The sequence below is a fragment of the Ambystoma mexicanum genome, chromosome 1p (genome assembly GCF_040938575.1).
Source record: "Ambystoma mexicanum isolate Mex_15411 chromosome 1p, UKY_AmexF1_1, whole genome shotgun sequence".
Taxonomy (NCBI): domain Eukaryota; kingdom Metazoa; phylum Chordata; class Amphibia; order Caudata; family Ambystomatidae; genus Ambystoma; species Ambystoma mexicanum.
The window spans coordinates 280491650-280635828 of record NC_090921.1 but is presented as its reverse complement, the minus strand read 5'-3'; the positions used below and the strand labels follow the sequence as shown (position 1 = coordinate 280635828).

At 46.6% G+C, this 144179-nt stretch overlaps 1 protein-coding gene across 1 annotated transcript; it reads right to left on the bottom strand.

Moving 5' to 3' along the window:
• Positions 1-33267: 33267 nt before the first annotated feature.
• On the bottom strand, positions 33268-136692 carry C1PH19orf25 (chromosome 1p C19orf25 homolog). Its single transcript, XM_069646722.1, has 3 exons — positions 136557-136692; positions 65400-65563; positions 33268-34753 (listed from the first exon to the last, which is right to left on the bottom strand). Exons 2-3 carry the CDS (start codon positions 65533-65535, stop codon positions 34548-34550), a joined length of 342 nt encoding a protein of 113 aa, XP_069502823.1. The 5' UTR covers positions 65536-65563; positions 136557-136692; the 3' UTR covers positions 33268-34547.
• Between the last annotated feature and the right edge of the window lie 7487 nt (positions 136693-144179).

The window sequence follows — 144179 nt, the reverse complement described above, 5'->3', positions numbered from 1 at the left end:
GGGAGCCGACAGTGTCGAAATCGTCGATGTTGACAGATTCAACAAAATTGTCAATGGTTTCGAAGGTTCCCCAAAGCCGCTGATGGCTTCGACTTTAACGGCGACAGTGTCCGAGGAATTGGAATAAACGGCATCGAGGATGTCAACACTCGTGGCGTCGATTGCTTCTCTCTCGATTTTGGCACGGAGGGTGTCGACGACACACCTTTTGGGCTTGCCGTATGGGTTTCTTTCGGCGTTGATGACGATCTTTTGTGTTTCATGTAGGCTTTCTCTCGAGTCAAAGGATTAGCTCGCTCTCGAGGAGTTTCCATGGCTGGGTTCGAGGACTGCCGGCTTCTGTGCTTCGCAGGTGTTTTGTCTGAGCTATCGCCTTATGGTGTTTTCGAGCAGGGCAAGGCCACATTCTCAAACACCTTCATCATACTCACTCTGAATTCCTCCCATTGAGCCAGGGAGCAATTGTTTTGAGGGACAAACAACCCTTTTGGGTAAACTAGATGAGGAAGTGGATGGGGATCTATGGCGCCTCTTTTTGCCACGCCTCGAAGACGAGGAATGATGCGACCCACTTTGCGAATGGGAACATATAGGTTTTTTATGACGAGGAGGCGAAAGTCTTGACTCGTCAGATGATTTACGTTTGGACAGGGTAATAGATATTTTAGGCCTACCTCTCTCCAAACTTCCCTCTGAGCTCTCTCAAGGCCTTGGTCGCCATCAGCATGCATTAGTCACACTCCGGACACGGATGTTCTGACCCTAGACACTAAAGGCAGATCCTGTGCGGTTCCGTCATGGACATTTTAGCACCGCAGTCGCAGCACTTTTTAAATCCGGACCGAGGAGTTGACAGAGCCGATGAGGAAGCCATCTTATCGAAAATTCTAATAATTTTCTCGGGAAAATCACACATAACCTGCTTTGCTTTACCAAAGCTGTGAAGCTCGGAAAAACAGAAGTGAGCAACGGGCGCTGCGTGAGCTACGTATACATGTGATGACGTTGACATTTAGACGGAGGCCTCAGAGGGACATCGACGCGACCAGGCATCGGCACACAACGGCCTCTACTGAAAAAATAATTCATAGGCAGCAAGCTGGATATTGGGAAATATCAAAGATAAGGAATACGTGGGATGACACAATCCATTCGAAATACGCTTTCACAGAGTGCACAGAGGGGCCAGCTCAGGTACGTGGCCCTGCTCTGCGGTGGCCAAATGTCACTACTATAGCAACAAAAAGGAGATCCTGCTGAGGGCACGTGTCATGGCCACAGGCCCCAGAACACAAAAACCACACAATCTAGTGATGGGGGCAATGGGTCACTTGACTCACTTATGTCCCGTTGGGACCTATAAACACAGAGGCCCTGGCTGGACTCAGTCCTGGTGCCTTTGGCGCCAGGCTCATATACAGATGTGAGCAGGAACACTTTATTTCAGTGCAGGAGTGCTTTTACTTTAGAACTTTCCAGGAGCTGAAAGCCTTTATTCCAGAGAACATCCTCATGTGCTGACTCATCGGGTGTGGCTCCCTAGGCCTGGTCTTTATGTGCTGACTCATCGGGTGTGGCAGGCAGGCTGAACCTGGTGGGTATGGCTTAAGAAGCTCAGCTATATAAGCTTCTCCATCCTTTAGGCTGGTGCTTCACGTTACTGTGCACTCGCGTGCAACATGACGCTCACCGCTGCTTGGACCAGTTTACTTACCTTTCAAACCAGGCGTTCTCCTGCATACTCACCTCCAGGAAACCGGTGCTTCATCGCTTCATCTGTAGACTCATCTCCTGACATCCAGTGATCTTGATCCCGACGCTGCAGCACCGCATCCACGAACTCGGACGCTACGAAGAAAAAGAAAGAATAGGTTAGAACATCCGTCCTAGGGCCGCGCTGCATTTGAACCCCACGCGCCCCCTCGTTAACAATTTACCAGCTACTGTACCGCTGCAGCTTCGTTCCTCATTCGCTCCGGCTGTCGCCTCGAGCTCTGCAGCTTCTGCCGGGCCAGCAACATCACCTGCAAGGGAAGAAAGCAAAAGAGCAAACATAAAAAGTGGAACGGACAGCAATACAAGACAATGAACTTTACAATACAACAAAAACAGACGAGGAAAGACAAAGGCAAACAGGAACACTTACCTAAAGTATAGTGGCTTAGTCGCAGCAGGACTGGACTACCATGTGCAAGCGACCAGTGAAAGAACTCTGTCCAGATCATACAAGCGCCCCTGCCAGAAGCAGCAGGACAGAGTGCTCGCCAAAACTAATCAACAGGTGAGCTTTCCAGGGACAGCGCATCCCATGGGTACGGCGGTTTGGGAGAAGGGGTCTGGAAGGGGATCAGGCGCACAAGCTGGCATACTCACGCCCCCTATTCTCCACGCAGGAGCAGTCCCGAGCAACATCATCTATTACCACCAGTCACCACATAAGCGCAGAGGGCGAAGTCGGACCCAAAAGACCTCACCCCCGGGAGGGCTGCAACCATGCCCCAACGCCTCCGCAGAGACCAGGTGAGCGCAACAGCACGGGAAGACAATATAATAGAATGGGAAGGGGCCCCTATTAAGATATATCAAGACCACTCGACGTTTATTCTTCACTAACAAAAGAAGTGAAGATCTCTAACGGCATGGCCCCAGGCAGAAGGAGTACGGTATTGCGGGCGGTTCCCCTTTGCTCTTGCCTTTGAGTACAAGGGGGAGAAAAAAAGCTATGGGTGGAGTAGACCAGTTGCTTCAGATTTTGCAGAAGGGGGGTGCATCTCAAGACCAGGAGGGGCAACGTCAGCTACGGAAAGGTTCAGGAGTGCTTTTGCCAAAACAGAAGGCCGAAAAAAGGACACTGCCTCTAGAAGGTCCAGGAAAACTGCTGGATCCCAGTCGAGAATTACTAGATGATGTTTTTGGGCATCATGAGGTGGTGTGAAGAAAGCTACAGGACTGCTTACAATGTGGGTATCCTAGTGAACATGTGTTGTTCACTTTGGGCGGGGGGGGGTCCTCGTTGACCTAGGATACCCTAGGCATCTGAAGATGGTTAGTTGTTTTTGGGGTTCCATGCGTTTTGATGGGAATAGTGGGGGAGGGGTCTGGGGGAGGGATGGGAAGGGTATGACACCTGTTTTTTATGCTGTAGTAACGGTGTTCACTGAGGGGTTGCTAGAGAACACACACACACACACAAAATGGCTGAGGTTAAAGTGGCAACTCTCAATGCTAAAGGCCTGAACTCCCCAGTTAAGAGATCCCGGTTAGGCAACATATTCCACAAGACCGGCCCAGTCAGTCCCTTTGCTCCAAGAGAGCCACTATAGGCAAGGCGAGGGTTGAGGAGTAGGAGTGTGGGTCAGGTGTTCCATGCCTTGCACAAGAAGTCCAAAAAACAAGTGGTTGGCATGGTGATGGCATGGCACTTGTGCATGACGGAGGTGCAGATGAAGAGGGGTCTTGGGGTAGATTCCTGGTGATTAAGGGAAGGTTAGATGGACAAGTATTTACTTTGGCAACGCTATAGGAGTCTAATGAAAAGCATGTGTGGTTTGCTAGAAAGGTGTTTGAGTTTATTGTGGAGGTGAGGATGGGAGCGCTGAAACTAGGGGAGCCTGCCAAGTTATTTCCTTTTGTCTAAACCCACCAGTCTCCAGTGTATCTGCTTTCATGCTCATTTTGTGATCATCATGTGTTCTTAAATGTTCAAAAGCAAACACTCATGTCAGATATATTTTATTTTTTATTTATATTGCGCTCATACACAAGTGTTTCAGAGCGTGAAAGATCTGAAAGATCTGCAGCTGCACTATCAAAGATTATTTTGGCCCCTTTCACCACTTCAGGCAAGTCATTCAGGCTTGTATTTTGTCAGATGTTCTATAAAATCCCAAAGGGATACCTCGTAGCGGCTCAGAGGAGAGGTTATGCCAGTGGCCCTTAGTGGCAGGGAACCTAAGACCCATGCTTTCTTTCAAGTGCTGTGCATTCCCTTAATAAAGATTCGACTAAAGATAGGGAGGACGGTTTCTTCCTTAAAAACACAATTATTGAGGGCGTGACAGCGGTTTGTGTGCAACAAATACTGGATTGTAGTAGGGGGTCCTGTAATGCTTATCTTATGATATGATATGGCATTTATAACGCGCCTAGCAAGTGCTTGCTCTTTCTTTTGAAGTTGTTGTGTGAAAGCTTTACAAAGTGGGATCGTAAATTCCCAGTAGACCAGAGGTGTGGAGGGAGTGGATCTTTGTCCTCGTCACTGGGTGGCACTAAGATTGATAACATTTACACCACAACCACATTGGAATAGCCTTTGTAGTATGGCAGTAATGCACTGAATCTGAGAAAAAGACAGAAGCGAGGTCAGGTATCCTGTCCAATTGAATTCTTAAAGGGGTTAATATATTTGGTGGGCAGGTATACAGGGCATTAACAAAGATCTACCCCTATGCTTTTTGGGGTGGAGGGGCTCCAAACATTCCCATCCAGCCTTTTCTTGGGAGGATCTGATTTTGGGTGTGCTCGAGCAGAAGGTTCAGACCTTTGTGGGGACACAGGTCGGGACAGGGCCTCAATAGCGCTGAAGATATTACACAGTGGAGGTATTCTAGTTTGTGGCATTCACAGAGTACGGATGGGCTCCATCCTAGGCAATTTAGCTCATACGTTTGCTGGAGCTAGATACATCCAACAGAGAGATTCGGTTTTGTTCGAAGTCTCTTCCATGTTCTTTAATATGCTTCATAATATGCCCAGCCAGACTTGGCAATACTCAATCCAACAATCAACCAGCAAAAAGTGGGGCACGCATGGCACTTAGCATGTTTTTCCAACCTTCTACTATATGTGGAACGCCAAGATCTGATAAAAAAAAAGATTTCTGTCATCCAACTTGTAATCCTTGAAAAAGAAGTGTTGAATAAGGCAGGCCAATACAGACTTTTTGCAAAATAATTCTGTGAAAATGGTTGTGGTTCTCGAGTGCGTTCAAATTGTCTTGCATGAGCAGGACACATCAAATACCACTGCAGTATGTGATAGGGTCTCTAGAAATGGGCTCTTAAAAAACTGATCTCATGTATGAAAATATGAGATGGACCTCTTCATTTCTGGCAGTAGATACAGTGCTCCGTTGCTCTTCTCCCCCCCCCCCCCCCCCCGATTGGCTTAATTTGGAAAACATATAAAGAGGATGTGAAGAGAAGACTTTAGAATTGTCTTAATAGAAAGACACGTGTCTGGGACCTCGCTCTTCATTAATATGATTAATGATAAGTTCCCACGATGCACAGCCATGTCTCTCACTGCTACAGTACTTGTCATTGACATTTGTAATGTGCCCAACACTTTGCCTCTCTACGAAACCCTTTGTTTCAGTTAATGACCTCTGGTTGATTTATTTCTTTTATCCCCCCATTTCCTATAGGCATAAAGAGAAATTAACAGCACCTTTCCACTCTCTGTGGTATGGTCCTATATGGAAACTGCAAAGCTCATGTGCAAGGTTTTGGCTGTTCACAGTGACGTAGGAGGACGCACCTGGCTGTGTTACAGCTTATCAATGCTTTAACCGGTTTCATAATTATGGGATTGGTTGGTTGTGAAGTGGTTAATATGATTGTCTGCAAAACGGAGTAGAAATGGGAGCTTGATTGGAATCTCACCTGCTCTAATGCCTTTTTAAGAGTTAGTTTTCACATTTGCAAACAGTAAAAGGATTCTGTGCAGTCCCATGGCAGCTGCAGTTAGTTGATTGTTTTTATAAACAAAATACTACTAATTAGCTGCATTGTTTTAATGCGTCCAATACAATATATAGCTGAGAAAACCGGGGCCAGGCCAAGATAGGGGCTACTATGAACCATCTAGCCATTTTTCAAAGCTCCCTGCTGACCCCTGAAGGCACAATGCTGTACGTCCTGTTTAAGGGTGTGTGTTGGTGTTGTGCGATGTTCTGCAGTTACTTCCTGCAAAGCATCTGGTACTTTAGGATTGGGGCACTTTTGCCTTCAGTCTCTTGAAAAGGGACCGAAGGCAAAAGTGCCCCAGTGAAAAGGAAATTGACCCTTTTCAAAGGGCGATTTTGGTAAAACCGGTATGCAATGCAAGCTTGAGCTGGATTATTAGTGTGCAGCGCTTTGCTATTGCTACTCATGCACAGCAGTTTATTAAGACACATTCATTGCCTAGCTGGTCAGATAGCACAACGAGCTGAGCACCCGTTTCCGACATCTGTGTGCAGCCAGCTGATGCAGTTCAAATCGCGGCAGGGCCTACTCAACCTTTCATCCTTCCGAGGTCCATAAACTGAGTACCACACAATACCACGCTGTGGGATAATAATATCAACTGTTGGCTCAGTGCTCAGATGCCTGCGGGCTTGTACCGCTATATAAAACTAGATTTATTATTATTGCAATGGACAGGCCTGAAAACCAGCTCAATAACCAATCAGTCCAAACATATTTGGATACTGATAGTTAGAACTACACACTTTTCCCAGGCTTCCTAATATCAGACCACTTATGTGCAATGTGCTATTCATGCTTCGGTAATCCGATGCGTGCTGGGGTAACCATTATTGAAACCCAGAGTAGAAAAGATGGCATTCCATGTTTTTTTCCGATTTACATTTTGCCGAATTACATTTTTCTGCATTTGTTACCACTTTTGTACAACAAAAAGATAAGATTGGTGAGTTTGGGCTAGGTATATAGCAGAGTGGGATTGATGCGAGGGGCAGCCCCCTTCTTTTTGCAGTGAAGGAAGTTGTAAAAATGGCAAAAAAGGAATATGTTGAAATGTAATTAGACACAAAAAAACACTCAATGATCCGAAATGATTAGGTTGCTATAACCATGTGAACTGCTTCTTCATTTAGGCGATCATAACCTCAAGGGCTGTTTGTAGAGTTATAGGACTTTTCTGGAAAAGGCAACCTCCTGTTCTATTGGTATACGACACAATTGGTATACGACACAAGAAGGAGGTGAATGCCCTTCAATGTCAAAAAAGTTGTGCCCACAAGCAAGTGCCAATTAAAGTCTAGATTGAGAAAATCTTTTTTTCCATTGTATTTTAATATTGTTAAAATGATAAAAGGGTATTATAGTTCATCTTAAATTAGAAATTAATTTGCATTAGAGCAAAATTTAAGACAAAAAGAATTAAATCTTAACGGCAAAGAACATTTACAAAAAAAAAAAAAAGAGGGCGTTGTCAGCCGACACTATTTTGAGCCAGAATGAACTCTTTGAAGGCTATCTAATCCTATTTAGTTTCACTGAATTGGCTGCAACTTATTTTCCGTTGCTCCAACTAAAGTTGGGATTTTTCATACGTTTATATTATCTTCCTTCAAGATGTTTATTAAATTAACGTATCTGCATTACGGTTCTAACATAAAGAAACTTCTGTGTGCAGTTAACTTGATCCATAAGATGGTTCACTGCCAGTGGTTTAATAAGAAGGCATTACAGCTCTTATCCAAAGTTATAAAAACCCCTGAAACAGCTATTTGTGCTCTAATCAATTTTTATTATATGAGCGTGGGTGTTTAATTATCAACCCTTCCTATTGCAATAAAAAGGGAAATCTTAATAGTTTACAATAGGGGAAGAGATGAGAGACACTGTACAGTGCAGTGAAATGTGTCAGCCTGTCAGTCTAAAAATACGGATACCTCAACTTTGAGACCGCAAACGCATTTTGGTGGCCGTGGGCCAACCGTCTCATGCACGATATGACAGAAGAACTAGTTACTCTTACCTTGTAACGTTCTTTCGATGGGATGTTCCTCCGACGTATTCCTTATCTTAGATAGAAATCCTTCAGCTTTGCTGGCCTCGGAAAATTTTTTCGCCAGAGGGCGCTGCGCGTCGATGATCGCCGAGTCGATGACCCTCGACGGCCTCCGTGCCGACGTCGACGTCATCCTGCCTATAAAGGCCGCGCGCAGCGTCCGTTGCTCAGTTCCGTTTTGTAGTCCCCAGTAATGTTTTTGGATTAGACTAATCACCTTGAAGGAGCATAGGCTGCAAACCCACAGGAAGTCATACTGCGGGGATGGATGGGAGGGTCGATAAGGAATACGTCGGAGGAACATCCCATCGAAAGAACGTTACAAGGTAAGAGTAACTAGTTCTTCGAAGGGATTGTGTCCTCCGACGTATTCCTTATCTTAGATAGACTCCCATAGCAGTGGTATTGTGACTGGAGGCGGGAGTAATAAAAGTTATGTTACCCTTCCAGAATGGACAGAGTGTAACACAGCCTTGCCGAATCTAGTTTCTTGACTAGAGGAGGAATCCAGGCTATAGAATTTGGTAAATGTATGTGCGGACGACCATGTGGCAGCCGCACATATATCTCGAATTGGCACCCCTCTTTGAAGGGCTGAGGATGTTGCGATACCCCTGGTAGAATGAGCCCTTAGATTTTGAGGAGGCTCCTTTCCTGCCAATTTGTAGCACTCCAGAATGGCTAAAATAATCCATCTGGAGATGGTTTGTTTTGTTATTGGAAGGCCCAACTTATGTCCTGCATAACCTACAAAGAGTTGGTCTGCTTGTCTGATCTTAGCCAATCTGCTGATATAAAAGCTCAAGGCTCGCTTAGGGTCCAGCCTGTGCAGTCTCTCTTCCTCCTTCCCCGGATGAGGAGGAGGGTAGAAAGAAGGTAATATAATCTTCTGAGTGATGTGAAACTCCGAGACTACCTTCGGGAGGAAGTTAGGCTTCACCTGAAGAACAACTTTGTCCTTGTAAAAGATTGTATGTGGAGGTTTACACGATAAGGCTTGCAACTCGCTAACCCTTCTAGCAGATGTCAATGCTATTAGCAAAACAGTTTTGAGGGTGAGAAGCTTCAATGAACAAGAGTGTAGTGGTTCAAAAGGGGCACCCTTTAGGAAGTTTAAAATTAGGTTTAAATCCCATAAGGGAACTTGAAAAGGTTTCGGGGGATAAACATTAGTTAATCCTTTTAGGTATTGTATTACCAATGGAATTTTGAAGTATGAAGGCTCCTCTGCAGTGCGCTTAAAGATTGATAGCGCTGCGAGATAGCCCTTAATTGTGCCAACCTGTAGGCCTGAATTAGCCAGGTAAAGTAAGAATGACAACACCATAGGTGTACCACAAGAAAAGGGTTCAATATTCTTTTCTCTGCACCAGCTGCAAAATTTGTTCCAACGGCAGCGGTATAGAGTTTTAGTTGCCGGCCTTCTGGCCGAAAGCAACACCTCCATAACATCATCCGGAAGGTCCCAATCCTTGTACCTCAACCTTTCAGACACCAAGCGTGAAGGTTGAGGGTCTTGATGGCTGGATGGAGAACCTGACCTTCCTTCTGCGAGAGAAGATCCTCTCTGTATGGCAGTCGAATTGGAGGGCAGATGGACATGTCTAGAAGGTCCGGGTACCACGTTCTCCTGGCCCAATCCGGGGCAATTAGGATCATGGTCTTCCGAAACCTTCTCAACCTCCTGATCATTTGAGGAATGACAGGGACCGGAGGGAACGCGTACAGAAGTGGGAACTCCCAGTCCACTACGAACGCATCTCCTAGAGCTCCTCTCGGGGGAAATTCCCTTGAGCAAAATCTGTCGCACTTCCTGTTGATACTGGTGGCGAACAGATCCACTTGAGGGGTTCCCCAAAGGGCGAAGATCTCTTGAAGGACTTCCTGAGCTATCTCCCACTCGTGAGAGACTGTGCTCTGCCTGCTCAGAGCGTCCGCTGTCAAGTTCTTCTCTCCGGCTAGGTGAATTGCCGATAGAGAGATTCCTTCCTGAATTGCCCAAAACCAGAGCTGCATCGCCTCTCTGCACAGTGGTAGTGAGCCTACGCCTCCTCTTTTGTTGAGGTAGTGCATGGCCACTGTATTGTCCGTCATTATTAGGACGTTTCTTCCCCGTACAGACGGCAGAAAAGCCTTCAGCGCTAGTCTGATGGCTCTCAGCTCCAACAGGTTGATATGTAGTCTGGACTCCGATGGAGACCAACGACCGCTGATGGTCAAGTCGTTGGCGTGAGCTCCCCACCCCGTGAGTGAGGCATCCGTGACTACTGTTATCTCCGGCCATGGTTGCCAAAACATTTCTCCTTTCAGGATGTTCTCCCGACAGGCCCACCACTGAAGGTCTCGGGCTACTTTGACCGGGATCCGAAGGAGATCTGTCATCCTTCCTGAGAACTGTGACCACTGAGTTCTCAGTGCCCACTGGAGGGATCTCATTCTCAGGCGAGCCTCCGGCACGAGGAATATGCAGGATGCCATGAGGCCTAGCAACCTCAGAAAGTCGTAGGCTGGGAGATATTGGGCATTCTGAAATCTGATGACCATCTGCAGAATATCTCGAGCCCTCACCTCTGGTGGCAAGGCTCTTCCCAGGGAAGTGTCCAGGACTGCTCCAATGAATTGGAGTCTCTGTGATGGTATCATCTGTGACTTCTTTAAATTGAGGGAGAAGCCCAGCTTGTGAAGGAAGTGGCAAACATAATCTAGTTGTCTCTGAGCCTGTTCCGAAGATACAGCTCTGATCAACCAATCGTCTAGGTAAGGGTAGACGTGAATCCCTTCCCTCCTTAGACTTGCAGCCACAACCGACATTAGCTTGGTAAAGACCCTCGGGGCGGAGGTTAGCCCAAATGGCAGAACTCGAAATTGATAATGAGAGCTGCCAATTGCGAACCTCAGGTATCTCCTGTGCCTGGGATGGATCGGCACATGGAAATAAGCGTCCTGGAGGTCTAGAGATACCAACCAGTCCTGAAGCTGGAGGGCCTGAAGGATCTGAGAGAGAGTCACCATCTTGAACTTGTCCTTTCGGAGGAATTTGTTCAATTCCCGTAAGTCTAAGATGGGTCTCAGTCCTCCGTCCTTCTTCGGTATTATGAAGTAGGGGGAGTACCAACCCTTGTTCCTTTCCGCTACAGGTACCAGTTCTATGGCACCTTTCTCTAGCAGGTCTAAAACCTCCTGCAAGAGGAGCGGATCTGGAAGCTTCAAAGGGTTGTTCCCCGGTGGATGACTCTGAGGGATATGTAGGAAGGGCAGGCAGTAACCTTGGGCCACTGTCTCCAGAGCCCAAGCATCTGACGTAATAGCCTGCCATTCCGTCAGATGGTGAGTTAACCTGCCCCCTACTGGTGTTCTGTGAGGGGAGACCTCAGAGTGGTTTTGAAGCGGCTGATGCAGTTGCCGAAGGTAAAGTGGCTCCTGCTCCTGCGGGTGCGGCTTTCTTTCCCCTACCCCGTCCACCACGGGTAAATCTTCCTTGGCCTCTTTGAGCCGGTCGTCCTCTGCCCTTTCCATATGAGGAATAGTAACGAAAGGACCGTCCTCTCCACGATGATCCCGAAGGACGAAAGGTATTCTGACGGATAGCAGCTCCCAATGACTTGGCTGCTGCCTTGGACGTTTGCAGTTTCTCCAAACTGTCATCCGCCTTCTTTCCAAAGAGGGTAGAACCGTCAAAGGGCATATTCAAAAGCCTGGTCTGCACGTCAGAGGCAAAACCAGACTTCCTCAACCACGCATGCCTGCGGATTGTGGTACTTGCCGCCATGGCCCTGCTGATACTGTCAGCAGAATCTAGGCCAGTTTGTAGGGTCTCGCACATCGCATCTTTACCATCCCTGATGATGTTTAAAAATGCGTCCCTTTCCTCTCCTTCTTGGAGGCAGTCAGCCGCTGATGAAGCGCACTCCCAAAGGGTGTGGCTGAACCTAGCGAGCGTACAGGTCGCGTTAATAGACTTTAACGCCATGCTACAGGCAGAAAAAACCTTCTTAGCCATGGCATCATACTTTTTGTCATCCCTATCCTGCGGAGCAGTGGGGTATGCAGATGTGCTGCCTGATGAGGTTGCAGCCTGTACAACTAAGCTCTCAGGAGTAGGGTGTTTTGACAAATATTCAGGGTCAGAACTAGCCACCCTGTATTTTGTTGACAGTTTTTTATTTACTGCCGGGATAATTTCCGGCGTTTCCCAGTTTGTCAAAATCCTTCTCTGTAGAGCAGAGTGAAATGGAACCACAGGATCCTCCTGTGGGCCCTTGTCCAGTATGTCAGTGAGGTCATCCTGCTGAAAGGCAGGAGAAGGTGCAGACCAACCCATAAATTCTATGATTCTAGACATCAGAGCTCTATATGGAGTCTCCGCATGTTCTCCTGGGTCTGGTTTGATAAATTCTGCTTCAGGAGAAGTGTCCAAGCCACTAGCTTCCTGAAGTGCATCCTGAAGATTTTTTAATCCTCTTTCCTCAGAGGCGAAAGTCTCTGGCTCTGGTGATGTGGTCCTCTGTAAATCAATATCTTGGTCTGAATCCTCCCTTTCCTCAAAAATCGAGGTTAAAGGGGGATACTTTGGTTTTTGGAATGGTATAAACCCCATTTCCAATGCAGAAGGAGCCATCATCACAGGCCTTGAAAACGTCGATGTCGTCGACACCGACGTGAAAGTACTCGAAGGCGCCGTGAAAAGCGTCGAGAAATGTGTACTAGGCCTCGAGGAACTCGAAAGGATCGGAGTCCTGCTCGAGAACGACGTCGACGTTCTCGGCGTCGAGTCGGAGGTCTTTTGTCTAACCGTTGGCTGTGGAGTAGCCGTGGTTCTTTCCTTCACCGGCGTCGATATCGGCGTCGACGTCGGCGTCGACTCGATCGACTGATGCGCCGATGAATCCTTCGACAACGGCGTCGATGGCGCCGACCTCTGTTTCGAAGGAGTTTTCGACGATGGCGTCGATGATGCTTTATCTCCCGATGGCTCGAGGCGCTTTCGGGTTGACTTTTCCGCCGGGTACTGCGACTCGCGGCGTTTAGATTTTTTGGGTTTTTTACCCGGGGTATCACCCTCAGCTGTCTTCGAGGGGGACGAGGCCGCTTTCTCGAAGACGCTTAGCATCTTTTTCCTGAATTCCTCCCACTCAGCTTGCGAGCTGCGTTTTGTGGGGCAATGAACTCTCTCAGGAGAACTCGACGAAGATGACGAAGGGGATCTCCTACGTCTCTTCTTCGAGTGTCTCGATGTCGACGAGTGGTGGGAGCCACTTCGTGATCTAGATCGAGAGTGTTTTTTATGGTGAGGAGACGAACGTCTCGACTCTACCGAAGAAGCTTTCGAGGAAGTTAAAGTTGACCTACCTCTCTCGAGCTTTCCCCTACGCTCCTTCAAGGCTTTCGCCGTCATGGAAAGGCATTCCTCACACTCCGAACTCTGGTGCGTGATTCCCAGACACCACAAACAGACCCTGTGAGGGTCCGTCAACGACATTTTCTTCCCGCAGTCTCGGCACTTTTTGAAACCGGACCGAGGGGTCGTCGGGTCGGAGGAGGATGCCATCGATATCGAGGTTAAATATTATATACGTTATCTGACGAGAACTGAGCAACGGTGTTCCGAGGCACAACGAAGCGCGGAAAAACGGAACTGAGCAACGGACGCTGCGCGCGGCCTTTATAGGCAGGATGACGTCGACGTCGGCACGGAGGCCGTCGAGGGTCATCGACTCGGCGATCATCGACGCGCAGCGCCCTCTGGCGAAAAAATTTTCCGAGGCCAGCAAAGCTGAAGGATTTCTATCTAAGATAAGGAATACGTCGGAGGACACAATCCCTTCGAATACAGGTTTTCGAGTTTGCCAATGAGCGGCCATTTTGATGTAACAAGAATCGCCATTTTGTTTTCCAACCATTGCTCATTGCTTTCTGTTCCTATTGCTTCGCAGTATATTTTCTGCTTACACTGCTCGACTGTGGAACATGGTTGTCTGTATGTGTAAAGGACAAGGCCGCAGGGCCGTGAGGATAACAAGAGTTCGCTGAAACACAAACGTAGGCAGCGCCAGGAAGAATGCCCGGCTCCCTCCCGAATGTAGCCTTGAAGCAGAGCTGCATGGCATTTAATCATTTCAAAGCTGCCAGCGAGTCTCGTTATATGGTAGAATATGTTAGAATAATACCGCTAAAGGCTTGAATTATGCTTTTCTAACGGCCCCCCTTTGCTGAGCCCGCTAGAGCATGTCGGCTCCCAGGACGCGAATAGCACCTGATAGATAGCAAGGTCTGTCTGTAGTTCCGTATGTAGTTCGCTTCCAAGAACAGAAGCGCTGTGTTCTATTCAATAACCGAAAGATGCCTTCGCACTCACACATTGTTACTAGAATAGATGTTTGAAGGTGTCATAGTGGTCGGAGATGTCCATTATCACACCAAGTTCAAAGAAACCCCATAAAGGGGGGTGTTAAACATGTCATAGCTGATTGTTTGATATACATTTTGTATATATGGAACTGATGTACGTAATTCGCTCTTTTGCGTCCCTCGAGGGCTAGAGATACACGTCGCTGGGCGTGAGACCGAGTTGGCCAACTGAGACTTTTGCTTTGCAATAAAACCCTAGCTTTGGGAATACAACCTCGTGTCTGGCGTCTCTACCGTGTGTCGTGACCCGCCTTGTTTGCATAGACGTCAGGGTCCACTAAGGGCCCCTTTCAAGATGGCGCCCAAACAGGGACCCTCCCCCACTTGTTCCTTCGCGTAACGCTGTAATTGAGAAAGGCAGAGAATGGCGAGGCCGGGCCGATCAAGCCGGGATCAAGAGGTGTTCGGGGCGCCCTGTAAAAGTGATGAGACTCCTTTGCAGATCTGCACACATCTGATCCCTGATCGACGTGCCTGGCTAGAGAACAAGGAGGCGAGATGGCGAGGATAGATAACTTGGAAAGGGTGTTGATAAGAAAGAAAGCGCGTCCTGCAGCATTTGAGACTATTAAAGACTAGAGAAAGGAAGCAATGCTTCGATTTGAAAGCAGAGCAAAGCATGCGCGCAGGCATAAATCAAAATGTGAGGTAGCGGAAGAAAAAGAAGAGGAGGAGTGGACAGAGTCTAAGAAGGGCAGTCAGGCGTGACGAGTTGAATATAGAAAAGATATACCCACAACAAGAATTACACATAGCAAATTAATTGATAGAAAATCTATTGACCCATACAAAACAAGGCCCAAGATCAGAAGTAAGACCAGACACGTCAGTAGCTATTGCCCAGACCCCGCCCGTAGCCCAAGCTCCCCCTCCGGTAGCTCAAGCCCTCCCACAGCCACAGACCGCACATGTAACACTTCCTAATAGCCAACCAGGCCCACAACAGACACTCCCTGTACCATTGTCCCATCTGCACCTCCCGCCTTAGACACAGACTCGGTACCGTCCGTTCCTCCCAGGGTTGAAGTTGAAACCGCGGGGGCAAAAGGCGGGACTGACCAACGGGGGTGCACGAGGGTAACCTGCAGAGCAATCAGCAAAGAAAGGAAGGTGGAATTGCAGCAACAGGCAGAGATGTATATAGACGGGAATGATGGGACGGCAGCAGTGGCTTCGATATATGACCTCCGTAGAAGCAATGAAAGACAGGTAGTGTTGGAATGCATGGGTGAATATTTGGTGGAGAAATGGAAACAGCTAATTGGGAAATTACCACCGCAGCGATTGTTAGATTTTAATGCATTAGCACGCTGTAGGGAGAGGGATGAAGAAGTGAGAGAACATGTTTATAGACTTTTTGAGCTTAAAGATGAATTAGATAATGATTATGCCGAAATGTTTGCTACACCTGGGTACACGAGTAGGGATAACGGGAGAAATAGGAAGGAAACAATATATATACAACAACGACATTCGATGTTGTCAGTACAAAGGGGCGACAAGTTAAAAGTATGTATGCGAGAAGCGTTTAGATGGATGTCAGATCCTAGTATTCCCACAATGGAGATACACGAGATATTTGATGAATATTCTATGCCTATGAAAAGAAAAGTGCTACAATCGATGGTTGAACATTTATTAGATAAAGATATAAAAAAACGATAAGGTCAGCCCGCCCGAAATAATGGCAGTATATAGAAGAGCACTAGAGCGAGGGACAGGAGAAACAGCCCTATCATTGGATCTGGGAATATTGTTTCATCTAAGAGAAGGGGGAGGGACGGTAAGTGGGGCATTGCCTATGAGAGAGGTCCCACCTACCTTTGTGCCCAAAGTGGAGGTTCCCGCAGTGGGCTGTGCAGCGGCGCAGGTGACACCAGCCCATTACATTACACCGCCCAATATGTGCATGTCCCCTTTTCCAGACAAGAGGTGAACAACATAAAGCAGACTATTCCTGATATAAGAAAGAATCCTGCAGGGTTTTACAAGGAAGTAGAGTCCGGCCTATAATCATCCGTGCTTTCAATGGGTGATATAGACCTAATATTCCCGGTGATCCTGCCAGCAGACATATGGAAACAAATAAGGAAGGTAGATGACAACGGCCTTTGGCGCCACATGGGCGGACTTGATAATAGAAGATAGAAATAAAGCGGTTGGAGGGACACCAGGAGCGAATCTGGCGGCGTTACCAGCACGTATAGTGCAGAAGTTAAAAGCAATTGTCCCAGAGAAAAAAATTCAATGGGACAAATTGACTGCATGTGTACAAGGCAAAGATGAGTTGGCTACAGATTATTTTAATAGATTTGAAGAAGTATTCACAGACTTCAGCGGGCAGGATGTGGGTTCAGAAGCAGGAAAGAGGTTATTTGTTGACAAATATGTGAGGGGGTTAAAACTTCCAATTCAGGATCTAATAATGACATCAGTGTGCAAGGCAAGCAAAACTGTTGGGCGAAGTACTGCATATGGCCCAATATTATGAGCGCAGAGTGACTGCAGGAAAAGAAAAAGAAGAGAAGGATGGGGTAAATCTAAAGACACGAGTATTAATGCAGCAAGAAGTGGGACATAATAGAGGGTGAGGGAACGCACAAGGAAGGAGTAGTTTGAATATGCATGGGGGAACGGTGGGGCCGAATCAGTGTGCATATTGTAAAGAGGAAGGACATTGGCGAGCGCAATGCCCGCATCTACAGAATAGAAATGGGTCTGGTCAGAGGAGACCGCATAGAGGACACCCAGGAGCAAATGGACCAAATAGGAATAATATGCAGCAGCATCATAATAATGGAGGTAATAAAAACCAAGGCCAAAACCAAAATGCCCCAAACCAGAGTCAGGGACAGCAAAATCAACAATATGAAAATCAGAGTGGGGGAAGAGTGAAAATGTTTTCGATACACAGCCAAACACGTATTACAGTAATAGTAATGATTACACATCGGACGATGTGTTATTTCCCCAATAGGACAGCCCAGGACAGGGGTCGGAACCAGTGTCTATTCCCGTGAATCAGAGAGGACCCTACGTAGAAATGAGAGTCGGGAACGAGGAGCACCGCTTTCTGGTAGATACAGGAGCTCAGAAGTGTTCAATAGACCATCACTTGGTTCCGAATATACCACTGTCAGGGCAAAAGAATATTTCCGTAGGGTTCGCAGGTACACCAGTCATAAACCCAGTATCCAAACCAGTCCCAGTTACCATTTACCGAAAATTGTCCTTTCCTTCTAACAGAAAATTGTGGGGAAAATTTGTTGGGATTAAATTTGTTGAAAAAACTAGGTTCCGTTATAAATTGCACAGCAGACGGAGTGTTTCTAACGATATGGCCACACGATGCCCCTGTGTCAGAATTCATGTCTGAAGCGTTACCAGGGGAACTAAGTAAAGTACCAACCTGTATATGGGCAATGCATGACAACGATGTGGGATGTTTAAAGATAGAGCCAGTAAAGATTATGTTCAAAGAAGGTGTTACCCTACCGCGAATACCCAAATACAAAATTTCGGTTGAAGGTGAGAAAGGATTGAAGAGTACTGTTACCGATTTGGTGAAATTAGGGTTAATAGAGGAAATCACAGGCAGTACATGCAACAGCCCGATTCTTCCGGTTTATAAAAAAAAGGAGATCATGAGGTACCATACCGTTTCATAATTGATCTACGCGCATTGAATAAGGTAGTAGATCCGCAATTTCCTCTAGTGCCAGACGTCACTACAATATTGACAATGATACCTGTTTCAGCAGAATGTTTTAGTGTAATAGATTTGAAAAACGCATTCTTTAGTATTACAGTGGACAAGGACAGTAGTTATTTGTTCGCGTTCACATTGGGGCGACGATCATTTACATTTACGCGGATTCCGCAGGTTATACGGAAAGTCCAAGTATTTACAGTAGAGCATTAAAAGAACAGCTAGACATGCTGGAATTACCCATGGGTTGTGTACTTTTGCAATACATAGACGATTTATTGCTAGCTGCAGACACAGAGGAGATTTGTAAAGAAAGCACTGTATTACTACTGTCACACATAGCGGCACATGGCCATAAAGCTAGTTTGAAGAAATGTCAGTATAATCGAAAGGAGGTGGCTTATTTGGGCTACCTACTTTCAAAAGGAGGGAGAAGACTAATGCCAGAACGCATAGAAAGTATTTCTTGTATGCCTATTCCAAAGACACAAAAAGGAGTCAGAGCCATAATAGGCATGGCTTCATATTGCCGACAATGGATTGGTAATTTTGCGTTAATTGTGAAACCATTAGTGAATTTAACTAGAAAAGATGCGGTTATGCCTTTGCAGTGGGATGAGGAATGTCAGAGAGCATTTGATGGATTGAAAACTGCATTATGCTCGGCTCCAGTTTTGGGTACGCCGAACTATGAGCAAATGTTTAGACTATTTGTGTGTGAAAGTGAAGTATGTGCATTGGCGGTTTTGACACAGGAACAAGGTTGAAGAAATAGGCCGTGCGGCTATTTTTCTTCTGCGCTGGACCCTGTAGCGCGCGCACTACCACGATGTTTGCGATCTGTCGCGGCGGCTGCTGCGTCAGTGAAACAAACGGAAGGAATGGTGTTGGGGCACACTTTAATTCTGATGGTGCCACATGCCATAGACGTTCTATTAAATAGGACACAGACGCAACACCTCACCTCTGCTAGATTGACAAGATATGAGATTATCTTGTTCGCGCCCCATATCCAAATTATGAGGTGTAGCGCTTTGAATCCTGCAGAATTAATACCACTGACCTTAAAAGAAATTGGGAAGAATGAACCACCCCCCCACGATTGCTTAATGGTCACTGAGGAAGAAACCAAGGGAAGAGTTGATTTAAGTGATATTCCATGGAAAGGGCCTGATGGAGAGTTATTTTGTGAAGGCGCATGTTTTAAATTACCAGATGGCACGACAACTGCCACATACGCTATCACTACCCTACAGAGTGTTGTAGAAAGTAAAAGAATCCCCTATAATTCAGCACAATCCACTGAAATAATAGCATTGACCAGAGCCTGCGAGATTTCTGAAAATCTGAATGTTAATATATATACTGATAGTCAGTATGCTTTTGGAGTGGTTCATAACTTTGGTCGACTTTGGGCTGAGAGAGGGTTTCTGACATCACATGGTGCCAGAATTCAACATGGCCCTTTGATTGTACGATTGCTGTCTGCACTCACATTTCCAAAGCGCCTAGCAATAGTGAAATGCGAAGCACATAAAAAAGTAACACGCAAAATAGGAGAGGGAAACCCGTTTGCAAACAGAATTACGAAACAAACTGCCACTGATTTGAATACCAAGATGATGACGGTTCAGACAGAGGAAGTACCCTGTATGATAGAAGATGGAGTTGCGACTGTCAAAGAAATGCAGGCCGAGGCTACTGCCGATGAAATACAGGGATAGGCAGAGGGATCTGCTGAGTTGGATTTGGAGGGTTGTTGGGTGGACAAGGGAACTAGAAACTGGATGTTGCCAAATTCGTATGTGACTGCAATGGTCACAATGGCCCACAGCCCTACGCACATCTGTGCCAAGAAAATGATACAGCACCTTTCTACAGTATGGCAGAATGTAAACATAAAAAAGAATGCAGAGAGGTTGGTGCAGAACTGTATCACGTGTTTACAACATAATGTAGGGAAGGGAACAGTGACTCCAACAGGCAGTTTTGGCCCGCCCTCCATGCCGTTTGAGGTAGTACATTTTGATTTCATAGAGTTGGAGAGGTGCCAAAACTTAAAATACCTCTTGGTGGTGATCTGTGCATTCAGTAAGTGGGTGGAGGCATATCCTTTGAAAGATTGCACAGCAATGAGTACGGCAAAAGTAATGTTGAAGGAGTATTTTCCAGATTTGGCTTGCCCCGGGTCCTATGGTCTGATAATGGACCGCATTTTGTGGGTGCAGTGATATTACAGATATGTGCTGGTCTCCTGATTGAAAAGAGATTCCATAGTTCAAGGCATCCGAGTTCTGCCGGTCTTGTGGAGAGGCACAACGGGATTCTTAAATCAAAGATTAGCAAGATTTGTGCGGGAAGCAAGTTGAGTTGGGTGGATGCATTACCAATAGGATTATTATGTATGCGTACGTCTGTACAGGCTAAAACTGGGCTCTCCACATACGAAATCGTAATGGGGAGGCCGGCAAATGTTTGGTGCGCACCTCAGCCAAAACGACTTAGTGAGATAGAACATCCTGTGCTTAGTACTTATTGTGGCCTTTTAATGCAGAAATTGCGTTTGATTCATCAGCAGGTGCAGGAGGCATTACCAGTGAGATACACCGGTCCGGGGCACACGCTGGAGCCAGGAGACTGGGTGCTGCTAAAAAACTTTGCAAGAAAGTCATCATTAGCACCCAGGTGGCGCGGGCCCCATCAAGTACTTTTGGCGACGCAGACGGCAATACGGGTGGATGGAAGGAAGTCATGGATCCATGCCACCCATGCCAAATAGATTCCAACTGCACTAAAAGTCTTGCCTGACACTGATGACCGGAAAGAGACAGCGGTCCCAGAAACGAAAGAAACTGTTGCCAGTGAGCAGCCACTTAATCTGCCAAAACCAGAAGTGAAACTCGAAAGAAAGCCTGAGACGATTGCCAAAGAGGGGGAAGGGCAAAGAGTGCCCCAACGTTGCCCAGCAGAATCGACATCACTGCTGACCGACGTGAAACCTGCCTTGCAGATACCAGCAAAACCAAATTGTGTACCCCTTTGGAGCCCACCAGCACTTGCCAGCACGCCAAAAAACGGATCTGCATCATTGGCGCGGCGCGCACCAGCACCTGCAGTAGCGCCACAGGCTCACTTCAGGCCTGAATCTGAAAGTGCACCGGCACTGTTCACGGATCATACGATACCAGGAGCAAGGCGATGCAACCTGCGGCCTTGGAAGACAAAGTGATCCGCAGTCTTTTTGGTGTTTATGTCAACCTCTGGTTCAGCTCATGGACGGAGAAGGAACCAGAGGTGTAGAGGAGAGAAGCGCGAGAATTGTGCAAATCGCACAATTCAAGACTCGCGGCTCCTCGTTGCGATCATAAAAAGTACATGTGTCCGGAACCAGAGCGGACAAGCTGGGCGCACATGATACTGAGGCGATAACTGATCAAAGGTCCTCTGAGCAGTATAAGAAGGGACAAGTGATCTCGCCTAAAAACGAATAATCGAATCCAGGCTAAAAAGGACAGGAAAAACTGAACTGTGACAATTCCATTGAACTTATTAACATCACAGCAAGCGCGACGAAGAAAGATATCCACAACGAGCTGTGATAAAAAAAGGACGACGACGAGAAACATGCCGGGACCAGTTCCAGCCTCCTCCTGCACCACCACCGCTGAGAATGAGTCCGTTATAAAGACTATAAGTATAAGAAAAACGCATTGTAAAACAAATTGTATGCTGGCACCAACGATAATAATGTGCTTTATGAGCGTGGTAGCACCAATATCGACAGCCCTAATATTATGGTGGGTAGAAACAATACACCCATTAGAAATGTTTTTACCAATAATTAATATATCCACTACTGAAAGCCCGGTTCAGGTGATCACTTATACCCTACCCCCAATGGAAGAAAAACACAGGGAAGGTTTTGGAAATAACACCTTACTGCTGATAATGAACATGACACATGCAATCCTGAAGAAAACAAACTGCTGGGTATGTGCCCATTTACCACAGCATGCCGGAAAAGGAATAGGGTGGTATGTGCAGCCATTACCATTAAGTTCTGCATGTAGTGCATCTTTAGGTGCAATGTTCTATGGGAAATGGAATGAGAGTAATACGTGTCAATTAGACAGAACCAACATGAATGAGTTTGAGGAGATAATAATGAAGCCTGTGGGTTGTTCCATTTTTCATAAAGCACAAGTAATAGCCCCAGAGCCCACGAGGAAAAGTACACGGAAGATAACACGACAAAATAGAGATAGATTGTCCCCGCCAGAAAAAACATCTGTAATGACGTTTCGAACAGAAAAGAAGGGGACAAAGATGCAATTCCCCCATCTTACACAGTGAATTATAGCCCAAGAACTGTCCCTTTTTGTCTAAAAAAGAAAGGCTCTTTTTCAGTCGTAACATATACTGGTTGTATGAATACAGTGGTACTAAAATGGGAAATAGAACCAGTATACGTAGGTGATCCAGTTTATTTTATATGTGGAGAGAAAGCATACCCTTGGGTTGCCCAGAAACTGGGGAGGTAAATGTTACCTAAGGCTACTGTTCCCAGGAGTATTCCTCTTAGAAACAGCAGCCATGGCCAGATTATCCAAAACTAGAGTCAAAAGGACTGACAAAGGTGTTTTAATAGCAACTGATGTAGCGAAATCATTCATTCCATTCTTAGGACAGATAGTGAACTCCTATAATATAAAGGCAACTGTCCAGAATCCTAAAGAATACAATAAACACAACAGATATATTATTTAACATGACGTTGGAAGAAAGAGGAATAAGGTTAATGACGCTGCAAAATAGAATGGCTCTCGATGTAATCCTGGTTGACCGTGGGGGAATTTGCAAAATAGTGGGATCAGCATGTTGCGTTTATGTCGATGACTATTCCTCCACGATCTTTGAAGCAATAAAGAAAATGCAAGTTCTAAGTTCTGAACTCCCCATTGGAGAAGGGAGCTGGGGAATAGGATCTTGGTTTTGGGGAATACTACGATCTTGGGGATGGAAGTTGATCTCAATATTAGTAGTGGTGTTCGGAATATTCCTAACGTGCTGTTGTTGTATACATTGTTTACCCATAGTCTGCGCAGAGGTAACTGAGGGATGTACGGAAGGATGCATGCATATGATAACAAAGAAAAAACAACCTCATGATCGAACTAGACCAGACCCAAATGAGATGAGAGCAGTAAAAGAATTGATGGCAATAGATATTGATGAAGACAACGATAGCATGCAAAACTCAGACATAAGTACTTCAGATTCATCATCACTAGAGGAGGTTTCAATAAATAGATGAGACGTTTGGCATACGGCCAAAGGAGGGTTTGTCAGTCTAGAAATACGGATACCTCTACTTTGAGACCGCAAATGCATTTTGGTGGCCGTGGGCAAACCGTCTCATGCACGATATGACAGTATATAGGTTTTTGAGTTTGCCAATGAGCGGCCATTTTGATGTAACAAGAATCGCCATTTTGTTTTCCAACCATTGCTCATTGCTTTCTGTTCCTATTGCTTCACAGTATATTTTCTGCTTACACTGCTCGACTGTGGAACATTGTTGTCTGTATGTGAAAAGGACAAGGCCGCATGGCCGTGAGGATAACAAGAGTTCGCTGAAACACAAACGTAGGCAGCGCCAGGAAGAATGCCCGACTCCCTCCCGAAGGTAGCCTTGAAGCAGAGCTGCAGGGCATTTAATCATTTCACAGCTGTCAGCCAGTCTCGTTATATGGTAGAATATGTTAGAATAATAACGCTAAAGCCTTGAATTATGCTTTTCTAACGGCCCCCCTTTGCTGAGCCCGCTAGAGCATGTCGACTCCCAGGAAGCGAATAGCACCTGATCGATAGCAAGGTCTGGAATGCAACTCCCCCCCCCGTATGTAGTTCGCTTCCAAGAACAGAAGCGCTGTGTTCTATTCAATAACCGGAAGATGCCTTCGCACTCACAAATTGCAAATTGTTACTAGAATAGATGTTTGAAGGTGTCATAGTGGTCGGAGATGTCCATCATCACACCAAGTTCAAAGAAACACAATAAAGGAGGGTGTTAAACATGTCATAGCTGATTGTTTCATATGCATTTTGTATATATGTAACTGATGTACGTAATTCGCTCTCTTTGAGTCCCTTGAGGTCTAGAGATACACGTCGCGGGGCGTGAGACCGAGTTGGCCAACTGAGACCTTTGCTTTGCAATAAAACCCTAGCTTTGGGAATACAACCTCGTGTCTGGCGTCTCTATCGTGTGTGGTGACCCGCCTTGTTTCCATAGACGTTAGGGTCCCCTAGGGGCCCCTTTCAAACCAACCTGAGGCGTTGGAAAGGACCTGGTCCTTCACAGGAAACATTCAATTTCCCTAGCCTTTGGGATTAAACACAGACTTCAGAGGTATCTTGTGCACAAACATTAGTTTAGGGACAAGGTAAGCTTTTTGTATAACATGATGAGCTGTTTACTGTACAACCGTAGGACCTCAATTTTGAAATCTGTGCCATTGTACTGGGGTCGCCTTCAATAACCATTCTCCACTCCTCAGTCTTCACCAACTTTCATGCCTCTTCGCCACGCACACTCTCCCCAAAAATATGCCAACTCCTGACCTCCCCACTTTGAATATCCTTGCTGGCATGTTTTATAAATGTTCGACCCCACATCCATGCGACACTGTGCTCAGCTGTGTCTCCTCAGTAGAGGAGCGCAATAAATGGCGAGTTGCCAATAACCTCATGGTTTCACCGAATATCAATGATTTCTTCATATGGTACTAGAGGATGCGGACCGAGCCATACAAGCCATACGAGCCAGCAACATTGCTGATACAGTGCCCTCACGGCCACGAGTGCCTTTCATCTATAAGGTACGCGCCTTCGTTCGTATGATTTGCCCAGATGCAACGCGCACGCTGAAAGAAGCCCCTGTGCATGATCCCCTCAATCAACCTGCAGCCACCATTTGATCCAGGCTGTGGCAAATCTATGCCCTGGGTGCCCGCGACGCCATTGCCCCACATGAGGAGCCCCCTCTCTTTAATGGCCGCTGCACCCCGACTGGCCAGCAGTACGCATTTCTGCACCAATCATCGACTGGCAGGCGAAGCCGGCCCACACTCAGGAAGGCCCCATGAAAGAAGGCTGACTTCCTGTCCGTAGCCTGTCCATGCCTGAACAGCCGTCAGCCAGAAACCCTGCAAGTCGCCCATGACCATCCTGTGCTCACTTGGTGTGGCGCACGCAAGGTACATTTTTTCCCCAACAGCTGAGCGCCTTCACGTTGACCGCCCAACGACTGTATCTAAATACATCCCACCCTTTCCACGACCTATTGTGTACCCGGCAGCCAGCAGCCTCCACAGACTCGTAGTCGTCGGCCCTTATTTTCGGATGTTTCCATGTGCATCAGAGTCATGTCTCACCCTGTTAGCGCACATTCTGTCTAAAACATCCCTCGCTACTTACAATCTGTGAACACAGCTTAGTAGCTTAGCCTACCTTTGTTCCTCCCGCCACTGCTTAACCATCTCTGCCTACATGCGCAAACCTACCCTCACTCTGTTCTCTCTCACCAGTAGTGATTGGGTACTATCCCTACTTGCACAGTGACCCAAGAACTGAACTGACCTTATGCAATTATATCGGTCACCTCCCGCCTCTAGCCTATTGTGAATCAGGAAACTTGATGAATGCGCTACCTACTGTACTCTTATACATAGGTATACTCATTCCCAGTACTAACTTTAAATCCAGATGAACCCCAAATTGCACATGCATTCGAGTTACGCTTTGATTTTCGAATCTAGATGTACCTTATTTGTACATGCATATTAGCCTTATTCTCGATTTTTGAATCTAGATGCACCTTGTCTGTACATGCATATTAGCCTTATTCTCAATTTTTTAATCTAGATGCACCTTGCTTGCACATGCATATTAGCCTTATTTCCGATCTTTGAATATAGATGTACCTTGTTTGTACATGCATTTTAGCCACTTATTCGAATTTGATTCTAGTTGCACCTTGTCTGTACATGCTTCTTGGCCATATTTTCGATTTTTGGATTTAGATGCACCTTGCTTGCACATGCATATTAGCCTTATTCTCGATTTTTGAATCTAGGTGTACCTGCTTGCACCTGCACTTTAGCCATATTTTAAATCTTGAATCTAGACGCACCTGTTTGATGCTGCTCAGCCTTTAAACTGAACTCCTAATCTAGGAAATTGCCTGCTCTTGCGCTCTTAGCACAGACCCTAACCTGCTCCCAACGTGTCTGCTTTAACAATGAGTGCTTAAATTACCACACCCACTCTAGCCTACCACCATGTATCTTCCACTACTTTACGCAGTTCTACTTAGAACCATCTTCCACCTGACTACCTCTTACAACATGAACCCAGCTCAACCACATAATCAGCCACTTCCTGGTAACGTTCCCCCAGAACCAGCTAGCAGATCTCTCAAACCATGCAGCCTCCAACAACGGAACTGCAGACTCTGCACCAGACTCCCAAGAATCTATGACCCAATAGCCAACCTTCCACTATACACAACACACACACTTTACTTACCATCAACACCCCCTCACATACTCTCAACACAGGCCAACACCTACAACTCAATAGTCGAATAATTAGAGATGCCCCCTCTAAATGCCAACATAAAGCCCAACCTCCTCCTAACTTTCCCTCCAACTTTGCGGCTTCTAGCTCCTTGCACACCTCATCCATGGCCACCACTCACAGATCTCCAGATACCTACCAAAGTACTGCACCGCCAAACCACAACATTTACCTCAACTATCCGGCCCTATGGCTCGACCATTTCGCCAAAAAAACCCTCACCCAACCAAGTCCTATCACTCTTAGAAACCTATGATTAGGATCTAGACTTATGGGTAAGAAGGGACACCCCATGTATCTGAGCCCATACCTCAAAACACATACACTTAGCCCGCCTCCACAAACGGCCACCTTACTCACGCCCCATCACCCTCAAACCATCACAGCCTCACCAAGCAACGTTGGTTTAATTAAAGCTGCCCTGATCAACGCAAGGTCCCTAGCGGCGCACGCTCTGGACATTGCTGATCTCATCAAAACTCAGGAACTCGACTTCATCGCCATCTCCGAGACCTGGCTGCACGCGGCTTCTGGCCCGGCACTTTCATTGGCCATCCCCACTGATTACTCCATCAGATGTGATCGCTCCTCGAGAGGTGGTGGAATTGCTTTCATCGCGAGAAACTCTCTAGGACTTAGAACCATCCCAAGCACTAAGGTGGAAACCGCAGAGATACTCTCTGTCAAGCTCGGTCTCTCAGCTAACCAAACGGCTACCATCCACCTAATATACAGACCCCCTGGTCCACCCACATCCTTTGTGGACGATCTCTACGCTAGTACTCAACAATGCTAAGTCCAACTCCCAAATCATCATTCTTGGCGACCTCAATCTAGGACACCAAGACCCTAATGATCCTGCGGCCCTCGACCTAGCTAATACCTTAACAGATTTAGGTTTCACCCACCACATACAGGAACCCACCCATATTAAAGGGCGGTCGCTTGACTGGCTCAGTGACACCAATTGCAATATTAGCGTAATCTCCAATGCCCCTTGCTTGTGGTCCGACCACCATGTCATTACTTTCAGCATCGAAGCAGCCCCACCACCCAGGCATCTGGTCGCCCCTCCCACCCTCACTAGAAATTAAAAAAAATATTACGACAGCTTAACTACTCCCCCTTATCCTTCCCACACTAAATAACGCTCCTGACACTTGCTCAGACCCTACCATTCTAGACGACTTGTATAATCAGTCACTGCTTGCAGCCATCAACTCCATTGCCCCGCTCAAACTGAGGAAACCTAAACAACGAGCACACCTTAACTCGTGGTTCACTCCTCAGCTCAGACTGTTACGCAAAGAGAAAAAGGCACAGCAGAAGCACGCTGGAGAAGTCACCACTCCGACGCCCACAAGGACGGTCTTCTGATAGCCACTCTTAACTATAAAGAGGCTATATTCCAGGCGAAAAAAGATTCTTACAATAACCGCATTATGTCAGCCCAGTCCAGTACTAAGGAACTCTAATATCCTTAAGGAACTCGAGACACCTGCAGCCCCCCCTGACTCATGCTCTAAAGACAACACTTGGTGCACTAATATTCAGTTAGCACTCCTGGATAAAATCGCCACCCTCCAATCCAAAATCAGGGACAAACAGAAATTCCTACAACTTGACCATCCACCGACCACACCTACACCTATTACTCACTCAACCTATCTGCATAAACCTTTCTCCTTCTCCCCACTCACTACTCTCGAAGTAGAAAACATCATAAACAACCTAAAACCATCCAATTGCCAAGGTGACCCCTGCCCAGCATCTACTATCAAGGAAGCGTCTCATGAGCTAGCCCCGTTCATTACAGCTTTCATAAATGCTTCTTTCAAGACCGATATTGTCCCCGACAACCTAAAGGATGCATGGGTTATCCCACTCCTCAAAAAACCCTCCCTCGACCCCAATATCCCAACTAACCTCAGACCCATCACTACAGTCCCATTCCTGCTCAAGATCCTGGACCGCGCTGCCTACCTGCAGATTCAGGATTATCTTGAATTAAATAATCTCCTGGGCTTAAGACAACCAGGGTTCCGCCCTAAACATGGTACGGAGTCAGCCTTGATCGACCTGAAAACTCAGATGGAGTCACTAAAGGACAATGGGAAGCTAGCTCTTCTCCTCCTCCTCGATCATTCTGCGGCGTTTGATCTGGTAAACCACCAAATACTCTGCCAGCATCTTATATCTGCAGCCCACTTTTCCGACCCATTCATTCCTGAGCAATAGATCCATGAGGGTCTTCTCACCTCTGGCATCAGCGGATCCTTCCCCTATTCACTGTGGCGTTCCTCAAGGTTCATGTGTATCCCCTATGTTGTATAACGTATTCACTAAGCCCCTCTTTGATGTGCTTGACTATCTGGGTGTCTCCTACACTAACTACGCGGACGACACCCAGATACTCATCCCTATCACAGGAGACTACACAGCTGACACCAAAGCCCTTAATGATGTTTACTCGGTCATCCAGGCTTGGATTGCACAGCACAAACTTTGCCTTAACGATGATAAGACTGAGCTCTTACTTTTAGGATCAAATCATCGGCTCAACAAATTAGACCAAACTTACAAGTCCTTCATCATTGACGGCAATGACATTAAAGTCTCCAAAGATACTAAGACGCTAGGGGTCTATCTTGATTCCTCGCTCTCCCAGAACAGACAAATAGATGCAGTTAGGTCAGCATCGGCCTATACTTGCAAACTTATCACTGCCTGTAGACCCTTCCTAAATTCCACCAACTGTGTCACACTCGCCAGAACTCTTGTCATGGCCAAAATCGACTACTGTAGTGCTCTCTACCTAGGGACCAGTCAGTCTAACCTTAATAAATTGCAAACTGTACAAAATAATGCATTAAGGGCAGCCTTAAACATCCCGAGACGCTCTCATATTTCCTCTGTCAGATCGGACTTACGTTGGCTCTCGGTAAAACATAGAATTGCCCTGAAAACCCTAGCTCTGACTCACAAATGTCTGAGCAATAATGCTCCACCTTACTTGTCCGCTCGCTTCACACGCCACACTTCCACTCAACCTAGTAGAGCAGCCCAAACTCACAGCCTCATCGTGCCTAGATGCAAACTCCAAAAAGCCGGTGGGGTGAGTTTCCCTGTCCTTGCCTCCAAACTCTGGAACACCCTGCCCACACCTATCAGAATTGAACCATCAATCCAAGAACAATGCTAAAACTTGGCTGCTCTCCCAAGACTCATGAGACCTTGACACAGTCCAGACTCCTTTGGGGTTCAGGACTGTATACACTTTTTCTCTTTGCTCTGCTCCTGTATTATACGCTGTCAATGGTACCCTCCGGTACATGTATATATCCTGTATATTTTCGTAACTCATTGTAACTACTGTTTGCTCTGTACATGTTTAAGAGTATGCACCCTGTTGCCCCTGGGCCTGGTTTTTTGCGCTTTATAAATAAAATCAAATCAAATCAAAATACAAGAACAGTGCACCATCTTGCTTTCACTTTCGACACTGTGTAGGCCACAGACCGTTTTGGGAGCTTCAGATTTGCTTTTGGTGAAGCATGCAGCGTCTTATCTTTATTGCTAACTGCAGGAATGGCATCACTTTGTCTCTTGCTGCTGCCAGGCTCACTTGTCAATCATTCCTAAGTAGACAGAGATCCAGGGCGTACTGTAGGCCTTAGAGTGGAGCAGTCTTTGCATAATTTCTATGATTAAACCTCTCCTAGTATTGGGGTCCTGCTACTGGAGTAACTATTGCTAGTGGAGTTTATCTTGATCTTGAGCAATGGGGTGAATAACTGGAATTATTTGTACTCCAACAGATTTGGAAGAAGCAGAGGGGTATGGGGCATATCCCTGTAAAGGTTCCCAGACACTTATGCATTGGGCTTTGTCACAGGTGCCAAGTACCCATGATAGCCCCGATGGGCTGAAAAGGAAGGAAAGAAAAGAAGGGAAGAAGAAGGGAAGAAGGGGGAAAGGGAGGAAGGGGAGGGCAGCTTCAAATCAACACCACATTTGAAGAAGTTGGTGCAGTGGGTGGGAATGCAAATTGTTTCCATGTACAGGACAAGATGCTTTGCAAACTACTTATTCATTCTCTTAGCGGTATTGTAAAGGTCACATTTTAAATAGAAAAATGTAAATGTCTCACACAAATATCTTTGTACTTGACCCCGCATTACATAACATCATTATATGTACTATGCCTTTTAACCTGTTACCAGTGGGGTGAACTCTGCCACACATAGGGCATGATTCATGGAACGTTTTCCTATGCGACTGCGCCATTATGATAATGATGTGTTATTTATATAGCGCCTTAATCCAAAGTGCCTTACAGAGCACATATTTACATACAATATTACCCAACCGAAATTGGTACTCATTTATCGACCTCGGAAGGATGAAAGGCTGAGTTGGCCTTGCCGGGATTCGAACCTGCGACCTGCAGATCACACTCAGATCGCAGCAGCGAGTGCTCAACCCGCTGAGCTATCTTACCGGCACTTCCATGAATCAGGCCCATAGGCTCCAGTAGTGTAAACCTATAGGATGCATGTGCAGTGCATGCCAATATGCCCTCTAAAATCAAAAGACTCCCCCACGCCCATTCTACAAATGGCTACCACTAGCGAGGTTTCCGGGGCTGGAACCCACATGGGACACCACGCTTATGGCGAGATGGGAAGCGTTGGGATATCGGGTGGTGGGAGACCTTTTCCCGGAGGGGAGGTTCAACACTACGCAGACATGCAAGCAGGGGAACACAAACACCACGATTGACACCTTGCAATTTTATAGAATATGCGCATCAGCGGCCAAATGGTGGGCCACTTACCCAGGGGAACCAGCAGAGAATGAGTTTCTTGCATATATATGTAATTCAGTTGGATGCTGCAGCGTTTTAGCGACATTGTACAGGATGATCATGGCCAAACGTGGTGAGCAGGTGCCCCCTGCTAGAGTTAAATGGGCAGAGGAACTAAATGTTGAAATCACGGATGCACAATGCCGTAGAATGTGCTCACTGACTAAAACGGTGTCCCATAACTCTAGGGTCAAACTCATTCAGTATAAATCATTCAATAGATTGTACTACACCCCCGACAAGTTTCGTAAGATATATCCGATCAAACGGGCATATGACCCCGGTCTAAAAACGAACGCACTCGAGCCTTTCTAAACACAGGATGTGACATAGCCAAACGCTGCACACTGCAAAGCTGGAAGAAGACCAGCACACCCAAGCAACAGAAATGGGTTTCCAATATGATTTGGGCTGATGAGTGTGAGGAGCTATACATATCCACTATGCCAGGTACATTGAAGCCAAGAGAGACAAATGGTGCAAATGTTTAGTTCCTACCTGGGTACCTTGCAGAAAGATCAGCTGGCTCCCGGAAATAATGTGTCAATGGGGTACACTGCTGATGTGGTGGGGGCGGAATGAATAGATCACACATAATGGTGAAACGCTGCCTGTTATGCAATTGCGTCTAAAGATTGTACTCCAACGCTATGGCATTCTGTACTACCTGGTCTCTTGCATGAACTTTTACTCAACATTATTATTATTATTATTATTTTCCTGTTTCTCTGCCAAGCACAAATAAAATAAAGTTTTAAAATCAAAAGAAACCGAGGTGTGAGCATCTACTGAAGCTCTGACCTGAAACACATGATGCCAACCTCCAGCACAGTGGAACGTTATGTAAACGCTCAGTGGCGGCATGACTTTCGGACAAACGTGTACAGGAACTTTACTCCAGGTTAATGTGCTTCCCTCTGTCTTGTACTTCAATATACAGTAAACATACTATACAGTGCCAATAAACCAACATTTGTAGTATGTGCCAAAACAACGCATCCTTTGCATCGATAGGACACCTGTTGTCTCGCAGGCAGCCTGTAGCAAAGTTAATGCATTTCTTTTTTTCAGAGATCTGTTCTCAAATTTCAGTTTTACAGTGACACTGGGAAACAATAAAGTAATAGCTTTACTCTATACTATAGCTCATAAAAACAAATAATTCGATAAAAATAAAAAGAAAATAAACAACTCTCGGGAGTATGAACTGTATACGTTGGTAAAATAAAAATGGTAGAGCGGATCGAAACACGGTTGATTGAGGGGCTCGCTAGGATAAAAATCGGGTTCCCGCCATATTCCATGTACACAAGGCAGGTGTTAAACTGCGCGTCAACAGATGTTACAGGAGACAACCGGCAACTAAACGCCCAAATTCACAAAAGGACGTCTGTCACACTCTCCTCTACCACACATCATGTTTGTAGAAAGAGCGAAGGCATGCAGGGGCTTCAACCGGCTTAATGACAAGTAGCCTCCTAGTGTTGAAATGATAAAAAGCGACTTACAAGGTTGTATCTAGCGTGCTCGGTTTGAAACTGGGCTTAAAATAAATATGAGATGTGTTGATGAGAAGGCAGATTCCGCCGATAAAAAAAAAAGTACCAATGTTGCCCTCAAGTACAGTGACTGATTTACTTCCCAGAGTGCTTGAGGAGCCCAAACTGTCCTTGGTCAATGGTTTAAATCACAGTAGGGCATACTCAGCCTTTCAGTCTGAGATCTATAGAACTAGCCCAATTTAGGTAGATAAAATCTGCCCATTATTAAAGCACTTTGGTACGATTCAGTTTGCGCTAGATAATTATTAGTAGTTAAGAGTCAGGGAAAAAGCACAGGTATGTCAATCCTCTCTGAAATTCAGTTTATTGAAGGCGATGGGGATACACACAAGAAAAAAACCATGATAAAAGACATTGAGTAGCTTAGATCCATCACCATCATTTCATTATTAGTCTTAGTCTTCACCCTGGAAGAAGCGCCAGCACATAGTTTCTCTCACACTCGCAGGGTTAAATCCTTTCGGTGAGGAAACATCATTCCAGAACGATGTTTGAGTGAAAAATAAACAGACTGTGGAAGGAATTTGGCCAGTTAGTAAAATAGTGACCTGATCAAAAGAACACCTGTGATTTAAGTTAAATATGCTATGCAGGATTTTGAAGTACTCTTCATTTCTTCGGCCAAATATTCCTGTGGTAAAAAAACTGGAGTTTCATTACCGTCAGGATTTAAAGTACAAGCTACTTTAAAGGTTGAACAAAGCATTTGATGGACAACGGTTCTAATCCTGACCCTGTCACAAACCTGATCTAGTGTAGCTTTTATTCCCATTTAACGTCGGATTTTCAAGCTATCGAGGAGCCTTTTCCTGAAGTACCTGCTACTGTAATTAAGGCTATTTAAGTATCGGAGAATCACTGGCCCCTGCTCCTGTTCTATATTCACAAAAACAGGGACAATCTTTGACCTGTTGCAATGTACTATGTTCACCAAGTTCCACTCAGCGATCCGCTGCCGCCAAGGATCGCCATTTGTCCTCTCAGACAGGATGAGAATTGCTACCCTGCTGGCTTGGATAACCTCACAGATGGCAGAGATAACAAGCACCCCTGCCACTCGATCACGGTGCTCACAGTACCCCTGGAAGCCCTGCTGTTCCAAAATATGACAGATGCATATTGCAATATCCGCATCCTCTTGGCAATACCAAAGCGAGAAGTCATACCTAAACCTGGAAGAGTTCATCACTGATCTGAAAGCATTACAATTACTGCAACCCTACTTTTGACAAGTCCATCATTATTGGCTCCTTCCACATTGACAAAGGTGACTTACAGTTCACCCATATCTGGCCGGCTGGTGGCACATATTATGCAGCAGACAGAACTGTGGCTGTTGAGCTACTTTCGGTTTTAGCACCCTGGATCAAGTAGATCATTTGAGTGACCAAGGAAAGGCTCATAAATAAATCCACAGGCACATTGTTCTGGGATGACAGTCAGCAATCTCAACTATTTGGATGAAAAAGTCCATCATGGTGGTGATAATCTATGTTCTGCAAGTCTTGCTTGAGGTGGTGCCATTAATCTGTGCGCCAAGGTCTTTAATCCACTTCTGACTTCACAAAGCACGTTCTTTAATTTCAGCAATGTTATACTCCAGAGACTCTCCAGCCTGTTTTAAGTGCTCGCATTTGGCAGCCAGGAGTCTCTGGATCTCTTGCAATCTCTGGTTCATCAGTACAAACGAACGGCTCCGTTGGTACTGCTGCTCCCGGTCCTTCTCTGCCCTACACTCCTCTTCACGACCAGGTGGCTGTAGGGAACCTGGAGAGTTAAAACAGAGAAATGCCATCAGTTTCATAACCCTTTCAGAAAAAAAGACAACACAGAGTGATCAAGACAAATGTGTCCAGCAACAGGACTTCAAGACGACTCATCCACCGTGATAGTGCTTGCAAACTTACAAGCATACAAAAAATCCCTTTAGCTAAAATGTGATACTGGAATCTTACAGGCAGAGGGTCCGGTTTAAATGGGACTGGATGACCGTTGTGTACTGGGGAGGTGACTTGTTTATGTCCTATTGGGTAGGAGGTGAAAGAAAAGGCCACATCCCAACACAAAAGGTTTAACACCACAGCAACACGACGTGACAATGAGTGAAGTAGGTTCTCTCAATGTGCTAAATTAGAAATTGGACAAGAGAAACACAATCACTAAACTTGGCTATGTTTTCACAGCCTACATCTTAAGTAGACATGTTGGGGCAAAAGCAATACCAACTTTAACAGGATGCAGGTCCGACAGAGGAGCCCCTCGGTGCTCGGAGTGGAGGGGGGTGCAGCGCTAAGAATAAATGAGGTTGGGGTATTATACAGCAGGTGGACGAACAGAAAGAGTATGGTAGACCATTCAGTACTCATCAGGCATCGGGTCCTGCGTTCCTAGCTTTGGAAAGGAGTAGTCTACCTCAGAGAAGACAATCTGCAGTCTTCATTTGAGGAACACATTGCACAGATAAAGTAGGGAAATGGGGTGAGGACGAATGAAGTTGTTCGAAACACACAGGGACTGGGGCAATATCAATCAGACGTTAAATGATTGGAATGTTACTGTTCCTGCTCCAACCCTACCAGCCTCCAGGTGCACCATACTGTGGGAAACGATGGATTTCCTACAGCTCAGTAAACGAAAAACAAAAGTGTGCATGATAAAAAGAGAATAACTAAAGGCAGCAAACATAACCAAGAGCTGTATTTCCTCCTGTTCGGAGGTTTGACAAGAAAGCGTCAACGAGGTCTACCCAATGCACCTGTGCATTGCATGTTACTATGTTGTATTGGGCTCAAAAACATTTGGCGAGTAAGAAATGGTGGGCTGGGTGCATGTGGACAATTCAGGGGGCAAGTGACTTTTTAGGACTAACAGCTTATTGTATGAAAAAGCAGGAGCCTTCGTTTATTGGCTGTTTTAGCCTTTCAACCATTCCAAGCCAATACAATGAGTAACATTTAGCTTGTGATAATAGAAGCTATTACCACTGTGAAACTGCAAAACGGCGCCAGCAAGTCCAATATCATGCACACCATGTTTCCCTCGTTGTTATGGATTTCAGCAAACAAACTTCCCGATTAGGACACAAACCCGGAAAAAGATGACAAGAACACAATTTTCCCCTAATTGTGAACATGCATTATGCCCAGTTGTCTGAAATAGACAGGCGAGTAATGAGAACTTCACTCATTAATCAAAGCAACGTAGAACGTGATTAAGGATTCTTTTTGACTATAGTCTCCTTTAAAAGTGCAAGCTTGCACGGTCTACCATTTGTTGAGGGAGGATGGACATTATCAAAAGAAGCTCTACTAAGCATTATTCGGTTGTGTAAATTACTAGTTAGGCATAAAAAGTTGCACGCCCCCTCAATTCTCAACATACAGATAGCACAGCAGTTATTGCTCGCCATGAGTCCATAATCACTGGCCACGCCGCTAATTGAGAGAGAAATTTTTGAGGCCTGCCTAAAGGTACCCTTTTATTAGGAAATCTCCCCATTTTCCGGTATGCAGTCTGCATCCAAATGTGACAGGTTCGAGAGTGTCTGTGTTCTCAGAAACTCACCAGGGTGCCAGGAAGAGAGAACATTGGGGATGTGGATGCTCCAGGTGTCGGAAGTGCTGCCGACGAGGGTGAGAACAAAGCACCAAATCGGCGGTGAGACTCGTACCTAGACCTGAGAAGACAGTCACAAATGTTATGCCCTCAGACGAGTGTCAGCTGAGGCAAATAATACTCTTCTAAAGGCTCGAGAGGAACGAGGCATTGTGGAGAACAATATGGAAGCCGGGGCGAGGTTTTCTGGCAGAGGGGCATTTATTTATTTATTTATCGTTTGCTTGTTAAGCGCTTATAAAATAAGTAAATACTGTTTCAAAGCGCCCACAGGGCAGAGAGGGAGCAAGGGTGGGAAGTACATTTAAAAACACAAAATGTAAGAGCAGTGGGGGGAAAAAGATAGAAGGGACGAACCTACTATGCCTTACGAGTATTCAGAACGTGCACGTGCAGCAAGGAAGAGGGGGTAAGTGCTGGGGAGTCCGAGCTCATGGGTGAGCACAGATGAAGTGCTAGGAATGTTGAGTGCTACACAGACTGGGGCCGCGGGAGGGTACCTGCAAATCTCCAGCACAGAGGGTGTGCAGATGCAAGTGTTGTGGATAGACAGGAACTGGGGAGAATTGGTGAGGAAGGTCATGGCCCTGATGATGCATAAGAGACCTGAACACCAATTCAGCAACTGTGGGATTAACAGAGGAGAGAAGAAGGCAAGGGCGAGAAAAAGAGGAAAGCCTTAAGGAGCTTCCGGAATTTGCGAAGATCCTGCTCAAGACGCAGAGGAGTGTATTCCATAGGAGGGAGCCTGCTGAGGAAAGTTAACAACCACCTGACCTCGGTTAAGCAAAACGCTTTACACACAAAGAACTGGTGCCAGAGGAACGTAGTGGTCTAGAGGGAGAGTATTAGTGAGATAAAGTTGAAGGGACATTTGTGCACTTGCTTTTGGCAGTTATTACGATTTTGTTAACTTTTTCATGAGCTCTGGTATAAGTTACATTGAAATAATTATCAGGTTTATTCCTCAATTATATAGTACGATTAAGCTAATTTATGAAAACAAATGTGTGTGGCAAGTGCATGTTAGACAATCTAATGTAGGATCAAGGATTGATTTATGCAAAATGTTATCTGGACGCGAAGCATGTAATAGTGGAGAAAGCAGAATAAAATGCATCGGAGGTTTGATTTCTTTCTTGTCAAATTTATCCCAAAAGATCTATATACTTCAGGCATAGACTTCTACTCAAACACAGCGCTAATGTGAACGGGTAACATGGAGGCTTAACAAGTTACTGCCACTGTTTTATTGACATGTTTGGGAAATAACTGAAGCAAATAGTCCCGAGTACATTCATTCATAAAGCATAGCTACCAGCCTTACGATGGGACATTGCAACATTGCCCAGGGCTATCCCAATCTGATTTGGAATTGTGGTGCATCAGTCAAGTCAAACGAGCGTGTGGGGGGTGTATACACACACAACATGTGCCTCAACATCTTTGCATTCTACTCTTAATTCTTGTTAAGAGAAACATGCCTATTTGGCTTTGGGACAATTTCACTACCATAGGTCTGAAATGAGAGAGAGAGAGAGAGAGAGAGAGAGAGAGAGAGAGAGAGAGAGAGAATAAATATATATATATATATATATCATGGTCTTTCGGATCCATGAACATTCTCTACACATTGTATGTTTGCTCATGAATAAAGATGTGTTTAAACTCAATTTATAACGCCTGCGGGACCAAGGGCGAGGGAGCTGTTGGCATTCCCACTCTGTCTGTAAGCCCAGGAGGGCCACCGTAGCAGTGCCGCCTAAACGACGCCCACTTGCACATAAGTGCCTGCTGTTATTCCCGCAGGGCCAAAGCCCATGGGACCAAGGGCGAGGGAGATGCGCTCCCGCAGGGAGTTTTCGCAACAGCAGGGAGTTTCATGACTTAAGGCAAAGGACAGTCTTACAGTTCTGCGGGACTGAACAGCGAATAGTGATCCCCGGGAGAGTGAAACGAACTGGAGTATTGGCACCTCAACAAGAAGCGAGGTAATCTTCTACCCTCTAACATTGTTAATCAAATCATTGCTGGCCCATGTGAGTCACTGTGTGGAGTGCCGTTGTCCTATCTCCTGCCCTTACTCTCTGGCTCTTGCTTTTCTGGTGGAACTGACTGACCGGCTCCTTCTGCATGCACTGCGTGTGTGCGCCCTGGGGGGGTGCCATCGATGCGACCTTCAACCTAGAGGCTCCCTATAACCCCAGATTATCGCTGGGGGTGGCTGTGGTCAATAAGAACGGTATTGGCTTGCTATTGGCATGCCCTGTGTCCCCACCGCCTGGATGACTTGTCTGGACTGAATAGCCCGCCAGCCTTCCTTGGATCCCAGACTGCTAGCAGTGCTCTCCTGCGATTCCTGTGCTCGGGAGTCCAAAAGAACCTTGCTCTCCTGTGTGGGAAAGTGGCCTTGTTTGGTTATGCCAGGGGTGCATAACTGATTTTGACAGAGGGCCGAAAGTACCTTACATGATGCCTAGAAAAAGGGCCGAAAAGTATCAACCCCCACCCCCTTTTCATTAAATACATGGAAAAATAATACGTTTTTGAGGTGTAACAGTATTTATTTGTATATCAAACTTATATTTTGTACTACACATTTTCCATTGTTATCATTTATTTCTATTTAGTTATCGCATATCGTCCGTTTAATTATATTGTATTGACCCTTGATTGGACATTCTGTTATTTTGGACTGCTATACTTTGCTGTTTGGGTTGGCCAAGAGGTGTATGGCCTTCGTTGAGTCAGGTGTCCACAAAAAGCAAAGGATGTACAACTCCTAATTGTGCCTGTTTTAGCTTTATTATTGGGTTCACTCTTGGAGCGCGACACAATGCCCCATACAACTAACAAGCATACACCATGCACCCATCCAGACTCGAACCCCCCACCTCAGCATACAAACTAACAAGCATACACCCATATAGACCAGAACCCCCACCCACCTCAGCATACAACAAGCATACACCATGCACCCATACAGACCCAAACCCCGACCCAAATGAGCTTACAACAAGCATACACCATGCACCCACACAGACCTGAATCCCCCACCCCCATCTAAGCATACACTGCCCATACACACAACACCAAACATACATACAGACAGACAGACTACACACCGCGCATTTCAACATACACACCCAATACATACAAAAACAAACATACAAACAGACCCCGGCGCAGACCCGACATAGACCCAACACATCCCCTCCCCCCCACCACGCACACACACAAGCTATCCCCTCCTCTCCCAAATAGGTACTTACTGCAGGCGTGCTGCAACGCTGCGAGGTCTCTGTTACTACAGCTGGCGTGGCAAGGCTGAAATGCCTTCCGGCATCAAGCCTTTTTGACCACGCCAGCCGTAGTGCTGGCACTCCATTGGTGCAGCGCACACACACATTACGTGACTCATAGGAGCTACGTGGTGCCGGTGTACTGAGCCAATGAGGGTCAGTGTTTTGTCCGGCCCGGAAGAGTTACAAAGAATGTTCCTAATGAAGGGCGGGTGATGCTGCTTGCGGGTCATCCTCCATTAGGAAAGTCTTTGTTGCTGATGGGCCGGACAAAACAGCGTTGCGGGCCGCAACTGGCCAACGGGGCTGTAAATTGTGCACTTTGGGTTATGTTCATTTGATTATGCTCCCAGCCCAATACCCGAAGCGGTGCCAGCCCTCACCTTAACGTGGGAGCCCTTACAGAAGTGCATTATTCCGTTGAGGGCGGGGAGTCGGACTATGGCAGCCCCATGAGCCGGTCGGGCGTTCATCTGGACTTCACCTATTGTGTAACTGCTTTTTATCACTCCCCTTGGAGAAACTTTTAATCCCCTTGGATACTAATGTCATCATTATCGCACGCTTTGCTGGCAACACTTTTTTTTTTTGAGAAGGTCTTACTTATTCGCAAGGCTTATAACAGTATCTTAATTTATCTTTATCTATTTTATCAATGTTAAATGTTTTTTTAAGTGAACCCTTCTTTTACTGTATTTTGTTTTTATAGTTTCCAGTGCATTAATTGAGTGGTACCTATATTTATAGGCAGATATTTTTGCCTCTGTAAATAGCCTGACTAAGTGCGCAAATATATCCAAGCGCAAGACTGTGAACTCACCAATGTTCTCGCAGCCAGGGAAGAGGGCCTCTGTTATGACCTCCCACATTAAGGAACCAAATGCCATGATTGAGGACAATGCCTCCTTATTGTGTGACATCGAACCGCTGGTCCTCTCACCTCCTGTGGTGCAAAGGGTTGTTATTGTGAGGGGAGACTTACCCTGCTGGGAAACAGAGAGGCAGGTAGAAAAACTTCACTGTGGTATTGTCGTGGCAGACCAAGCAGATTATGTTAAGATAGGGTGTTTGAGGGAGCAAAATAGAAGCCCTGTCTTATTTACACCTAGATCTAAGCCTAAGGCTCGAGTCCCATTGGAAACCATGCAGAAACTAGCAATGTAAAAGCATGACTATGCTGAAAACCCCTCTGCCACTCCTGGTGTTAGTAGGGAAATACTCCCAGGGTATGAGGTTACCAAACCCCTGGCACAACTGGGGGGTAAAAGATAGTATTGCAGTAGAACTGAATGATCATCCTAAAATGAGCAAGGATGCCCCCGCTAGTCTGCTGCGGCCTGTTTATAGTAAGGATTCAACTTATCTTCTTCCCTCTCTGATACAGTAATTGCTATCCCGACCTCTAGTAGGTTTGATTTACTCATTAATTTGGATGAATCATTACCCCGGCCCCCTCCATTATTGCATCGAACTATGGGAGGCGGCCTAATGGTCCATTAGTATCATCTATGCCCCCTTGGGTGCCGACTAGTGGCCCGAACCCAAACTGTCCTAATTGCACACATTGTTTATATATGGAGTCGCTAGTTACAAAAAATGTGGCCTTATCCAGTGAAATTCTAAACCTGAAAGGTGTTGTAAAGACGCTGGTGGAGGGCCAGATTTTAATGGAGGAAAGTAGGAAGGCCTCCTTAAGGGCGAATGTGAAAAATGCAACAGCAACTACTCCAAAGTGCTCTGGAAAATTGTAATGTCCTGGCTAGGGACAGCTTGGCTAATATAGTGCATGTGATTAAAGCACACAAACTAAGATACTCTTATAAGAGAGTGCAGGCTACTCCTCATCTGAAACAAATAAATACCCCTCATCAGAATTCTAAAAATGCTCTGACATTACAACCTACTCTACGTCCTTCGGGAGGCACTCGGTTGACTTGCAGGGCTCCACATTCTTTATGCTTAATGTATAGAGCATTAAAATGGGAAATTTTGAATCCAGGGAGAGCCTGATGAACAAGTTGATCCACTGAATTCCTACAAGGAGGGGGTGTCCTGTGAGCGAAAAAGGGGTGATGAGCATCTGGGCGCTTGCCATGGTAACAGACATTTTATGACATTTACATAGTTATCGTTATACAGGATATACAACATATACAAACAGTTGTGGACAGAAATATTCAGAGAATGTTAGGTATATACAAAATACAAGTAGCTTTGAAGAGGATAGTGTTCACAAGGTTGTAGTGGCATATATACACACACACACACACACACACGGTAGGTGCGGTTTAAGGCTTCTTTGGCGAGTAGCCAGGTTTTAGCATTTTGTCTGAAACAGTGGAAAGACGGTTCAGTTCTGAGAGCACGTGGTAAGGAATTCCAAAGTTTCGTGGAAAGCACAGGGAACTTGTACCGCCTGCTCTTTGGAGCTTGAATCTAGGGACATTTTAGCAATGGGCTTGAGCTGATCTGGTGGGCAGTTAAAGTATTGTGGGTGAAATTGTCTGCGAGGTATCTGGGGGCTTGGTTGGTCAGGCACTTATGGGTGAGGGAGAGTGTTTTGTACTCAATTCTTTGGGGTACAGATAGCCATTGGGTGGTTTGTCTCAGGTCTGAGATGTGTTCACATTTTGGGATGTTCAGGGCTGATCTCAGAGCATTGTTTTGAATGACTTGTAACTTGTTAACATTCTTTTGGCTGGTGCCAAGGTAGAGTGCATTACAATAGTCGATTTTTGAGAGCACTAGTGCTCTGGCTAAGTATGTGCAGTTGGAAGAAGATACATATGGTCTGCAGGCGTTGATAAGCTTGCATGTGTACGATGTAGAGTATGAGATAGCATTGATTTGTCTAATCAAGGTGAGAGAGGAGTCAAGATAGATCCCTAGGGTTTTGACGTGGTTAGATACAGAAATGTTGTTGCCGTCAATGGTGAATGTTTGGTAGAGTTTGTCATTGTTGAGTCTGGACTGGGAGCCTAGAAGAAGAAGCTCCGTCTTGTCGCCATGGAGGCAAAGTCCAGGTTTGGCCATCCATTCTTGAATGATGGAGTAAATGTCGTTGAGGACTTTATTGTCAGTGGAGTTGTCGCCTGTTAGTGGGATGAGTATTTGTGTGTCATCTGCGTAAATCGTGTAGATGACACCCAGATGATCCAAGATGTCAAATAGGGGTTTGGTAAACACATTGTATAATGTGGGCGAGACGCAGGAGCCCTGTGGGACGCCGCAAGCAACGGGGGCTGGTTCGGCGGCAGCACTGGGTGCAAAAACCCTCATGGATCTGTTGTTCAGGAAAGACTGAATCCAAGCATTGACTTGTCAGAAACATTGGCTGCATATGCTAGGTGTTTGCATAGAATGTCGTGGTTTACCAAGTTTTAAGAGGCCGAGAGGTCAAGGAGAAGTAGAAGGGCAAGTTTGCCATTGTCCATTTGTGTCTTGAGGTCAATCAAGGTGGTCTCTGTGCCATGTTTAGGGCGAAGCCAGATTGTCTTAGTCCTAGTAGGTTATTTTTCTCTAAATGGTTCTGGATCTGCAGGTAGGCTGCTCTATCCAGGATTTTTAAAAGGAAAGGCACTGTTGTGATAGGTCTGTAGTTGGTGGGGATGTTAGGGTCCAGTGTGGGTTTCTTGAGCAGGGGTAAGACCCAAGAGTCCTTAAGGTTGTTTAGTACAATGCTTGATGTGAATGACGTGTTTATGAGTGTGGTGATTAATGGAGCTAGATGTTTGGCCGCGTCTTTAATTACTAGGGCCGGGCAAATGTCACCTTGGCATTTGGATGGTTTCAGGGTGGATATTATATCTTCAGCCTCTTTGATGGTAATGGTTGAGAATTCGAATAGGGTATTGTTGTCCGTTTGTTTGATGGGTAGGAGCGAGGTTGGGCTGTCAGCAATGGTTAGATTTGCTTTCTTAGACTCGATTTTTGATTGAAGCATTGCAATTTTGCCCTGGGGGGCTTCTTGGATGTTCGTACACCAGGAGGTATCTTTGGTGCATGTGTCAGGTATGGGAGATGGGGATTCAAGCTCTCCAAGGATGTTAAAAAGCAATTTTGTGTTGGATTTGGCCTTGCTGATTCTCTCATTGTACATTTTTTTTTTGGTTTGGATGATTGGTGACTTATAGCTATTGGAGGCTGAAGTGTATGACATCTTGTTGATGATTGAGGGGGAGTGTTTCCATACTGATTCAGCATGTCTCTTGTTTTTGTGAAGGATTTTTAGTTCAGGGGTGAACCAAGAATTGAGGTGCGCACGTGGTTTGGCTTTGCGTAATTTAATCGGTGCGACGATGTTTATGGCTTTGAGAATGGTTGTGTTGTAAAGGTCTACTAGGTCTGTGGGGTTGGCGTTGGTGGGTGTAAAGTCGATGATGGGTTGAAGCAATGGGATTAGTTTCTCAACTGTGATATTTTTGCTATTTCTTGTGAATGAGGGTGGAGCATTAGATGACAGTTGTGAGGCTTGTTTATCTTTGTTGATAGTGAAGGTGATGAGGCGGTGGTCAGTCCAGACACAGGGTGTGTTGGATAGAATTGTGGTATCGCAATTTAGGTCCGCTAACCAGTCAAGGGTTCTCCCTTTGTTGTGAGTTGGTTGTGAGATGTGGTGGGTGAATTCTAACTCTGAGATGGTGTTGGCAATCATGTTTGCTTTGTCATCTTTAGTATCATTATAGCCGAGATTGAAGTCACTTAGAATAAGTATCTGTGAATTAGGTTTGGTGTTAGAGAGCAGGAGAGCACAATCGTCGTTGAAGGAGGAGATGGTGCCAGGCGGTTTATATATAAGATGGATGGTGATTGTTTTCGTGTTGGTTGTGGATAGTTTGATGGAGAGCAGTTCTCCTGATGGGATTGTTTGGTTGAGTATGTGTCTGATAGTGAGAGAAATATTTGCTATGAAACAACCCCTCCTCCTTTAGCTGTGTGTCTATCCAGGCAGTACATGGAGTACCCATCTGGGATGGCTAGTGCGAGGGCAGGTCCTGATGCTGCGTGGAGCCAGGTCTCGTTGATGGCGAGGAAATCAAGTTCATTGGAGGAGATGATGTCAGCTATGTCAAGAGTGTGTGCGGTTAGAGATCTTGCGTTAATAAGCGCACCTTTGATCGTTTGGGTGGTGGTCTGGGACTTTCTGTTGTGGAGAGTTGGAGGGGAGTCATTTGGGAGGGGAGTGTGGGAGGTGTCGGGAGATGCTGTGATGCGTGTGACAGGAATAACAGGTTTAGGTTTGCGTTGCGCTTTGATGGAGGTGGGCGTTCGGTGTGTCCTGGATCCTAGTCTAAGGTTTCTGGTCGTAGTTGGGCAGGATTGGTAGCTGGTAGCTCCGAGAGCATATGGCTTGGGTGATATAAGTGGGTGCAGTATTGTGGGGAGGTGTGTTTAGTGACCGTGCTGGGGTGAGCTGGAAGTCATGGTGGTAGGAACCATGTTGGGGCTATGTTGTCTGTTGCATGTTGCTATGCTTCCCGGGGGATGTGATGCTGCCACCAACAGTTGAGGTGCTCATCACTGGCCACACCAAGAAAGTTCTCAAGTCGGATCGGGTGGATCTAGAAACCACCATTCCTCTAATTTAGGATTCGATTCTTCCAGAACTTGTTTCCCTCATTAGGGACTCTGATGAGTGGGCAAGGGAGATCATTCATATACACAGTGAACTGATGAGTAAGGTGGGTGGTTTCTTTTCAAAATTTGTAAAATCCAAAGGGAGACAGGCTATTTGCAAGAATCCCTGGTATGATGGGGACAGTTGCAGAACAAAGGCAACTGATTGCCAAAGAAAGAAAGGCCTCCGAGGGGATACTGCCTATCCGTGAAGCACGCAAACAGTACACACGGCTGATGAACTCCAACAAATCTGATTATCGTGAAGCCCTCTGATCTCCCTGTTGGATGCTATAAAAAAATGGCGAAATCAGGAGTTTTTGGAAATTAGTCAGCAGAGAGCAATCACAGATGCAAAATACAATGCAGGGGGCGATCTCGGAAGAAGAATGCGTTGCCTATTTTGGAACCTTATATAGAGAGACCAGGATCTGGGAGGAAGTCATTCCCAAAGAAACATTTGCAGATCAAGGACCAACTGTCACTGAAACAGAGATAAAAACAGCCTGTGCTCTCAAAAGAGGGGAAAAGCCCCAGGGGCCGACATTACTCCGGTCGACTATTTTGCACCGAGCCACCGATATGGGTTCCTTATCTGACCAAACTCTTCAATGAAGTCATATGCACCGAGAGAGCACCAACCTTCTGGACAGAGCCCATTATTGTCCCAATTTTCAAGAAGGGTGATGGACAACATGCAGCCAATTACAGGCCAATCTCCCTTCTTGATGCTGGGGCAAACATTTTTGCAAAAGCACTTTTGGTCTATTTGGAATCATGGGTTGCTGAGAGTGGTGCCTTGAACCATCTTCAGGCAGGGTTCAAAAGGGGTATTAGTATTGTCGACCAATCACTAAGGCTCTCGTTGCTTTGCGACAAAAATTGTTAAGAAAAATTGCCATTTACATGGTCTTTATCGACCTTAAGACTCCCTTCGACACCGTCCCCAGTGCCAGGCTGTGGCCTATTCTCTCAAACTGGGTATCCCCCCCAACCCTTCTCAGAGCCATCATGTTATTATACCGTGAGAATAGGGCCAGACTAAGTCATGGCATGGGTGGGGCACTATCCAGTAAAGTAGGTATAGAGATAGGTGTGCCCCAAGGATGTGACCTGGCTCCAATTTTGTTTTTGTTTAATTATGAACTGGGTCATCTGCAAACTGTTGTCTTTGTCCACGGATGCCCCATCACTAGCCCATGACAAAATTCCGTTCTTAATGTTTGCTAATAATGCCATACTTCTGTCTCTGACACCAGTGGGACTTTGCCATCCGCTGGAGATTTTCTGTCGTTTTTGTGACAAGAACGGTTTGACAATTAATACTGACAAAACAAAGGCCATGGGTTTTAAGAGTCTCCGTGGAGAAAAAGCATCTGAAACTTGACTAGACCATAAGTGGGCGGCGGATTGAGCAGGTGGCTAGACACGACTATCTAGGCATAAGAGTGCATGAAAACTGCTCTTCGAACGAGCAATCAAAAAAGGCAGAGTGAAATTTGGCCAGATATGGTGGCTCCATAGCCAACTTTGCTAGAGCTCATGGGCGTGGTGCTATCTCTGTGACCCTAGAGGCTTACAAGGCCCAGGCCAGGCAGGCTGCCGTTTTCGACGCCAAGTTATGGGGATGGATAAATATTGTACAACTTTCTGTCTGAGAGAATGGTTTTCTCAAAAGTGCTCCGACCCTCCAGATCCTTCTGGAATTAGATTTTCAATCCATTAGACAAATACGCAGAGCCAAGCCACTACTGTACTGTATCAGGATACCGTGCAGCCTTAAAGCTGTAATCGACCATGCGGGGGGGGGGGGAAGCTATCGCTCCCCTTGACGCGGCATGTAAAGTCTGAGCTGCTTCTATTGAACCTAGATGAACTTTGGACCAATCCCATGACTATTAATGCAAACTCAAAAGCTAACATTGTGCACGCCATCAAGGGGGAAAGAATGAAGGAGATAGTAGAGAGAATGGCTATGTCATTGCAGTTTAGTAACTACTGGGCCCCATGGTTGTACTGGGACAAGAAATAGGCCTGGACACCTACAGAAAAGTGGCCCACCATTCGCCCAAACAAAAAAAGAAAGAAAAAAAAAAAGTGGCCCTCACACCCTCATCCATGAATCGCATCAATTCATGTCTTTTTCAGAAAATGCTACTTATGGAGGGTTAATCTGTTTGTTGCATGTTATGTTTTGTGTAAACGCTTGAGAAAGTGATAACATTCCTATTGTTTAAAAAAAAAAAATCAAAAAAAAAAATCACTGATGCTTATTTTTAGAGTGTACATTTAGTTCAAATGCTCAAGAAGAAACACGTCCTGGGTGCTCTCTCCTTCTCCCGAACCAGTTCTAGAATCAGCTCAGGCCGCACATTCAAGCACTGCCAGTTTCCCCAAGTCACACTAGGCAGACACACTCACACGTCTGTGGCTCTGCAGGTTGTTAAGGTGCCCAGGTTGCAAACGTGTATCAGTAGCAGAGCCTTTCATTTGCATAATGGGACAATTCCAACTCGAAGAGCTCACAAAGTACCTCAAATCTGCGATAAAGTGCGCAACCCAAAGAACCCATGTAAAGATAGGTTTATATCTATGATGTCTACTAGCTTGACATGCAAAAAAACACAGTCGCTTTAAGTCACTAATCAAACATTTTGAACATCATGAATATCAAGCTGTAAGTTAATGAAAAAGAATCTGCATTTCTATCCATCTTTGTTTATTACACACACAACTTCTTGTATTACATTTTTTAAATCACTGAAAGTACAATGGGGTTAACTAGATGTTTCAGGTTGGCATTACCTTGCATTCTGGTACCATTCAGATGTGAAAATTAAAGCCACAATGATATTGTTTTGGTTTAACATATTGCTTAAGGATTTACATGTTGTCATGTGCCTTTATTATGCAATTTGTGTTTTTTTATAAATAAACTCTATAAAGACATTATTACTTCGTAGGCCTTGTAATTTAACAGTCCGAGCCAAAGATTGTAATCCTGGTCACCACATGCAACACCCTCCCCAATCAGTCCGACCAATACACTACCTCTTTTTTTGGATGTGTCATGCAGCCAGAGTACCACAAGTTCCTTTTTTCCACTTCCACCACTGCACACAACAGCCATGCTCAAAGGAGATAAGGTAAAACATTCAGTTTCCCGTGTACACGGAGGTTGCACCAGTAGAGCCAGCTAGCGACCCAAGAGTGTTACGGAAGGGGCCATCATGTGGCCAGTGCCTAGGCGGGTGCTGCAAACTAAGAGCAAGCAGACATACATTTATTTTTCTCCAATTCATTGCCCTGTATGACTAATTTACAATTAATCCCTCGACATCTGACTGACCTGACCAGGTCTAGCAGCATTGACATACTAGAACTAAAACATTGCTCATGGTGAATCACAGCTGGCAAGGCAAGGGCAGTCCAAACAGCTCCCCTCTGTTGCGAGAACTAGTTAGCTGAGCACATATTACATCACCTTAAACAGCGCAGATACGCCATCGATCAGGTTATGCTTTTTAACAGGAAAAGAGCAAGCCTGCAGCTCACACGTTATTTTACCGGCAAAAGAGAGAAAAGTTATTTTTCGATACACCGCACAGGTTTGCAGCGGTCTCGGTTGGTAAACAACCCGAGCTCAAGTCCAGCAGTTGTACTCAAGTCTAAATGATATGGTGCATAAACGAATGGATGCAGAAGTCGCAGTGACAGAAGTTCCCCTTTTCCTGCCCTTAAAACGTTCAAAGTCAGTTGAATTTTTCCCTCTCGCTTCAAGTCAGAATTGTCAGGAAAAGCCGACATGAACAACCCATTGTTACAAGAGAGAAAAACATGGAACACCTTACGGACTGAAGGCATGTGTATGACACTGCGGCTTTACAGTATTCACTCAAGTTGCTTCTCTGGGACCCTAAATACCTCCTTGTCCCAGTACTTACCTCATTAGGCCCCTACCTCCGACACAGGACCTTCGTGAATTTCTTTTAACCCCTATAACTCCTCCCCCATAACTACGTACCCAGTTTTAATTTTTCCTGCCTCCGGCATGTGGGGCTGCTTTTTCCCGGCGCGGGGCGCTGGGGAGCAACGATTGCTGGCCCCCTGGTGGGGCTGTGTGGCGGGGCCTTCGGCTCCCTCAGGTGCAGCGATACTCCTGGGTTCCCTGCGGGGCTCTGGACCCGGTTGAGTTGGTTGCCTCGCATGGCTTCGGCGGGCCTATGGCCAGCACAGGGCACTGCGGCCCAGGTCCTGGAGAGCGGGCCAGGATGCCGGTAAGGAGATTTGGGGAGGGGATTCTGATCGCTCGACGGGTAGAGCATGAGTCTACCAGCACCTCTCAGGCATGTGAAAGCTACGTGTCGGATGGAAGTACATATTTACATGTTTCCTCCTAACGCCGCTCTGCTCGAGCCGCTTTATGTGTTGGTTTCTCTCCACGTTTCTCCGGTAGCGGGTGGGTTCCGCCTCTGGTGCTGTGAGAGGGGTTACCATAGGAATTGGTATGGTTTCTATTGGTCGTTTTGTTTTTCTGGCCTCTATTTGGAGTAACGGCTAGTTGGCATTAAGTTGTATGTGCAGACTTGGTTCAGTGTTGAGAGGTCTGGGCATCTTTTGGTCTCCGATGTTCTGAAATTACATTAAATGTAAATGTTCCGCAAAGAGCAGACATCTGGTCCTGCTTTCTTCTTCTTCGTCTTCCTCTTCTCCTGAGGTAAGCAGAAAGAGAAAGGAAGGCTACGCATTTTTCCCTGTCCAGGCAGGAGTTGAAGAGGCTGCTTAAACATCATGGAGGGAGTCATGCTCATGCACATGGATACAAGCGCAGGTGTATGGCTTCATCGCCTTCTTCGTCTTCTAGCACTGAGTCTTCGGCCACTTCTTGTTCCTCTTCGGCTGATGTGGAAGGAAAGTACCTGGACAGAGAGGGAATGGAGGAGATGCTGGCTCAAGTTGGGGATTGCATGGGGTTTTCAGAGCCCCTGGTACCGGTAGAGGGGGCCAACCCTTCTATTCATCAGTATAGGCATACCCTTAAGGTGGGGTTGCCATTGGTTTCAGATATCTGGGATAAAAGCCATTGGCATGACTCGGAAAAGATTGCAATGCCCTGCTTCATGTCCAAACTTTACCCATTAAAGGGCGAGACTTTGCTATCTGATGCAATTGAAGTTGACGATATGCTCGCCGGCATGGTGGGTCGCTCCTCGGCTGAGGAGGCGGCTGTCCGAGATCCAGTGGACCGCCGGGTTAATTCCAGCCTTAAGAAAGTTCATGCAGGGGCGCATCATGGCCCTTAGGGCGAATGTCTACGGTTCCTACACGGCTGAAACGGTGCTAAATGGTTTCAGAAAATTGAAAAAGGCTGTCGATGGAGGTTCGATTGTGCCCCTTTGCTATCGGACATGCAGAGACAGGTTGAACTTTTGTCCTATCTGAGTGCGTGGTTCGGCCATGGCCATTGGGGCTGGTGTGTCTGCCCGGAGGCATGTGCATCTGAGGGATTGGAAAACTGATAGTTCTCAGAAGGCTGCTGCCCTGAAACTTCCTTTCGATGGGTCCAAACCGTTTGGGGATTCCCTTTAGGATAAGGTGCACAAAGTTTTTAGGACAAACATGCTGACAAATTGCAAAGCAAGCCTCCTTCGACGGCCAAGAAGTCTTCCTCTAGTGCTGGTGCAGTGACCAGCAGGTCATTCCCTGGCTTCTCATCACAATCTTTTCGGAGAGCAACGGGTGGGGCTGGAGCGTGTGGGGTCGGGGTACACCCGCTCTTCGCGTCCTGGGCCGGTACCCAAGTCCTGACGGTTTGGACATGCCGTTAGGCGGGCGGCTCCGGCAGTTTTTTCCAGTGTGGGAAAGGTGGTGTTCCAACTCCTGGGTTCTGCACACGGTTCGGAGAGGTTATCAAGTACATTTCCGGTCTATCATCCTGTCCAAAATTGCATGGTTCAGACTATGGTTCCCAGGTCACGGATCAAGAGGTTGGCCATGGAAACCGCTCTCTCCGAATTGGTGTTGAAGGCGGCCATCATGCACGTTCCGCTCCCTGTTCAAGGTCAGGGTTTCTACTCACGGGTGTTCCTGGTCCCCAAACCTTTGGGGAAGTTTCATCTAATTTTGGACCTCAAAGCCCCGAACTGCTTCGTCCGGAAGGAACACTTCAGAATGGAAACTTTACAGAACATTCTTCCAATGTTGTTCAAGGGGGATTGGATGGCATCTCTGGTTCTCCAGGATGCGTATTACCACGTGGCTCTCCGACCCTGACACATGAAGTTCTTCCGCTTTCCGGTGGGATCCCGAAATTTTCAGTTCAGAGTGCTGCCGTTCTAGCTATGATCTGCCACCAGAGTGTTCACCAAGCTGGTGGCTCCCCTGGTGGCGCATTTATATCTGCAGGGCATTCAGATTTTTCCCTACCTGCACGATTGCTTGATCAAAGCGTCCTGCCGGCAGACTGTCATGACTCATCTCCGATTGGTCTGCCAGGCATTGCAGGACTGGAGTTTCCTGGTGAACTGGCAGAAGTCTCAGCTTCAGCCTTCTCAGGATCTAGTTTTTATTGGGGCACTATTTGCACCAGGATGGGGAGGGTGTTCCTGTCCCTAGAGAGGGTCCGTCGCTTGCTGGCTGTTCTGAGCAGGGTTCTCAGGACGCAGTATGTCTCGGCTCGCCTTTTGCTGAAGTTGCAGGGGCACATGGCGTCTTGTGCATTTCTAGTTCCTTGGGCCCGTCTTCATTTATGTCCCCTGGTGTCTTATCTTCTCTCCCACTGGCTCCCGACGTCTTAATCTTTCGAGTCTTTGATTCCGGTGTCCCTAGCGCTGCGGGACTCCCTGCTGTGGTGGTTGGGGGTTCCGAATCTACGGGCTGGGGTGTCCCTGGTCCTTACTACAGACGCCAGCGGAAAGGGTTGGGGGGCTACATTGGGGGGCCTCTCGGCTCAAGAGTTGTGGGATCCGGAGGAGAGCCATCGATCATCCAATTGGCGAGAGTTGTGTGCCATTCTCCAAGCTCCGGTGTACTACAAGACGTTGCTGCAAGGTCGGGCAGTTTTGGTCCGGACAGACAATACATCAACCTTGGCATATGTCAACCGCCAAGGGGGTTCCGGCCACTCCTTGAATGCTCTGGCAGCTCAGATAGGCACCTGGAAAAAAAAATAAAAAAATTAAATTGAATAAAAAATAAAAATAAAAAAAAATAATTATAAATCGCATCTGGTGGCCCTGGTGGCCTCTCATATCAGGGCGGTGGACCATGCTCAAAGCAGATCTTCTCAGCCGCTTGTTTCCCTCCTCTGTGTAACTGGTCCCGTCGGCCCAGCTCTTTGCGGAGATCTGTGTCAGATTCGGGACTCCGGTTCTAGACCCGTTTGCATCTCCGACCACAGCAAAAGTTCCCCCTCTTCTGCTCTCGGTTTCAGGCCAAGGAGGTTTGGGGGGTGGATGCCCTCTCTGTACAGTGGCCTTGGGGTCTCCTTTATGTCTTTCCACCTATTCCCCTTCTGCCCCGGGTGTTTCAGCGCATCAGAGTGTCCTGGGTGACTGTGCTGTTGGTAGCTCCGTTCTGGCCCCGCTGGAGTTGGTTCCCCTCTCTGTTGGAGCTTTGGTCCCAGGAACCTTGGCTGGTTCCGAACTGGCCTTGTCCCCTTCAAGGGGATCTGCGGTTGGAAGTCCGCCGGATGCAATGGGCAGTGTAGCTATTGCACAGTCTAGGCTGATGTCTCTGGGGTTCTCAGGTCCTGTAGTCTAGTCCATAATGAATGCTCTTAGACCCTCCACTCTGAAGGCGTACGGCAGGCATTGGGGCCATTTCTGGGGCTGGTGTGGGCGGTCTGGGATGCCTCCCCTGAGTTTGTGCGTCCCCGCTATCCTTCAATTCCTCCAGGAGGGGTTTGACCAGGGAATGGCAGTTTCCACACTTCGCTCTCAGTGGGCCTCCATTAAATTCCTTTTGGGGGACTCGGATGGGGAGGTGTTGGTGGGGGAAGTTGCTTTGGGATTTGTCTTCTTCCCGTTCTTGTACTTATAAAGGGGTTCCCCCTTGGGATCTCCCCCTCGTCTCACGGTTCCTTCAAGGGCCTCCCTTTCAGAGATTGATATCAAACATCTTACGCTAAAGACTGCCTTTCTTATTGCCATCACTTCTGCCCATATGCTTGGGGAGATTGGGGCTCTGTTATTTCACCCCCCTTTTTCCTGAGGGTGCTACAAGACCCGGTGGTGCTGAGGTGTGATCCGAAGTTTCTCCGTTTCACACCACTCAGGATCTGGTTCTCCCGGCCTTCTTTCAAGATCCACAAACGCCAGAGGAGGTGGCTTGGAATAACATTGTTGTACGGCGGGCAGTGTGGGAGTACTTGGCTAGGAGTGCTCCTTTCCGCCAATTTGATAGTCTTCCGATTACTTTTGGTCTGGCTGGGCGTAAGGCATCTGTGGTTTCCATTAGCCGGTGGATCTGTGTTGTGGTTTCCATGGCCTATGTGGCTTCTGGCCTGCCGTTGCCTGTGCACGTTCAGGGGCAGTGCACCAGGGGTTTGGCGGCTTCCTGGGCCGATGCAAGGGGGGGGGGTTCTCTGAAGGAGATTTTTAGGGCTGTCACCTGGGATGATCAAAGCACTTTCATCAACCACTATAGGTTGAATGCCTCCCACTCGGGGTTGGTTCCTTCGGGGTCAGAGTTTTGTCTGTGGGGGATGCGATTTTGGAGTTATTAAAAAAGGTGCGTTTACTGCACTGTTTTTGGCTCTGTGTCTCAACGGGACCTTGTCCCCGTTGCTGCTTTGGTATGCCTCATGAGGTAAGTACTGGGATGAGGAAGGGTGGACGTGGAGGTAATGCTCTGATTACTTACCGGTAATCTTCATTACTCCTAGTCCTACTCTTCCTTGTCACAGTACTGACGCCCCTCCTCACCCTCCCTGCGGGAAGGTCCCATGCTACGGCATGGTAATATAAAAACTGGGTAACGTAGTTATGGGGCAGGAGTTATAGGGGTTAAAAGAAATAAAAAGGTCATGAGGTAAGTACTGTGATGAGGAAGAGTAGGACTAGGAGTAATTAAGATAACCGATAAGTAATCAGAGCATTTACAGGCAGTTTGATTTAATTTTTACATCAAGGTTTACAGTTCGTCAGGCCCGGCCCAAGCTCAACATTAGAAGGCCCAACAAGGCCATGTACGGTGTTTATACACACTGAGGCGCACTGTCTCTTTTGAAGGCGCTTGAGTTTACTTCCTTGTACTAGAACATGCCCACATGGGGGGGTTATACACGTTCGTAAGTAGGAGCAGTAAGCATTTTCTCATTTCTTTTCAGCGGCACTACGCTTATACACAGACTCCATACAGGCTTGCACATGCACTTGCAGTATATCACAAACTCTACAGCCCTTATCCCTGCCCCTCACTCCCTTTCTCACCTGCCCTATTATTTATGTGCAGTTAACATTTATTTAGTTCTCACCCACCCTTAGCCCACCAGCAGGGGAGATTTGCTCAACCCATCAGAGAGACCAGGGCGGCTTTGACATTATTGCAGAGGGTTTTGGGCAGACCTCCAGATAAGGTGCGTACAAGGCCTTTTTACGCATGAAAATCTTGCAAATACGACAGCTTTATTATTTTCCTGTGTACATTTACACACAGGTTTAGAGCAGAGGGCAGTACAATGGTCAGGTTACTTGACAGAAACCAGAAGGCTTCTTTTTATTTTGATCTACATGGATGTTATTGCAAGTCACCTCTGAAACAGAATGTTTTTCTCTGAAGCCTTTCAAAAAAAGAAACTGCACACTGTGATAAAAGGAGTGCTTTCTTTCCATTCAGCTTCAGAAGCACCGTGCAAATGGTCCTAGACTTTTAGGATTGTATAATTGATAAGATGGAAAACTAAGTTGCAATTGAGAATTAATATTTTGCAACAAATGATGCTTTTTGTTCCCAGTGAAAACAAACCAGTATTGCACAATTGTATTTTTCAGAGTTCTGGTGCTGTGTGCATAAACATGCAGAGGCAGATCATTTCTACACTGATCATTTAATTTACACTCTAATTATAGGAACAGTGTGTAAAATGATGACTATGCACAGTGTAATTTACATCCATTCAACCTTGCAGTCAATGGGGTACATTACTAAAAATGGTCAGTGGCAGCAGAGTCTTTGCTCAAGGGTGAGTGATATTACACCAATCACAGGTGTTCTAGCCTCTCAAATTTTCAAGACTAAAATTAAAACATCAAAAACCTGACTCTCCATGAAGTGCAAGCACTGCTCAAAAACAAACAAGTGAAAGTTACATTAGTAATTGAAATATAAAGTCAGCAGAACTTGTCCCTGTGATAATCCAGATAGGTATTTAACTTCATGTAGTGCTTCATAAATGAACATCGGCCAAGATCTAGGTACTGTGATGATTATACCTCAGTCGATAGCTCTGCCGGTTGAGCACTCATTGCTGCTATCTGTGAGTGATCTGTAGGTTGCAGGTTTGAATCCCGGCAAGTCCAACTCGGCTTTTCATTCTTTCGAGGTTGATAAAGGAGTACCGACTTTGGTTTGGCGATAATTGTGATAAATATGTTCTATGTACAGTGCTTTGCCAAAAGCGCTATATAAATAACCATTTGACCGTTAGATTAGATATAAAATTTAGCATGGAGTCCTTGCCTTTCTGCACTGTTGTATCATAACATTGGCATACCATTAGGTAGTAATAGGTCCAGAAAATTAGGACTTTCATTAAACATCAAAAGACAATTCTACTATCGAACCTCAAAACACACAATACAATTAATTTTTGCTTTACTATGTAATTGGCTAGGTTTTTGTGATTTCAACATTTAAATATATACAGGAGAGATCAAATGGCCAGACCTTAGAGAAATAATGAAAGGTGTATAATGTCACAATACAGAAAGCTGCCGTACAGTAATGATTTTCATACAGTTTGTGCATGCGTCGGCTGGATGTTACATAAATTTTACTCTTGCAAAGGAGAAAAGTCATTTTTACTCTCTTAAAATCACAAGTTTAAAAACGGGGAGTAAAATACTCCCACCTCAAAATATTTTCTGGAGCACTGGTTTTGGGGGTATGATGATGCGTACCCACGGGTGGCAAGTTTCTGGTCGTGGTCCCATCTCTCTACCCCTAAAAGAGGACCACCACCCAAATGCAGTTTATTTAATTTCCCCTTTTCAAAAAAAGTGCCCTTTAAAAGTTTTTGGAGAAAGCACAAACCGCACACTCAGATTAATAGAGAGCTGTATAATCATAACACGACTTATATAGAGAAAAGCAATACTAAGATTCTCGTATTTTGTGTGCGAGTATGACCGACTGTCACTGACTGACTTCACTGTGAGGGGTTGAGCAGTGCACCCAGGCCTGTGTAATCCAGTCCTCCTCTCCTCGGCTGGGCCTGGGTCAGACGCAGGCTGGCAGTGCTTAGTGGGACAATGCTTCAGCAGCCAGGCAGCTCTGGCCACTCGCTCGGTGATGATTGGCTGCAAGTGCAACTTGCAGGCAGGCAGTACTGACACGCACAACAAACCTGCTTTTTCCTTTGGTCGGACACAGAGAGCAGCAGTCCGGTCCACCTGCTCCCTCTGGCTCGATGTCCTGCTGTGTGTCTTGCGCTGCCTTTTGCGGGGTGTGAACCACACCCAGGCCAGCAAGGCTCACACCATCATGCGCACCTTTCAGCAAACTTGATTCTCAGTGAAAAAAGGAAATCACAGCACAAGAAAGGCAGCGGCACGAGCTCACAGCTCAGCCTCAGGCCCTCAGCTCAGACACACTCACGATCGCCCCACCCACACCCTCCGCTCACCCGCCTCCCAGAACAATGTGTTGCACTTGCAACAAGCAACTTGCTAATGCAATGTGTATAGACGAGTACAGGCGGCCTCCTGACTGGCACCACGCCGGCGCTGGCGGATGGCTTGGCTTGGGGGAAATGGCCAGGCCAGCATGCCTACTCTCTAATGTGATGCATTCATCAAAGCAAGGTAACGCTTTAGGCGTTACCTTACTTTGATGAATGCGTGCATCCGCTGTGCGTGCCGCGAGGTTCGATCTTGGGTGCTGTCCTTGATCACTTCAGCAGGATGTAGAGTGAAATTTTCATTCTTAAGTAATTATTGGACCTGCTTCATTCTGTCTTTAAAGGTCTCACAATCTGAAAGTGACTGACCTAACTTGTACTTGTCGTTGCGAACATGGAGTGGAGAGAAGTCCTGTTCCTTTCAAAAAACCCTGAAAGGAAAATAAAAGTTTGTATTTGTGGTAATGACTTGCTGGAGCAGAACTCGCTAGTGTCCGGCCGACTGGCAGTAAATCACGGGGAATAACCTGACGCTTAGGTAACGGACAGCTCGACAAGGAATTTGCTGCTGACTGAGCAGGCCACAGCCAGCAGGCAAGCAAAGTTACTTAAAGTAACGTAAGCTACATAAATATTGTAACCACAAAACCGGCCCTTGGTGGTGGCTTATGAAACCGACCGAATGACTGATAGCCCCAGTCTGACACTGCTAGGCCCTTAGACAAGACCAGGGTTATAAAGGCTATCTCAATACTATGAGTCCCAAGTTAATGCGTTCTCTATTCCTCAAAGCTCGCTTTGACATTCTATCTATTAAATCAAAATGGAATGCAAGTGTGAGCCCAAATTGTCCTTTTTTTGTCCAGGGAAGAGGGAAGATCGAATTCACTTCATGTTCTTCTGTCCCATGTAGAAGGATATTCAAAACATGTAATTAAGACACATTTTTCTTCAACTGCAAGTCTCAACCGTGAATGGGGGCCTTGCATTTTAAGTGCTAAGGTTTCTTTTGCTACCTTTACGGTTGGTTGGTATTTGATTCGGGCTTGGTTCAGGAGAACAAAGAGGAGTAATCTTCTCCCGTAAAAACAATATTTGTGTTAAACGGTGCCTCTAAACTAGTCACGAAGGCCGCTGGGCTAGAGAAGCATGCCCTGGCCCGGTTCTATAAGCATTTCCTCTATGGGATGTTTTATCTCCCAATGAATATGTAAAATATACCTACAGCATGCACTAAAGCATTTTTGTTTGACATGGGTTCTAACTGTGTTTTTTAATGGGCACTGTTAGCTAGTTTTATAACCTATTTCGTATGTTGTCTGTGTAAATTATGCTATATGCATCATGCATATTTTTGTAAATTGATTGTATTTGACCCTATAATCTAGATGTTTGGCTTTTATGGTAAATTCTTATTATCACAAAAAAGTGATCGATGATGATGATGCCAAAGTTGTATCAAAGTGGACAGTCTTCAGTAAATGGGGTGTGATCTAGGAGGTTGCATCCTTGGCTAAATATGAACATATAAGCACCACTTTAAACTGTACATAATGGAACGCCACTAAGCTGCAGAAGAAATGAAGCAGGCACTATAGACATGGTACTTATGAAGTCAATGATTTACCTTGGGAGTAGGTTCCTAATCCGTTATGGAATCACGCCTGTACATTACATTAAGCAGGACTGTTGGCAAACTAATAGGTTAACTAATGGAAATGGCATAATGGATACTGGATTTAGCAAATGAGTTACAAGAGTATGTAACCCTTTCAAACCACTCTGTAAAATTACTGATCGAGGTTGCTTCGGTGGTTCCTCAGCATGGCATTTTCACACCTACTCATGGTAACACCACCCACTACAATCCAGTGATACCATGGCAATATTTGCCGGCGTAAATCCTTAAGGGTCTATGCAACCTGGTTGGGGGAATCTTGAACTTATTATCTGTTAAACCTTATTGTGCCATCAGGCAAGTGACAATGAACACAACCGCCGGCTAAAGAGAAGGTTCCCTAGCAAAGACGTGCTGCAATGGAAGATTAAATAAACTGTAATCTGTGGGGTGTATTTTATTTTTATTGGATCGGGTTTCATAAAACAAAAAAAAGTTTGCTGTCCATTTATGTTTAGACCAGAAATACAATAAAAACATAAGATTCATCACTCACCAAAGTCCCAGAAAACTGCCCATCTCTACAACATAATAACGTATTATTTACAAGGCTAGAGGAAACATCTTTTTTCTTTTTAAATGGGATGCATTTCACAAACTTTATGGATGAATATCTTGGGAATTTGGGTCATGTTATCAATCTGATAACTGTTACATCTATCTCCCTTCCCATCCCCTGTTACTGTCAAACCCAAAATGTATTTCTTGATTGAGAGAGATAGAGATAGAGATATATATCAACACCGGGAGTAACATTGAAGTATTTCAGAGCCTCGTTATAGAGGACTTAAAAAGTTTACGCAGAAGATCCAAAAATCAAACACCTAAAGATAACCTGACAGTCAATGAAAGAAAAGCACTGAAAGATCTTCAGGAACTTAAGAACTGTATTATAAAACCTTCAGATAAGGGGCGTAACATAGTCCTACAAAACAGAAATGAATATATTAAGGAGGCGTACAGACAACTCAATGATACCAACTGTTATGCGAGACTGAAAGCTAATCCCATGAAAGAAGTAGAACAGACGGTGAAATCTTTTCTTGAGAAATATGAAAAAATTGGCATTATATCAGAAGAAACTTCCAGATTTATGTGGATTAGTAATGCCATAACACCAACTATATACTTTTTACCAAAAATCCATAAGAATTTGAAGAAACCACCGGGGAGACCCATAGTTTGCCTAATAGGCTCAGCATTGGGGAGTGTGTCCAAATAGATCGATGAGGCATTGTTTCCCTTTGTTTCTGTACTTACCTCATACATAAAAGACGCTACAGACTTTTTGTGCAGAATAGATGATATCCCCTGGGAAGCAGAATATCTAATGGCAACGATGGATGTTGTTTCTTTATACACATCCATTGGACATGAGGATGGCAAAAAAGCATGTTTACATTATCTAAACACCACATCACTGAACTTTTTAGAACATACCAAAATGATGATGAAAATGATCGACCTATGCCTTACAAATAACGTCTTCCTTTTTAATGACGAGTATTTTAAGCATGTACAGGGGACCGCAATGGGAACTTTTGCACCTTTTTACGCCAATCTGATGATGGGTTCATGGGAAGAGCTAGACGCATGGTCAGATATCAATCATGAATATACACAGAATGTGGTTTTGTGGCTCAGATACATTGATGATTTATTCATCATCTGGGACTACAAGGGCTGGTTGGAGTATGTGAAAACATTGAATCAAAACTCTAAAAACCTAAGATTCACCGAAACTCACAGTTGGACATTTATTACCTTTCTAGAGGTGAACATCAGAATCGTCAACGACAAAATAACCTGCGAACTGCACAGGAAAACGATTGGCTCTAACACACCACTACATGCATTCAGTGGACACCCCAAAAATTTGATTTGGAGTGTCCCCTATGGTGATTTCGTGAGACTAAGAAGGAACACCGCCACCCTAGAGTCTTACGATCAAGAGAGCAGGATAACGGCCGCAGGTTTTAAACGGCAGATGTATCCTAAAAAAGTTATCGAGAGAGCCTTCCTCAAAGCCAGACTAATAGAGAGACAGATTTTATTGGCTGGCAATCACAAGAAAGAAAAATCAGAGGGGAAAAACAGTACACGGTTCATACTCACGTTTGACAGCCAAGCACAAACAATTAAACACATCCTGCAAAAACACTGGCATATTCTGTTAGCTGACCCAGATTTGGCCAATAGCCTCAAAGGTCACCCAGAGATCAGTTTTAGGAGAAACAAATCCTTTACATGCTGGTCCAAAGTTTTATGGCCAAAGAAGAAGAGAAGACACAAATAAACTGGCTAATGACAAAAAAGAAAGGCTTTCACAAGTGCACACGTTTTAACATTTGTAAGTACGCAATCAACTGTGGAACATTTACACATCTGGTGACAGGAAACAGAGTGACGATCCCACAGTGGATCACTTGCGAAACTGATCATGTGGTATATGCCCTCACCTGTGCATGCCAGAAATGGTATATTGGCAGCACGAAGTGCAAGTTGAAAATCTGCATACAACAGCATGTGCGTGCCATCCTGCATAATGATGCAAACTATCCAATGGCAAAACACTTTTATGAATACCACAATAACGAAATAGACAGTTTCAGATTCTTTGGCATATACAAAATAGAAATGGGCCCGAGAGGAGGCGACAAGGAGAAGCTGCTCAAGCAAAAAGAAACTCGGTGTATACTTGACTTCAAAAGTGAACAGCCCAACGGGTATAACATTGACGAAGAGTTGTACACTTTTCTGGGTTGCTAAAAAACGCTGATGTTCCCTGTCCATTAATGAATATTGATAAAATTCTAGACAGTAACCATGTATGTCCATGAAATAAGTTTCAGCCTACCCACCGTTGGTCTTTGATGTTGATCTGTCAATCGAAAGTAGTGGACAAAGGCAACATTTCTGATCTCGATTAATGACAAATAATTGGTTGTTTCAATGTTCAAATTTATATGTTTAATGGGTTATTAGTGTTTGTTTTTAGTACACTTTTGTGAATGAAGTATAAATTCAACAAAACTCTTATGAGGGTTAGATGGAAAAAGATCAGGGGTAGGATGTCACAATCATATCTAAATGTGGTGTAGACCTACACATGGTAGTTAATTGTGACTAATAGTGATAAAATGCTTTCTTTTTTTTTTTTTTTTAAACTGTGCTGTGAAAAGTCGATGTAGTAAATCTTGATATGATGGGGCTTATGCTTCTTGATTACAGCAATGGTGGTGGCTCTTGGGGAGGAGGGATGGCAATAGCTGATGTCATTTTAAGATAAATATCAGTTTTGCTAAAAGTATGTACTGTGTACTAGATTGATAATGGCGTTTTTTGATTTTACTTGTAACCATAATGTCCTTTTATTAACGTTTTTTACTGAATTTCATAGGTTTTTATTAGTGCAACTTAACCATAACGTCGCTTTAACAAAGTTTTTTCATTGAATATATATATTTGTGAAAGTGTGTTTGTATGCTCGTGGTTGGCCCCAGCCCCACAACAATTGGAAGGCTGGAATTTTGGCCCACGGTCAGCATACCAGTCTCGGGTGTACTGGCTATAATGCAATTTGGCCAACCCCACCCATTCGCCCTGCACAGGGTGGGATCCGGCCCTGTATTATCAGTATAGGAGATTTCAGGAGATTCACGATTTTGCGATTTTTAAAAAATAGGAAGTTATGACCCAATAAAACATACACATGGCTATAGCAGACCCCCACGTGCATGTCAGCTACAGACCCGTAAAACACTAGGTGGTACTGCTAGTAACTTAATAAAGTTCACAGATTTAAAAAAAAAAATTTGCCAACATAGTGAATCAAAGCAACAAAGCAGAATCACCAGCAGACCCTTCCGCACCAGAGAACTACAGGATTATCCTCACCCACGAGACGTCTGAAGAATACTTCCAGAATCTTTTTAACCACTCACTGGCAACAGGAACTATTGCACAAAGTTTCAAAGTGGCATACTTTAACCCACTCCTCAAAGACCCCCAGAACACTTAACCAACTACCGACTTCATCTCAAACATACCATACTCATCGAAAAACTACTAGAAAAGTAGGTATATGAACAAATCCTGGAACATGTAGAAAGAAAGCAGATACTAGACCACGCACTAGTCGGTTTCAGACCCATTAGAGGAACAGAAGCCACGCTACTATCCATCTGGAACAAACTCAAAACGAATGCAGACTCCAACATCACCTCAGCACTAATACTACTAGACATAGCAGCCGCCGTTGACAGTCAACCACAAAACCCTCATCTAAAGACTCAAGAAATGGGAATCAACAACATGGCCTTGCTATGGCTAAAGTAATTTCTAACAGAAATAACGGAAAAAACCTGAATACCCCCCTTCAAGTCTGCACCACGCACACCCAAATTTGGAGCTGCACAAGGTTCATCACTCTTTCCACTGCTGTTAAACATCTACATGACTAACTTTACCTCATTAAAAGACATCGAATCACCTGCTACAATTAAGCCGATGACACATAAATCTATAAAAATCAACACTAGTGGAGAATCAGACCAAACAATCATCAAATACCTCACACAAATAAATGAATGGATCAGCACCAGCAGCGTTAAACTCAAACCGGACAAAACAGAAATCATGATCAAGCCCAACAACCCTTTGAAGCAACATCACATTCTATGGCCTAGCGAAATGGAAAACCGACGAATTTCCAAAGCAATTAAAAATGTCAGAATATTAATGAACGACAACTTAAAACTCGTGCCTTAAGTCAATGCAGTAGTAAAGGATTGATTCTTCCCCCTACACACAAACAGATACTACCTTTCCTCATCTTCCCACACAGAACATTTGCTGTATTCTCCCTCATCATGTCAAGAATAGACTATGCCAACTGCATATACTTTGGAATATCAGACTATCTCAGCAAAAAAACTACAGCAAACACTGAACGCATTGCAAGACTCCTCTAACTCACTAAGAGAGAACACATCACACCAACACTGAGAACCCTACACTGGCTACCAGTCAGAAAATTGACTTACGTCAAACCCCTCCACAGAGTAATCCAAGGCCAAGAAGTGTAATTCATACAGGAAGAAATCTCCATCCTCAAATCAAATAAACCCTGACATCCAGCAGTGGCATCCGCCTCGAACCAAAGCAATATGCAAAACTCAAATTTGGTAAATCTACTTTCTCCTTCGTCCCAGCGAAACTTCGAAACTCAGTCTCCAAGAACACCTCAAATTCAGAAAACTTCAGAGCCTGGCCTCTTACCTCACCAAACTAAACAGGAAACACTATCGAAGAGAAGCACCGAACCACGACAAAAGAAGAGAGCCCGCAAACCAAAACCACCAAAACCTAATCTGGGATGGTCAAACGAAGGGAAACCATATTAACGCCAACAACCAAACAAGGAATGGAGCCCAACAAAATCAAAGTAACCCAAAAGAAAGCACAAACCTCTCTAAACACTAACCTTACTAAAGCTTTCAATTTTCCTATTACTCACCCTCAACCACCAATTAAAACACACTCATAGCTCTACAACAGCATGATCTTGAGATGACTACACAGCCCCTCCAACACCAAACTCAACCCAACACACTAAACCTACACAGAAAACTACACCAGAGACTCACAAAACAACCCCATACAGATTTGCACACCTAAACAACAGCAACCTCATACCAATCAAAAGCAAACACAGTGACCGATTTTGGCATTCCATGTCTTGTAATAAGTTCCACTAATGGAATTTCCCTTATGTTATCTGTGACTCTTTACTTGGGACGCACAATTCGGGTGGCATGTGTAAATCGGTTACCTCAGTCTTGAAAAAGATCCAGGAGGGTTGAAACATGAGTTGGGTATAGAATTAAAATTGGTTGATTTGAATAATTCGTGTTTGGCTAGTATCTGGAATCTTGACAAGTAATTATTCACCCAGCGCAACTGTGACAAGGGTTTTCCCACTCTGTTTGATGAAACAGACACTGAGGACGGAAGGGCACCATCTGATCCTTTAACTCCCACGCACACTGCAGGGTGCTGATATTACACAATTGATCAGCACGGTAGATCCCAGGTTCTAGTGCCCCAACTTGCCATTTGAAACTCTATTGAATAACTTATCTACCAAACTGATACATCCAGATGACAAATTCTGGATTGTGACCATGGAAAAACAATATTCACTTTCTCACTTTTCACTGACCTTTCCAGGTTTCCCTGAACTTAGATATTCCCTGTACATCATTAAATTACTGCCAACTGTGCCTCATATTTATAGTGCAATCCCTTTTTTTTGCTACGTCCCTGGACCTTACACAAGCACCTCACTTTGTGTTTGCCTACCTTCAGTGGTCTCATCCATAGACAGGAACACAGGGTCAGAGGGAAGAGCCCCATGGATATCCTCCAGGATCTGCTCGATTGTAGGCGGCTCAGGACGTGTCGGGAGAACCACACGTTTCTTGGCTTTGGAGGTCATACCTGGATTCAATCATTGGTGTTCAACACTAGTAAGTGATAAAAAGAAATAAGCATGAACTCGTCTGCTCCGCATGTCCCAAAACCAAAGGGTGCCAAACACATACAAAGATCATTTAGCACGCTCTTGGTGTGGCATTAAGAGGCATCTGTGACAGCAATGACAGGTTTAGTTTGATCTCTATTTGAGTTGAGTGTAACATGTGCCTTTGTTCACAGCTGGCTTACATCCAGGCTTAAGACAATTCTACCCATAGGCCAATCGGGGCAAACACAGGAAATTGCTCTCTGCAAACATAGGTAGGGCAGCCGGCCACCCCATCACACATTGCCAGCCTACCACATCTCACCTCCAAAGTAGGACATTTCTACTTACAGTGACTATTTTACATAGTTGCAAAAATCAGAGAGGGCCTCAATTGAGATGAGAACACAAAAAACCTTTTGTGAGCAGGGTCAGCAAAATCAGCCACTGCTTGGGTTGTTAATTATATTGTTTCATTTATTTGAGATCTGGTGTTTTGACCAGAAACATATACGGACACATACAGTAAGCAGGGAAATCATATGAGTAGATACAAGAAATTAACAATGGTACGCCTAGTTTACGAGTTGAGGTAGGACAACCTGGACACATTACAAACAAACAGGGGAATAAGTGGAGAACTGTTAAGATGGATTTCTAAACTCTGACCTGGTGGGCAGAGGTTTAGGAGGCCACCCTAGTTTTAATGAAACAGGGGAACCTTCTGGACAAGCCAGACCAATCTAGGTAGCTTGTCAGGCGGTCAAGAGTAAGTGTCAGGAGGGGTGAGAGTGATCAGAAGCCCACAATGAGCACACACAGTAACAAACCACAAATTACTCTTAGACAAGTGTATATACAGAATATCAATACATTTATTGTTGGCCGAACCAATAAACACAAGTAAACTTCAGTTACATAAAACAATACCACACATATCTTATACTAATTACATTTCCTAATGCGACAAATGGAGTAAAACACAGTCACAACCTGTAAGGAAAAGGGTGTGTTAACACAATATGAGCATTAGGCAATTCTTCGGCGTCGTTCCCTAACTTTCGAGGCCAACCCTAAGATGTGGGGAGCCTTGTGCTCAACAGTACACTTATGCGTAAAAAAACCTTATTGCGCAAGTCAAACAAAAAGTGGGTGTTCTTGGGAGGGCTGTAGCGAGTCAGAAAGGGTCTTGAGGTGATTTGGTCCCCATTATTCAAGCAGGGTCTGCCCTTGGCGACAGAGCAGTTTTCAAAAGGTGGGAATAGCTAGAGAGCGCAGACTAGCCCAGCTAAAAGCAAATACCTTTTCAAGCTATTTGTGCGTAAAAAGGGATCGGCTGTGCCAGGGGCCCACCGGTAAGTGATGCAAGTACTTGCCGACTCTCGGCACAGTCCGGACCAAACATTGCTAGTTTAGTCGAGATCGCTAGTAGCTTCGAGTCCTGCAGTTTCGCGGCGCTGGCTCCCAGCGGCTGCAGGATAGAACGATCAGGATAGACAGTTGCCTTTTTCTCAGCTAGGAGGTATGAAGGGAAATTCCGGTGCAACAGGCTTCAGGGCACAGGAGAGCAGAACATCAAGGGACCTATAGCGACCGTCACGACCAGGTAGTGATGCGGGAATCACAGATGTGAGCAGCGTAATGCACTCTCCTAATTCAGGACCCAGGAAATTTGGCGGAGAGGGCACAGGACCACAGGCAAGCAATGTCCAAGTCTCGGGTTTCAACTCGAGACGGCAGCGGATCTGTGGGATACCCAGAGGTAGAGCTGGACAGTTAGCTGGATGACCCAGGAACACTTCCGAACGGGCTCTTTCGGAGGATAAGCAAGGGCTGCCGGGAGTAGTTGTTCCCAATACTCCAATGGGCGAAGCGTCCTGGCAGGCCTTCTTGATCGATGAAGATAACAGTGGTCCGACGGGACAACAGAGAGCAAAGGGTGCCAAACCATCTACTGCGTATCAGGCGGTTTCGCAAGTCCATTTCTTTGTTGCAGGATACTTGGCTCCTTATGTAGTTCAGGGAGAACTCAGGTGATCGACCTGGAATGGCTACAGAGCCCTTTCTCTTATCCAAGATTAGCCTTGCGCCAAAATCAAGGACTTGAAGATCTGCTCTCATACAGGCATCCCAGTCGTGGACCAATCATGGCCCACAGTGGTCTCAGTCATCCAGGCACTCAAGACATCCTGGTACCAGTAGTGTGGATTGGGAACAGACAGTCCCAAACCGCTTCCTGGGCACACACACGGGACATGCAGAATCCAGAGAAAGATCAGTTTTCATGGGAGGCTGCATGCCCAAATAAGGAAAACCCAGGTTACTCGACCTAGGTGAAGGCAAGGGACAAAATGGCCATAGGACAGAACCAAAGACTTTGCAGCTCAGCCATTTTCGGTCCTGGCCACAGTCTTCATCCAAACGTGGTAAATGCGATGTGAATCAGTAAAAAGAAGTAAAACATTTATAAAAAGTAAATGCGGCCACCATTTTGTCCCAGGCACACTTGTACTTTCACCAAAAAAATCCTTTGAGGGTGTCTAGGGTCATAAAACAAAGGACCCCAGCGCACGGTACTGCAAGGTACATTGTGCACTGTTAAAAAGTTACCAAGCAATGCCAACATAGTCAAAGACTAAGGAAAACATAGTTTCCCAGTACTGATAGTCTGAAGGACGTATCAGTTTCCCTATAACAAGTGAGCAAAAGCCCAGGTGAGCGCAGCTAAAGGCTGTGCTCCTCTGGCAAAAAGTCAGGGTAGGATAGCCACACAAAGCAACATTTTTGGGGAGTCCACAAATGGATGGAAAATTACACATTGGTGAAATATTTCTTACCAAGAACATACAGGAAGGTGATGGTTGTAAATGCGAAGGCTGGAGGGGCATTGAGGGATGAAAATATGACAGCTTAGTGATGATATCCTATCAAATAGGAGATGGAGTTTAAATGCGGAGTCGACTGATTCGACTGCATAGATGGTGGGGTTTTCAATTTCAGGGGGAAGAAAGCAACAGTGAAAGCAGGCGGGAAGGACCAAGGAGCAGAAACACACAACACCTTGCTGCCACACCATAGAGACAGACGGTGCAAAAAGTAAGCACAAGACTTCTGTCCGAGAAGAAGGAGGAGGAACATGAAGGTGTAATTTAGGCATGGAGAAGACAAAGAGGATGATATTCGGGAGGCTCCGTTACCCATGGGCTACATGCTTGGCAGTTAACACATACTAGAGAACAGCGCATTCCCGATTCATAAAGTTCAGCTAAACAATATGTGCCTCTTGGCTTTCATATGAGAGAAACAACACTACAGTAGCAAAGAGGGTGTTATTTAGTCAATCCCAACCATCCACAGTAGACAGAAGCAGTTTAGAAGACACCACTAAGCAGGCAGAAACCCTATCATGCAAGATCTACATTACTGCCCCCATATTCGTGGCAACTCGCAAGAGTCCCATTCCATAGAAACAGTGGCATGCTGTTCAAGAATTACTTGGAAGTGCGAAGGGGTACAGACTATGCCCCAAGCAGAAAAAAAGGTGATGCTGCTCAATGCACTAAAGGGGGAAGGTCAGAGGAGATTTACTGCCAAATACATTTTTTTAAAGAAGGCAAAAAGAAGGTAGTGCAAGCTCTTTAAAGACAAGAAACGCCTCATACTACCATTGCAAAAGATTTCAAGTTGCAAGCAACTAGACAGATGGGAAAAGTCTCATACCGCCCCTAATTCTCCACATGTGCGCACCACACCATTTCTTACTCGCCAACAGTCATTTATCATTCAGGAATGGCTAGTGGAAATTGATGCCCAATACTTTTCCAGGACCAAAAGCGCACAAGTCAGCAGAGGATTAGATGGCAAGTCTCTGCCAGATTTGAGGCTTGCAATTTTAAAGTCCAGACTGATGTAATCACTAGACACACGCGAGTTTATTACAAGCTATTGGTAATATGGACGAACTCCAAGTGAAGTCTGATGACAACAGAATGATGTCAAAAAGAAGATGTATGAACCTATGCTGAAACAATATGAAAATACTTAAGACTGACAATATAACTGAAGTACGAAGAGAAACATACCGAAGAACGAAGTAATCGTGAATATAAGATGAAGTAACATGCTGACCAATAATTCTGAATAAGCTCTAATGAAAGGTAGAAAAGGTACATAGACATCGACAAGGCATGCCAGTAATACTATCCCTAGTGTGACGTCCACTGTACCCATGGTCCTTCACGTGTCGATGTCCCTCAGATTGTTTTGTTTCTGACATGAGGTTGCATGAAGTGTAGCACGAGTACAGATGTAATAAAGCAGATAGGAGTAGATAAAGCCAGAAACAATCTATGCACCTTTTACTCCACAGGTGAGGAAGGGTGGGCGCATGTGAATCTAAGCGCATTTAAGCATCAGAAATACAATTACGGTGAGTAATGCATCCCTTCTGAGACTTGTGGATCTGCTTAGATCACATTTATTTGTTTATTTATTCACATGCTATGCATAGATTATGAAGCAGTGTCTGGAGAAGGTGGTGGGTTGTGAAAAGGTACAGCAGCAAATAGATGTTTTAGTACTGATTGTCCCACCTGCGAATCTTCTTTAGAATGTGTGTCAATGCAGTAATCCTGACTAAACGTATGTATAGAACTCCATTGAGCTGCTTTGCAAATGGGGTCCAGCGGGATGTTTGCAATAAAGGCCGAAGTAGCTCTTGTACCCCAGGTAGAGTGAGCTCCTGGTGTGAAAGGCAGAGGTTTGTTTGATAGAGAGTAGCAGAACTGTATGCATTTCACTATCCATCTGGAGATGGCATTTTTTGAAAAGTGCCACATAATTTTTCTTTTGAGATCTTTTCCGGTCTCATCTTCAGTCAGTGTTTCCTGGTCTTCATTCGACTTTATCATATTTTCTGAGTCAACTTCTTCATCAATTGAGTAAGTCGATAAATCACATAAGTCTATTGAATTATTATCCACCTCTTCATCTTCGGATATTGTTTCTTCACGAGAATGTTTTGTTGCCAATTGTTGGGTTTTCACTATTTCCTTGGGTAACATTAGGAGAGGATTCAACTCTTTGCCTGGATTCTTGCTTTGCACAGTTGATTTACTGCTTTTAGCCCATTCCACTCAAGGGGGAGTTGTCAGATCTCGTATGAATTTTTTTAGACTCAGCAGACAATTCGGGGCGGATTGTGGGGAATGGTACCGTCCTCAAATGCCATGCATGGCTACATCAATCGGGTTTCAAGTTGGGGACCCAAGCCACCCATTTGAACATGTCTATCGAGCCCAACGCATTATTCGGTAAATTGGTTGAAAAGTGCAAAGGTGGAATATGATGCCATCTATTCCCTGGAAAAAACTCAAACCCTTTGTGCCGTGAGGAGGTTCTAATACACGCCGGTTTAGAGTAAGCGGTCCTCCACTACAACCAGGGCGTTCAGAGTTCGTCCTGGGGTTCCTCACAGAGGCAGTCCTCCCAACAACATTTTCAAAGGGGCCACAAAAGGTCCAGAAATAGAGGCCGATCCTCCTCAAGAGGAGGCTCCACCCCTCCTAAGCAATGACCATCCGATACAGGACCCCTCCCATGCCTCTCCAGTAGGAGGTTGTATGTCTCAATTTACCCACACATGGGAGGGAATCACATCAGACAAGTGAGTACTTTCAACTGTGGCTGGGGGGCTATTGCATAGAGCTAATACAAATACCAGCCAACCACCCGCCAAGACAAACTACGCAGGAAGAACAGTGCATCCTGCTAGAAGAGGTCAAGGCACTGCTGCTAAAGGACGCCATAGAAATCGTCCTGGCAAACCAGCTAAACAAAGGTATCTATTCAAAGTACTTCCTTGTGCCAAAAAGAGACCTAACAATGCGCTCTGTCCTAGACCTGCACCCTGGAAACCCCTATGTCAATCCACAAAAATGATGCGTGACAACGCTACAAGAAGTAATCCCACTGCTAAAACAGGGGGACTACATGGCAGCCTTGGACATGAAGGATGTATACTTTCATAGTTCAATGTTCCCAGCGCACAGAAGATTCCTGCTCTTCAAAATAGAGAATCAATACTACCAATTCAAGGTGCTACTCTTCGGCATAGCCTCCGCTCCAAGGGTGTTCACCAAGGTACTACCGGTAGTGGCTGCGAACCTACGCAGAGAATAAATCCCTGTGTACCCTTATCTGGACGACTGTCTGATAACCGGGGAATCCCATCAAAGTTGCAAGCAAGATACCCAAAAAACAAACAATCTGCTATTCCAATTGGGATTCTCAATCAACATGAAAAAAATCAAGTCTTGTTCCAACCAAAACCAAACCGTTATTAGGAGCTATCATAAAGGAGGCAAAAGGGCTAATTTTCCCATCAAACGAAATGGTGCAAAACATAATGCTGCAAATACCTCAGTGTCTAGGCGGTCGACAAAAAAACGGTATGCAAAGCAATGCGCTTGCTCGGGATGATGGCTTCATGCATTTACCTGGTTCTGCACACACGGTTGCGCATGCGCCCAATGCAAGAGTGGTTAGCAAAACAGTGGTCAGTGGGACGATCTAGTGGTGGTTCCGCTGGTTAGCGGTACGCTGGTGACAAAGGAAAATCTGTTGAAGGAAAACCTTTTCACAACCCTACAGTGCGTGCGATAGTTACAACAGATGCATCAATCACCAGGTGGGGAGCCCATTACCTTCACCATACGTCGCATGGCCTGTGGACGCAGATCACAGCCCAAATCACATAAACCTTGAGATGCTAGCAGTGCTCAAAGCCCTACTAGCTTTTCAAGTGCACCTATCCGGTCAAACAGTCCAAGTCCTCACAGCAGCACCACTGCCATGTTTGACATAAACAAGCAGGGAGGCACACACTCTTCACGTCTGTCCAGGCTAGCCCAAACAATTTTTTTTAAAGTGGGCAGCCAAGCGGAAACATGTTCCTAGTGTCGCAACACGTTCCAGGAGAACTCGTTTCTCTTGCAAACTCACTAAGTAGAGAGGCCTTACTCGAAGAGCACGAGTGGCAGCTCAGCAGAAACATTTCAGACGATATCTTTTTCCTCTCGGGCTATCCTCTGTTAGACTTGTTTGCCACAAGCCTAAACACACAATGCCCAGACTTTGCATCCAGGTTTCCCCAACCCAGATCCAAGGGGACGCCCTGTGGATGAGTTGGTCAGGAAAATTTGCTTACGCTTTTTCCCCAACACTGCTCCTGAGCAGGATACTGAACAAGATGCACCAGGAACTCTTATCCTGGTTGCTCCTATGTGGGCGAGACAACCTTGGTTTCCGCATCTGCGCAAACTGGTGATGTGCAATCCAATCAAACTCCTGTGTCCCTTCAACATGCTCACCCAACACGGGGAACAACGTTACACCCACATCCTCAATCTATGCACTTGGCAACTTGGCTCCTGAAGTCCATAGAGTTTGGTTGTTTAAAACGACCCTCGTACGTGTATGGAAATTCTTAAAGAGGCACGCAAACCAAACACCAGACACTTTTACTTTAACAAATGGAAAAGATTTGATATGGCATCAGTCAAAAGATGTAAACCCTATCGAATGTACTCCATCACACATTCTTTATTAAACGTACTCCACGACTCTGGCATAATATCAACGCCATCAAAGTTCACCTAGCGGCTCTATCAGCGTACACCACTTCTCAGAGCAAAGTGTCCTGGTGGAAAGTCCCATTCATTTAGGCATTCATGGAAGGAGTAAAAAGGCTTTACCCCACCCCCATTCCAAACCTGCCTCCAGGTTGGGATCTAAATGTGGTACACGCAAAGCTCATAGGTCCTACCTTTGAGCCTATGCACAAATCCAGCCTAAAACACCTAACTTATTAAACAGATTTTCTGGTGGCCATCGCCTCCATAAGAAGAGTCGGTGAACTACAAGCTGTGTCAGTATAAGACCTTTTCTTTGTTATCCGCAAAGACAAGTTGGTACTAAGAACACACCCTAGGTTTTCACCTAAATTCATATCCAAGTTCCATGTCAACCAGTCCATTGAACAACCCGCTTTCTTTCAAAATCTTTCAAACTCGGCTGAGAAAAATCTCCATACACCAGATGCAAGGTGGGCGGTTATTTACCATGTAAACAAAACGAAACCGCTACGAAAAACAGATTAACTGTTTGTCTCCATAGCACTTGGCAGGAGAGGTGATCACTACGTGCAGTTGCACCCAAAGGAACAACCACAAAACAGTAACAAGAGAGACTCAGTCATCTCAGATGCCCGAGATAAAACAAGTAATAACTTGCAAGAAGCATTACAAAATGCGCCCTTAAAGTGTAATCCTAAATATACCACAGCACAAGCGCAAAAACAAAAGCAAACAACACAAAATGAAAAGGCGACGGTATATGCACATGGAAAAAACAGTTGGTGGAAACTGGAATTGGAAAACATATTGGACGACAACAGTGGCCTAAATTTAAATAGAGCTAATGTAATGAGGTTACTGCATTATGTACCAGCACTACGTAACATAAGATCAGACAACATTGCCATCGTCAAATACAAATCTGAAAGGAGATCAGATTGGGTGGTGCTCCATATGAAATCCAAGAACTTAGCTAAACCACTTTTGGAGGCAAAATAAGATCTTTTGTTTTTTGGGTTTGATCTGACGGTTTGTGACGCCCAACAGTCAATAATAGATGAGGCAAAGGAGCAGAAGCAATAAAACAGATCCTCAAATAACAACAAAAGAAATGACTTATGGAAACAAATGAAACAGCAAGGGTCTAATGTAATTAGATTGCATGACGACAAGATCCATGTTTAGGATCATGTGGGGTCAAGACGTGCGACCCAACTTTTAACATCCTGGAACACCTGTGGTTTTGCGCATTTATTTAAGGACTTCAATATACAAGATCTAAAAAGCACCTTTACTTGTCTGCAAGAAACGTGGCTGCGAGAGCTTCCTTCAAGTGATGGATACACAACGTTTCTAAATACAGCAGGAAAAAATATATTTGGATGTCCCTTCTCAGGCCTTCTAACCATGGTAAAGAACTCGGCAGGTTGGGAAGTGTTATACACTCATAATCCAAATTTGTTTGTTCAAGCTCTAACATTGCAAACAGTAGCTGAAATCCAGAATGGGAAATTTCAAAAACAACAACTATTACTATTGAACTTGTACTGGAATCCCGCGATGATTGCCGAAAAAGATTTTCTAGATGCGGTTACAACGGAAATAGATAAATGCTATGCATCTTTCTCTGACCCGTTTGTGATAGCATGTGGAGATTTAAATTATACATGGTTTGATAAGAGCAAAATGCGTAAACCAGGTAAATTACTAAAAGGTCCATCAGAAGCAGACGATCGCGGTACAAAATGGGAATTCCAGTTGATGCTGCGACAATGTACAATGTTGAATGGTGAAATCGAGGGAGACATCCCAGCAGCGGATACGTGGCAGCGAGGAGACACGTCAAAAACCCTTGATTATATTTGGGCCTCCGAAACTCTTCACTCGCATATCACAACTCTAGTGATAAGAGTGAAAACAGTGACCATGATCCGCTAATACTATCATAGGAGGATCCGCACAAAAAGCAGTTGCAATGATATATAATTCCACTAGAAATAAATAATGCACAAAATCGAATTCGAATTAACAGCAAGCAAATTGACAAACTAACAATGGGATATACCCAAATGCAAAAAGTACAGAAGCAAGTGTAATATATATCGTTATTAAAAAAGTTTTCACACACAAACAATCCAAAAACAGGATGCATCTCAAATATACATCAATTTAGCCCTGCCTTAGATGAGGCAAAGAAACCGCTGCAAAAAGATCTGAAGCAGATAAGAAAAAAAGGTGGATCAAAAAACGAGTCGCTTATGAAGAAGACGACAACGCTATCTTAATTGGCTAAAGTCATTTAATCACATACGATTTCAAGAACAAGCCAAACTGATGCTCCGTCTATTGATACAAAAAGATAGCCGTAACATCTGGCAAATTATAAATACTGGAAAATTGAAGAAGTCTGATATATTAGCCAATGGAGTGAATGCAACTAGTTGGGTAAATCACTTTACAACAGTATTTAACCATCAGGAGGGTGAGAAGTTAAATGATCCAAGGGTCGAAGCAGAAACATGGAACGTCATCGAAACCGTAGAAGATATCGAATTAGCAATTCAAAAATTGTCAACCTCGCAAGCAGATGGCATTTCAAATTTAATGCTCAAAGCACAAAGAAAATTGGGCGAAATGTATTAAAATACTATTTGAGCTTATCGCAATGACAAAAAGGATACCCACATCTTGGACAAGCGCAGTGGTAGTTCCAATTTTTAAAAAAGGAAATCGTGGTGATCCAGAGAACTACCGCCCCATTGCGCTGCTAGACACCATGGGTAAAGTCTTTGCCACATTCCTTCAAAAGAAAATTACCCAATGGGCGGAAAACGCATTAATATCAGACCACAGACAAACAGGCTTCACCAAGGGCGTTGGAGTAGAATTGAATCTAGTGATATTGAATATAGCCAAACTGAACGCGCTAAAACAAAAAAAAAGAGAGACTCTTTTTGGCATTCGTCGATTTAAAACAAGCTTTCGACAGTATCAACCGCCAACTCCTCTGGAACAAACTGAAAAATTGTGGATGTCCAAATCAACTACTGGCTCCACTAATGGCTCTTTATGCAAATACTAGCATTCGTGTACGTTTAAATAGAGAAGGGGATCTAACAGATGAAATATCAACTTCAAAGGGCGTGAAACAAGGCTGTCCCCTAGTGGCCCTATTATTTAAACTGTCCATTGCCAATCTCCCAGCTGTACTAAGACAAACAAGATGTTTCCCACCAAAAGTAAATGGAAATCAGATAAGCCATATAGTATATGCTGATGACATAGTACTACTAGATAGTACGGAAATAGGACTCCAAAGACTTATCGTCCTTGCAAGCTTATCTAACAGCAAATCACATGCCAATAAATGTAAAGAAGTCGCAAGTCATTGCACTGGGACCAAAAACAAACAACAAGGCTAAAACATTCACGTGGAAAATAAATAATGAAGCGTTGTGCAAGGCAGATACAATTAGATATCTGGGAATTGTGTTCAATATCTCGATAAGGAAGTGGAGCTGGACAAACGAAGTGACTTCGAGAATGAAAATCTTAGCCCTACAAGGAACAAAATTACACGCGACCAATGGGAAATTTTCATTATTACCATTAATCCCTTTCAATGCCCAAAAAGTGGTCCTAAAACTATGTTTTGGAAGCGAAACAAGTTGGAATATTAATGCGAGCTTTTGGTCTCAAGTGGAAGGCAAATTCTGGCGCAAAGTTCTCAAACTACCACAATGTACCCCGATGGTAAAAATCCGCAATGAGCTTGGACTGAACTCCTTGTATTCAGTAGTTTTATGGAAGTCAATATGTTTGCTCCGTAAAATGAGGTTAACACCGGGAGCAAAACAATATTTGATTTTAAATAACAAGAGTCAAGATCCGTCCACAAAATTGCTAAACAAATGGGAAGAGAAATTGTTGGCCATTTTAGATGCAGCAGACATAAAATGGAAATGGTAATGAATACTCCGCAATTGGCAAAAATCAAGTTCAACCAATGGAACTGGATCATAAATAACAACATGAAAGATGTATTGCCGATGAATATTGATCCAGGTATGTCTTCAACTAAAGTAGGAGACCCACCTAAGTATTTTACCAGATTTCCATCACAATACCACAGAAACCAATTCTTAAGACTGCGGCTTAATCTTTACCACACTTGTGAGATCCTGATGAAAAGGAACGATCCAGCGACAACAAGTGCCATCTGTCGCTATTGTCTGATAGAGATAGAATCATTGAAACATCTGATAATTGAATGCCCAAAGATTGCCAACCAGCGTTCACTACATCTGTCGCGCTTTGCGCCAAAGAATGGAAACATGGCTGAATGGTGGAGTTATGCTATATCAGGGATTAACACCAACTTGACATGCTCGCTCATCAATTTTGTTGATATGATACTTCCATGGCAACGAAAGCTGAGCGAGAACAAGACGTGAAGCGCTAAATTTAAGTAGGGGGAGCTGAAGAAGAGAATCTAGTAAGAAATTTGAGAAAAAAAAATTGAGTTGAGTGGGACTATGACGACTAGAAAAAATAAACTATGTCGGAAAGCCAAAAAGGAGCAATCTGAAGGACACGCTGTTTTGTTGTTTTTCTTGCCCATCATTAATGTACTTTTTTTTGCTCCCCCATTAGGAATTTGAAATGTAATGATGAAACTGTGACAAAAAAAGTTTGATTATTTTTTCAAACTAAAGTCAATAAAAAATAAAATAAAAAAAAATATATATATTTTTAAGGATGCAGCTTGCTACTAGTCCCCCTCCAGCAACTGTTTGTAAGAGCGGTGCCTTTACGGGTTTTGGGACCGAGTCTATTTGTTGTGAGATCTCGTCCCACTTGTGGCAATTATAACTGGAAAGTAGTGTAGTGTAGTGTTGTTGGCTATCCTCACTTCTAAGGCGGCTGAGGAAGCCACTTTTCTGCCTAGGGTGTACATCATTTTGCTCTCCTTGTCAGGTGTGCTCGCTTTCTTCTTTGTGGTGGTCACTACTTGAAAGTCAGGCTTTAGCTGCCCCATAAATGTACAATGGGTCTGATGAGGCTGGCCTAAACATTTTCTCAATGCGTAGGTTGACTGCCCTTGCCAGATTAGGGGTAAGTAGAGAAGGCTGAATGCGCCTTTGAACAGATTGGAGCAGCGGGATGAACTGTGCTGCAGATCTCTTATTCCCAAAGATGTCCTCTACGAAGTCTTTACCAACTTGGGTATTGATTTTAAATTGCTCTGTAGCTTTTAGAAGAAGATAGTTATACTGCAGATGGTTGTCTACAAGGGATTCGGACACTGGTTGGTCGGTATGGTCTGGGGATTGGATGATGTATACATCATCATCATCATCGTATTGATCTGCATCACCCAAGTCCCCTTGGTCTGCTAATGAGCCAGGGTCCCGGGAACCTTTAGTGTCATAATAGTATAGGTCATCAGATGTGGTTCGATAGGTAGATGTACTAGGTTGAGTTAAGGTCCAGGCAGGCTTTTTTGGCCCTGGCTGCTCGTTAGCTGGTTCGCCTTGTGGAAGGGGCCCCTGGAGGTTGGCAAGTTGTTCTGGGTGTTGATCCAGAAAGTCAACAAAACTAGACATTCTGCTCATAACCCTATCACAGTGTTCCAGGTCCATTGGGAGAATGGTAACACTTTAGGAGCAGGTGCAGGTCAAGGCTCTGGAGCACGAGGCTGTTTGTGATGCATTTCCCCAGAAAGGGTGTCCTTAGGGGCAGAGTATTCCCTATCCTTTTCTTTGACTTGAGGAGGGTGTCGGAGGCGTGTTTTTTAAATAGGTTGACTAATTTTTGATTATTTTGCAGGAGCTGTCGAAGCGTCTTTCGACGCATGTTCGCCTGAACCGAGATCTATCCTGATTTGCTTGCGGCTTGGCATCTGTTTCAGGGGCCTGTCGTGTGGTGACCGCGAATGCGATGGCCGCGGGGACATGGATTTTTCTGACCTTCCCTTTGACACTGCATGTGGGGTGGGGTGGGTTTAGTGTGGCATGCAGTGGAAATGCCTGAGCCGCCGGGTGTCGTCCCCGTAACGGAGCCGCCGGCCAGCCTGTTGGAGTTGGGGGCTCACAAGCGGGAATCCATCAGGTCCCGATCACCATTGGCATCACTTAGGACGCCGACGCTGGGCCGAAACAGTTTGTAGGACTTGCACTGTTTTTCAGAGTGGTCCTAAGGAGGCAAACGTTACACCGTTTGTGTGAATCCTTCCAGGGAAACATCCTGTTAAAGGAAGGACAGAATTTAAAAGGTGTATTTTCCACAGTATGGAAGGGTGGCAGCCTGGCGGAATAAAAGGAAGTATAGGTGAATATGCATTCTCTAAATGACCTTCCCCACTCTCCCTACTGTACAGGGCCGAGGATGGTTGGGGTCTATGTAGGCCGCAGACAAAGTTTGTCGAGAGTCATTGTCGTTAACGAATGGTCTTGTCCTCGAAAGCAGTTGCCGGAGATCTTACGGTGTATGGTCGTCGAAAGGACAGAAAGAGAGTCTAACTTTAAACTTTTTGTAAGCAATGGCGTCAGCCAGAAGGAGGAACTCTGCGATAGGTGTCAGACTATGTTTTTTTTATTCCCGCTATCAATCTGAGGGACTTCAACGCGTGAAGGTCCATGGGTGCAGTGGATGGCACACTAGGGTAGTATTACTGGCAAGCCCTGTCGACGTCCCTTTTCAAGTTTCAAAAACAAATAATTTAATACTCCACGGCTACTACTAGATGTCGGCCTATGCATAGCATGTGATCTAAGCAGATCCACAAGCTTCAGAAATAAATATATACAGAAGAGTAACTGGATTTTTGAGGATTATAAAGAAGAGAAAAGATACCTCGATTGCACGGGCCTGCGAGAGATAGAAAGAATACATAACTCTATATAGGCGCGTTTAGGATTCCTGAGGCACAGAGCCAACAAGTAGGGTGTGTATTAAACTCCAAGACGGAATAAATAATGGAGATGAGATACATTTACTAAGAATAGTAAAGGAATACGTACGTAGGGGAACAAATTAAATGTGCATGTGTAGGGGGGTGCAATATGTTCCTATAAAGCTATTTGCGTGTTTAAACTGCTACAACAGCAAACATAAATCAGAAGGTTTAAATGAGATGAAATTAGTATATAAATAGAGAACCTGAAGATACTAAAATACAAAAGAAAGATATAAAAATAATTGATAGTGTAAACAAAAGGAGCAAGAAAAACACCGTTACAAAAAAGAAAAGAATCCTCTAAAAAGAGCCAAAATATTTTCATTTACGAAATACGAGCGGCAATTGATGGTGCTTGCTCAAAGAGATTAAAACAATATACTTAATAAACCTAGAAAGAAGAATAACAGACTGGGTAAGTCTTGGCAGTCTAAAGTGACTCGTCACTATGGAGGACACACCTCTTTTACACCTATGCAAAACAATGCAGAGATATAAAGCCAAAATGAGGAAATATCCTTCTGAGTGGGTCAAGGGCACGACTAATAAAAACACTTATATGTCATGGCCTCTAGAGGGTTAATTATCAAAACCGGGTTTGCGTCACATGATGACATATTTACATGCCACTAAAGTAAATAAGTTAGAGAAAAGCTTGGCAATTTTAGAACTCTAAGAAAATTACCAGAGTGAGAAAGAAGATCCAGCTGAGAGGGAGTGGATGCCTAATCAGCATAAAGGAGTAACACCTTCAGCTCCTATTTCCCCCGCTGACAAAACAAGATCTAAATACCGAAAAGAAGGGATTTTATCCCTTAATGGAATTAAAAAGGCAGCAGCAGGGTATGTTACTCCACCATATGAGCCACCTGCTGATAGCAGTGAAGACACCAGGGAAGAGAGCGGGAATCGATAGCGCAAATAGATATTAACACGGGATGAAGATAAACAGCGTAATGAGAGAAAAGATGGACAGGTCAGAGAGATAGAGGTAAAGGCAGAGAGACAGAAGGGAAGAAAGCATTTAGATAAGAGCATGACAATTGTACAGAACGAACGGATGGGAGGACAAACATTGCTCAAACTAGACGACAAAGGCATTGATGTAGTTCAAGAAAGAGGAAAGAAGAGAGAAGAGAAAAAAAGAAGAGAGATTATACAAAGAAGAAAGGGCCAAAGAGTAAGCGAAGGAAGGAAACAGATGATAAAAGAGAAGGAGAAATTAGAAGAAGAAAAAAACAACAAGAGGCAAAAGCTGCACGATTGAAAGCATGTAGGACGCAAAGAAGGCGAGAGGAAAGTTAAGGGGAATAAGGGGAAGAGAGGAAGAAATTAACCGAAGTAGGGGATTAAAAGATGACGAGACAAGACTGAATATTTATGCCATAAGAGCATAGTGCCCATAGAAGCACAAGAACAATTGGAAGAAGAAAGAGGGTCACAACAGGATCAGATCACAACAGCCCCAAAGAGAGCTGCAAGGAATGCGCATCAGCATGGGCTGGTGGGTAGGACACAGAAGATGGAGCAGAGGCTTGGGAAACTATATAGGCAAATGAGGGATGAGGAAGGTACTGAAAGCTCCCGATAAAAAGGGAACTGAAGGTTGATCAGTGGACGTCATAACAGACGATCATAGAACAATGTCCTTAATCATTTTAGATCTTAATGATATGGAAGAAGATAACAGTCATACGAGTTCGGCATAATAAAGGTCAGTTGAAGAAAAGAAAGAAAATGAGAAAGCATGAATGAAAGGCATATAAGGATTTTCAAGAGAATCAAGCGTAGATAAAGGGGTAGAAGACCCCATAGAAAAAACACCAGAACAACACCATTTACTGAACGACTGCAAGCATGATTGCGCAGTACAAGATTTACATCACAGCCTTATGTAAGCAGATTAACAGCATTGCAAGGACGGAACCAAACAGGTGAAGACAAAGAGTGTGTGTGGGTACGATTATGAATCATGATTATGACAATACCCACTATTAGATAAAGGGGGGGAGGAGGGAAGAGTCAACCACAATATATTCCATGGCCCCAAATGGATAAGGAGAGTTTAAAGTGCACACTACCAAGTTTAACTTCCGGTGCAGGAAAGTGGATTTCTGAATTCGAGAAAAGTACATCCGGAGCGACTTTAGCCATAGGCGACATTAAAAGCCCATCATCAGCTTTTCCAGGGGAGAGAGCAGACGACATTTGGAAAAGAGTAGGATATCCGAAAGTCACTACACAAAACAAGGTGCATGATGGAGCGCCATTTAATAATTGTAGAGCAGATGTTTGGTGATCACTCAAAGTACAATATACTGATACATCGGATATTGTGGCAATACGGACTAGGAAAATAGGAAGACATAAGACCCCGTTTATTCAGGAGATTCAGGCTAGATGGAGACGCATGAATCTTAGGATAAAACGGTAGCATTATTTTATCACATTTTATGTCGAGGGTCTGCTGGCGCCGGTGCAACGTCAGCTAAAGAAACAGGTGGGAATGGAAGCAAAACCACAGCCAGAGATACAAATGGCAATTGTGCAGTGTTGTAGAATATTAATGGAGAAAGATAAAAGGAAAGCCGACAGTACGAAATAGGAAAAGGCGAAGTTGGTGCAGAAAAAAACAATCAAAGTACGCCATAGAAGGAGTGGTAGTGACAAGTAATGAGGGGGCGACAGCACAAATAGTGCAGTTTATCACAGCAGAATAATCGGCAGGCACCATGGATCAGAACGGTTATAAATTGTTATGCCGCGAGGCAGCAGGAATGGACACAGAGGAGGATTTCAGAACGCTCAAAGAAGGGGAGGATTTAATGGTGGACAGCCACTACAATGTTGGAATTGCGGTAAATTAGGAAATTTAGCTAGAGTATGCAGTAGCAGAGGGGGAATGCAACAACAGAATTGGCAAACTCCATGAGGGGGGATGGGTTATGCTCCACAGCATAATATAGTTTCACAAGAATATTAAGCCCAAGATCATATGCACTGCAATCACATCAAATACAACAAGTCCCAATGCAGATGCAATTGCCACAAGGGCAACAGCAGCAAGCACATATGCAGATGTAACGGGCACCGACACAAGTACGATATATTCCAATGCAACAGGCAGGTGCATCACAATGGCACATGGGTACGGGAGCCACGCAAGTCGCCGCACCTAAATCAGGGAGTGCGACTATGCTAGGGAATCCCTTCACAGGTACGGGAATGGATTTATATCTACAATAGGACAGCCCACAGAAGGACCTGATGTGTTCAGTACTATGTGTAACACTGAAGCCCCCCCCCATGTGGAAGCCAGGGTCAAGGTATAGGAGGCAAGACGTTTACATTTCTTGTGAACACTGGAGCAACTCGTTCGTGTCCATGAGGGAAAATATCCAATGTCAGGCAATGCCATGAATGTACAGGGATTTTCTGGGGTGATGAGTTTAGTTTAATTTACAGACGAATTACCAATTTCTATAGGTGAAAACATGTCTATGACATTATTATACTCTAGACAAACACCAGAAAACATACTTGGGCATGGCTTAATAATAAAACTTAATATGACGATATCTTTTACGGATGAAAGAATAGTGTGTTCAACTCCAGGGATACATTATGTAAATGTGTGGGACTCATATTAGCATTTACAGGAAAGAAGGTTTTACGACGAACGCCTCTAGTCGAGGAAGTGTTTTTGTATGGAGTGACTGTCTTATTACCATGGTTGCCTAAACTGATCAGCAAGTTATTGGGAATACCCGATAGGTTTTTGTTCAGGTCAGAGATCGCTGTGGACGACGAGGAAGGGCAAGTGATCCCTTTAGAACTAGAACAAGCAATAGTCAGAAGCAGGGTGACGTTTCATGTGACAGACGATGATGGAAGGAGATGGAGAACAGCGATAGCCCTTAATGAAGGATACAGGTTGACAGATGAGGAGCTATTTAGGGTTGACTATTCAAATGATAAGTTAGTATTTTTCAGAAATCTCAATTACTGGATCGTAGTAGAGAATGTAGAAATACCACAGAGAATGCATTGGTGAAAACAAAGCCGCCCTTTTTTGGATAAAGTAGCAAGTATCTTATGGACTACAAGTCTATATGACCTGGTCCTATTGAAAGGAGTAGGAGTAGTTAAAATTAAGCTCAAACTCTGAGCAATTCTGCCACGTGCAAACAGTATCCAATGTCAAGAGAAGCGGATGAAGAAATATTCGAAACCTTATCTGCTTTAAAGAAGCAAGGCATTTTGGTACCATCTTATACTCCATGCAACATGAGCCGTGTACCCAGTCACAAAATCAATCGGTCTGGGGGTGGCTTGTGGAGATTCATCCAGGACCTTCACCGTCTGGGCTTGTGGAGATTTATCCAGGACCTTCGCCCTCTCAACAATATAGTCGAAGCAGGGTTTCCCTCAGTTCCAAATCCTGCGACAATATTGTGCAATATCCCATGGAAAGCAAAGTATTTCACTGTTGTAGATAAAAAAAAATGCATTTTTCTCAATTCTCCTTCATGAAGACTCATAATATTTGACGTCCTTTTCATATTGAATGATCCGCCTGAAACAAAACTCATTTACTTCAAGGTTACTGCAAGGGCCCATATATTCTTAACAGAGTCCTTAAGATGGAATTGGGTAGTGCAGAGAAGACTGTCAAATGTATGACTATATCAGCAGAGAAAGGGTACAACGTAGATATAGAGAATTTACAATATGGTCAAGAAGAAGTAATGTGTATAGAACAGTTCATCTCACACGTAGGAAATAAAATTGACACCTGAAGGGGCAAAGGCTATTATGAGGACTGACCAGCCAAGAACAGTGAGACAAACACAACATGCAATTATTGCAGGGCCTGGGTCTTTGATCACAGTACATATATTTGTCTACTTTTAAAAGGACTCAAAGAGGCACAGAGGGCTAAAAATAAAATATGGACAGAAGAGATGACAAAAGGATTTTATGAATTAAAAACAGCGATCAGCACAGTACCTGTGTTAGGGATTACAAACTACAGTGAAAGAATTTACTTATTCTCTCATTCAAACTGAGACGTCATGGCAGCAGAAAACAACAGTAGGACATGGACCTAAACCATTGGCTTACTCTAGTGAGATCTTAGATCCAGTCATGAAAGGACATTATCGTTGTGAGCAATCTTTATCAACAAGTGCATTTGCGATTGAAAAGGCCTCAAGTATAACCATGGGGTGTTCAGTAACGCTGTTCTTAAAGCATGCATTATTTACAATTTTGAAGAAACCTAAAATTGCATTGACCACACAAAGAGTGTCAGGGTTTGAGGTAATTATCTCAAACCCTACAATTGTGTAGCACAGTGAAACAAGCAATGTTTATAGCTGAACCAGTAGGAGATGATGATGTACAGGACGGTATTACGTATACGGAATGTTATGATGATATTCCCTGAGGTAGAGAAAATGCTCTAGGAAGATGGTGAATTGACTTGATGGGTCATCAAGAACTGATTTTTAAAAAAACGGGGGTGAGACATATTGGATCAGCAGTAGTAAAACTGAAAACAAGAGGGTAAAAGTGAGGTAATGATTAGCAGAAGACTGTCCCCAAATTACTCAGCACAAGCTGCAGAATTAGCAGCGCTTCTTGATGTGCTACAAAGCTTTGAGGATGAGGACATGACAGTGTACTCTGACTCCACCTATGTGACATCAACCGTACACGCAGGCCTATCACGTTGGCAAAGGAGGGCATTTCCTCCGTGCAGACGGCACTCCAGTGCAACATGCTGGATTATTAGAAAAACGTATTGAAGCATTAAGTTTTCCAGAGTCAATAGCAATCGTAAAATAGGCAGCCATTCAAAGAGAACTGATTTAATCTCTCATGGAAACGACGCCGCAGATTTAGAGGCCAAAAAAGCAGCCTGTTACCCAACCACATTTGAAAGCAAAGTAAAAAATATAAAAAGACAGACAACAGGGCGATGCATGCTGGTTAAGGAAGGATTTAATATGACGTCCATTGTGCAGTTAATTGAAATACAAGGATGAGCATTGCAGGAAGAAAAAGAGTTATGGAAAAAACAGGAATGTTCTCTATCGCGATCTGAGGCGATTTGGAGACAAGATAGCATTGGGAAGCAAGTTTGCCTCTAACATTAATGAGTGTAGTGTTGGAGCAACTTCACTACCCAGGGCATGGAACTCGAGAATCTAGCTGCTACTATTGCAGAAGAATGGTTCGTACCAAACCTATTTGAACATGTCAGGCACAGTTCATTAGAAACTGTACTGTGTGCCAGAAATGTACTGCAGGACACACTTTGAACAGTGAGAGGAGTATTCCCCAGACTGAATGGACCGTTTCAGCATCTACATATAGATTATGTAGACATGCTGCAGACTTGTAATGGCTATAGATACATGCAAGTTGTAGTATGTCCCTTTTCTAGATTGATTGAGGCGGGTCCATGCACCCTTATGCCGCCAAGTTTCTTGTGCGTGAAGTATTTCCAAGATGGGGTGTTTTGCGATCCGATAATGGACCACACTTCGTAAAGGAGCTATTCAAATATATACACTTGCTATTAGGCATAAGACACAAGTTTGCGTCAGCCTATCATCCGCAAACAAACTGTATTTTTGAGAATTTAAATGGTCTTTTGATGCAAAATTGAAAGTCACTTTAAAGAAGGGATGGCTCCATTGCCTACCCCTTGCGCTATATGCGCTGTGGAACCAGCCTGGCTCAGATCAGCATCTGACTCCGCATGAGTTGGTACAGGACGCCATATGAGAACTCCTTGCACTCCCCCAACAAGGGCAAATACAGACGCCAATAGTGTAACGAGGGCTTTAGGCAATGAAATGCATGCTTATTTGAAAACAATGACTGCAATTGTTTCTTTTAGGTCTCAACAGCTACAGAACCGACGGGAGGGGTCAAGGGGAAGCAAAAAAGACAAAAAAAAGACAACACGCTCATTGAGTTGGAAGAAACACTCAAGCCACCAAGCCTGGATCCAGGGGACCAGGTGCTAGTTCACTAATTTGTACGCACCTGGAGTACCTCCCCGCTTTGAGGGCCCCCCATGAAGTGGAGGAAGTAAGCCCTATTACTGTGAAACTGCAAAGAAGGCGAGCATGGATACAATTACATGATGTTAAACCCTATAAAGGACAAACCTTGACCTCTCCTACAACTACCCCTACTGAAGGAAGTGAAGAATTTCAGCATGTGCAGACACGATTTATAACCAATCCAAGGCAAGGCAACAACTAAAACTTAAAGATTCGAGTTTCTTATCGACTGATGGACTTGCAGTGATCCCGAATACCTTTCTTAGACTAGGATAAAAAGAGACAATGTGACAGAAGCAGTAAAAGCCAGAAGAAAAGAATACTTTATTTTTATGCTACCTATGCACACACGTTCTTACTTGCTTATTTCTCCTCTATACTGCAGTCTTATCCAGCTTTTATAAGAAAACACAGACATTGTGAGGAAACCCAAAATACAACACTATTGTTTTAAGAATTATATTGGCGAATATTTTGCAATTTGTTATACATTCATGATCAATAACCGATAAACTTGCTATATTAAAAATAAATTGGAGAAATTGAACTTTTTCAAGAAGAAATGCAGCTTCACGAAACAAACGTACAAAGGATAATTATTGGCACTTTTTGTGGTATTTTGATTTAATTACTATCCTTATTACATTGGGATTTACACATGTTATAGGCAGTGATGAACAAGAAAATAAGACATTTTCAAAATAAGTCCAGAAACCCCATTGATCTCCGATATTAAAAGACATTTTTCTTGAATATGGAGAGGTGCTGAAGAAGATAATGAAATTACAAATACATATTTAGAGAATTCAGCTCCTCTACCTAACAACCTACAATACCAACACATGAAAGAGGTGGGAGAAAGAACATCAAAAGAAAGTTATGTCTGTTCCTGAATACTGAATGCCATGAATGTGGCAAGAACATCTATTGCAAGGGAAATGCCTTCACATGATGCAAAATATCTCGGACACCCGGCAGCATACACCACCAGAGGAAAATTCAAAGGAGGATGGCCAACTCCAAGATGGTGATCATACGAAGATACATATGTGAAAACAAAGAGAATGGAGACTGGAATTGGGTGGACAAACAAAAAACGCATTAATCCATCCCAGTATCGAGAACAAATAACTGTCAAAATGAAAAGAATTAACTGCTCAGAAATGACTGAAAAATCAGGAGAGCCAGGATGCTGGGAAAGAACACAGCTGTTGGTGTATGGGCGTGTAGCAACCAGTACTACATGGGAAGATGGACTAATATCCCCTGCACAAGTATTGAAGAAGGAAGCAATTTGCATGGTGCAAAAGGTGAATGATGAATGCCTGGAATCATAGGGCAAGCATGCAAAACTACTAACCTGGGTTGAGAACGAAGCAGGACCAGTGCATATATTGGAAGTACAGAATGCAACAACCGGCTTCAAGAATGATGGCATGGTCTATGTTGAAAAGAATAAAGGTTGTGGAGAAAGAATCAAAGTGCCAGGAATGAATGGAGGAACTGCAGTGCTGATGGATTGATATTGGGCCTGCGGATCCAGTACCTACATGAAATTGCCTAAAGACTGGGGAGGAGTGTGCTCCATTGTAATGGTACACATTCCAACTTTCGTGATTCCCCAGAAAGACCTCCATATTGAGGAGTTTCCAAAAATGAATGAATACCAAAAGGAGGAAGAGATCATTTAATCTTCGACTAATAAGAGAGCTATTACTCATCAGAATCAATAAAGTCTTATGAAGACATTCCTGATGAATACAAATTATTCAGTAAGACCGCCATGACAATTACATCTATATTCATGCCAGGACTCCAAGCAGCAGTGAATTTCCAGTGGTTGCCGATCACTAGGTGGGAATTGCTGCAGACGATCAATGCAACAATGAAAGCATTTAATGCAATCAAAGAAGAACAGAGCCATCAGGCTGATGACCCTCCAGAACAGGTACGTTCTGGATCTAATAACAGCAGTGGAAGGAGGCGTTTGTGTTAAAGTCGGGCCATCTTGTTGTACATTAGCACAATCTCATGATAAGCAATATCGATGTTAACAACCCTGCATACAAAGATGTAAGAGGAAGGTAATGAGATGGCAAGAGACGATTGGTTCTCATCTCTGTTTTCATGGATTCCATCTTGGTTGGCGAATCCGTTCAAATTACTTGAAGCATACTAGTGTTAGTGATATTAGGATTCCATCTCATAAGGATAATTTTTGGGCAATCCCAGAATACAGCCAAGAAAGCTATTCGAATGAAGATAACGATGGACAATAAGAGTAGCACTAGAGAAAACATGCAGACAGAAGAAAGTACTCGACAAAACATGAAGAAGAGTTCTTTTGCACCTCCGGGAACAAAGTTTTACTAACCCCAAGATGGGAAAAAGATGTGGGACGATAGATATTCTGTTCACCAGCGGGGCATTGTCGATAAATGACCTGGAGTGGAGATGAACATATCAAAAATGACAAAGATAAGGGTCCCGAAGAAAAGAAAATATGATGAGACAATAGAAGAAGAAGCAGGAATTGCTTAAGAGGAGAAGAAGGGTATGGTTGAATATTCGACCAGAGGGGGGAAATGTAGAGGAGCAGGTGGATGTGTCTCCTCTGGTCCTCGCACCCTCACCACCTTCGTATTGGAGTAGCAAACAGAGCTACGATTGGGAACCCATGTAACATTCCTATACTGCGTCAAGTGTATGAAAGACGATATGCACTCAGGCAGCCATTCAGAATATACCCTCACGTAGAGGCATAAGGAGGATGCTACCAGGAAGGATGACCAAGATGCCAGAATGTGGCTATGGGTAATATGGATTAACTCTACGTAAAGTCTGACCACAATAGAATGATGTCATAAAGAAGATGTAGGAACTTATGCCGAAACATATGAAAATACTTAAGGCTGACAATATAAGTGAAGCACTAAGAGAAACATGTATCTAAGAACAAAGTAATCTGGAATATAAAGTTACGTGCTGACCAAGAACTAAAAATACTCTGTAATGCAAAGTAGAAAAGGTACTTAGAAGCTTGCTAAAAAGGAGGTATATACATAGCGTTTAGGATGGCCATTGGAAGAAAATGGATGATGGCCTGTGTTAAGAATCAACTCTGCTACCTCAAAAAACGAGCATAGGATTGCAAATTGAAGAACAGATGAAGAAGCGGTTTGTGTGTGCAGAATAAGGAAGTACCCTGACCTGGCATCAAGATGCCTATTACGAGAGATTGGTGCAAGGCACAAAGGGAGTCGAATGAACAGACCATGTGTATAAGACAGATTTCTGCTAGGGTTAGAAGAGGCAGGGACATCTACAAGTGCCAAGTGTTGAACAACCACAAAGGCAATAGGCTATGTGAAGTGGAGTGAGCACGTTTTTAAAGGCCAGAAAGGGTAACGGCACCCTGTTTAATAAAAAACAAATAGTAAATGAGAGGCTGAAATGGACAAAATCGTGGTCTCCTAACACGTGACTCAGAAGCCGAAAACAAGGGCTATTAATTAAATGCCTAGATGGAGATGGCAGTCTGCTCATACTCCTTTGAATGTTCCAGGACAGTGAGTAGCCTACGAGGCAACTACAAACAGAACACCTTGGTTATGGATCAGGTCGATGACATATAATGGACTAATGGGAAAACAAGTAATGTATTGACACATCTCAAGCACCTAGGTTTCGTTTTCACTCACATACTACTAAACAAGCTGAAAATCCAAGGTTGGATGGGGTTGCCAACCCATTATAAAGCCTGCCACACACTTTTACATACAATATTGCCTTTACCAATCCACTGCCATAGTCTCTGCTATAATCAGTATATTATGTATGTAGAAGTAGCTCAGGGCGGTTACATGCGATTTCATGGAATGAAAAAACGAATGAAATAATAACTAATAAAAAAACTAAAACCAAATGAACACATTTTTTGGCCGTTTCAGGGCCACGCCACAGAATCCCCACCATTTTCTTTGGTAATACTTTACCACCACCCCCCAAAACCTCTATTCCCACTCCCAACCCCATTTTTAGATTTTTCCAAAATTAGTTAGTTATTTTGGTTTTAGTAGTTTATTAATTCGTTAAACTTTCATTCGTTTTTTATTCGATATAATCACTGCATACCCTCAGGCGTGTCCTACAGATAAGGGGCAGCCAGTGAGATATTTACCATTATACAAAATTCTATAAATAGACATGTTCCCCTAATCCAATCCCTCCCGTTAGCAGGTTTTGCAAATGTCAAGTAGGATGATGTCATAAATTGTGTATGTTAAAGTATGTAAGCTCTGTACAAACAAGAACGTGTGAATACGCATGCATCTTATTTTAATAGCTGTTATATCTCCCTGCTTTCTTTCTATTAAAGCAGTAGTTTACCATCTTCCTTGGGTCTGTAAAGTTATTTTGGTCTAAGCCATTTACTGGTAAATCCATCTAGCGCATATAAGGCGCTTCAAAGTGCCAGAGCACAATGTGATGGGAGTGAAACATTCTAGGGTTACTGCATGAAGCAGAGGGGCACAAAACTACTCCCTAATGGTGTCCAAGCAAAGAGCCTTTAAGGCAGGGATCTTCAACGTTTGGCACTGCAGATGTTTTGGATGATATCTCCTGCCAGGACTAGCCAGCATAGCCAATTGTGAGGTATCATGGGAGTCATAGTCTACACCATCTGCAGAGAAACTGGTTGCAGACCCTGGCTATAAGGCCATGCATTGCTCAGTTCACATTCCTGCATGCAGGTATAAATTGCAGACCTTGATGTAGATGGGATTCGTGACTGAGCATTTGAAACAGCACTCCAGGAACATGCATGGCTTTCCACAGAAATTCTTGAGAATGCATTGTATGTTTGTTATTTCTTATTTATATTAGGTATGTGAGCTTATGGTCTACTGGGAGTGCATGGGGGGGCAAAGCACACGTTTTGCCATCATTGTGTGCTATTTAGGCATAGGAATCAGCCTTGGATTGACCCAAATGCTAGTGTGGTTTTGGGGTTAAAGTTATGCAGTATTATAAGTTACTGAACTGCACAGCTTGCAGTTTTGGCCAATGTTACCAACCATGTGAGCTTTAAAATGCACTAAATTGCCTTTTACAAATGAGAGCCAATTTTTCATTGTGCCCAGACCTATTTAGATGTCCCAGTCTTGCCATGCTTTAATGACAAAATCAAAATGATAAGTTCCATGTAATTTAAAAAGTCCAGCAATTTGTTTCACCTCTATGCAGTGTGGCTACTTTTACCAGCTGACCTACTGCTAAATGTTCTTAACGGTTTTCTCTGCATCACTGTAAATGCTACTTGAAAGCGAACGTTCATTTTGCAGCTACCCATTTCCACCCAGCACTGCGAGCAGCGGGAGGCTCTTGCTGAGTGGAATTGATTTCTTGTGGAGGCGGTGCTAGCCCTGGTCCCGTGACGGATCACGTGACCACTCACAGGCTTATACTGCCGGGACCGTCGCCCGAGTGGCGAGTGTTTCCAGACCTGAAAGCGAATGTTAATTTTGCAGCTACCTATTTCCACCCAGCACTGCGAGCAGCGGGAGGCTCTTGCTGAGTGGAATTGATTTCTTGTGGAGGCGGTGCTAGCCCTGGTCCCGTGACGGATCACGTGACCACTCGCCGGCTTATACTGCCGGGACCGTCACCCTCGCGGCGTTAAGCCCAGCAGAGACAAGTCCCATCGGCTGTTGTGCGGCTGTTGGCGCTGGGGCGCCCCAAGGTACTTTCTTTGATACTATTACTATTACTGCCTACAGTCCTTCTACTGTGTTCGTGGTCAAAAGCCTCAGTACTCACGCGGAGCGTTCAACTGCAGTCTACTGAGGCTAGGAGGCATGGATTTGCAAACGGACCCCCTGCTTCCCAGACCTGAAATCACTATGGAAAACTCTGAACTTTCCTCTCTTCACCACCCCCCCCCCCCCCCCCCCAAGTAAAAAGTCCACCTGGCAGGATATTAAGGAGCAAATAATATCTCAGCCTTGAGAAGCTGAAACAGTCGCGTAAAATCTACACGGCAAGAAAAAACCGTGGAATTAATGCTGGCTCTACTCAATTGGGAAAAACGACATCTTTATGCTCTTTGGCGCCTTCCACCCAAATGACTTCCAGCCCCATTGAAAACCTCCTCGAAAATGCGACCGGTCAGGTCGGGAGTGCTCAGAAAGCGCCAAATGACTTTTCTTACGGTATCTTGGAGGGCGCAATGAGTGAAAACTCGGAGGAGGATTCTACAAACATTTCCGGTGAAACATCGTATTTGACTCCAGTATCTCCTCACTCCGAGCTTGCCGCCCCCAATTTTCACAGTTTCCCTCCCCCCCATTCGTCTCCGAACATACCTGGAGGCCAATCCGCTGTGGCCCCGGGTGGAGAGGGTCATCGCTCTCAAATGGACTCAATGCTGGTGGTTGGGAGCCCGTCGCTCAGTACGAGCCCGCTGCTGTCGGCTGTTGGCGTCCCGCGGGCCTCCGCCGCGGCGAGTGAGAGTGAGCCTAGCGGAGTCAGAGGACCCAGCGCGGCTCACCTCAGCTTGCGGGCGGCCACGCCGATAGCGGGTGTTGTCTGTGGCTCCCATGTGCCTCTCTCTCCATCGGTGATGGTGACAGGGCCTCCTGCCTCGATCACTGAGGATCCGGACCATCAAAGCCGCCAGGTCCGTACACAGGCGGAAGTCTTTGTTCCCCAGGCTCAATCTGAGTCACTCTCTGGCGATGTAGACACGGAGCTCCTCTCTGCCGCCACCTCGTGGCAAAGCCAAGCATTAAGACAACAGGGCGCTTTGGCTTCTGTGACCATATGTTCTGACGAAAATGGGTCTACGGTCGTAGCCCCGGCTCGACTAACTCCGGGAAATAGACCAAACGCCGTAGCCAGTGAGCTCATTGCCCAGAAGAGAGACATCGCAATGGCTCTACTGAAAAAAAGAGCACTATTAAGAAAGAGTGGTAAGGAATTGGGGGAGCATTTAGATCATGGCTCCCAGCAACTAAAAAGAGCTATCAACCAGAAACAAAAATAATGTGACGTAGTCAAATCTACTTTTCAGAATCTTCCGACTCCACATACTCTCAAAGAATTCTTCTTTAAACAAACAAAGAGGATACCAGAAACAGACACTGAACTTTCTAATGCAGAAATGCTTGATGTCTCCCTGGAATTACCTCCTGTACTGACACAAAAAGAAAAAATAGCGGACACTGCCCATAGAACAGCAGAGGCCCAATGTGGCCAGGCAACCACCCCAGTGCCCACCAGCCGCGGTGATAGGGATGCTCAAGGAATTAGGACCATTCCTTGTCGATTGGGAGTACGAACAGAGGCAATAAATCTGCTCGATGAAGATGTGCCTCCACATCGTTCGGAGAGAGGTGGTCCAGGGAATAATTTATTAATACCATCAACTATTTCCCCTCCAACGAGCGGAAATAATCAAAGAAAGACATCACCAACTCTAGCCCAACCGGACTTAAGGAATAAGTCCTTTCTTAAAGTGACGCAACCGGTGCTGGCTTCACATGGGCAAAAAATAATTCTTTTTGATTTTTCATCTGGAAGACAGTCTCCATACAACGATTTTCCAAAAGACACCTCAACACCGGTGAGAACCTGAAGACCCAGTGACATGGTAGGTCACTTACCGAAAGACACGCCAACAAAAAAACCGGCCTTAGTTACAATCATGTCCGCAATATCAGTGGGTCTGGCACCCTTTGTAAAACTGTATGAATCAATTAACGACCCAATGAAGGATTCTTTAACTCTTGTCTCAACCTTAAATACAAAAGTAACATTCTTGGAAGGTTTCATTACTGCTCAGAACCAACAAAACGTGGAGAAAGAAAGACAATGGGACTCTAAGCTTAACCGGCTTCAGTCCTTAATTACCACATTAAGCACTGCAAGACATTTCGGGGAAAACACGCAAAACTCTCAGTCAGAACATCTTCTTTTGCTAAACCCAAAGTACCTGCAAACAAAAGGTGCAAAGGTAAACCAAACCGCAAGAAATCAGTGCCCAAACTCCACACCCCAAAATGGGAAAAAAACCAAAGAACTTCCAAAAACTCCATCAATCTTTAAAATTCCTAAAAAAAACGCTCCAACTCAGGAAAAGATTGCAACTATCCATGCGGCACCTCAAGCCCCAGTACGAAACAACTCAGAAATTGAACAAACCATAATCGAACTTGACAAGTCCAATCCAAATGAGCTAGGTTCAATGGGGAACTCGTCACTCCTTGACTTGACGGTTCATTTGAACGAAGAAGAAACAAATTTGGAGTTAAATGCAAATGACGTAGTAAAACTACAAACGGTGAGCAAATCTTTTTCCCTCAAATATAAGCAGTAAAAAAGTCGCCACCTGTAACGAGGGGGAAAAAGAACCAGCGGACCCCTCCGCTAAAGAACGGGACTTGGGGCCGAAACAACATGAAAATATTTCTCAAACGACAAAAACTGAAAATGCCGACACAAAGATACCCCTGGAGCCAAGGCTCCGGTCTGATTCCAAAGTAACATCCACTCGAGTCTATAAAATGCAACAACTTGTACCCGGAAAAAATGTTCTAGTCTTGAACAGAAAGACGGTCTTGAAAATCCGAACCAATATACCAGCATTGAAATCTTTAAAAACATCAGATCTTGTACTAGTTGAGCCTTACCATAGAGAAGGGAAGGCAAAAACCTACCTCCATGTGAAAAACCCTGTTCACCTAGATGGTGAAGAAGATGTGACCGCGGCCTTGACAACTGGGCTTCTCGCTAGATGAAATTCCCGTGACTGAATGTGCGGTAAAGATTGCTCCGCTTGCAAGCAACTCAGCGGCAAATAAATCGGCACGTCACTCCAACACTGCAGATATGCCAGTAGACAGTAGAAGAGTTGCTCTCAGGGAGAAATCCGAACTCAGCAAGGGTAGATTTAGATCGAGACTCCATTCGTCTAACATCAACACAAATTACCGAAAATCCCAATACGAAGGCAACTGGAGCTCAAATCCCAGACGGGGGAAAAACCAAAAGCGCTCTGAGGCCACTGATGAAAGTGCGGAGTGGGCCCATAATAAAAACCATGAACCGTCGGGGCCCTGGAGATGGTTAAAAAAGGTGTTAAATCCAAACCATCAAAATTAACAACTAAAAGACTCAGCGACGCCCACGGCACATCTACAACTGGAACGTCCACGCAGGAATAGGAGCATCATGTGCTCTTGGAACACGAGGGGCCACGACCACCTGACTAAGCCAGACGCTTTCGATTTGAGTCATTTTGATATTATATGTCTCCAGGAGACGTGGCTTATGGAATCACCAGTGCTGGATGGATACGATATGCACATCTCTCCAGCAGTAAAAGGCTTGTTTGGAAGACCGTCGTCAGGCCTCCTAACGGCAATTGAAATCGGATCGGGTATTTCCATCAGAAGGAAAGTGGCCCAATCATATGGCATGTTAGCCCTATTAGCTGAGTGGTTCCGTATAGAAACCCCATCGAGAACTAATATGAAATCTAATCTCGCAATTATCAATGTCTATTGGAATCCGCAGAGAACAAGTAACACGGAATTTCTTGATAACATCGCGGAAACCATAGACAAATTCCTTTTTGAAGAGTCAACTGACTACATCATAATCTGTGGCGATTTGAACGCAAGAGTCGAGCAAACCCCTGCTGCGTCATATCTCTGCCCCTCTGCTGTGAGGGGTGTGTTGTGGTCTGATTCTACGGACTTGAGAACATTTTACAATGTTGCATCAGCTCGTGGTCATCTTCCCCGAATTCCAACATGGGAACGAGCCGAAACATCAGCAACACTGGACCACATCTACGTTTCCTACTCTTTCCTCCCGTTTGTTGATTCTTTTGAGGTATACAGAATAAAATCAAGTGACCATAATCCTTTGATAATGACTCTCGAGTCCGAACCAACTCCAAAGCAAATATATCCATTTGAGGTGGAGGTAGCGCGAAAGTCGTCGCGAATTCAACTTACAGCGACTAACATCAAGGAAATTGCCAAGAAATTTGATGCACTCAGTAAAACAACGATGGACTCAACAAACAGACCAAATTACATGCCCCTATTACCACATAGGAAAGAAAAAGGTCTGTGTACCCGACCCATTGGAAAAGAGGTCCATGAGTATGATATTGAATTGGTCTTGAAACGAAAACAAATGCGTAAATTTAACCGTCTGGCTAAAGTCTCCAAATATCGGGAACAAAAGGACTCTGCTAAAGCTGCCACAAGATCATACAAATCTTGGGTGAGACAACACAAAGCAGTAATGTACCAGAACGACTCAGAGCAAATGCTGAAGACTTTAACAACAAAAAATCCCAGAGAATTCTGGTCCCTGATCAAAGATAAAAACGATGAGACAAACAATCAACTTTCGAATGCCGTCTCAGAGCAGGCATGGATAACCTTCTTTTCATCTCAATTTGCTACTATCCCGCAAACCTCAAGCGACTCTCCACGCAGCACAACATCGTCTTGGGAAGACCTGGCAGATTGCGACGAAATTCTGGCGACTATTCTGAAATTAAGAACTTCTAGGGCACCTGGCCCTGATGGTTTAACCAATATGGATCTAAAGCAACATCCACAGGTATGGGCCGCCCTAATTACAAACATTTTCAAGCAATGTATGATCACTAGGCAAATACCTAAAACATGGACTGAGGCGGTAATAGTACCTATTTTTAAAAAGGGAAATCGAGACAATCCAGCAAACTACCACCCCATAGCCCTCCTTGACATCATGGGAAAGATCTTGGCTACCCTATTATTAACTAGATTTCATAATTGGGCGAGATCGGCGCCCTGTCTGGATAAATTCCAAACGGGCTTTGTTAAGAACGCAAGCACCAGCATCAATATCCTGATTTTGAACATCATAAAGGAAAAGGTCAAGAACGGTGCTCGAGCAGTTTACATTGTGTTCATTGACTTAACACAAGCCTTTGACAAGATCAGCCGTCAAAAGCTGTGGGCGAAATTAACAACGTGGAAGTGCCCTGCAAAGGTCTTATGCCCGGTGATCGCATTACATACGGACACAAAACTAAGAGTACGTTTAAATCGACAAGGGATGTTATCGGACCAATTTTCATCAGAGCGTGGGGTTAAACAGGGTTGCCCGCTCGCTCCGGCCCTATTTATCGCCTTCATGGGAGACTTCCAACATACACAACCAGTGGTCAGAGCCTTTCCACCCAAATTGGGCAATACTGAAATATCAAGACTTATACGGTGACGACTTGATCCTCATGGATGAAACCCAAATAGATCTCCAACGCCAACTCACAAACTTGGCAGACTATATCAGCGACAACGATTTGGAGATAAACATCCATAAGTCAAAAATACTGACGATGGGGAAAAGCCGTCAAACTACGACAGATCAAGGCCACTGGTATTTGAACAATATGAAAGTTGAAACCGTGCCTACTATAAAATACTTGGGAATCATGATAGATTCAAAAAGGTCAGAAAGTGCAACCTATTCAGCACTATGGACGAAGATCAAAACCCTGACAACCCAAATGAAATTAGTAGATCGGAAATATGGTAAATTCTCGCTTCTTCCAGCGATCCAATTCTACAAACAAAAGGTAGTCCCGTCAATAATCTACGGCATGGACGCTGTGTTGAACAATGACATTACCATATGGACAAAGCTGGAAGGCTACCTATGGAAAGCCGCGCTAGGTCTGCCGAAGTCCTCCTCAATTGCCGCGGTTAGACGTGAATTGGGCTTACTATCATTGCAAGCATCAGTTGGCCAAAGCCAGATGCGTCTTTTTCGGAAAATTATTCTTCCAGATACCCTTCCATTCTATAAGCTGGTCCAGATAGAGCTCAGTCAAGGCCGGTGCAGAGCACTAAATAATTGGGCACATAAACTCACAAAACAATTAGCAGATCTGGCTTGCTCAGTAGAAGACCTGATTGCGAATCCCAACAGAATCAAGGTAAAAATAGCACAAGCAGATTGGATCCAAACTGGCGACAAAACAATAGAAAACAAGCTCCTGGCTCACTTACCAGCAACAACAAATTAACTTAACCAACCTATGAGCTACTGCATAAAATTTCCCAACAAAAAAAATGCAGAAAACCTTTATGAAAATAAGACTCAATCAACTACCAACACAGGAAATTATAGCAATACGCACGAAAACCGATGCTCAATCTTGCAGATTTTGTTCGGATCCAGAAACAGTGGAAACTTTAAGACATTTACTCATGACTTGCACCAGAACTGCGTTCTTGCGAGAAGCCTACTTGATCCCTCTGATTTACGATGTAACACTCCGAGAGGAAAACACATGGTGGTGCCGTCTGATTGCAGGAGACAGAACCAAGTGGTCGATAGCGGCAGTAAAGATTTTAGAAGCAACCTTGAGCCTAAACCAGAACTTACAAACTAGTCAAGTCTAACTCAATGAATACTGATTCTCTTCGCTGCTTGGACATTAAGTTTCTTTGGTTAAGTACCCAGTTTGCTGGTTTCAATTTTTTCTTCTCCTTACCTTCTTGTACCATGTTCGCTTTTTCTCCGTCTACATCTATGATATTTATTTTACAGAGTGTGTTTTTCTATGTTGCATATCAACATCTTGTAAAAATCAAACGTTTTTGATTATAAACAAGTAAATAAAAAAATAAATATGTAAACTCTTAAAACTTAGGGAACCCTGTAGTTCCTTCACGAAACGCATAAATGTGTTCAGCTGTTGGCAGGTTGAGGGATTTTCTAAAGAACATTTAGTTTCTAGATCCGTCAAACCGAATTGTTGTATTGTGGTTATTTGCAAAGTGCCTAACTGACACAGGTGTGGCTTTACATTATAGCTCTTTGTTCATGATGTGTTGAGCAAATGCATTCAGCTCAGATTTTGACCATTCATTATGCAGAGTGCAAAATCCCAGTATTACCTCCATTAAGAAAATATATATTCCAGTACGACAATGTCAGGTGATATCAGTTGGATTCTGAGGTCGCATTTTACATTCTATGTTACTCTATTATAATTGCTCTTTTATAACACGCTTAATACCAACAAGTGTGGGATCGGATTTGAACCTCTGTCGCGCTGCATTGTCTTGCTTCCAAGACAAAACACGTTGGCCCAGAGCTATACTTCCTCCCAGTTGCATTATAACATTGAATCGGACAAAAACGCGGCTCAATACTGCAAAGCTGAAAACTTCATATTTTGTCCCCCGCTTTCCAATGTAATGTTATCAGCGAACACTATGCAACCCCCAAACGCATAATTATGAACTAAGGGAGCGGAGAGACAGCCAATGCAACCCCCGCTCCTCTTGATCTGCATTATGGGATTCAAAGTTTTCAAACATGCCGTGTGCGCAAAAAAACACACATTCAGCATTTTATTTTTGTTTTTTCGGGTAATACAGCATTTTACACTCCCCTTCAGAAAATACTTGTGCTGCTAAAATTAAAATAAAAATATTCTTCCAGCTTCCAAGGAACAATTAAAGTTGGGCCAGCAATCTCGGGACTGTTGCCCGAGGACCCTAATACACTTGAAAGGATGCTGAAGGTCTATAATGGTCTACTTTTTACACAAAATTGAAGCGGTTATGACAACAGTGCCAAGTCTGCTTTTCAGTTTGCTACACATGTTTTTTAGTCTTCGAAATGCAAAACTAAATCAGCATTTTTGCGATCTGTTTCTCTTGTCATGCTCGGGGCTTCTTTTCATTAACATGACACTTACAAATGCATTTATGAGAATAAGCTACTGATCACGCAAAGTAGCTTCTGTCCTGAGTAAAACCCCTGATCCCCAGGAGCTACTTTAAGCTCCTGCTCCAGGAGTCCCAATTTGGACCCGTGGTAAAGAGTGAGGGTAGGGTGGGTGGTGTAGAAAGAGTGGGGCATGTACAGAGTGTGGGGTGGGTGGGAGTAGAGAGCCTGGTAGAGAGAGTGGGGGTAGGGTGGGTGGTGGTAGAATTAATTGGGGCAGGGTGGGCGAGGGAGTAGGGCAGGTGGGGGTAGAGAGAATGGGGAGGGTGGATTGGGATAGAGAGGTGGAGGGTAGGTTGGGTGGGGGGTAGAGAGATTGGAGTAGGTTTGATGGGTGGGGTAGAGTGATTTGGGGAGGGGGTTAGAGAGTGGGGATAGGGTGGGTGGGAGGGGGTTAGAGAGTGGGGATAGGGTGGGTGGGAGGGGGTTAGAGAGTGGGGATAGGGTGGGTGGGAGGGGGTTAGAGAGTGGGGATAGGGTGGGTGGGAGGGGGTTAGAGAGTGGGGATAGGGTGGGTGGGAGGGGGTTAGAGAGTGGGGATAGGGTGGGTGGGAGGGGGTTAGAGAGTGTGGGATAGGGTGGGGTAAAAGGAGCTGGGGTAAGGTGGGAGGGTTGGGGTAGATAGTGGGGATATGTAGAGAGTGGTGGTGGGTAGGAGTAGAGAAAGTGGGGGAAGGGGGGTAGGGTGGGTGGACTGCGGTTAGAGAGAGTGGTGGTATGGTGGGTGGATTTAGAGAGGGTGGGGCTGGTGTGGGTAGGGAGGGTGGGTGGAGTACTGCACATCAGTTGCGTTCACTGACGGGCCCGAATATTGCAATCCCTCACCCAGCGATAACATTTCTGCACAACCTCCTTAACTCACACCACAACACAGTTCAGCCACTAGTGTGTATTTCTTCTGCATTGCAGCAGCTGGGTTTAGCAACGCATTACAAAAAAAAGGAAGAGCAGCAGTGTCAGTAGAAACTAAGCAAATATCCCTCCCAAAGCACCCATGCCACACACACACACACCCCTACCTGCAGACCAAGGAAGCAGAGGAGCTTTGTGGTCCATCTCACGCTGGGGAGGGCGATCTTTCTGGGAGGCAATGTGCAAATGCTCGCAGCAGATGTGTGCTTTCCAGCTGGGAATGGGTATGGTCAGGTGATCATTGACCTTGGCAGGAAAGGAAATAAAAGACCCCCCCTCGGAACTCTCCTCCAAAGAAAGTGGGCAAATGGAAACATTTCAGGATCGTGATAAACCTGAAGGTGTCTCACTAGTTAGTCCCTGGGGATCCGTCATCCAGGTGACCAGGACACAGCCATCGCTTTTGGATCCAGTTCCTGTGGGTGGACCAGTGTGGGAGGATCACCTGAATGAGGGGTTTTCGGGGAGTTGAAGTGCTCTTATCGACAGAGACCCGGTGTAACCTCCAGAGAATGAATCGAATCGTAAGACAGCGAATAATAGCCAGCGTGTGTTGCAGCAGATGTCAACGGTACCCGGGTGCCTCCACCGCTGACAGCCAAGCCGGGGAGAGACGCGTGGCCCAAAAGGTACAGACAAGAAGGCCAAGCAGTTCTGCACAGCAGGTGAGTCGAGGGGAGTGCCGATAAAGAAACCGAACTGTGTTGAACAAAAGTAGCAGGTGGTTAATTAAAGAAAATACAAAGAACTATTGATACGAAAGGGGAAAGCACGCATAGCAGAGTCAAGCACCACATGGGTGTTCACTCAAGAAAATCTGGGCGCTTACCCTTTTGTTGAACTACCGTAACCATAAGGCCTCGGGAGAAATGCAAGAATGGTGTCAAAGAGGTCATACAGGAGTCTCATAGAATCGTCGGTACAGTCGAAAGCCTTTGACCGACAGAAGATTGTGTTGAAAGCCATGGTGAACCTGGCGTAGGGAGAGGGATCCAATCTGAAACTAAGGGGAGCAAATCCTGCATTGCAAAGTTGACAAGAGTGAACCCGATCGAGGGATGTCGACAAAAGGGGGCGAAGTCTGAAGTTCTGATTAACAGTGTGTTGACAGGTGTGACCCGGCAGGGGAATGTCCACAGTAACTGTTTAAAAAGACATTAAGATTTATGAGCATTACAGAAGAAGATTGTGTTGAAAGCCATAGTGAACCCGGCAGAGGGAGGCTAACAATCTAGAGGGATCTGTGCCCGAATGAGGGGAGCCAAGGGTGAAAACGCCTCACCCAATGTTCAAGCTGAAAGGAACATCAGGTCCTCGGAGGGAAGTGACTTTTTGGTAGAAAAGAGACGATCACCGAATGCCGCGATAAGATGAGAGCAGAACTGTTAGCTCGTGCTGGGAAAGGCCGTGCGTGTGCTGTGCTCCAGAGTCTTACCTTGTCCCGTGCTAAAAACGTGGGGAAGGGGACCAAACTACCGCATCCAGAGTTATTTGTGAACACTTCTTTCTTTCCTGTGAACTCTGTCCCACACTCTTTCTTTGTATTTAGCATAAGGATTGGCAAAAGTTTTTTTTTCCCCCAGTATAGCCCCTTTTATTTGACAAGACGCTACTAGGACTGCCTTATTATTTGATGGTCGTAGCTTGCTCCCATCTTAGATGTAGGCTTAGATTAGGCATTTTTCCAACCTGGATATACAGTTTATTAAACACTCTTGAACTGTGATCACTTGTGTCCGTCTTTACTGTTGCCACCATGTGTTCCTTACAGGAATAACTTTCCACCTAACTCTTCCTTCCCGTTTAGTGCGTGCCTCAAAGGCAACCGTAATTGTGCTCTTGAAAGTTAGTTAAAGGGCTTGTCTGCTAATCGCACACTAGAGAAGCATGTGTTCCTATGTGGCGAGCGAATCTGAATTCAGCCCAACTTCGCCCAAGCTAGGTTTGGCATCTGTCTGCATACACCGCTGCTGATTGCGCTTCTGTTCCTTGTAATTCTCCATTAAGCATGAGGTGGGGTGTGCAGTCGCAGCTTCAGTGCTCAGATGCACGCAGCCCTTCTAGGCTTCACTCCAGGATCCTAGCGCATGACAGTCACAGTATGTGTGCGCGAAGGCGTAAGCAGCCCTGGAGCCAAAATGCAAAAAGGGTGTAGATTGTTCACATCCCTTTTTCAAGCTTGGATCTTGGCTTATGGTTACATGAACTGTTTTTGAAAATGTATTATTTCAAGAGCATATCTATAGCTCGTTGTTTCTGCCCTTCACTCATTCAGGAGTGACAACTAAGCTGTATCCAGTCCTTTTTGTGTAAAAATATTCACAGCACCCACTTTTCAGTGCAGAAAAAAGTAATTTCAAACAAGTTCACATATAATATATACATTTGTAAAAATGGTACGGGCCAGAGAACCCTGGCACGATCCAGAAGCCCCCACAGAGGTATACCGGTGAGGAATGCTCTTCTCTCCTAGTCTAAACAGTTCCATTACCCGGCTCCATCTGGCAAACAAACGCTCCTGTGGCTGGGACTAGAACACGCAGGAAGCAAAATGGCTTATTTAGAGAAACAAACACACAGCACAGGAAATCAGGTGTACCTTACATCAAAAACACTTGACCAATCCCCCAAAAGTCACTAGATGTACATTTTCAGTACCATTGTAAACTGAAACATATTACAATATCTTTAATAAAAAAATACTGTAAAATGTGTAACATAACCTGAAAGCTGTAATATATAATTTTAAAGCAATCAAGTCAGATAACAGATGGTGGCTGCCATTTTGGAAGTAAGAATGACTGACAAATTCACCACACAGTAGAAATTTAGCCAAAGAGTGCAAAATAAGAGGTGTAGTTAGAAAGAAAATTGGTGAGAACGGGAGGAAAATCCTTCACTTAGCAATGGGTGTTAAATGGGTGGGGCACATAGCCAAACTACATAAATCCATCCTCATATGTCACCTGCACTGAAAAGCCTTACAAACCTACATTCAAATCCCCCATTTCAAGCTCTTATGTTAATGTCAATAGCTTGGCTTTGTAGGCAGCGCTTTTAGTGCCACCTAACAGCCAAAAGTAACAAGCATTGGCAAAGCCAAGTGTTTTGGCGTTTGCAATTTATTGCATTTTACGTTTGTGGGTAAGAAGGCAGTTTGGAGACGAACAATATTAATAGACCAAGTAGAAAGATGTTTTTTCATATGCTGCTGAGAATCTTTTTACTATGCTTATTACTAATGTTGCGAGTCAGCAAACACTTGCAGACATGTTTGGAAATTTTAAGGAACACATGGTGATGTTAAGCATGAGCTAGAGGACAGAGGTGAGCTAGGGTGAGTGGTTTGTTGGAGAACTAAAGAGGTGATGTACGGTGGGTGGATGGGGTGAGGTATGGAAGGTGGTAGAGTGAGGTGGGGTAGTACGGGGTGCGGGTGGGTGCTGGTAAAGAGGAATATTGCATAGATGATGAGGTAGACTGGTTGGGTGAGGAGAGAGAAATTAAGTAGGGTGTGTTGGGGTAGAGGAGGTTAGATGGGGGATAAAGGGAGGTGAGATAGGGTGGTTGGGGGTTTAGGGAGGGGAGTTCTAATGGGTGAAGGGTAGAGGGAGGCATGGTAGGATGGTCAGGGTTTAAAGGTAGGCGAGGAAGGGTGGGTAGGGTTTAAAGGGAGGTGAGGTAGGGGGAGGAGAGTTAAGGTGCATGGGGTAGGGAAGGGTTAGGTAGGGTGGGTGGGGGAATAGTGGGAGAGGAGGTAGGATTGGTGGAGGGTGCAGTAGGGTGGGTGGGGTAGAGGGAAGTGAGGTTGGCTCCATAGGTGGAAGTGAGGGTGGGGTAGAGGGGGTGAGGTTGTGTGGGCGTGGCTAGAAGGAATTTTGGTGTGGCGAGAGGTAGGGGAAGTTGGGTGGGGTAGGATGAGGGAGCTGGGCTTTGAGGAAGTTGGGCTAGCGTGGGTGGGGCAGAGGGTGTTGGGCAAGGGTGGGCTGGGGTGGGGCAGAGACAGCTAAGCTACCAGAGGGAGCTGGGCTAGGGTGGTGGGGCAGAGGGAGCTGAGCTACCAGAGGGAGCTAGGGTGCGTGGGGCTAGTGTGAGGAAGCTGGGCTAGGGTTGGTGGGGCAGAGGGAGCTGGGATAGGGTGGGGCAGAGGGAGCTGAGCTACCAGAGGGAGCTAGGGTGCGTGGGGCTAGTGTGAGGAAGCTGGGCTATGGTGGTGGGAGAGATGGAGCTGGGCTAGGGTGCGTGGGTGAAGGGGGAGAGGGAGCTGGGCTATGGGGGGACAGGGAACTGGTCTAGGGTGGGTGGGTGTTCTAGGGAGCTGGGCTGAGAGGGAGCTGGTCTAGGGTGGGTCGGTGGGGGGAGAGGGAGCTGGTCTAGGGTTTGAGGGAGGTGGGTGTTGGGGCTATAGAGGGAGCTGAGAGGGAGATGGGCTAGGGTGGATGGGGAGAGGGAGATGGGCTAAGGTTCGGGAGATGGGCTAGGGTGGGTGGGTGATGGGGCGAGGGAGATGGACTAGTGTGGAGAGAGGGAGCTGGGCTAGGGTGGGTGGAGGGGAGAGGGTGCTTGGCATTAGGGAGAGTGAACTGGGCATTGGGGAGAGGGATAAGGGATGGGAAGAGGTGAGCTGGGGGAGCTGGGGTGGGGTGTGTAGGTGAAGAAACCGGATTGTGTCTCACCCGCTAATACTTAGGGGTGTAACGGTATACCGTTATAGATACTGTGAACAGCTTAATTGAACTATAATAACCATCACATTGTTTATACCGTTATACCATTTTAGGGCCTGCAGCTATTAAGTGAGCTTTTCAAGCTGATTTGGAAAGGCTGCAGTAAGCAAGTGCTGCAGAGTCTGGATCTTGCACTGTGGGATGTGGCATTTGGCAGGCAAGAGCATAGGGAAAATGAGGCCACATTAGTAAATGCAGCTTTGATGCTGTGACCGCTCCTTCTCTGATCAGTAGAGTCTGGTTAAAGATCAGCCGATTTGTAGTGTTCCCACCAATTTAAAAAGATGGGGAACTACACATCCCAGAATTCAAAGGGGCGAATGAACTGGATGCCCTTCTGATGCATGTCCACAAAAAATGTTAGCTTTGTAGACTTTGTAGAACACTGGGCCTATCAGTTATTTGTGCTAGTATATAAAGTGCCACCCCCCACTGTCCTCTGTGTAGATTTACATAGTGGCACTAAAGTTGTTGCTTCGCTTGATCCTTCACCTGCCTTCTGCATATGGCACTGACTCAAGCAGGCAGGACAGATTCTACATTCAATTTGAAGTATCCAGAGCATGGGGGTGAGATATTTCTTCGGTCGATCTTCGACTTATGACACCACCCAGGAAAGCATTCCTCCGTCACAACTCACATGACATGGGTCCGTATGCACTCAGATCTGGGGAAAATGGTAATAATGGGGCTGTGGTGGTCTGGCCATATTTGTGGCAATATGTATTTTAACTTTGTCATTTTCAAAACGTTTTTGTGCCACTATCTTTAAGAAGGCAAATGAACATGTATTGCAAGAATCAAGAAAGAAATTAACAGCGGTCCTGTTAGGATTACATGGTCAGTGGTGACTGCAACATCAGACCTTTATAATACACCAGGCAGATGGTAAACAAGCTATAGTGATTTGATCAATATGCAACCTTTCGATGAGTGTGTGTTGGCTATGACATTTTGACAAAAGAAACACAATGACATGGGCTTTCAGACCTCACATGAGTGACTTTTCTGCCTTTAATGGGATAAAGCGCTATCAAAACAAACTTTTATGACTGATCGCAGCGAGGGGTCATGATGCCCATGCCATGTGGTTCCAAAATAATGCAGGTCGAGGACTGAGCAGCAAGCTCAATGCTCAAAATGTGCATTGTAACACTTCCACTATTCACTCTTTCATTCAAGGCGATCAAAGAGTGAGCACCATTAAAGACCTACAGGCCGATTCATGGAATTAATGTGCGCTGAAAATTCCCACGCAAGCGTGCAAAACCGTGCGAATCGCAGTGTAAGTGCGAAAATCGCAGTGCAAGTGCGAAAATCGCAGCAAAACAGGCGCACATCGATTCATGGAAGTCCGTGCGCAAGATAATTCTGGGATGTGCGCTAAAAATCTGCGTGGCGCACATGTCATCTAACGGCGTGCGCTACGGCCACAGCGAAAGCGCACATAGTGAAAGCGCACATAACAAAAGTAGGCGTAACACGGGGCGTGACACGCGGAATGGGGAACAACGCGTGAAAATGTGGGCGTCACGGGGGAAGTACAGGAGGCAAGTGTGCGGAACGCCCACACGCTCGACTACAACAAGTATTCATGGAATCGAATAGGGCAAACCAGCGCACGGGCGAAGACGCGCACAGGCCTAAACACTTCCGCCACACAAAGGCAGGCGGTAGCGTCCCTGCGCATGAAAAAAATGTGCGCCAAAATGTGCGCTAACAAAAAGCACGTATATACAGCTCTGATGATTGTCCCATACTGTGGCCCTCTAGGACAAATGACGTGCAAAAGGGTACACGACAAACACGAACACCCGCTGTGTCAAAAATAGCGTGTGCGTGTATTTCGGGGGTGCGTGTAAATCTGGGGTTCGCGGGAAGTTTCACACGCGATAGGCCCTATGCGAGTGGGGTGCGTGTATTTCTGGGGTTTGCTGGAAGTTTTACACGCGATTGTGCCTGGGCGAGCGGGGTACGTGTACTTCAGTGGCTCGCGGGAAGTTTTACACGCAATTGTGCCTGGGCGAGCGGGGTACGTATACTTCAGGGGCTCGCAGGAAGTTTTACACGCGATTGGGCCTGGGCGAGCGGGGTACGTGTATTACTGGGGTGGGCTGGGAAGTACAGGAGGCAAATGCGCGGAATGCCCACACGCACGCGCCAAAAAAGACGCGCTAATCCGGAAACAGGTACGCCAGCAGGAAGCAGGCGTACGTGGACCCGCGCAGCATAAAAGTTCACGCAAACAACAAGCAAGCTCAGATGCCAGGATGAACATACCGTTCCTAGCAGCAGTGGTCGTGGGATACCGCAGGAGGAGGATAGTCAGGCCCAGAATTTTCACACCCAGAACCAGCCTTTTGGCATGCCTGATGACCAGGTGTATGGGAGGTACAGGTTTCCACCTCACATAATACTCAACCTGGTCAGTGAGTGGGAGGATGACCTCACATCACCCACCCTCTGCTCCCAAGCACTCAGCCCCCTGGAGAAGGTCTTCAGTGTACTGCACTTTTTGGCCACCGGATCATTTCAGCAGACAAGTGCCATAGTGGGGGGGGGGGTGTCACAGGCCACGCAGTCACGCTGCCTACACCAGGTCTTGGCCATCATGACTGCACACCCATCAGTCCGCAGGCACATATACCTGCCCAGAACACCTGCAGAAAGGCAGGCTGACGTCCAGGATTTCTACGGGGTGGCACAATTCCCAAAGTCCTAGGTGCCATTGAGTGCACCCATGTGGCTCTACATCCCCCCCAGGGCATCAGAGCACATCTATAGAAACCGCAAGCACTGGCATTCCATCAACGTCCAGGTAGTATGTGATGCCAAGGGAATCATCACCTCAGTATATGCCAACTATCCAGGGTCCACCCACGACAGTTTCATTTACAGAATGTCAACCCTAAACCGGGACCTAGAAGCTGAGCGGCTGGCGATACATGGCTGCTCGGTGAGTATAAATGCCACAGCACATGCATGCATGCCAGATACTGAGTAATGTCACAACCCTACTAATGATACCCATCACCACCTCCCCAGGGGACAGTGCCTACCCTCTGAGCACCCACATGATGACGCCAATTCGGAACCCCACCCGAGGTAAGATACAACACAGCCCATATTGCAACCCGGGGCATAGTGGAGCGCACATTCGGAGTGCTCAAGTCACGCTTTCGCTCCCTTGACCGTTCTGGCGGGCAGCTGTTATACGCTCCCCCAGTAGTGTGCAGGATCATAGTGGCAGCATGTGTCCTGCACAACGTTGCAAAACGCCGGGGCCTGCCGGTGGACATGGTGGTGCCCCCACATCCCCAACCACATGCACGCCCGCTGCGCATGGGAGGGGAAAGGGCACGGGGTGAGGCAGCCCGAACGCAGCTGGTGGCTAATTACTTCACTTAGACTCACACCCCTGTGGAGTGCACACAGCCCTGCCACATACCAGCTGACAATCGATGATAACACAAGGGACAGTGAACTGTCACGACCATACCAGCCTGAGATTGGTCACCTGGAAGTGTCACAATGTGTGCATCCCTACCTACAGAAACACCACCAATGCTGTGTCATCAAAAGACACATATGCTGCTAAATGCATTACCCCCTTGCAAAATACAACATGAGAACAGTGCCATGTCACCCAACCCCGCCCCAGCACCACCACCCAACACACCATGGCATGTCATGCTATGTGAGAGCAAACAAAGCAATCCCGAAAACCTAACACAAGTGTCACAAAGTACAGTGTCCCTAATGGAAACTGGCCACACACAATATGCTCCCAGTAATGTTGAACTAACAACACACATGACCAAATACTTCCCAACAATACAATGCAGCTACACAAGCTCAAACACAACTAAAACATGACAGTACTAAGTTAAAGTAGTCGTAGTCTTACAACCTGAATATGCCACCACATCGCCCCCTTCCAACTGTAGTCTTGCAGGCTTCAAAACTTGTCTGTGTACTGCATACAACATGAACTCCATCTCCAAAGTAGACAGCCTTGTGAAGACATGAGGAATGAACCTGCAAATTCAGAGGGAGACATGGAAGCAAAAGCATACATAATTCCAACATGCAGTGTACAATACAACAACAATATACACAAGGAATGTCTACACAGTATTGACTACAGACTGCCCACACAGCTCATGGGAGCCCAACATCACTGTGTACATCACTGTCACTTGGTCACACCCTTGGCAAGCCCATGGAAATTGGAAGCAGGAGGGGTGTGTGTCTCACGAACCCAAGCATCGAACCCAAACTCAGGACAAGCCTGCATGTGCCCAGCCGGAATACAGTGGATGCCCATGGGAGCCACACAAGGCAACACACTGTTAAAAAATAATCAAAAATCAAATAAAAAATGGGCATGTGGGGGCCGGGGGGTTAGGGGGGAGGCCACCCAGGAGGTCCGAGGACAGGGTGCGCACCAACAGCCGCCTGTGTGGATGTTGTGAAAAAATAAAAACACCTCCATGGTCACATGGCCTGCACGCCTATGCCAATGTGGGAGAACTGCTGCTGTCGCTCTCATTACCCTCTGCTGCTGCCACAGGAGGTGGTGGTGCTATGGGAGGCAGCCCACGCAAAGCCCTGGTATGGTCCTCCATGGCAGCAAGCATGCGGGTGTGGAAGGTCTCGTTCTGGAGGATTATAGTGCGGAGATCCCCATGCAGCACCTGACGTGATGCCCGGATCTCCTCCCGAGTTGCCTGCATCTCAGCTGAGAGCGAACGTGTGAGCCGCTCCAGCTGCTGTTCTGTCCTCAAGTTAGTGGAAGTCTCAAGGTCAACAAGAGTCTCCCTGAGGTGATGGAGTTCTACCCTCAGGGCTTCCCTGTGGCCCTGGGACTCTATTGATATCGATTGGCGTAGAGTCTCCAGTGCCGCCCGTCTGTCCCTGTTGGACGCCAACATGTCCTCCCTGTGTGATTGGCAAATGGAGTCTGTTGCCTGCTGTAGTAGCTCCATCTGCCTTTCAGGGGGGACAATGGAAGTGGCCACCCTCTCCATTGTTTGAGCCATCATCTCAACTGATGTTGCCTGTTGGGTTGCCATACCGTAAATGGATTGTTCCCATGGGGTATTCCCTGGTGGAGTAAGGCCACCGCGTCAGCGGGCACCACACTTGTTTGGGGCAAGGCGATCTGCGCCTTGCTGTGCCGGCACTGCCTGAGGCTGCAGGACTGCATTCCCCCTCTGATCTGCTGGCCCAGGAACAGGATCAGATGTTGTGGAGTGTGACCCTGCACCTGTAACCGCCAAAGGCTGACTAACCAACACTGACATCCCCATAGAGGGTTCTACCGCTGGTGCAGGTGGGTTGGACAGAACAGAACCCCTTCCAGAAACACTTACCTGCGACGCCACATAGGTCTCATCATCCGAATCAACACCTGAATAGAGGTCTGGGGCGGTGCACCCAGAGACACCCCTGGACAGAATCGTCTGCAGCAAGAGTGGGTTCTCACCCACCACCACACCACGTCCCCCACTGGTGGCCGGTTGTGCCTCAGGTGCACCATCTCCTCAAACTCAACAGCATCAAGTGCGTCATCCCCTGCAAAAACATGAAAGACAAAAAATGGAAACAGGCATTAGCACCATAGCACACAAATAGATCTGACAAGCTACAGAACCAGTACATGATTTACACATGTCCCACATGACTATAACCCTCCCATGCATGCACTGTCACAGAGTTGGAAGGGGAGGCAAAAGTCTGACACTGATGACACCAAGATGGAAGAGCAACACATTTGATGCATGCTGGGTAGCACTGCCATCACACATTGGCCTGTGAGTGGCATGTCCTATACACATAAATGACACATGCCATCACACAGACGGCATGTACCATAGCCATGGTACATTCCACAAGTACATCCATATGTCAGTGAATGAGTACTGTCACCCATCCATGTGAGATGGACATGAAGAGATGAAAAATGCCACATAGTGTGAAAAGATACGCCATGTGCCACACACTGCAACACATCCAGTGTACAAAAATACAGTGATTGCAGGGCCATGTACACATCAATGGCTGTGCACTTCAACATGACAGGAAACAACTAGCATGTTCCACATTCAAACAGGCCCAAAAACATCATGTGATCAGGACAATACTCATTCAGCCTGAATGGTCAAATCATTCAACTACCTAGGTGACACATGTGGGCTAATGTGGGGTTCTTCAATGACAGAAGCATGTCACATATGTTACAATAGGGGTGAGGAATGTGTTGCAAAAGTGGGAGAATTGAAACAATCAGCCTGAAAGAACACTGAAAAATACAAACAATGTTGTTGCAAGATGCCACCTCAAGGGCAACTGCCGTAATGTTGCGCCAAATTACTACTGTGGGCAGAAGGGATAGTGTCACACCCAAATTAATGGCCGCAGAATGTTTTGGATGAAGCACTTGGGTGACCCATACTACTCAGTCACACACACCCTCACCTGGCACTCAATCAGAACCCGTCACCCAAACAACATACACATGCATTACACACACACGCATGGGTACTCACCAGACAATTTGTCATAATCAGGTAGTTCTCCCACACCTCGGATCTGTTCCTCTGTGATGAAGGCCCCCACAACAGACTCATGTTCAGTGAGTTTGTTGTCCTCTTGTTGAGACCCACCGCCAGTCACCAGAGTAGCGGCATGACTTGATGCCAGCTTGTTCTTTGCTCTGCGTTTCAGGTCATTCCACCGCTTGTAGCAATCATCGGCTGAGCGCCTCACAAATCCAAGGGCACTTATGTGGTTGGCGATGGTCTGCCAGTGTGCCTTACGTTGACCAGGTGTGGTCTTGGACCCTGCAGTCACCACCATTTCGTGGCTATGTTGCAACAGATAGCTCACAAGTGCAATAAGTTCCGAATCATTGAAGCAAGGCTTCCTTGAGGTACCGGAGTGTGTAGCCGTGCCTGGGGTCTGTCGTGCCAGAGCACCCTTCTTCCTCTTTTTAGAAAGTGGAGCGGAGCCAGAGTGGCTAACGCCGCTCTGGTCAGTAGTGGCAGAATCACCGGTGGACTGGGTTGTTGGAGTGTGCGAATGCACATTGACCATAGGACTTGGTGCAGGCATTGTCTGAAGTGTGATGTTGGCAGGGGGAACATCAGTATGATGGACCAGGACCGACACTGTCCTGGCTGGGAGTCAGAGTTGGGGTGGATGGAGCTGCAGCTGCCCCTGCAGCCTCACCACCATGCATACTTGGGGCAGCAGATGACATAGCTGCCCCAGATCCACGTGGCTTGGTGACAACTTGCACCGCCACACGTGGCTTAGACTTGCTGACCTGGAAGTCAGCCAGGGAGTCATCCTGTGCCAGGTCAGGTGCCACAATGGGCTGGTCCAACAAGGGCTGAGCTGTGATGGTCTCAGCCACGTTTCCCTCAACCATGGGGGGAGGGGGTTATGGGTGTCCCTGATTGGTCCTCCACACATGGGGGTATAGGGGCACCCTGCAAATCCTGGCCACGTCCCCTACCGCGCCCACCACGTCCACCTTTTGAAGGTCGGCCACCTTTGCCTCCCTTACCGCTTGGTCGCCTCCCAACCATGGCACTGATGTTGTTGTGCGTATGGGAGGAGCAGTAAACTATTGTCCTGGGCAATTGGGGGTCAAAGGGGTAGGGGACTAGATGGAATTTGTACCCTAGTGCTCTAACAGGGCTGTCTGTGACCCCTGGGGGAAGATGACGGGTCACGCAACGCACAGGCAGCCCAAAAACAAAAATAAACGTGCACGCAACCCCTCGTAGACCACGTGCATGGAAAAATGAACCTGCACTACGCTGTGGCACCCAGAAACACAAAAATAAGCGTACGCGTGATACACGCAGCCTACAATGACCTCTGAAGGGGTACGCGACACACGGGGCAAGCACAGTTGCTAAGTACGTGCGGAACTCACCGTCTGCCTGGAAAAAGAACGTGAAAAATACACGCGTGTGCGCATTGGCAACACCCTCGCCAAAAGAAGAATTGTACGCTGTCTGAGGAGACAGGACAAAAAGGAGAAGCTTACACTGTTTGAGGAAACAGGCCCAAAAAAAGTAGAAAAATGAAAGCTGTCGGAGGTAACAGGGAGTACGAACTTGAAACGCTGTGAAGTAATCGCGTGTGAACCGACAAGAAGTACAGAATCCACCCACTCGCTCTCCACAGAAAGCACGTACAAGGAAATGGTGTCCTACACGTACCTTTTAAACCGGCCCACACGTATACGTCACTTACGCGTGTCCGCGCCCTTTCCTCCAATTACACGCGCTAACACTCGGACGTGCAGCTTTTCCACGTGTGCTCTGTCATCACGTGCTATGAGGGAAACACCCGCGCACGTCACAGACGCGCTAAGGGCCTTTGGTCCAATGAAATCGCGTACGTGCGCTGACACGCTTACGCGCTAAGGGCCTTTCCTCGAATTACACTCTGACGTGCAAGATTTGCACGTGCCAAATCACTCCGTATCAAGCTGGCCACGCGTTCACACACGGAAGACCACGCTCCTGCCCAGAAGGCCGAATTACTGCCCCCCAGAGGCCCGAGCACGCTCCCACCTGCCATCTGCTGCTGCCTGATTGCCTGCTGCCCACGTGCCCTGCCATTTGCTGCCTGCACGTCAGCCAGGGGTGCTGTTGCTGTGACCACCCCTGCTGGAACCGAAGACTCCCGACTGGGATTCCATCGCTCCACAGCCCAGCCCCAGGACCCAGTTGCCCACCCACTCCTGCCTCTGGGGTTGCCATGTCCAGCACTACACCATCTGGCGGCACTGGCAACCCCCAGCCAGAGAGGCAGAGGGCCACCAGCTTCACTGCCACCGAAGTTGGTGTCCTGGTGGAGCAAGTCCTGGGGCAGTATGATGCCCTCTTCGGAAGGTTGCGTGCCGACAAGGACGGACAAAACAGGATCTGGATGGACATTGTGACTGCCATCAACGCGGAGGGGGTGGCAGTCCGCGAATTCCATCATGTCAAGAAGCGCTGGGAGGACTTCAGGTCCAGGACCCTCAACAAGGCCTGGCGCCTCTTGAAGGCAGCGGATACTAAGGAGCGCCGGGGCCACCTGTCGGAAAACCAAATGAGGGTCCTGGAACACGTATGCCCAGCGCTCCACGTCCAGGTCCTTGAGAGGCACACCCGTCTGGAGTCGAGTGGTAAGTGTACATGCATACTGATTGGAAGCTGTGCGTGTGGTGGTGTGCCAGTAGTGTGCAGGTTGCACATGTGGTTTTGTAGGGCCATGTATGGATGTGTATGTACAGGGCCGTGAGGCTGACACATGCGAGTCCTTTCATGTGTGAGACACATGGATGGTGTATTTGTGGGTAAGCATGCAGGCCAAATGCAGATGTGTGAGCACACATGTTTAAATGACTGTGTATGTCAGTTGTCAAGGTTGTGGTGTCACACATGGATGTTGGTTTCAGCTGCATGTATCTGCACTGTGTACATGTGCATGTATGTGTATCTGACAAGTGTGCAACTGTCATGCAACATGGATGCATGTGAGACTGATATGTAGAAGACTGATTGCCAGATGTGACATGGATGCCGATCTCATCACTGCGACACTTGGTGGAGGTGTACACATGCATGTAAGTGTGGTGACGTGTGTGCATGTCTAGTGCACTCCCTGTGTCTCATGTGATGTCTGGCTCACCTTTGCCTGCTCATGCTGTTGTATGTGTATGGATGGTGCTGGCTGTTGCGATATGGCTATGTAATAGCTCATGTGTGTGATTTGAAGTGACATGTGTGTTGGGGATTGTGATGCCATGTCTGAAATTTGACAATGACACTCGTGTGCAACTGTCATGTGTGTATGAGTCCATTGTACAGTGCCCTGATGCCTGTGTCCTATCTCTCCCTGTCTGCAGCGTCGACTGATGAAGAGGGCGGAGAGGGTGCTGTGGAGCACAGCGGCAGGGATCGCACCACCAGCCGGAGACGCAAGGCCCTGCTCCCCTCCCAGGTTGTCATCTCGTCGGGGAGTGAGGAGTCCGGTGCCGTGTCCCAGGTCACAGCTGCCAAGGGGAGGTCCAAGAGGCGGAGGTTGGAGTTGGACACCTCGGCAGCAGAAGGGGCAGCTGAGACCCCACAGGGCCTGACGGAGGAAGATGATACGGAGTCATCCAGGTTGGTGGGGGGTTTGGTGGAGGAGGCCGTGCAAGGGACAGAGACGGGGTCTGGAGGTGGGGATTCCACTGGTGCTAGTGGTGCAGTGCAGGGGCAAGGACAGGAGGCAGCACAGGCCGCCGCGGAGGTGCCTGTGTGTAATCCTGTCCCCGATCCTGTGACTGCATCATCTTACACCAGAAGGGATACCTACGTCCAGACCCGTTTTCAGGCAGGGGGATGAGCTTACGACAACTGGCCTTCCTCTGCCTGCGGATGTGGCTCTCTGGGACCGGGTTGAGCCTGTCCTGGGTGGTGTGGCGTTGCGTCAATGGGCCACGAGATACGAAATGCAGTCTTTTCATGGGGAGACTGCATGTCGTCTCGAATGGCTCGTGGACCACGTCGACCTTCTGGGACAGGTCACCAGGGCCGGATTCCTCCGTTTGCTGGGCCTTGTTCCGACCCCCTCCTCAACTGAACCCCCTAAGCGCCAGTCGTACTCCGTGCCATCTTCCCACCCATGTGTCACCTGGGTGCCCTGTGGAGCTGCCTCTGACCCTGCGGCCAGGCTGGTGGAGGACACATCCCTGCCACAGTCGGGAGTCGGACGTCCAGCAGGGGTGGCCACCTCAACAACTGCACCCCAGCCGGAGGAGGATGTGCAGGCAGCAGGAGCCAGGGCACGGGCAGAGGCACAGCAGCAGCAGCAACAAGGTGGGAGCCATGATGGCTCGGGCCTTCGTCATCGGAGGGGCAGGCATCGGCCAGGAGGACCCAGGACGGGAAGTGTCTTCCGTGTGGCAGCGGTTAGGCCATGCCATAGATGCGGAGCGGCAGCGGGCAGAAGAGGCACGGCTCACGATGGTCAGGGCAGAGAACCCCATGTGGAGGGCCCTGAGGCGGGCCGAGTGCCTCGAGGCGATTCGCAGGGAGTTGGAGAACATGTCGTCGTCCCTACGAACCCTCAGGGCCATGGAAGAGCACCGCCTCCGGGACATTGAGCACGAGTTCGATGATGCCCTGGCCCGGGACATCCAAAAGTGAGCCGTCGGACTAGCCCGCTGCCCTTGTAAATAGTTAGGTAGTGTTAGGTTTCCTTTGTTTTTTTCTTTATTTTGGTTGCGCTTGGACAATGCACCACGTTTCTGGGTATAGTTTTTCATTAGGTAGTATTTTTGATAGGTTTCATTTCTTCAGTTGGGATCATGGACCCTGGATTGTTCATCTGTATATAGCTCTTTTTTTTGGATTTCCCCATGGAGCAATGGTTTTCACTTTTGTTTTTCCCTTGGATTTCCTTTGTTGGACTGTGACTTTGGACACCTTTCCTTTGGATTATGATTTCTTGTTTTTCATTATTTTACGGACATGCAGCTTTTCTTTTTTTATTCCCATTGTTGTTTGTTTGATTTTAATTCCAATCATGGTGCTTTTAATACATTTTTTTCTTCATACTTCAATGTGTGGTATATCTCATTGGTTTCATGCATGTCAGGATATGGGTTTTCACATTCACTTGCAACCATTGTGTGTGACGGACATGTGTTCATTTACATACTTGCCATTGGGGTTGTATCATGTAATTGCCTTTTCTATGTGGGTGGATGCAATACTTGGTTGGGTCTTTGGGCTGTGGAGGCTGGCCATAAGGGCCATGATTGAGGATCGTCATGACCTGGGGGCAGGGGGACATGAGTGGGGGCCTGCTGGCAGGTGCCCTGCACTGCTGGGGGGTGGGGGTGCAAGGGGACCTGAGTGGGACATGTGTGGGGGCCTGCTGGCAGGTGCCCCTCAGTGCTGGGGGGTGGGGGTGCAAGGGGACATGAGTGGGGGCCTGCTGGCAGGTGCCATGCACTGCTGGGGGGTGGGGGTGCAAGGGGACATGTGTGGGGGCCTGCTGGCAAGTGCCCTGCACTGCTGGGGGTGGGGGTGCAAGGGGACATGAGTGGGACATGTGTGGGGGCCTGCTGGCAGGTGCCCCTGACTGCTGGGGGGTGGGGTGCTGGGGGACATGAGTGGGGGCCTGCTGGCAGGTGCCCTGCACTGCTGGGGGGTGGGGGTGCTGGGGGACATGTGTGGGGGCCTGCTGGCAGGTGCCCCTGACTGCTGGGGGGTGGGGGTGCTGGGGGACATGTGTGGGGGCCTGCTGGCAGGTGCCCCTTACTGCTGGGGGGTGGGGGTGCAGGGGGACGTGTGGGACATGAGTGGGGGGCTGCTGGCAGGTGCCCCTGACCCCTGGGGGGTGGGGGTGCAGGGGGACATGTGTGGTATATCTCATTGGTTCATACTTCAATGTGTGGTATATCTCATTGGTTTCATGCATGTCAGGATATGGGTTTTCACATTCACTTGCAACCATTGTGTGTGACGGACATGTGTTCATTTACATACTTGCCATTGGGGTTGTATCATGTAATTGCCTTTTCTATGTGGGTGGATGCAATACTTGGTTGGGTCTTTGGGCTGGGGAGGCTGGCCATAAGGGCCATGATTGAGGATCGTCATGACCTGGGGGCAGGGGGACATGAGTGGGGGCCTGCTGGCAGGTGCCCTGCACTGCTGGGGGGTGGGGGTGCAAGGGGACATGAGTGGGACATGTGTGGGGGCCTGCTGGCAGGTGCCCCTCAGTGCTGGGGGGTGGGGGTGCAAGGGGACATGAGTGGGGGCCTGCTGGCAGGTGCCATGCACTGCTGGGGGGTGGGGGTGCAAGGGGACTTGGTTGGGTCTTTGGGCTGGGGAGGCTGGCCAGAAGGGCCATGATTGAGGATCGTCATGACCTGGGGGCAGGGGGACATGAGTGGGGGCCTGCTGGCAGGTGCCCTGCACTGCTGGGGGGTGGGGGTGCAAGGGGACATGAGTGGGACATGTGTGGGGGCCTGCTGGCAGGTGCCCCTCAGTGCTGGGGGGTGGGGGTGCAAGGGGACATGAGTGGGGGCCTGCTGGCAGGTGCCATGCACTGCTGGGGGGTGGGGGTGCTGGGGGACATGTGTGGGGGCCTGCTGGCAGGTGCCCCTTACTGCTGGGGGGTGGGGGTGCAGGGGGACGTGTGGGACATGAGTGGGGGGCTGCTGGCAGGTGCCCCTGACCGCTGGGGGGTGGGGGTGCAGGGGGGACATGTGTGGGGGCCTGCTGGCAGGTGCCCCTAACTGCTGGGGGGGTGGGGATGCAGGGGGACATGTGTGGGGGCCTGCTGGCAGGTGCCCCTGACTGCTGGGGGGTGGGGGTGCAGGGGGACATGTGTGGGGGCCTGCTGGCAGGTACCCCTGACTGCTGGGGGGTGGGGGTGCTGGAGGACATGTGTGGGGGCCTGCTGGCAGGTGCCCCTAACTGCTGGGGGGGTGGGGATGCAGGGGGACATGTGTGGGGGCCTGCTGGCAGGGGCCCCTGACTGCTGCGGGGTGGGGGTGCAGGGGGACATGTGTGGGACATGTGTGGGGGCCTGCTGGCAGGTGCCCCTGACTGCTGGGGGGTGGGGGTGCTGGGGGACATGTGTGGGGGCCTGCTGGCAGGTGCCCCTGACTGCTGGGGGGTGGGGGTGCTGGGGGACATGTATGGGGGCCTGCTGGCAGGTGCCCTGCACTTCTGGGGGGTGGGGGGTGCTGGGAGACATGAGATGGTGATCATATTGCAACGTGACATGTGGCTTGGCTGGGGGGCATGCCCATGGTGGATGTGCTGCCTGCGTGACATGACCAGGGGTGCGGGGTAGTCCCCTGTGGTGTGGGCTGCCTGCAGGGTCCGTGGAGGGGGTAGAGGGGACACCTGGGAGGATCCACACTGCCAATTCACGTGTAGGACTCCCTGCGCACCCCCGAAATACGCGTTCCCCGCTCTGACAGCAAAATCGCGTGTGAAACTTCATGCGCAGCCCGGTAATACACGTACCCTACTCCAATCGCGTGTGAAACTTCCCGCGCACCCCTGAAATACACGTACCAAGGCCAATCGCGTGTGAAACTTCCCGCGCACCCCTGAAATACACGTACCCAGGCCAATCGCGTGTGAAACTTCCCGCGCACCCCTGAAATACACGTACTCAGCCCAATCGCGTATGAAACTTCCCGCGCACCCCTGAAATACACGTACCCAGCCCAATCGCGTGTGAAACTTCCCGCGCACCCCTGAAATACACGTACCCAGCCCAATCGCATGTGAAACTTCCTGCGCACCCCTGAAATACACGTACCCAGCCCAATCGCGTCTGAAACTTCCCGCGCACCCCTGAAATCCACGTACCCAGGCCCAATCGCGTGTGAAACTTCCCGCGCACCCCTGAAATCCACGTATCCAGGCCATTCACATGTGAAACTTCCCGCGCACTCCTGAAATACGCGTACCCAGCCCAATCGCGTGTGAAACTTCCCGCGCACCCCCGTAATATACGTACCCCACTCGCACAGGCACTTTCGCGTGTGAAAGTTCCCACGAACCCCGTAGTACACGTACCCTGCTGAAATTGCGTGAGAAACTTCCCGCGCACCCCAGTAATACACGTTCCCCGCTTAGCGTTTGCTGTTTGGTAGCCCTGTAAACTGGTCCAGGGTTAGCGCAGCCCTTTGCGCTGAATTGGGACTTTTGATGGCTTTTCCTTGCGCGAGGGCGTTCTTGGGGGCGTAACTGGCGCTGCTGCAGGGTCGCTGCGCCACTCCGCGCCACGGCTGGTTTTGGAGGCTAAAATCTGTGAATACGCTGTGCGCGGAAATCGATTTTAGCGCACGCGGCTGGCGCAGACATTCGCATGCGCACACTGTGCGCCAGCCGTGTGCGCCACTTTTGTGCGAAATTCTATGAATTACCCTCCAAATCTGCAGCCGCCTTAGATTCCTGGAGGATCAGCTAGAAATGTGCAGAGACAAGTTTCAAAATGCTGACAATTTACGACTTTAAGAAAATATTGGTTAAGATTAGTTAACTCCACCTACTATACTGCGATAACCAAGATATACCGTCATTTGGCAAGAAGGATATCATACCGCCATAAAACCAATACAGTGACACCCAAATTAGTACTCGGGGATCTTTCATCCAGGTGGCCAGAACAAGAACATTGCTATTGGATCCATTTCCTGGGCGTGGACCAGTGCCGGAGTATCACCTAGATGGGTGGGTGTCCTCAGGGGATGGAAATGGGACAGTGAGAGGTGAGACGCGCTATCCCCTTTCTTGTGACACCTTTTCCCCATCCTACCAGGTAGGATATCTGCAAACTCAAAACCCCACCCTTTTCCGACACAAACCCTTTCTCACAGACAGTTCACTGCGAGTAACAACGGACTACCACCAGAGCCATATACCCGACATGTGCCACCACAGGGGTCAGGAAGAGTCAGGCAATTGCCAATATCACACATACCTGACTTCCGCCTTTTATCCGTGTGGGGAAGTGTGATGGAGCACGGTAGCACACTGAGCAAGAACAAACGGACAAGGAAAGAGCTATTCGAAGATGGCATTACAAACTGAGGAGAAAGGTGGCAAGATCAGAGAGGATGACAAGAAGGAAGTTAGTTACCCATGCCCTTTTCAATGCAGAACTGCGACTTTCACGAGGCCTCAAGGAAAAGAAACATAAGACCGGGAATTGCAGCTGGCGAATGTTGTAACATGTGTCAAAGGTACACAGGGCCCTCCCGGGTCCGGGGACGTGATTGCCACCAGAATTGTTGAGATAACCTTGCGTCACATCTAGACAGAAATTTGGAGATTAGCATGCGTCACATCTAGATAAAACTGTGAAGATTAGCATGAGTCGCATCTGGATAAAACTGAAGATTAGCATGAGTCACATCTAGATAGAATTGTGAGGTTTGACATGCACCGCATCTAGCTAGTGATGGGGTGCAGATGCAAGTGGATCTAGGTCACCAGGCCTAAGCCCCTCCCACCTGTTGCCTTGCTGGTTGCCACTCTTTTCCCTACCTAAGGAGCCCTCCAGGCTCTTTTCCTTTGCAGATGGAGAGCAGGTGCAATTGGATCTAGATCACCTGGCCTAAGCCCGCCCACCTTCTTAGCCCTGCCTCTTCCTTCCTGCTCTTAGATCAAGGGCGCCTCTGGCCCGGGCATCCAAAACAAAGGGCGGACAAAGCAAAGGGCAATTCCTGTTTGGACCCGGACGACCCAGGGCCTGCCCCATGCTCAGACAGCAGGTAAGCATGCACCAACATGTGTTTACTCCCTCGGTCCCCACAAGCCATCCCTACGCCCTCTTGTCCCCCCGTGATGTTCCCTTGTGCCCCCCCTTCCCACACCCTGGTGTTTCCCATTTTGCTCAATTCTTCTGCCCTGCTCCCCCTCCGCCCCCTCCAGCCTAGTTCTGCAGGAGTCTGTCCTGATACACTCTGGTTTCACCATCACCGTCTTGTGGCCAATGCTGGATTTCACTTTTATAGACTTCATTGATTGTGACAGTGCGTCACTCTTTCTCAACTCTCATGTTGGACTTCCTTTGCATCTTGTACTCATAGTGGCACTGAATCATGCTGTTCCCATCTTCATCTTGTATCCTGGCTTGCAACATTATGTGTTACTACTGACTTCTGCAATTGTATTAGCTCTCCCCTCTTGCTTCTCCTCTTTTTGACTGCTTACTCTCGGTTCTCTCCTCCCCTCACTTTCTTCTATGCACTTGCTCTATCACAATTGTCCCTGGGCCTAGTATGATAGCAACCTCGTCTGTCTCCTCCCCCTCCTCTTACTTGTTATTCCCCCCCCCCCAGCACGATCTGAAATGTCATCAGGCCGAGTACGATAGTTAATTTCACATCCTTACCGTTCATGACCTGTAAGAATGTCATTGTATTTTTCTCTTGTTCCCTCCCTTGCCTTGAAGCACTTTGAAACACATTGTGTATAGGCGCTATATAAATAAACTATCATAACATTAACCAACCCTAATAAAAATCTCACCCCTCTGCATACACCTCTCTTACTCAAACAAGCATTCCTCCAAGCACAACAAACCGCACACACTTCACTACATCGCAACAAAACAAACCACACCGTCTCACACAACAGCACATTGCGGCAACCAACCGAAAGGCACACTTAAGCTCAGCGAACAGTGCTAATCGAACTGATGCTGCCAACAGTACATCACAGCTCTCTTGCTCTTCTCTCGCTCAGTGCCGCTAACCCACCCCACCCTCTTTCCTTTCAGATCCGCCAGAGTACCACTCCGGTGATGATAGTGCGCAGTAAAAATATCTTTTAGCATCAACACCTAGGAATCTCAAATTTAGAAGCATTTTCTCATTTTCTACCATTCTGTGATACCTAGGCCCTTTCTCCCACTATCAAAGACAAAGAGTTAAGGAAAACCTGCTAACCCAACTGTAACTCAACTTTCCACATACACTTCTCATACAGAAACACACACAACCACCTCCCTGCACAGCAATCTGCATGTACATGACCACATTGCAACAACAGACTAACACATAACCTGGCACAACAGCACATGGGAATTCTAGATACATAGTAACACATCATGCTTGCTTTGTCATAGAATCCAAGTAAAAAAATAAGTCATGCCACAGCAAAGAATGGCTAAACTGGGTTCCCCAAAATGCAAGTGCAGCCACATAAAAGGACATATCCTTTCTAAAAAAAAAAGAAAAAAAAGAAATTTAAAACAGCATTTTGTACTGCCATCTATGATGAAGATCATTAAAGTGCATTGTGACTGGGATTCCAAGAAGGCTGCTGAGGGGAGAGCAGCGTGATCATGGAGCTCTCACCCCCCGGGGGCCCAAGATAAAGATAGATTAAAAGAGCCTTCCCCAGGAAGGGATTTACCGATGTAGGCTGCAGTGGTGGAGGGCAGCAGCCCAGATCGATGGGGAACTTCGGCAGAGGTAGGTGTGCTGCCTTCGTCTCTGCGGTGCGACCGGTGCAGGGCGAGCTGAGAGATACGCTTGCAGACCGCGAGCAAGAAGAACAGCTCGGGGAGACCCGGGCGGCTAATGACCCAGTGCGGCTGCAAGGCGGGGTGGCGAATAGCAGCCACCATCGGAAGGCAGGCGGCATAGGAGCATGTCAGGAAGAAGCTTCCTGCGATATTGGAGGCCCACCGGGGCTGGATTCGTTGAGCACAGACTCTCCTGCTGGCGAGCACCAGAGGGAAGATCGAGGCAGGACCGAGCCGCCCCCGCGCCAGAGATTCAGCCCCTCATCAGAGAGATCAGGAGGATCCAGAGGGGCCATACTCGTAGCCCACTGATAATTGGGACATGATCCCTGCAGCAATTAATAGTATTTTTGGGAGTCAGATACCAGACAACATAGGGATGGCCATCCTTGGAATGGGTGGGTTTCTGGGAAATCTACCCTCGAAAGCTCAACGAAAGACATACATCATCCTGACAGTGGCAGCCACGTTTGTGGGGGTACACAAATGGAAAAAAAGCTGCCCCCACAGAACACAAATGGGTTAGTAAAATCTGGAACTTTGTGGCATTGAAGTGGGTGACCTATTCGATTCAAGGGGACCATCAAAGGTTTCTCTCAGACTGGGACATTGTCCTGCATCACCTGCAGCGGTGCTCGCGAGCCGCATGGTGCTCGAGGAAAATGAGATTGCTAGGGCTGGTGTGAGTACTCCCTACACTTAGGGAGGGCGCCTTCAAAGGAAGCTGGGAGTAGATATGACTGATGTTTCTAGGGGAGGCAAGGACTATGGGAGGACGGGTTCTCAAATGGTGCAAGGACCCGTACAACGGCTGGCGAGAGAGCTCGCCACTCACAGAAACTTGGGACCAGGAGCCATCTACAGAGTTTATGGAATCGGGCGACGGAGGGCAGCAAGACTGGGTGCGTTGTTGGCTACATGTCTTGTGATGGAGGGAGGGGGAGAAGGCGGGGCGAGAAGGGATGGGGAACGGGGGTTATATGTGTTCTTGCTGTTGAAAATGCCAATAAATAACATTTAGCTTTTTTTTTATTTTTTAAGTGCATTTTTATTTGCTGCCCTCACTAGCCAAAATCAGCTCCCTGGCCCAGCACAAACACACCAACCCACCCATTCTTTGACTCACATTCACTCGCTTATTCACACACAGCATTCACTCACTCATTGCACGAGAGGATCAGAAGTGACCTTCCCATACATCATTTTATAGCCCCCTGCACCTGTTCTAAATAAGCCCAGGGACATGTTTTCCCCCCTGTGCTTTTAAAAGTGCACCTCTTTTGAAAATCGGGATTGACTTAGAAATGCCCAGAACCCCCTTTCCACCGTCTGCCTTGCGAAGTTGTGCATTTGTTGGGAAAATAGCACCCCAATGTGCACAACTATGATGCACACATTTAAATGTGCTTTGTAACTATGACGCACATTTAAACGTCCTGAAGTGAATGGGCATCCCATCTGTTGCACCAAACACGTTTTGAAAATCGTGGCACGATGGTTTATCCCTACTGATCACTTCTTTACGCTCATTTCAGAGTGTGGGGTGTGAGATGCCAGAGGGTGAATTAGGAATGTCAAAGGACACACGAAAAGGAAAGGGTGCATGGGGTTTTTACGGTTTCTGCAGTCATTAACCCCAGATTTGCTTATGAGCAAGTATTGTGTTAAATACCATTAGCTCCAGAGCAGATACTGTGACTGGAATAGTTAGACCCAGAGCACGTACTGTAAATGCCATCATTCAGGTATTCTGTCATATGTAACAGATTAGCAGGTACTGTAGCAAACGTCATTAGTTCCAGAGACCGTACTGTTTATTTGCCCCAGTGCAGGTATTGTCAGATGCAGCTGATGAGCAGGTACGTACTGTAACGGAAGTCATTAGCTCCAGAGCAGGTATTATGTCCGCACTCATTCGCTCCAGCCAGAGGATGTGATGGGCCGTTACCATTAGCGTCAGAGAAGGTAGTGTCTCCTGATATTCATCAGGGTGTTATTTCTGAACAGACACTGTGCCTGCAGTTTTTATGCACAGAAGGGTCATTAGACCCAGAGAAAGTACCGGATCTGCAGCCATTTACATACCTCTCAACTCACACTCTTTTGGCGAGTGTCACCCGGCCTGAAAGCAGCTCCCACTACCCTTCCATATAAATTAATAGACTTTCACCAACCAAAAGAAAAATCTGGTGTTTTCACCCGCAATGGGGTGACAAAACGTTGAGAGCTATGCCATTAGCCCTGGGGAATCATTACTTTCAGAGTAGGCACTGGAACCAGTACGTCTGCAATCATCTGCCTGCCCAGATGATATATATATATATATATATATATATATATATGCATATGCATACACACACACACAGCTGGTCATTGGGCCGGCTCTCGTCGGATCTGAGATCCGGCACCAGATGTGTAGCCGGATCTCGGGACCCGGCCAGAGTCAGCCGCCCCAAACCCCTGCTCTGCGCTCGGGAGAAGAAGAAAAAAGCACACAAGAGCAAACAGTAACTTCCTCTGGTGACCCCATCCATGCAAGAGGAAGTTACAGTCCTGAGCCACGACCCGGTTTATTTATTTAGTCATGCAATGTTTGTCGGATATAGGAACCCGGATCATTTATTTATGCAATGTTTGTCGGATACCGGTATCCAACAAACACTGCATAAATAAATACATATACAGGTATCTGACAAACATTGCATAAATAAATACCCCTATTAACATCACACATGATGCAGCCACCCAACTGCTTTCAGAGGGGAGCTGCAGGAACTGTGGTGCGTCTGGTTCAAGTAAAAGAAAACGCTGCTTATGGCGAACAGAAATTCACTGTGTTTGAATAGTACCCAAGGGGAAGTTTTTTTTTAAAAAAATGAATGCAAATTGTGGATTTTAAAGAATATTTACTCAGCCACACTGGTCAAAACTATTTTCTGCATAGTGAAGTAAATCATCACCAGTGCCATGGAAGTGGTTTAAAGTGGAATTGATATATAATTTGGAAAAGAAGCAGCATGAAAGAAAGAGTGCTGTGTTAAACTATTATTTTAGACGTTTCCTTTAATCAGAGGTCAACTGCGAGCACCGCCCCCTGAACCCCACCTCCTCGGGGTATATATTTATATAAAAAATCACTTACACAAGACCACGGTCTGTGTAGTAGCTGCACAGCAGTTACTGTGTCTGCGTGCATTCCAAGCCTGAACTGTAATGAGCTTCGGAGCGAGCAGATACTGTGTCTAAGGGACCAACATCAGGCTGCTCTGTGCAATTTAAAAACCATGTTTAGAAAGTCACGCATGCACCATGTTTTATTTCAACATGTGACGAGTACAATACAATACACCCGGGCCCACCCGGATGGGAGGCCCGGGGCCGTAAGCTGGGAGGTGGGGGATTTGTGCGAAGTCCGGTGGGGCAGCGCCTGTTTGGCGCTGCCCCACTTAGCATGCACATGGTGGGGTCGGGCTGCTGGGTCCCTTAACAATGGGAACCCAGACAGTGCGTCTCCCGCATAGGAGGGTGAGGCGAGAGGGGCAGGTGACAACCGGTAGTCGCTGCCCCTAGTCACCTTGCCCTCCACACTTCAAAGGCCCCCCTTCCCATCCTGCGGATGCTGAGCGGGGGCCTTTTGAAGTTCAAAGAAAGGGCCGCCTTGCCCCCAGGCCAAATTTTGTCTTTATCTGGCGGGGGCAAGGTGGCCCTTCTCATGCTTCCTCCCCGTCAGCCACGAACAGCAGCAGGACGGCTGCAGGTCTCCGGAAAAGAACACGCTTTTGAGACTGGAAGAAGTCTCTGCACTCCTGCGGTGTCTTTCATCTGGCCTCAGCAGAGCACTGCGGGACGTTAGCTGCACCAGCCCTACAGACAGCGACGGTGCTCAGAGAACAAACAAGCCGTCGGAATAGGACAGGGAACTGAAGAGTGGCAGCAGGAGGCACAAAACTGGTCCGGGCACACATTCAGGAGTGGAAGCAGCAAAGAGGAATATTTTTGCCCTCTAATTCCCCAAGGCACGGCAGGCCTTTTCACATTCCCCAAGCAGCGATTGCCAACCCGGAAAAGCTTCAATGCGGCGACCTATTAACCCTGCGCAGAGGCGCTTGGAAGGGCGGCTTTCCCTCTCAGGCCCCTCCGACACAGTTGCGAGTGCGACAGCTGTTCTGGGGACACTGAGGCGACGCTGCACAAACATAAGCAAGAAAGCAGCCCGTGCCTGGAACGGTAAAGGCTAAAAACCTCAGCCTTGGAAGCAGGTCGACACAGAGCAACCTCGAGAGAGGTAAAACTCGAACTGCGAACTTAGCATACATAATATTGAATTTTTCCGCATTAGCACATCGGCACATTGCGGAAGGCAGCCCTGCAGAAAGTGATCTCTGTAAACTCCCGGGGAGCTGAATTCAGAGATAATAATAAGCCGAACTGGGCGAAAGAAAAGGCTCTACATTAATCCTTGTTTCCAGGCCTAACCACCACAGAGCAGGACCACGGTGGTGCTGAAAGGCCGTCTCCTTTCCAAAACACAGCACCAGCAAGCATCTGCAGTGAACGCAGACAGCTATTAACTCGGCAAAAAAGCGCAAAACAAGTTTTTGGAAGCAGGAAGACACGGAGCAAGAAGTGTAACTCATAACTGGTGCCATAAAGAAGAAGGAAGGCACCCTACATCATATGGTAGTGCTTGACCCCTGGCAGCATTGGTCAGAAGCGAGCACACAGGGGCACGGCACACTAAGTGGGCAACACAAGGACAGCCCACTACAAACTAGCACTCAGAGGCCAAAAGAGGAAAGTGATGGCCAACACTTTATCCCTAAAAGAAACACTACTCCTGGAACGGGCCAAAGCAGCGGAAGCAGTCCATGGCATGGACGTGGTGCAAGAAAGAATGGCAGAGCTCGCATCCACCAGCCTCAACGACGATGACACAGACGCCCTGGAAGAGGTCAACGGCGAGGAGGGGTCTGCAGAAAGGGAGCAGCCGGCCAGGAAGAAGCAGCGCCTTGACATCCGCAGCATGCCCGCCTATTCAGACACCCACCCAGGCACCAAAAGAAAATCAAAATCAGGTACTGTGAAAAGCAATGATTTGGGGCCTATGCTAGAACAATTTTAAAATGGCACAAGGGTGCGGGTGCTGGGAAAAAGATGAGGCACGAGGATGACTCGAGCAGCTCCAGAAGCGAGAGCGGCAGCACGGACACAGAGTCGGAATATGGGGGCGAGGATGACCAGGGCCACCTTAAAGCATGGGTTGGGCCAAGCAATGATGTTATGTCTCCAAGCCCACATATGACTAAATATGGGAGGCGCACAGCCGGCAAAAGTGTAAATAGAAGCCTAAAAAAGACTATTGCATGGCACATAGAGCGAAAAATTAAGAGAAAGATTTGGAAAAAGCAATTCATTGATATTTTTGCCTATTGGAATACGAAGAATCAGGTTTGGGCATTTCAAAAAGGGATAAGAAAGAGGAAGAAAAAGGAGGCCCACACTGGAGTAGAATAGTCAGGACTGAGAAGCCTCATTTCAAATCCTATCAACAATCATCCTAGAAAAATACCCAGAAGAGGGCACTGCACTGATTGCCTACCACCACAGAATTTTGGAGATTCACAAAACCTTTGGGGGGGAGCCATGGCTGACTATGATAGAGAGTTCAGGAAGGAGATGCAGAGATTCCCTGACCTAGGCTGGGAAGAGGAAGACCCCAAACTGTATATTTCCCATGTCTTAAAAGAAAACTCAGCTCAGAGTGCTCAGAATAATAAGGACAAGAGCAGCAAAGCAACAGAAGGGATAGAAACAGGCAGCATAACCAGCATAAGTCACAACAAGACAGTGCAAATGCCAACAAAAACAAACACCCGTTTCGAAGACCGCCCCAAGGGGGGCAAAAAGCGGGGCAGAATCAAGGGCAGTTTGGCAACCGCAGCACGGGGGGGCAAAGGGAGCACCCCGGGGACCTGCTGGTATTTCAACAGAGGGTCATGCAACAAGGGCACTGAGTGCAGATACAAGCACCAATGCAGCACATGCATTGGTGGCCACAGCAGCAACGACTGCACAAAAGCCTCTCCCCTCCAGGCCCAGCCCAAAAGTCACAGAGGTTAAAAACATGTACTAGTTATAAGATGGGGGCCTCACCAATAAAAATTGACCAACTAATAAAAATGTTAGAGAACTACCCTGACCCTGCAGCTAGATAATTCTTGGGTCAGGGCTTCAAAGATGGGTTTCAGATCCCATTCAAGGGCCAGGGATCTCCCACTATACCCAAAAGCCTAAAAATCTGCCTCTTCCCTAGCCAGCATAATAAGAGAAGAAATTGGTAAAGAGCTAAACCTAGGGAGGATTGAGGGTCCCTCTCCAACACCCTCCCTTCATTGAGTTTTTTATGCTTCTCCCTGGCCATTGTGCCCAAAAAACAGCATGGGGGAGTTTAGGATGATCCACCATTTATCGCACTCACCCGGAAGCTCTTTCAATGTTGGCATCCGTGCCACTGAGGCTGCTGTCTCTTACAGCTGCGTGCAGGATGCGGTTGACCTAGTAAACCTGTCAGGTAGACACGCCCTCATGGCGAAAGCCGACATTAAGTCAGCATTCAGGCTGCTGCCTGTGCACAAGAACACTCACCAGTGGCTGTGTTTCCATTTTGACAACAAATTCTATTTATGATAAACGCCCCCCCCCATGGGCTGTGCCATCGCGTGTGCCTACTTTGAACTGTTCAGTTCTTTCCTACAAAGGGTACTCCAACAGGCCATGCCTAGAGCCAGAATGGTACACTATCTGGATGATTTTTTCTTCACTGGCCCAGCAGGGTCTCCCCTAAGCAGCTCATCTATAAAGTTATTCAGTGAAACCATGCAGGCATTAGGGGTTTCCACAGGCGCCTGAGAAGACAGTAGGACCCACCACCACCCTGTCATTCCTAGGCATAGAGATTGACTCTTCCAAGAGGGAATGCTGCCTACCCATAGACAAAATAGAGGACCTTCTAAAGACAATAAGGTTGATGACAGGCAGGGACAAGGCGACACGGCGGGAAATACAGTCCCTTGCTGGGAAGCTCAATTTTGCTACCAGAATCATGTTCCAAGGCCGGATCTTTAACAGGAGCCTGGAACTAAAAATGAGGGGGGTTACTAAGCCACACCACCACATCAGATTGAGCAAGGAAATAAAACAAGACCTGGCCATATGGGAATCATTTCTTAACAATTTTAATGGCCAGGTGATATGGCGCAAAACCATGAATGGCGCAGACAAAAGGTCCTTGTTCACAGATGCGGCTGGCAGCAAAGGATTTGGGGTATGTTTTGGTAACAAGTGGTGCGCAGAGCACTGGCCTCCCTGCTGACAGAGGAGGGGCTGGTCCAGGAACATCACACTGCTAGAGATATTCCCCATATGGATGGCACTCTATTTATGGGGGGACTTGTTGGCCAGCACAGAACTGGTCACACGGTCAGACAACATGGCGGTTGTACACATTTTAAACAAGGGTGCTGCCTCCTGCCCTCTGGTGCTAAAAGTGTTGAGAGAAATGACAAAAGTCACCCTGGAAAATAACATGGTAATTATTGGGCGGCACATTGCAGGCAAAGATAATAAGGCCGCTGATGCTCTGTCCTGTTTTCAGTTCTCCACTTGCAAGGCACTAAACCCACAGGCAGAAGCTAGGAGGACAGCAGTTCCAGAAGAGGTTTGGGCCATCAGGGACACATCCAAGGCACCCCCCGCCAGCCAGCCGGTCACAGCTCTTCCATGAGTTGCCCGCTCCCAGCTCTACCCTCTCCCCCCCACCCCCCGGGCAAAAGGGGGCTGCCTTTCCCGGCACCACACTCCTACAGGTGAGCCTAAAGGTGTCCTAAGGGTACTGGCCAATAAAGGCGCCGGCACAGAAAACTGCCAAAATGTACAAGTGCTTGACTGATTTTGGAAACATCACAAAAGTCACCAACATCAGGGATATACAGGAAAGCCATGTCAATGACTTTATGGAGTGGGCTTTCAAACAAAGCAAAAAGAAGGCATGGGCTTCATCCCATCTGGCAGCATTTTCATATTACACTAGATTAGCGGGGGCACCCGACCCCACCCTAGGCGCACTAACCAGATATGCTCTCAAGGGTTGGTCCAAAATGGAAGGGGTCAAGACAGACACCAGGCACCCCCTCAATTTTGCTAAATTAAAAATTCTGCTAGACACCCTCCCTGCAGTATGCAACAATGCCTACGAGACCTCACTATTTAGAGCTGCCTTCACCCTCAACTACTCTGGGGCGTTCAGGATCAGCGAGATAGCCTCCAAAACACAGGATCAGAGGTAGGGCTGTGAAACTGTGCAGGTCCAAAACTGACCAATTAGGAAAAGGGAGGATCATCAACCTGTACTACACTGAGGAATCAGTATATTGCCCCATCTGCACCACCAGGGCCTTCATGAACAAGCGCCCCAGCCGGGGGGAGCAATTATTCACACACAAAAATGGGTCTGCCCTCAGTAGATTCCAGGTGAGGTCTGTCCTCAGGAAGACTACAATAGCTATAGGATGGAATCCTACTGAGTTTGGATCCCACTCCTTCAGGATAGGAGCAGCCACTTCAGTCTGGATGGGGGGGGGGGTTGCAAGAGAAAGCCATAAAAGGGATTGGGGGTTGGAAATCGGGGACTTAAAAAAGATACATCAGGAAAGACTTGATCTAATAGTATCCTCCCCCCCCCCCCGATTATCTCATCATCCACCCATCTGGGGGCCATGACTTCGCCTCAGCTGGGCAGGAAGCTTCTTCTGGCTTAAATCTGCACCTCCCTCAGATCCCTGGCCCGCATGCTAAGACTTCGAACAGAAGTGACGATATCAGAAATCATGATAGGAGATTTCTAGGCGCAAACTTAACAAAGCTTAACAAAGCTGTGGCCAATTTCTGCCTTTTCTTAGGCCTCAAATTTATTAAACATGGGATCTCGGTACACAACCAGGCCATGTTCTGCAGTGACGGGGTTCACCTGTCCATTGAAGGTATGGACATCTTCACCAGGAATATTTTCTGGACCCTGGCAGCCAGAGGCTGTACTTAATTCATAATCTCTTATTTTGGGGGGACCTGGGAGACGCCGGTCAGCATCCCCTCAGGGTGGCGGCGGGGATCAGCCTCGAGCGGCCCCTAATTGGGATTAGGGCCCCCCGCTCACCTGTTCCCTCTGTCCCCAAAATATAGTATTGTTATCCTTATGTGATGTTATGGCTGGTTTTTCTTTTGCACCATGGCTGGTACTAAAATAAAGCTTGTGGCCAAAGTTTTTTCCACCTCACATCCTGGTCGTCAGTCTCCTCATTCCTGCAACTGTCATTACTGTATTGCCTGTCTTGTCACGCTTGTCATCCATCCATGTCACCCGCATGCCACTCCCCAGCACAAAAACACTTCCAGGCTTATACACCCGGGCCCACCCGGATGGGAGGCCCGGGGCCGTAAGCTGGGAGGTGGGGGATTTGTGCGAAGTCCGGTGGGGCAGCGCCTGTTTGGCGCTGCCCCACTTAGCATGCACATGGTGGGGTCGGGCTGCTGGGTCCCTTAACAATGGGAACCCAGACAGCGCGTCTCCCGCATAGGAGGGTGAGGTGAGAGGGGCAGGTGACAACCGGTAGTCGCTGCCCCCTGTCACCTTGCCCTCCACACTTCAAAGGCCCCCCTTCCCATCCTGCGGATGCTGAGCGGGGGCCTTTTGAAGTTCAAAGAAAGGGCCGCCTTGCCCCCAGGCCGAACTTTGCCTTTATCTAGCGGGGGCAAGGTGGCCCTTCTCATGCTTCCTCCCCGTCAGCCACGAACAGCAGCAGGACGGCTGCAGGTCTAAAAAACCATCCCTCCCACCCTGCAAATAACTGTAAGGAAAAGCTATAGCGAGGGCCAGGTAGAAGATGAAACACAATCATATCATTAGGGGAGGCTAAAACGCCTCACTTTAAAAAATAAACATAAAAATTCAACTCCAAGAAGAGCCTTTTGTAAAATACCGGGGGGTCTTTTGTCTATTAGTTAATCTTCTAGGAAAAAACAGTTATAGAAGACCCAGGCGCTCAGAATCCACCAGAGAACATCAATACAGGTGGGAGCTGCTCTAGGGGTATTACAAAGCCGAAAAGGAGAGAGGAACTTGAGCAGAAACATGTACTAGCAAGCCTCAAGTATCCACCTCCATGCATGCAGAAAGGGGGGGTCTCACCGCAAGTGGATCAGGAGCAGGGTAAGTTCCTAGTAAGGCTCCGTAACCCACCCCCTCGCATTTGTTATCCAAGATAAGCGCACTGGGGTACGCAAGTGGATCGTGGGCAGGGGAAGTTCCCAGCTAAGCCCTTAGAACCCACCCCAGCAACAAAATAGTACAACACAAGCACTGAAGGGGTTTCACAACACAAGTGGAGCGGGAGCAGGGAAAATGCTAGCAAGGCTCTCTTTTTGAACCCACTCCAGCTGTAAAAACAAGCAGCCTTAAGCGCTGAGGGGGTATCACAACGCAAGTGGATCGGGAGCAGGGTAAAAACCTAGTAAGGCTCTTTGAACCCACCCCGGCTGTAAAAACAAGCAGCTTTAAGTGCTGAGGGGGTCTCACAATGCAAGTGGATCAGGAGCAGGGTAAAAACTCTGTAAGGCTCTTTGAACCCACCCCGGCTGTAAAAACAAGCAGCTCTAAGCGCTGAGGGGGTCTCACAATGCAAGTGGATCGGGAGCAGGGTAAAAACCCATCAAGGCTCTTTGAACCCACCCCGGCTGTAAAAACAAGCAGCCTAATGCGCGGAAGAGGTCTCATAGCACAAGTGGATCAGGAGCAGGGAAGACCCTAGTAAGGCTCCTAGAACCCACCCCCGAGGAAACAACTAGCCCGCAAACGGAGCGTGGGGGCTTCAAAAACTCAAGTGGATCATGTGTGTAGAAAGTGCCAAATTCATCTCCAAAGAGTGGACCAAGAGGCTAAAACGCCTCCATCCAGGGAAAAGTACAAAACACATGACCAAAAAATCAAAATGGCTCTAAGAACACATCCCGCGGAGGATCAAGTGAAAGGCTTCACAACGCGGGGTTTTGTTTTATCAAGAAATATGGATCAAGAGCCATAACTTCAGCGAAAATCACCCTGTGAGCAAGAGAGGGCGGCGCAGGTGCTAAACCTGGTCAGGTTGGACAGCAATAAAAGGCACACAAGCGCACACCTCCCCACCTCACTTAGAAAGGACAAGAGAAAGCAGGATGAACCTGCTCCAAAGACAAGCAATTATGAACATGTCACAGCTCACACGCTGGGGCCAAACAATTGTCACAAGCTTTCATATGAATGGCGGCAGGGATCAGCCTCGAGCGGCCCCTAATTGGGATTAGGGCCCCCCCGCTCACCTGTTCCCTCTGTCCCCAAAATATAGTATTGTTATCCTTATGTGATGTTATGGCTGGTTTTTCTTTTGCACCATGGCTGGTACTAAAATAAAGCTTGTGGCCAAAGTTTTTTCCACCTCACATCCTGGTCGTCAGTCTCCTCATTCCCGCAACTGTCATTACTGTATTGCCTGTCTTGTCATGCTTGTCATCCATCCATGTCACCCGCATGCCACTCCCCAGCACAAAAACACTTCCAGGCTTACGAGTTACAGCTTCAGCCTCTTACTTACACATGCATTTCCATAGATTGCAAAGGGGCTCCTCTTACCAATATAACAAAGGGGTGAGAACGATCTAAGTTAATGAATGCTAAAAGAAATGCAAATAAATTCACTAGAAGAGTCGGAGGCCACGCACTGACCTGATGCTGCCTGGAAACAGAAAAGGAGCGTTCAGTGAAGGAAAGCCTGACGTTGCTTTCATGACCCGATAGCATTGACAGCTCGCCGTCACTTTCTGAAACGCCTTTCAGGCGTGACAACGTTTACACGTATTCCTGAAAGGCCGTTAAGTCGTTGTGACGTTATCACGTAGGACGTCTACGTGCTTAGGAAGAGAATAGTGGAGGAAAGAGGGCTCGATCCATACCGTAGTGTCTAGTTCTCATCCGAGAAACGGACCATAACATCCCCCCCCCTTCTATTCTTCACGTGACATCCGACGTCATAATTGTTATTTTCCTGGACCATTATAGTTAGCGCCTTAGCGGGAAGCTTTGGCTGGCAGACTGTGCACGTTCAACCGGAAACTGCGTGTTTTTGGTTTGCATAGTAATTTTTTTGAGCTGGAACTGCGGTTAAGGTGGGCATTTTTATTTGGGATACCGGGAACGTTTCTGCAAGACACCAGATGGAGCGTCTTCGTCTTGTTCTTCATCGTCATTTTTGTAAGATCAGCAGGAATCAGTGTTTTCTTGACTGGCTGAGATTTACAATTTGCATTTTCTTCGGAGTTCCGTGAACGTTCCTGCAAGACGCCAGATTGGGACAGGGAGCAGAAAATGACATTTACTTTAAAAATCATGTTCACCAATTGAACGTGAAAGATATTGAGGTTAATGAAAAGGAACAGTGCAGGGACGATGGATGGTGGCGTTTAACTGATCAAAGGTGGCTAATGGGGGAATTTAATGTTTAATGAGAACATATTTGGGATGGGTGGCTTTAAAGGGGTTTGGCTGGGGCTGTCTTCGTATGGTTCGGGAGAGGCGCATGTGCTTGGTGCATGTCTGCGTGGAGGATGGGGCACTATGGTATTCCTCTAAAGGGAGGGATGGGGCATGTTGGTGGAGTCTGTATGGTTGGGTAGGGGCACGCTGGTGTTAGGGTGGCCAACTTTTTGAGATCCTTTTGCGGGACACTTGCCCACAAGGTGGTAATGGCATCACAGCGTCATTCACGTTTGGCCCGTCCCATTTGTAATTTCAAAAATATGTTAATGGCTCTTCACACCTGGCTTTATTGTAATGCAAGTTGTTTGTCCTTGGGAGATGATGGTCACGACCCCAGGGCAAAGCTTTAGCATTGGAATGAAGACAGGTGTCGGAGTGTTAGCAGCAAGACTGGATCAGCAGCAGCAGGCCAGCAGCTTGAACTTTGGGGTCAAAAAAGGAGCAAGGGCTGCGGAGCCACCCAGAGAAAGAAAACTGCAGGCGGCAGCGCCGTGGTGTGTAGATGGCCATTTCAGTTTGCAGAGTAGCTGTGCTGGATGCAGGTCGTAGCGACTTGCTGTCTCCCGAGAGTCACACTCCAGGGAACGAAGCAAGTCGGGACATCCTGCGTCCTGCACAGCCTGTTACACCTCAGCGCCTGCATCGACGGGCTCACAGGAAAATGATTGCCCTTCACAGGGGTGTACATCATTGTGCTGCCCCGTTTTATTCACGTTGGCAGCTGCTCTGGAAAGTTGTTGCTACTGTGCACTCAGCGGCACGTATGGACTACATTTCCCATGTTTCCTGAGGCTATGTCATCTGAGCCTCATTCTTGCCTGGCTCTGCCTCCTCCTCAACTTAAACCCTGGCACCACGCAGAACGCTGCTTCTGATTGAAGTTGCAGCTGGTTTAGAAGTTCTGTCTTCTGCCTTTCCTGAACAGCCTTTTTCTGTGTATCACACCTTGCTTATTTTCATTGGATTCCGTTTGTCCTGCTCCTTTAAAGACTTTGGCTCAGTTCGTATTCTGACCACCTTTTTGTCCCCGGACTGCTCTGCTTGCCAATATTTGTACTGCTGCCTGTTTGTGTACCTGAACCTGCACACGTGTTTTCGGATTGGGTTTCCTTCCTTTCTGTTTGCCTGCACTGCAGACGCAGGGTTGGCGACTCCTTTGCAGGCTTGCAGTCTTACGGTATGAGAATGCATTAATTCCACTCCATCCCAATAACAGCAGCCCATAGGCATAAGGATCATCTGCTCTTGGAAACCGTTTCTCCGTTACGACTCTCCTTGTTCTGACTATAACTCAGTGCATTTTGTTTTGTGCTCTGTTCCACTTCTGATGCCGTGTTACCCAAGTGCTATGTGCAAAAATCTCTGACAATCACCTGCTTCTTTTCAAACTCCTGCTATCCCGATACCCATATGCTGAGTACACCTGCTGCCTTAACATCCCATTTTAATTGGACTTCTGTTTCATCTATTTAGTGCACGCCAGGACGCTTTGCTGAGAGTGCACCATGCCGGCACTAGAGCGCCCCTCGTTCCACCCAGGATTAGCTTCCTTACTGATCTACCTGTTTGTTGTTTTGTACTTCCGTTGTTTTCCTTTGGATTTTGGATGAGACTTTCAGCCACTTGGTAAGGACTCTCTTGTGTTCATCTCTATTTCCAATACAGTTATACACCCAATCAGAATAGTTGGTAAAGAATTATTTTTTTTATTTGTAGGGTGTGTGCTAGCATTGCCTCAATACAAGGGGAGGGTGTTGCTCAGGTATTCCTAGGGAAGAGTATTAGGAGAAAGGGCGTACCCTGTTATTCCCAGTTACTTACCTCTCATTCTTTCTTTACAGCTGGTTCGGTGACAGTGCGTTCTCCCTGCTCTTTTAAGCAATCGGTCCCTTTGCCTGGTTCCATCCAGCAAAGGGTCATATCGTTGAAAAGAACTTGTTCCCTCACCGAGAGGAGGCTCGGTTGGAGGCTCCAAACCGGGCTCTTCAATCAACTACTCACACCTGTACCATCCTGGTCTCCGGTTTTGGCATACTCCCCGGCCGGTGAGTAACAAAATCAGAAGCCATGGAAGAAGCGGATCCATTGTCCGCCCTCATTCGGTTGGTTTCCGAGCTTCGGGCAGACATGACGGCTGTGCATGATGCTCTGTCCCAAAGGATCGATAACCTACAGTCTTTTCCGGCTCCTCACATGTTGGGCATTGATACATCAAGTGCCACTGCCTCGGGTTCCGGTACAGCTACGGCCTCTGCCTCCGAGTTCACCGCTGGCCCTGTTCTTATGGCCACATAATTTCCGCTGGCCCCTCCAGAACGCTTGACCGGAGACCCAAAACAATATCGGACATTTATTAACAATGCAAATTGCATTTCCTTTGCTGGCCGTCGGCTTTTCCTAATTCCACCATAAAGGCAGCATTTGTCCTTTCGCACCTAGGTGGAACAGCTGCAGCTTGGGCTAACCCTCTACTCATGTCCAATAGCTATGTATTGTATGACTGTGATGCTCTTATCACTTCCATGAATAGGTTTTTCGACACTCGATATAAATCCCAGGCTACTGACCTAGAATTTCTGAATCTACGTCAGGGTACTTCTTCCTTGTTTACTTACCTCACAAGGTTTAACCAGCTGGCGGCAGAAACAGCTTGGTCTGCGAAGAAAAAATCTGCTGTATTCTATAAGGGCTTGTCTGTAGAGTTAAAAGACATCCTGGCTACTGTGCCAGTGGTTCCTACTACGTTTGGTAAACTACTGGACTTAGTTCTGCAAATAGATGCCCGGCGCTCAAAGAGGAAAGGAGAACGTAAACCCCAAGTCCAGGCGTCTCCTTCCTTTGATACCAGTCGCCTCTTCCCACCCCCCCTTCGTCCCCAGAGCCTATGCAAATAGGGGCAGTGCAGGGTCCCCTGACTACTGCACAGCGTGAATACCGGCGGTTCCACAATCTGTGTATGTACTGTGGTTCAGCTTAACACCAACTCAAGGACTGTCCAAATAAATCTACTGAAAAGGTGGGAAATGCCAGAACCCGGCGATAGACAGAGTCCATATGCCGGGGTGTTCTCTTTGGATTCTCGCGTTTCAGACACCATTCCTGTCAGTCTGCCGATGGTATTTGCAACTGCGACTGGCAAGTCTTTCTCATCTCAGGCTATCATTGATTACGGTGCTACCGGGAATTATATGGATTTGGATTATGCCATCGAAAACAATATCACTGTGGTGCGTAAGGCACAAGCCGAAAAGGTACATGCAGTGGATGGCACTTCTCTGGTCTGGTTACTCAAAGCACGGCCATCATACAGATGCAGACGGACGAGGGACATAACTAATCTCTCTCATTTGACCTAATCAAGGTCCCCCAGTTTCGTGTAATCCTGGGTATTCCGTGGTTACAACACCACAACCCCGATATTGACTGGGCAAAGAAGGTGGTGCCGTTTCCTTCTCCTGAGTGTAATGAGAAGTGTTTTCCGAACAGTAGTGTTAGTCCAGGTTTCTCATGTCAAGCACTGGTGGCCTCAATGGCACTGATCGGCACTATAACCAAGGTCACTGAGTCCTGCAGAATACGCTTCCTTTCAGGACGTGTTTAATAAGAGTGGTGCTGATCATCTGCCTCCACACAGGCCATACGACTGTCCTATAGACCTGGTGCCTGGGGCTAAAATCCCTGCTGGCCGGATATATTCACTCACCTTAACGGAAGACAATGTATTAAAGGAATATATCGACAAGGCATTGGTTACTGGGTTTATCAGACCATCCAGATCGCCTGCAGCTTCTCCCATGTTTTCCGTCCCTAAAAAGGAGGGAGACCTCCGCCCTTGTATTGATTACAGGGCATTGAATGCGATCACAGTAAAAAACCCAGTACCCTCTCCCGCTGATATCCGTGCTGTTGGATCAGCTTAGTTCCTCTGTAATCTTCACCAAGCTCGATCTTCGCGGTGCCTACAATCTCATCCGTATAAGAGAAGGGGACGAGTGGAAGACCGCCTTCAAAACCCGGTACGGGTTATTTGAGTACCTCGTAATGCCCTTCGGCCTATGTAACGCCCCGGCCACTTTTCAGGCGTTTATGAATGACGTCTTTCATGATTACCTGGATCAATTCGTTGTAGTGTACCTAGACGATATATTGATTTATTCGGGCTCTAGCGGCTCATTCTGCAGAGGTTGAGAGAGAACCATCTATTTGTCAAGGCCAAGAAATGTATCTTTAATTCTTCTTAATTAGAATTCCTGCGATACAACCTTGCCAACTATGGCATCAGGATGAGCCGGTCTAAGGGCAAGGCTGTATTGGAATGGCATGTTCCTACATCAATCAAAGCTTTGCAGTCGTTCCTGGGGTTCTCAAACTTCTATAGACGTTTTATCTATTTCTTTTCTTCCATATCGACCCCCTTGACGGTCTTGACCAGTTCAAAACAACCATACAAATGGACCCCGGAAGCGCATTCTGCCTTTGAAGCCTTGAAAGCTGCCTTCTCCTCCGCACCGGTCTTGAAGCATTCCAATCCGCTCCTACCATTCCTGGTGGAAGCTGATGCCTCGGGGTCTGCTGTCGGGGCGATCCTCTCACAATGTTGTCCTGATTCCGGTGAAATCCATCCGGTCGGTTTCTTTTCAAGGAAGTTAACCCAGTATGAACGCAATTACCCGATTACTGAACGAGAACTGTTGGCAGTCAAGGATGCTTTTTCCGAATGGCGACACCATCTAGTGGGTGCTCGCCATCCAGTTACAGTACTTTCCAACCATAGGAGTCTATTGGCTTTCAAGTCAATGAAGTGTCTCACTGCCCGGCAGGCTCGCTGGCATCTTTTTTTTCCCGCAGTTTGATTTCACCATTACATATCGACCGGCCCATCTTAACGCATTGTCTCGCCTGCCTCCTCACCCGGAACGAACCAAGTCTGATTGCCCTCTCTTATTGCTGTCTAGGGTTATCTGTAGTTGTACTCCTCAGCCCTCTCTCCGTCCTCTGATCGCCGATTGGGTATCCACTCGGAGGATTGTGAGGCCCTGAATCTTGATGTGGTGCAAGGGCTGCCTTACATACAAGGACGCCTGTATATTCCTCTTGGTGAGGCGCGCCTCCGTTTACTTGTTTGGTCTCATGATTCCTTAATAGCTGCTCATCCTGGCCAACAGAAGACACTTGATCTGCTTCGTCGTTGGGCTTGGTGGCCGGCTATGTCTAAGGACGTGGTGGATTATTTAGCCACCTGTTTGGTGTGAACCCAATGCAAGATGTCCTGTCCAGACCGGTAGGCCTGTTGCAGCCTCTCCCGGTTCCTCACAAACCATGGTATATGATCTCTATGGATTTCATTGTGGACTTACCTCCGGTGGATGGCTTTGATACCATATGGGTGGTGATAGACTACTTCACAAAACTGGCTCTATTTATACCTTGTTCAGGTTTGCCTTCTGCCCCACTGCTCGCCTCGCTCTTTCTCAAGCATGTGTTTAGTTTCTTTGGCCTGCCTTCTATAGTGGTTTCGGATCGTGGACCACAGTTTACATCTCGTTTTTTGGAGGGCCCTAACGGCGTCTCTACACGTTGATGACAGGTTCATTTCTGCATACCACCCGCAGACGGAACGGGTCAATGCGACCTTGGAACAGTACCTTCGTTGCCTCACTCTCCGCTTTCAGTCTTCCTGGTTGGCATTGCTTCTGCCCGCTGAATTTGCTTATAACAACTCAATGCATATCGCTTCCGGGGTGTCTCCTTTTTTTGCGTTATATGGACACACCACCCACAGTCTTTGCCTTTAGATCCTAGCCTTCCCGTCGACAATCCTGCTGCTCAGGCATGTGTTCGGGACCTTAAGACCATTTGCAAGTCTGTTCGCTTACACCTCCTGTCGTGCCCAGGTTAGGGCCAAAAGAAATGCTGACAAGCGTCGGGTACCTGCCCCTGACTATTGGGTGGGCATGAAGATCTGGTTGTCCTCTTGGAACCTAAGGATTCCCGGCAAGCGTATGCTTTTTCCCAAGTTTGTGGGTCCTTTTACTATCGTGAAGAGGATTAATCCGGTTGCGGTGCGTCTTTCCTTGCTCTCTTCCTGGAGGCAGCACCCGGTTTTTCATGTCAGCCTGCTGAGACCGTGCCCCTCCGCTACGCAGTTGCCTGTCCGTCCCCCCCCCCCAGTACGGGTGGAGGGTACTGATGAGTTCGAGGTGGCGGATATCCTCGATTTCCGACTCCGCAGGTGTCGCCCGTTATACCTGGTTGACTGGAAAGGTTACGGTCCCGAGGACAGGTCTTGGTAACCCCAGTCAAATATTCATTCCCCAGTCCTGCTCCGCCACTTCCATGCCTGCAGGGGGTTGGTGCAGCCTTTGGGAGTGGATCCTGTTACACCTCAGCGCCTGCATCGATGGGCTCACGGGAGAATTATTGCCCTTCACAGGGGTGTACATCATTGTGCTGCCCTGTTTTATTCACTTTGGCAGCTGCCCTGGAAACTTGTTGCTACTGTGCACTCAGCGGCACGTATGGACTACATTTCCCATGTTTCCTGAGCATGTCATCTGAGCCTCATTCTCAGCCACTTGGTAAGGACTCTCTTGTGTTCATCTCTATTTCCAATACAGTTAGACACCCAATCAGAATAGTTGGTAAATAATTATTTTTTTATTTGTTTGTAGGGTGTGTGTCAGCATTGCCTCAATATAAGGGGAGGGCGTTGCTCAGGTATTCCTAGGGAAGAGTGTTAGGTTAAAGGGCGTACCCTGTTATTCCCAGTTACTTACCTCTCATTCTTTCTTTACAGCTGGTTCGGTGGCGGTG

Coding starts and splice junctions, on each gene's coding strand:
- C1PH19orf25 (XM_069646722.1), bottom strand. CDS start 65,535: ATGACCTCCAAAGCCAAGAAACGTGTGGTTCTCCCGACACGTCCTGAG. Junction 34,754..65,399: donor TATGGATGAGACCACTGAAG/GTAGGCAAACAC, acceptor TTAACTCTCCAG/GTTCCCTACAGCCACCTGGT.